Here is a 144179-nt window from a genome sequence, read left to right as displayed (position 1 = left end):
AATTACACAAGTTATATTTCTGTCTTGTTTGATAGTGCAGATCAAATTTCAGCTTGAACTGATTTTTTCTCAACCACACTACACCTTGATTAAAATAACTCTGTGATTGTGGCAGTCACTAAGAGTCAGCCAACTGCTGTTCTTTCTTGACACCTATGTGCCCGCTATAATGACTGATTTTTTAGGCACCACACAGCTTTCTCAGCTGCAGTACGATGCACAAGAAGGCGAGAGTCAATTGTTCCCCTATCCACCATCCACACTGATGTACTTCCCACTGCTGCTGACAATGACAACAATAAAAGTAATCTGAATGTATGTTTTGCTCTATTTTCATTGCATGTGCAGCTCTTGTTCATCCTAAGTATGTGAAATGATGTATATAACGAACAACCCTGTGCCACCATAGCTGTCTGTCAACCAAGAGGTTATTTGAATCAAAATTGAGAAGAAAACATAATAATTGTTTATCACTAAGTCTGCCAAAGGTTCACAAAAGCATTCAACAATAGCCACAAAAGTTTTTTTATTACTGTCCCACTAATATAATCTGAGAGGTGCTAAAAAAAAAAAAAAGTTAAAAAATTAAAACTTTCCAGAAATTACTTTGTATTATTTTTCGATCTTTATTTACCAAGACCAGTTTTGAATCACTATCATCAGATGGTACATATTTATTGCATGTTTGCAGCTTTGTTGGAGTTGTGCAGCTGTGAATTGCACATACTTCTAACCACATTCGGTGCATATAGGTTTCATTCTCTTGCCATAACTACATGAGCCACAAGAATGCTGCAAATATGCAATAAATATGTACCATCTAATGATAAATCACTTGTTAATTTAAAACAAGCCTTGGTAAATAGAAACTGAAGAATAAAACCACAGGCAACTGGCTGCTGTAAACCTTGAAACAAATTTAAATCTGAACTGAAATTGCTTCTCCTGGCAACTTGTGCTCTAAAGATGGATATTTAACAAAAACCTTGTGGTATAAAAAGACTACAGTGATTGCTTGTCCTATTTAAAAATAGATGAGCAGTGACAAAGACCAGTATGTTCATTATCATTACTTTTCAGCCAATAAGCTAGCTGGTAATCTGTAAATAGCCAGTATGTAGCCATAAACATAGACACAGAGTGTAAATTCAAAGTAATCTACACCATTTTGATAGAAACAGACCAATGGTCCTTGGACCACAACATTATTTTTAACTAATCAAAACACACACAATCTATATCCGAAGAACAAAATCAATTTATATAAAGCAATCTACTTCTCAATTATAAAAGATAGATAGGTGTAAAGTCATGGCTCCACCTGCCTGTTTCACCAGTAATGCCATCAACATGGTGTACACTACTGAAACACACACAATAAGAAGCTGTGTATCATTGGCTGAGTGAGTTACAATTGGCTCATTATACCTTATTCTAAACATAGATACAGTGGAACTTTGCTGAGGTTTCTAGGACAGATGAATATTCAGTACTTCTTCATCCCATTCACATTGCTGGGAAATACGGAAGCGTCCGATCCCGGCCGTCTGCTTTGACCCATTATGTCACAAATATGGCGGAAACGACCATAAACCACGATTCCAATATGGCGCACATAAGTTGTTACGTACACATTATTAGGACGAGAATACATCGAAAAACAAACACACACACGTTCCACAAAAAGCCTAACGACACTAACAGGACAAGCACGGGAAATAGGGGGTTTTTGGGGTTGGGACAAGCTAAATATAAACAAATTTAGACACCCACCCCATACAAAACCACGCAAAACAACGAAAAAAAAAACGAATTCACAAAACTCCCCAAATACCACTAAACACAATATCATCTGGAATCGGACACTACCCTTGACCTATATAGCTCAACAGCAGCTCCCGATCCCATAAATTAGGACCTAACAGTTCCCTTGACCTATACAGCTCAAAAACATCTCCTGATTCCAATACCAACATTCACTGCCACACATTGGGATCGAACACTTCCCTTGATCTGTTATACTTACGACATCTCCACATACAGCCATCCATGGTCCGAGATGCTGGAACTTTAAGCAAGCCTAATTCCTTCACGACATACTGAACGCTTTACGACTTCATCCAAAAATCCGAATAGTTGAAGAAATTTTATTAGAGACAAAGCACTGTCCCCCATCATAGCTGACAACCGAAAACTGATGACCCTGTCAGTCATATCCATACCTACCAAAGACATAAAAAAAGCAATTTACCAAAATTCACACACAACTCCACACTCGCAAACTAAACCGAAAACATCACCTAACATACCACCAGAGAGCACCACCGATTGCATCAAAACAACACCTACAAACACGCCACTCTCACAAACTAAGTTCCGCACTGTCGTGATGTCACACACAACAGCCTTACGTCACGGGTCAAAGTCGATGGGTGAGATCGGACGCTTCGGTCGACCCCATTGCTGGAAGTTATGCAGTCAAAAGACTGGTTCAGTAACATCTGACTGCAAACCAAGAACTTATGGAATATTTTGTCACAACAAGAGAGAAATGTAGGTGCAAGTCACAGTCCGGCAGAAATAGTCATGTCACCAATAGGTATTACATTTGTACCTAAAACTGCTGATGTCTAACAGTTCACAGTAAGTGAATAAATGTTGAGTAATTGAATATATTATAACAAAACATGCAACATTCCATGCAGAGCCAATCACAAAATATTTTAATTTCATATTTTTCACAGCTTTGCTTTTGAAGAAATGTAAGCAACTCAGTCAAAAAATATTACCCTTGGACTTGTAATCATTAGTGGATAGACCAATAAACTCTTCTTAAAAGTGTGTGCACTCCCCTCCCGCACCCTCTTCCAAGACATACACACACATGGTATGACATTATGCAATGATTCTGTAATTACTTTCTCTGTGTGGGGATGGGAGCAGGGATTGTGAACGACACACATATAAAATGTGACAATACAATATATGTAAAAGACATAACTCCTTTTGCAATAAACAAATTTATTTTACTGCAGTTGTGTTTAACATGTCATACTAAAAAAATCACATTCATTGCAACAGTAACTCCAACACAAAAGATACAAGTGTCATTCACTTCAATAAACATTTTATAACAGTGGGTTTTCACAGTAGAATGTAACATGTTTCATTTTCTTAAAGTGTATCTGTGATACTACTATTGACAGTGCCATAACATTAACATATTAACAGACACATTAATTTGGCTCAGATGATAAAATATAAAACAATGATCTCCAGTATATGCCATGGCCTATCCTTACTAACCATCTAAAAATATATATGGTGGTGGCAGAGAACATTTGGTTCTACATTCCTGTAGTTCTGGTGTGGTACTGGATTTGTGATGTGTTTCTGAAAATAAATCAAAGGTATACTGAATGAATTATGAGATACTTTTTGATAGAACCTGGCAGTATAGAAAAGATCAAACATAAGTAGAATATCATTACATGTCAAATTAGAAATGTATTAAGTATGTACTGATTAGTAACATGAATTTTGTATGTAGAGTACACCACTCTGTTACCAATGAGATACAAATGAACATCCAATGAAGTACCCATGAGTAAAATCTTCTACATATGCACAAATATTAAGTTGTCACATGCTGAAGCACATAACCAGCTAATCTAATCACATATTGCATCAAATTGTAAGTGAGAAGCTGGAGATAGATGCTAGTGTTTAACAACTGTCATTTTGTGGGTGCATCTTCGAGGCATTAAGCAGTCTCACAGCACCTTCACAATATATACTTTTACAAATGTGGCATGACATAAATAAACAATCACAATTTTTAAAAAATAGTAATTTATTCCACTCAGTGACAATGACATCACTGAAAAACAAGTATTCACCCAAAAAATCAAGTACACGATATACTCAAAATTTAACAAAAAAATTACGAAAATGAAAACTATTGGTGTCGTAAATTTCTCGTGACCTATACATCTCAAATGAAGACCACAATACCAGTAACCCATACAGAACTCAAAAACTCAACACAATTTTCACTTCAGCTACAAAGCTCCAACAAAGCTCTCGATACCACGAACCAACCACTCTAAAACATGGTGTTGCAAATTTCACTTCACCCACAAATCTCAAGCAAAGCCCTAGCTACAACACTTTCACTTATTCTATCTAAAACAAAGTACAACAAACCAAACCATGTTCACATGACTAATATCAGAAATGTATCCTAAACAACGATTGTACATCAGTACCCATGATACCTACCAATAACATTCCAAAAATTACCACACAGTAACAAGGAAATCCCGAAAATTCATGAAAACTTACACCATCACCAATTTCAACATACACAAACAACTTCATGCATTGCAACAAGCAATGAGCTACTCATAAATGTCTGTATCTTCCTCACAACTGACGAAAAAAGAAAAAAATTAAAACTCTGACCACAAGAAACACATGGCACTAATATTTCCAAACATAAAAATCAATCCATCAGCGAAAATATGCAAATTCAAAGTATCTCACCAGAAAGCCAGAACAAATTCTTTCAATGCCAACATAAAACATTAAGTTGATGTCAAACTACTCACTAACAAACATACAGCACAACAGAGAGCCACCAAATACTACAACACACAATCTACATACACAAAGACTCAAAAACATCAAGGGCCACCATGACATTACAGGTCAAAGTAGATGGGTGTAGCATCAGCACATGACCTTGTGCTAATAACCTCGCCTTAGTCTCGTGTAGGAAATAGTGATGAGCCAATGACTGCCAATTGACAAGAAAACAGGATTAAATTATCAAGAATGAAACTCAATTACTGTCTGAACATTTGTTCAGTTTGAATCTTTTTGGAACCCAAAAAGGTCCGTATTGCCTGCTTTGCACTTAGGATATCTTTCTCACTGTACTCGTCCACCAACAGAATACCTTTATTCAATCTGTCCTACAGCATTTTCTTCCTAAGCAGCGCACCTAACATCTAAAAATTGTCCATTCTAACATTGAAATTCTAATACTTACATCCTAAACCATTTACTCCGTAATTGTCCTTATGATTAATAATGAAGAGTGAATTTACTAGACACTTATTTGTTTTACGAATTTTCTGAATGTCAAGTGAGACATTCATTTGAACCCTTACCTGCTATTTCAGAATCTTATTTTGCAAATGCGAATTTCCCACAGTATCTCCAGTTTTGCTGCATTTCTCTTCGTGTTTTTTGCCACTTTCATCGCTATATAGATCAGTGACTATCAATAAAGTCCAACAACTCCATTAATTAATATCTCAACATGTTTAAACGACTGTTACATACAACACAGCTATGAAAGTAAATCTGCCGGTTATAACATTCATGAGTACAACACTACATGTGCAGCTTGACTACATACGTCACAGTATTAAAGAAATGCTATACATTTATATTCTATGAGAAAATATGATATCCTAACCACAATCATTTTAACCGATCAGCTTGTTTGTCTCCCAGAATGCGAATGTATGTTACGTTTTCTGTTTTCTCTCCAACAATTTTGAGTTCCGCTTTTCGTCTCTTAGAAATCACAGAACTACAAAACCTATTACTGAGTTACTACAAAAGTTCCACAAGGCATCCACCACCTCGACGAAAACAATAACAGAAACAGATCTTTCTGCCCGCCAAAAATTTCGTCTTCAAAGATAATACTCGCAGCACCTTCAAATGGACGTGGTAACTTCTGTGAACTACGTCACTTCCCGTGTTTCGCTGTCGCTAGAGCGTCGCTTGAGGCCCGTCCACACGCAACGATCTGTCTGCGCAAATGTCTGCGCACATCACATCTGCGCAGACAGATCGTTGCGTGTGGACAGAAGATTTGCACCAACCTGAGGTGTGTGCAAACCTGGAAGTTGGAGTTGGAGGTTTGAGCGAAACCTCTCAAATCTGTGGGTTCAAATCACATCTGCGCAGACAAGTTGGAACGTGTGGACAGGAGATCGCCGCAAATCTGACACGAAACAGCTGTTTGCTCAGTCTAGTGTTTGTATTTCTGCGCATAGGGCACTAAAATGACTGATACTCATCAGTGTTCTAAAGAGTTTGTAAGTGAATTCATTGAAATATATACACTCCTGGAAATGGAACAAAGAACACATTGACACCGGTGTGTCAGACCCACCATACTTGCTCCGGACACTGCAAGAGGGCTGTACAAGCAATGATCACACGCACGGCACAGCGGACACACCAGGAACCGCGGTGTTGGCCGTCGAATGGCGCTAGCTGCGCAGCATTTGTGCACCGCCGCCGTCAGTGTCAGCCAGTTTGCCGTGGCATACGGAGCTCCATCGCAGTCTTTAACACTGGTAGCATGCCGCGACAGCGTGGACATGAACCGTATGTGCAGTTGACGGACTTTGAGCGAGGGCATATAGTGGGCATGCGGGAGGCCGGGTGGACGTACCGCCGAATTGCTCAACACGTGGGGCGTGAGGTCTCCACAGTACATCGATGTTGTCGCCAGTGGTCGGCGGAAGGTGCACGTGCCCGTCGACCTGGGACCGGACCGCAGCGACGCACGGATGCACGCCAAGACCGTAGGATCCTACGCAGTGCCGTAGGGGACCGCACCGCCACTTCCCAGCAAATTAGGGACACTGTTGCTCCTGGGGTATCGGCGAGGACCATTTGCAACCATCTCCATGAAGCTGGGCTACGGTCCCGCACACCGTTAGGCTGTCTTCCGCTCACGCCCCAACATCGTGCAGCCCGCCTCCAGTGGTGTCGCGACAGGCGTGAATTGAGGGACGAATGGAGACGTGTCGTCTTCAGCGATGAGAGTCGCTTCTGCCTTGGTGCCAATGATGGTCGTATGCGTGTTTGGCGCCGTGCAGGTGAGCGCCACAATCAGGACTGCATACGACCGAGGCACACAGGGCCAACACCCGGCATCATGGTGTGGGGAGCGATCTCCTACACTGGCCGTACACCACTGGTGATGGTCGAGGGGACACTGAATAGTGCACGGTACATCCAAACCGTCATCGAACCAATCGTTCTACCATTCCTAGACCGGCAAGGGAACTTGCTGTTCCAACAGGACAATGCACGTCCGCATGTATCCCGTGCCACCCAACGTGCTCTAGAAGGTGTAAATCAACTACCCTGGCCAGCAAGATCTCCGGATCTGTCCCCCATTGAGCATGTTTGGGACTGGATGAAGCGTCGTCTCACGCGGTCTGCACGTCCAGGACGAACGCTGGTCCAACTGAGGCGCCAGGTGGAAATGGCATGGCAAGCCGTTCCACAGGACTACATCCAGCATCTCTACGATCGTCTCCATGGGAGAATAGCAGCCTGCATTGCTGCGAAAGGTGGATATACACTGTACTAGTGCCGACATTGTGCATGCTCTGTTGCCTGTGTCTATGTGCCTGTGGTTCTGTCAGTGTGATCATGTGATGTATCTGACCCCAGGAATGTGTCAATAAAGTTTCCCCTTCCTGGGACAATGAATTCACGGTGTTCTTATTTCAATTTCCAGGAGTGTAGAAACTACCCATGTTTGTGGAAGATTAAAAGCAAAGAATATAGTGCCCAAGACAAAAAGACAGCAGCATACAATGCTCTAATTGAAAAATTGCGGGCAGTTGACGCCTCAGCAAACAGAGAAACGGTAATAAAAAAAAATTCGTTGCAAACTGGCGAAATTATTTGCAGATGGATGTCGAAACTTATAATTATCTCTTAAAGCTTGTAACCCCTCATATTATGAGAAAAAAATACTTGTATGAGAAGGGCAATTTCTCCTCATAAACGGCTGGCGTAACATCAAGATTCCTAGCAACAGGAAGGAGCTACAAGGATTTGGAATTTTCAACTTCAATGTCGAAACAAGCGTTGAGTAAAATAATACCACACGTGAAGCTATTTACGCTGTCCTGAAGAATGAGTTCATGAAGGCAAGTCAAGTAAATTAAGTCTGTCAGCGAACTGTTTACCGAAAAGAGTTATCCAAAGTTCAGAAATCTAGAAGATCTGGTTTAAGAGTAGATCAAGTATACCAGCCAACGTTATGGTATTTTGATCTGCTTGGCTTTCTTACTGATCAACAAACGCCAAGACCAAGCAGGAGTACAACTGAAGATGAAATTGGAATGTCAATGTGCGAGGAAATGGAACACGAGGTAATGTAAAACAAAACAGGTTCGCCCTGCAACTCTCGCAGTAAATGTACATGAGAAACTGCTTTCGCTTTAGCAGCCACTGCCTTCACCATTTTGACCGAATTCTCTGTTTCCTGCCGTTGGTCTGAATGTTTTTTGCAACACAAGCTGCGAACACAGATCACAACAGAACTTCCTCCATTTCTATGTTTCAAAATAACTGAATTAAGTTTTTGACGTTTACGTGGAGCGTAGTCGCTTGCCACTGATATTTCTTTTCTACACCGACAGATGGCGGGCGAGTAGTAGATTGGGGTTTGTGTCGTGTGAACACACCACATTTGCAGCGATCTTTTGCATGTACAGACATCTGCGCCGATGTCTGCGCAGACAGATCGTTGCGTGTGGACCGGGCTTTGGGAGCGTACTGCGGCCACGTCGGCCGGCGGGGACGCGCCATACGTTTCGTCAACATCGCACAGAGGATGTATTTCCCCGATGTCGCCCCATGCCTCTATTTGTGCTCCAGCGGCGCGAGAAATTTCAAAAGGCTGAGCGATGGATATGACTTCATCTATAGTCAGATTTGCCAACTGAAGGGCACGTTGCCTAACTTCTTTGTCGGTGCGCCGATCGGATAATAGCATCCCGTACCATGGAATCGGCGTAGGATTCTTTGTGAACTTCAGTAACAAATTGACACTTTCTACTGAGGCCGTGAAGTTCAGCAGCCAAGCACGATAGGATTGATTCGGTTGTTTTTGACAACGATAAAAGGCAACACGAGAGGCTACCACATGCGTTTGCTTTTGAAAATAGACAGACAGAAGTGAGCACATTTCAGCAAAGGACAAAGATGCAGGATCTTTCAAAGGAGCCAACTGCGACAACATTTGAGTTGAAATCCATGAAAGCAACAGAGACTTACATGTTTGTTCGTCCGCGACATGAAATGCCAAGAAATGCTGTCGAAGACGTTTTACGTAATAAGACCAGTCTTCCGCCTTCTCGTCGTAAGGGGGAAAAGTAGGTAGAGACGATGCATTTGATGCCGCGACGAAATCACGAATTGCATTTGTGAGAAGCGTTTGCTGTTCTATGAGACCTTGCAATAGTTGCTCTAAAGTAGCCATGGAAACATGTGGGTCAACGATGGAAAAGAAAAATCACTATCTCGTCGCCAATTGTTATAACTTCAAGTTGAACAAATATATTTCAAGGAAGACGCAATACATGAAAGTCACAGATCAAGTAAACAGAGTAAGACGTGTGTACACTTTAACAGTCAAATAATAACTGGGTCTCTAAGTCTAACGGCCGCTGGCTGGATGGCCGCTGAGGTGGCGCTGCTGCTGCATGGCTGGCAGACAACGCCGCATGTAGAGGACGCGCATAACTGCGCGGTGGCAATTTGAAAGATCAGCGAGGCACAACACATAGTATATATGTACTGTAGAGGTAATATGTTCAGCTACTTATGCTGAATGTCAACGCCATGGCCTTCACTGTGTTCACCATTTAGCAACGATCTCCCACTGTTAATGTTTTTCCTACTGTTTCGACTTCATGTCCTTTTTGAGTGTTGTCTGGTCTATTTGTGTTAATCATGTAATATTTCAGCAAATGATCTCTTCTGTTTCAGCAGATTCTTTTGAGGTTCGATGTTTTCAGGAATATTAGTGCCACTGAAACAGGTGTCTGCTCAAGCTCCTTGTCTCCAATGTGATGGTGTTTTCATTATGTGTATATGTAGCTTTATAAACATATAAGGATGATCTCGACATGTTAGGTCATATGTAATTCTCTAGCACTGTGACACTTGATAAAATCAGTGTTCATGTATCCATCTTCACCCTCTTGTTGCTCTTCTATTCCTCTATGTGCATCCAACACCAGTTGGTTATCAAAGATATTTTGGCCTGAAATAACGATCTTATCGCATCTGGTGATAGGTTGCACCTCCAGTGTCATGTTAACCACTTGAGCTCCTTGTATTCAAGCTGTTCCCCAACGACCCTCCTGGGGACCGGCGGGAATTGTTCAAAGTTATGCAGGGGAAACCTCCACACACCGTAGGCACTTGTGCAAGTTATTTATAGTGTTCATGTGCAATAAAACCGGCAGGAAACCCCATCCTATCTCTCTCAGCAAACGGGAGCACAATGAAATAACGCAAAACTTCTGGACCAAATGAATCAAACTCTCCCCTCCTTTTATTAAATCATGAGTCCAGCTGTCCGAGGCCCCCCTCATCTGAGGTCTGAACATCATACTGATCAGATGATTAACTACCAGCAGCACCAGTAGGGATTAGCTAGTGCCCCTAGGTGCAAGATAAATAAGACTGTCAGCTCTGAACGTAAGTATCTAACAATATTAATATAATTATTATAATTGTTAATATTGTTATTAACAAATACGTATATATTCAATTACACTTACGGTCTGTTGCTGTTCCAGCAGCACAATGTGTGCCTGAACTGGTGGTAGCGTAACGGTTGAATGAAAACACCCACATACTACTGGCAGCACTGCCGCAGCAGCTGCAGCCACCAGTTGGGCTTCCTGATTTATCACATCTTTTGTGGTTCAGCTATATTTTACCACTACCACAACAGCTGCAGCAGCAGATGTCACCATTGGAGGTGCCACAGCTCGCAGAACCGGAGGCAAGTCACCCATCAAGAATACTACTGTTCACCAACACTTATAATGTTACTGCACGTGGACTAAATGAGTAAAGGTGGATCTGGAATCGGATAATGACTTTGTCATGCTTATAGAAGTTGAAAATGCACAACATGTTCATTCATAGTTCAATATTCATGGTACGAGTGGTAATATATCAGTAGTATAATATTTTATATATAGAGTAATATGATAGACGAGTATGATCCTTTATGTGCATCGATTGACATTCAAATGTTAGGCCATAAAGTCATCATAGTTGATATGTATAGTGAGGCCTTGTTAGAATTAAGTTCATGGGAACCAAATATATACTTAAGCATTCAAGTGTTGGGGTATTGGATGATATGTGCTGTGTAGTCTCAATCACGACGGAACAGTTGTGCCATCGGCAGCCATATGTAAGAGCTGCTTACTTTGAGTTTGTAGAATATATGAGCAAAAATACTTTTACAGTGAATTGAGTCAAGCAGTGTTCAGATTTCTGTACACCCCTTGTGGCAAAATGTTTAACTGTAGAAACCTGAAAAGAATGCAGAGGGTGAGTTCACAGAGGGAATTCGTATGTGGGTGATGTCGCCTACTGGCTTGAATGCCGTAAAGGCTGGGTTTAAGGCCTAAAGAAGGAAACTGTTTTCAAAATTTTGTGCTGCCACACTGCAATGAAACATGTATAAAAAATTTGCAAAGCACTGTATGCTTTCCTAAAGAATTTCCAGCATGAAATTTTCACTCTGCAGCAGCGTGTGCACTGATATGAAACTTCCTGTCAGATTAAAACTGTGTGCCAGTCTGAGACTCGAACTTGGGACCTTTGCCTTTCACAGACAAGTGCTCTAGTGTCAGGGCTACCCAAGCACAACTCACAACCTCTCCTCACAGCTTTAATTCAACCAGTACTTTGTCTCTTACCTTCCAAACTTAGCAGAAGCTCTCCTGCAGACCGTGTAGAACTAGCACTCCTGGAAGAAAGGATATTACAGAGACATGGCTTAGCCACAGCCTGGGGGATGTTTGCAGAATGATATTTTCACCCTGCAGCAGCGTGTGCACTGATATGAAACTTCCTGTCAGATTAAAACTGTGTGCCAGACTGAGACTCAAATTCAGGACCTATGCCTTTTGCGGGCAAGTGCTATACAATCAGAGCTACCCAAGCACGACTCACAACCTGTCTTCACGGCTTGAATTCCGCCAGTACCTCGTCCCCTTCCTTTCGAACTTCACAGAAACTCTACTGCAGACCTTGCAGAGCTAGCACCCCTGGAAGAAAGGATATTGCAGAGACATGGCTTAGCCACAGCCTGGGGGATGTTTCCAAAATGAAATTTTCACTCTGCAGCAGGGTGTGTACTGACATGAAACTTCCTGGCAGATTGAAACTATGTGCCGACCAAGACTTGAACTTGGGACCTTTGATGATAGAGCACTTACTTGCCCATGAAAGGCAAAGGTCCCGAGCTTGAGAGTCAGTCTGGCACACAGTTTTAATCTGCCAGGAAGTTTCCCAAAGAATTGTTTCATTCATGGATACCCACCAACTGATGTCCAGTCCGAGCACCTATTAATATATATAAATACACACACACACACACACACACACACACACACACACACACACACACACACAGGCGCACGTGCAGCCTCATACCTGGATCCGCACCAAACCTACCACCTCCACTGCTGCCCCCTACTGGGCAGACCTTGTGTTACCTACGGCACTATCTCAAAAGACGCACTGCCTACTGCTCTCTGCTGCTGTCACTGAGTCAAACATTACTGAGTGATTGTTTTATACAATTATGCTGACTGCCTATTGACAGGCTAGCAGCTTATTAGGTGCCCGATAAACGACTGTCACTCGCCTGTCAGATAGCTCATATATCAGTAATGAATGGAGCAAGACCCAACTGATTCTCATTTAAATAACAGTTGTGGCTCACGTACTTGCCTAACTGCTGTGTCTACACCCTGCTATTAATTTTTTACAAAAGTACGTTGAGTAGGAGAAAATCATTTATTATTTTCCATTTTACAATCACCACAGTGCAGTTTAATAGGAGGAGGGCCATCTGGCATCGACCATTAAGACATAATGTTTATAGATAGGCCCATACGTAGGCAGAGGCACATTATTTTTAAACACTTGAGGCAGTAACTTAAATCTATATGAAATGTCACAAAGCAGATGTATAAGCTGTGTAGGAAACAGTTATCAGTCTATAGCATTTAACATGGTACCACGCCGTAGCATAGCTCGGGCCACAATTTTGTGCTAAAAAGACTGTGTCCGAGAATAGATCGGGTCACGATATTAGCGACGCGCGAGTCACCTATCGCTCGAAAATTGGACTCTAGTGGTGGGCAGGATATCGCATATCTGTTAGAAATCATAGTGATTGAGAAGTCACAGATATCGTAATAACAACTTTACAGAATCTAACTGCGGTTTCAGCCACAATTAACAGTCCCAAGTAGCATTTCACATTCAACGCCGTGAGCCATCTGTTGACCCAATTTCGTACTGCTTTCTGCGACAAATCGCGACTAAAAGTCGAAGTAGCAACCATGGAGGTAGAATAAGGGGAGATGGCGCTAAAGACATACGCTGTACGTTGTTTTGAAGCCTGTGGGCGTGGTCTCCCGCCATCTTGGATCCCCCAAAACATTAGCAGACGCGTGTTTACAATTGCTTCTTGTTCGTTATTTCTGTCGTGTGAACACGATATTTGTTTTATATAGTAAATGTTATACTGTTTTAGTGAAGAACACAGTCTAAGGAACGCTACTTCAAACGTTTTTCTGGTCTTAAATGCGTATTCGATACAGTAATACGACACGAAAATTTGACGCTTCTGGCCTCAGTACTTTAATTCCTTTTTGTTTATACACTTCGAATAACGTAGAAGAGAAGTATGTGCTATTAAAAGCGTGCTTTGCAATCCATTTCTATTCACTTTCATTGTGTTTGTGTCGGTAATTGATAAAGCCAGAACTCCAAAATCAGTGATTGATAGTTTAGAGGCACCTATTTGTATTCGTTGCTTTTTCAAGTCCAATGCAAATTTTAAATGTTCAAGTGTGCACGAAACTTACCTTATTTCCTTTGGTGTCCCGTAGATATATGCAGGGTTGATATAAACAAGCTAGCTGTCATGTCAACAAAGTGAAAGATTAGTGAAATTACGAAGGAAAAGAACTGAATTTAAGCTTGTCAGGTCCATTGTAGTTTACACATGTGCTTTGTTTTTAAATTGTACCTACCAATTGACATTCAGTGTGGCAGATAACAGCAATTTACAGGGTAACACAACAGCACAGTGATTAATGTAATAATCTAAATAGTCTGGACTTAGATAGGGAACTGTGCTTTAACAAATATTGAAAGCTTTAAGTACTTATAATTCAATCACTGTAACAGGCGTTCACCCAGAGAGCTCTTCACGTTGGATTGATAGGAAATCTAAAGTCAAATCACAGAAATAAAACCACACAATAAAACTTTATAGTGCATCAGAATTCTAGTATATATAACAAAATAGCACTTAAATAAGTCCAATTACGAATGAAATGTGTTTTGTTTACACTTTAGACTACAATCAGAATGATTAGTACACCCGTAAGCGACGCAAGCCGGCATTCTTTTTATCAAAACACTTCACGACTACACGGAATCAAACGACCAGAAGCTAATGTTTGGGGGTAGCTAACATGGCGGACCTTCAGTTGGGTCGGCTTCAAGTTTGTGACGTCATGACAACTCCTCTTTTTTTTACTTCCATGGTAGCAACTAAAAAGCACAGTTAAAAGTGCTATCTGTTGGCCAAAGTTTGTACTACGCTCTTTCTCTGCGATACACCTATCGATTCCAAATGCAATTTCTTTGACAAACCGCAACTAGAAGTCGCAAGAAGTTACCATTCTTGTCCTTGTGCCATCTGTTGCCCGACGTTCGTACTTCGTTATAAGAACCTTGTGCTTCACAAGATCAATGTACTGTCTGTGCATATTATACGAGGGTTGTTTTTTAAGTAAGGGCCGTTTTTATTTTTTAAAAAAAGATACAAATACTTTTGCAAAAAAACTTTTATTTTCTGATTCTACACACTTTTACCTATTTTTCTACATAGTTGCCTTGTTTATTTAAGCACTTGTCATACTGTACAACTAAGTTTTTAATTCCCTCTTCAAAGAATTCGGCCGCCTGCTCCGACAGCCAAGAGTTCACGGCCGCTTTCACTTCATTGTCATCACTGAAGCGCTGTCCGCCAAGATGGTGTTTCAGGTACCGGAAAAGGTGAAAATCACTAGGAGCAAGGTCGGGGCTGTATGGTGCATGGTCCAAAACTTCCCAGCCAAAAGAATCAATCAAATCCCGAGTCTTTTGAGAGGTGTGAGGCCTAGCGTTATCGTGCAGGAGCAAAACTCCTTTTGTCAGCATGCCACACCATTTGTTTTGAATTGCTCTGCGGAGCTTCTTTAGAGTTGCACAGTAGGCATCTGAGTTGATTGTCATTCCTCGTGGCATAAAGTCCACTAGCAAAACACCGCACTGGTCCCAGAACACAGTTGCCATAATCTTGCGCTTTGACAGCGTCTGTTTGGCTTTGACCTTGACGGGTGAGTTTGTGTGTCGCCATTCCATCGATTGTCACTTGCTTTCGGGAGTGATATGGGATACCCACGTTTCATCTCCAGTGACAATTTGACTCAACATGTCATCTCCTTCTTCCTCGTAACGAATCAAAAAGTCCAATGAAATGGCAAATCTCTTCCCTTTGTGGTTCTCTGTAAGGAGTCTGGGTACCCACCGAGAAAAGTTTCTTAAGGTTTAGGTTTTCAGACACAATTTTGTACAAAACCGATCTTGAAACTTGTGGAAATTCCAAAGAAAGAGTGAAAATTGTGAATCTTCTGTCCTCACGAATCTTTGTTTCGATTGCAGCCACCAAATCATCAGTGATCACAGAGGGCCGGCCTGAGCGTTCTTGGTCACGGACGTTTTGACGGCCATTTTTAAACTCTCTAACCCATTGATGCACTTTACCTTCACTCATTGCATTCAAGCCATAAACTTCTGTTAACTGATGATGAATTTCTGCAGCTGATAGGCTTCTCGCGGTCAAAAAAAGTATCACTGACCGTATCTCACACGAGGCGGGCGATTCAATAATCGTAAACATTATAAAGTAGCACAGCGATGCGTACACGTCAGCTACAGAGCTGCAACTTGCATCAGTGTGAATGGGAAGGATGCCGGCAAGTGGCGCGGTGGCTTGTTGCGGCGTCCGCGCGAACTACGGGACTATACGCGCGAACGCGCGTATGACGACATTCACATTCAGCACCGGTTATGGTTGGCCAAACACAGATGTGACCCTGAATGTATTATATCAATAAGAAGTAACATTGCCTTTTTTGCCTGAAAATATAATTTAGAGACAAGTTACCAAAAAATGTGTTTGATTCTGCTTCCAATATGACAGTTGTGGTTAATACTCCACGTGCCTACAGGACTTTGCAGTGTTATCACAGCAGAACTTAGACATCTGTATAAGTGTGATGAAATGAAAACAATAGTATTGAGTCATGTGAATGACTCACTTCTGTTCCGACACAGTTCAAGACTCGGGGGAAAAATTTTACACCTGGCGTTCTACATGACAACTGCACACACAAGAACCTTTTGCTGACACTACAACCACCTACATAAGTATGCTTTTCCTTGGTTACCTTCAAGTAACTGCACTTAAACTATTCCTGATTTAACTGGAAGATCTGTACTTCCCACTTTCATATCAACAGCCTCAAAATGCATACTCTACACCTCGGGCTATGTTACAGGTCAGTGCCACACCAAAGGTGGTGGTGGCGGGGGGGGGGGGGGGGGGGGCGGCGGCGGTGGCGGCATGTCACTCCCCAACAAGTGACAAGTGTTTACCAATAATTAAATGGCGAGAAATTTACGGGTATAGGACGGCTTAACATGTGGAGAATGAGATTTTCATATTTTCATTATTCACTCACTGTATTTAACATTTATCATTCCTTTAAAATCGCATAACAATTTCAATTAAACACAGTTCAATCACCCATTCTGGACACTTATTTCATAATTGTGGCACTTTTAAACTGCAAATCCTCTAAGAGCTCTCTTGAATCTTCACGATTCTCTCTCTATTCATGTGGATAGATACGTACAGCAACCAGCAATCATAGTCGGAACTGTGTCTGTAAAACCACAAGGATCATTAAACATTTTTGCTGTCACTAATTACAAGCAATGTAATTGACAGAGTAGTATTACTAATATTTGCTGTAATGAAAGTCACTCAATTGGGGGATGTTTCACATTTGTTCATTTAAGTAATTAAGTTCATCGAAACACTTAGAAACTAACCTCTCATCTGACGAAGACAGTCTAAAGACGCAGTGGCAATTGCTCCAGATCTGTTGACAATGATATTCTGAATTATCACTTTACTGAGTGACTCAAATGTAGTTCGGATACCTGTGAACATAACAATACGTGAGAATTCGTTTTCTTAACACGAACTATTACGGTATTGTATGGCTAATTACATATTGATTACACTTTTAATATTTTCACAATTGTTTCTTGAATATAAATGTAAAACATACTTACTAATGACAGTTTTGTTGAGATGCAATTTTCTGTGTAAACAAGTGCAACTATTTCATACGGTGATAAATTTGCAGCAATCGCAGGAGTCACAGAAATCGCAGAAATAGCAGTGGTAGAGTGCGGAGGGGTACAATGGTATCCTTAACTATGACAAATCACAGTTAAGAATAACAGATGCTGAAAAGTAGCATTCACGGAAATCACTGATATCGGAAAATCGCAGTTTAGCCCATCACTATTGGACTCATTTTGTAGGAGAACGTTGTAGGGACTTCTCTCTACCTGTACCTTGACTGGTGCTGCCTTTTGTTGTCAATTTCTACAACTATTTAGTAAGAAACATTAGCAAACCTAACAGCTGCTACTGCGATGGGCTGAGCCAAAATGATCGCATTGACGTATAATTTTGTGTGTGTACATGTTAGGTTTCGAAGCTTGCTGTAATTCTATACGTCACGTTTGTTGATGGAATAAGGAACTTTTGCAGGTCAAGAGCAAGATTTCTCATATCTAACGTAGCACTTTTTTCTTGGGATGTTAAGTATACTTTCTGTCATCATTATTTCAAAATTGAAAAATAAATCTTGCAACTTGGTCCTTTTTGGTATATATTACTCTTGAAGATACATCAATTACATATGTGCCAATAATGCTTTAAATAACAGCATAAACGGCCGGTTTCCCATGCCCGATATTCTTCCAAGTAGGCAGCTTCCAAAGTGTTAAACTGTTATGTCCTTCAGAAACTTTCCTATTAATATCCAACAGTACTTTATAATTCTTTCGTCATTTCAGTCACTTGAACGTGGAATAGGCATTAGTAAGTCACTCGTCGTCATCCTGGAAGCTACAAATCATCAGCTGAATCATTATAACATATTCAAGAATATTCGGAACTTCTACATTATGTCGTTTTCTTGAATATACCAGAGTCATGAAGTCACAGTTCTCTTGAATGGCGCACAAGCAGACTTCACCCCCAGTACAATATCACTGCCCTCACATAAGTAAAAGACAAGCACAGTCGTACCCCAAGTGATCACTACCTTTAAACTCTGATTTTATTTTTTGAAAGTTACATGCACTGCTGCAAGTAATTTATACAAACAGTGATTCATGGATAGTTCACCCAGTCATGACCAAACTGGCAAAGGGCAATTCAGAGGTGCATAGCAGCAGTGGAGGTGAAGCAGCCACATTACATTTTATTTATACTGTTTAACATTATCAACAGTTTAAATAACACAGACAGTAAACGCATCAGTGTTGGTATGATATCCGGCTGGGAGTTCCATTTGGTGGTTGTATTTGAAAAGTCCACGATTTTATGATGCTAAAGTTATATTATGTGACGGTCATTGGTATCGCCTATGTGATATGTCAATGCATATTTTTGTTTTGTTCCACAGCAACATTCACTCGTAGTCAGTAATGCCGGGAGATCATACAGTCGCAGCAGGGCTCTAACCTTGCAACAATTAAAATATTTAACTGCAGAGAGTGTGCATATCTGCAGGAAGAGAATTAAAGAATCTAATTTACACAACTCATTAAGTATGATGTAGACTGTTGACCAAGGTGGTAATCGGATATCCAGCGATTCTACGAGACACTGTGAAGTAAAATGTTGGAATCTGCTCACCCACCCTCTGCGACCATTGGAAGGAAACGTCTCTCAGTTGCATGATTCATGATGTGCCAGCATGTTGCTAGAAATGAATGATCGAAGTTTGCCAGACGTAGGCACAGGATTACAATTGTACTTAAGTCTGTCCATATACTCTGCATTACATAAGTGTTTTAAAAGTTTAGGAGTTACATGTATGTTCTTTACAAAATACCCAGCTTGCTAGTGTGTGTGTGTGTGTGTGTGTGTGTGTATGTTTGTGTGTGTGTGTTAAAAAAAATGTGTGTGAAATCTTATGGGACTTAACTGCTAAGGTCATTAGTCCCTAAGCTTACACACTACTTAACCTAAATTATCCTAAGGACAAACACACACACCCATGCCTGAGGGAGGACTCGAACCTCCGCCGGGACCAGCCGCACAGTCCATGACTGCAGCGCCCCGACCACTCGGCTAATCCCGTGCGGCGTGTGTGTGTGTGTAATAGTCGTCATGGCAGAATGGACGAAACACCCTTCCAGAAGAATCTTGTGGTAACGAACTGGTCCTGCAACGATGAACATGGAAGGTAGAGGAAGAAGAAGAATGGCTCATTAATTGCCGATAAAATACGTCCTTTAATTATAGGATCTTCAGATTTAGGAGAACTAACCTTTTTCTAGTACCATAAAGTCATTCTGAGGGGTCCGCTTTAGCATATATATACATATCCAAAGTATCAGCTATTGCAGGAGAGTAGTATGGCATTAGGGAGCGGCGTATCCGATGTTCAGCGAATAAGTAAGCCACCTGAATAAGTAAAGCCAAACAGGGTATTGATATTTGATGAACTCACAATGGAAAGCAAGGATGAGGTTAGGAAACGTTTTTGCTTTGTTGTCATTTACAAGTTGCGACACTGAGGGAGAAAAAAAAAGTTTTATTTTTACAATGCTCAGTTCTTCTTGCTACCTGCTTAATGAAAAAGTAAATGATTACTGATGTTTTTAACTGTCGCTTCAACAATTTTCGACTCGAGAGCCCTCGTGTGTTTCAGCATGAATGAAAAATTAAATAAAAGAAGAAAGACACTATTCATAGAGCTTCCCAATGTGTGGTTGGATCTCAAAATATTGTCTTCGCCACGTCCAGGGGCCATCCAACGCATCCATCACATTTAACTGTAAAATGGTGGCAGTCACAAGTTTATTAAAATTGCAGGCTGGAAGTGGAGGTGGAATTATGTTCATTTCTCATTTTTCAAGACTGCATTTAATCTATAAAAAACAAATATTCTTTCATACAATTCAAAACAGTTTATTTTTGGAATAATATTTGTCAGTGCGAGAACCTAAGTAGGTCGTCCAGCATCACATTTTGGCCTAACCCTTAGCAAAGCCTAGAAAATTATTCAAAGTTATACAGCACACTTCTAAGATGAAGTTCTATTATTGTGAACTAACGATTTGCTGTACGATGTTTCGAACTCTTCTCCATCAATACTCGTGAAATATTTACAAGTCCCAACCATCCATTCATATGACGTGAATTTCTTGTAAGTACGAACAAGCTAATATTATTTCAGAGTTCCTCGCGATCGTCACAGGCGAAACTTTGTACAGACGGAACACTTAGAAAATATTTCGGTTACACGCACGAGACGGCTTCCAGCCACAATTAACAACCTGTCTCTACAATAGCTCCAATCCTACTGCGAGCCAAAATCCCAGTCTACTTGCACGAAAATGGCTCCCGAAACGTATAGGCTCGTACTGAACAAGAGTCAACTCAAGAATTTTCGACTCTCTAAAACGTGTATAAACTAGAAATTTAATGTTATGTAGACATATTATACATGAATTTGAAACTAGATTTCATCAGCTGTTGAATGCTGTGAGCTCTTAGTTTTTGTGAAATTTTAATGATGTTTTTGTTTATGTGAACGCTCGTTTGTGTCATTACAACACTTAGAAATATTAAAAAATTAAATTTTTTACAGTCGAACATCTCTAATTGTCTCTGTTTACTAATGCTGCCTGTACTTTTACTATTTGACAGAAAATTCACTTTTCCATACTCGGAATATACATTCTAGCCTGTAATTTGAAATGCGGAATATTCACAGAAAATCTATTAGAACAGTTCGAAAATACTCACTGAACCATATCCATTGACACTATGTCTGTCTGAATTGCTTAAAGTGTTAGTGAGGTATCAATTTTTAAGCATTATTTTACATAAAAAACATTTAACATTTAATAAATTTTAAAGCAAATCTCGTATGGAGGATGTATCTACACTCACAACTTGTCTATTTTTTTCTTTAAAACCATGTGACTGGTTTCTCTATCACTGATTTTGTCTTGTACCTTAGGAAGCAAGGAAGAGGATGTTATTATGGGTGGCTGGTATCCTATTTCTACAACATAAATGCACACATGGACTAACACGGTTCTTTATTTACATGAACAGATAGCTCCTGCTTAACTTTATACAGTCTATGCATTGTGGTACAAGCTCAGTAATAATAGTCCTCTTGCAGACAATATAGGTAATTGTGCTATGGACACATATCTGGATGCTATGTACTGGCATAGCCTGTGCTGAACAATACCACTCCGCGAATGAATGACAGATGCCAACTTGGAGTAATGAGTCGAGTAAGTCTGTCAGTAGGTAGTGACTGAGACCCACCAGTCAGTGGCGACGGCCTTAATAAATGGGATCGAGAGGGCATTGGTTGTGTGTTGCTTGTGAGTCTGTCTCTGGCCTCTCTTGTGATAGGTGCGCTTGATCCAGTGCCTACTATAGATCTTCACGCTACATCTTTGCTGTCCGGTGTGTTGGCGACACCTTACGCCAGCACAGGTTTAGTTTTTATTTAAAGTTTCCCGTATTTCACATTTTCTTTAGTCAGTCAGTTTGGCCTTGATGGCTACCCCCTGTAGTGGTGATTTCCTCATCACGTGTTCAGAGCATCTGGCTAGCTAACCTGCAATCAGGACTTCTCATACTTCAAGCTCCATCAGTCATCGTGTGTAAAAGCTGTCATCACTTATTGACCAAGCTTCTAAGCTCGTCTGACCTGACATGACCCCACAACTGTCAAACCACGCTCTTCTGGCTGTAACAACATATGCAGACTAGGCTGCCAGTGTTATAACAGGGTACAAATGCATGACCCTGTCTGTTGTTAAAATTTTTCGTATTCATTTTCAGTATGTACTGTCTCAAAGTCGATACATTTTATTTCAGCTAGACATATTCAAGAATCCCAACACAATTGGACCAAGATAATAAATGTAAATGTCGTGTGACTAGGGCCTACTGTCGGGTAGACCGTTCGTCGGGTGCAAGTCTTTCGGTTTGACGCCACTTCGGCTACTTGCGCGTCGATGGGGATGAAATGATGATGATTAGGACAACACAACACCCAGTCCCTGAGAGGAGAAAATATCCGATCCAGTTGGGAATCGAACCCGGGCCCTTAGGATTGACATTCTGTCGCACTGACAACTTTTTTTTTTTTTAATCTCATTTTGTTCGTTATAGTTCGTTTCAATTGTTCGAGGCGGATGTCCTCTGACGCCCGTTGAAGTTCGTTATTGATCCATTCACTCAGTTTTATCATTATTATTACAGAGGGCAGTTAACCCTCTGGCCGAAAACGCTGAGCTACCGTGCCGGCAAACCACTCAGCTACCGGGGGCGGACACCAGGATAATATGAACCTTATTATAAGCTTTCCAGAAGGCAATCTGAATTTGAGGCATATTTAACAGTCTCATGTAGGAACTGACACATCATTCAATGAATTCGTCACCGTATATGAGGGCTGCTGGAATAACTCGCAGTATTCTGGTTATTGATAAGTCGAAAAACTGAATGCAGGCCGATACAGACAAAACTTCAGTGAGTTTCTGCATAAAAGGCAGTGTACCAAAGCGTAACTGTGTTAGTATATTGTGGGCTATGGACAAATTCGCGTGGATGGGATGAAGTAGAAGCCATACATACTCTTATAGATCGACAAATTAGCGAAATTGGATAGCGCTAACAAGACAGCGGCTGGGAAATTTGAATCTCAGCTGAATTCACTACAGAGGGTACCATCGTGGCCAAACTAGCTGACTAAGGAAAATATAATATAAGAGAAACTTTAAGTAAAAGCGAAACCAAACCAGTGATAGAGAAACCAGTCACATGGTTTTAAAGACAAAAATTAGCTGAGTTGTGAGTGAAGACGCATCCTCCATACGAGACTTGCTTTAAAATTTATCAAATGTTAAATGTTTTGTATGTAAAATGATGTTTAAAAGTTGATAATTCACTAACGCTTTAAGCAATTCAAACATAGTGTCAATGGATATTTGGTTCAAATTTATTAAATGTTGAATGTTTTGGATGTGACAGGCTGGATCATAAAATTCAGCGAAGTGAGCAAGCAGTCAACACAAGGATAATGGAATTGGATAGCATTATAAAGACAGCAGGTACGAAAGGTAAGTCTGACTGAATGACAAAATCCGGCGAGGTGAGCAAGCAATTGGCTCACGATTAACAGTTGTATATCATTCTCAAGTCTGGAGTTATGTAGGTTGAAGAGTTGAATCATAAAATCCAATGATGTGATGCACATTAGAGGATAGAACTGAAACTCAACGGAAGTGTCAATGCACGATTAACGGTAATGGACCGGGTTATCATGGAAACAGTTATGAAAAATGAATTGTATGTGTCCTTGATGGGGGAAACAGTAGAAAGAGTCTGCGGCGGGGCGGGGTCGGTAGTCTTCTTTCTCTCTCTCTCCATTATCGAAAATCCACCTACCTCGACATTCCTCCCTTCCGACATCCCTTCAGTGTGTAGTAGCAGATACGTGCTAGGCAGTGTAAAGCAGCGTTGATGAAATCACTACGTACTACACAGACGTCGCGTAACTCAAGTTGAAAGTCAGTACCCGAAAGTTCATATTTAAAACATCGGGCGTTGGGAGATGCAGTCTACTTGCAGAAAGCATTTAAAATTTAGATTGAATCTGCTTTTTTATTCATACGGAAACTCATGAAATGTCCATCAAGTCCATATTTAATATGGTGAACTTTATTCTTCAAAATTCACTGTCTGTACAACACCATTATAATCGAAAAGCAGCCAGAATTTTTGCAAGTCCGGCCCGACTGGTTTTCCTGATCTAACAGTCACAGACCCACCACTCTTCGCGAGTTAAACATTCGGTCGTTTCAATGGTCTCTTAGTAAGAAGTGATCGTCAAAGTATTCCGTACAGAGCACGAAATATGCCACGGGGAATTGTTACTACGACCAGAAAGTTCACACGCTCATAAATCTCCAACTATTTAATTTAGAAACACCAAACTTTCATTAAAATTTTCGTAACTCCAGTCACTTCAGTCCCGACACATTCTAACCGAAATGAACTCACTAGTTCTTCATCTTACAGACTATTTTTACGGAGCTATCTAACATGGTGTTATCCGCTGGCCGGTTAGCAAGCAACTTTCTGCCCACCTCACTATATTCGCGTGGGAACAGCCTAATTCTAATTGGCTGTTGATCTAAACGACCATCAGAATGTTCCTTCCAGATCATTCTCGCGGCAAAACTTGTCTTATCCATAGTAATTAGTGCCATTAAAACTTCAATTTCTAGTATATTGTTTAATCAAAATAAGCGAAGTGCAAAATACTCTTCAAATTGATAAATAAACTCATTACGCCTCTAACTTTCATTCCGGCTGCTTTTATAGAAAAGTAAGCTCACACCGACATACGTCATCTGAATCGTGGTTGTACCATAACTTTCCCTCAGTTCGTTTGTACAAGGTTTTACATAAAGTTTTAATGTATGTCCGACACACACACTCTCTCCCAATCATTCTCATGCATACACACAGCAAAATTATAAGCAAATAATAATTTTGAGCGATTTTTGTTTTACGTAATGTAAAGTAACTAAACGTTTTGAAAGAAAATTCTAATTAATTGATTTTATGCACGGATGACTTTGTGATAGCTTCAAATGATAATGAAAGTCAATTTGCTATTGTTCCTAACTGGGTTTTAACACATAAGCGTCGGTTTTAGGACTTTAGGTAATTTTCATTATCTCCAGAACAGCGTTCGATACAGTTCCCCACAGTCGTTTAATGAACAAAGTAAGAGCATATGGACTATCAGACCAATTGTGTGATTGGATTGAGGAGTTCCTAGATAACAGGACGCAGCATGTCATTCTCAATGGAGAGAAGTCTTCCGAAGTAAGAGTAATTTCAGGTGTGCCGCACGGGAGTGTCATAGGACCGTTGCTATTCACAATATACATAAATGACCTGGTGGATGACATCGGAAGTTCACTGAGGCTTTTTGCAGATGATGCTGTGGTGTATCGAGAGGTTGTAACAATGGGAAATTGTACTGAAATGCAGGAGGATCTGCAGCGAATTGACGCATGGTGCAGGGAATGGCAACTGAATCTCAATGTAGAAAAGTGTAATGTGCTGCGAATACACAGAAAGATAGATCCTTTATCATTTAGCTACAAAATAGCAGGGCAGCAACTGGAAGCAGTTAATACCATAAATTATCTGGGAGTACGCATTAGGAGTGATTTAAAATGGAATGATCATATAATGTTTATTGTCGGTAAAGCAGATGCCAGACTGAGATTCGTTGGAAGAATCCTAAGGAAATGCAATCCGAAAACAAAGGAAGTAGGTTACAGTACGCTTGTTCGCCCACTGCTTGAATACTGCTCAGCAGTGTGGGATCCGTACCAGATAGGGTTGATACAAGACATAGAGAAGATCCAACGGAGAGCAGCGCGCTTCGTTACAGGATCATTTAGTAATCGCGAAAGCGTTACGGAGATGATAGAAAAACTCCAGTGGAAGACTCTGCAGGAGAGACGCTCAGTAGCTCGGTACGGGCTTTTGTCAAAGTTTCGAGAACATACCTTGACCGAAGAGTCAAGCAGTATATTGCTCCCTCCTACGTATATCTCGCGAAGAGACCATGAGGATAAAATCAGAGATATTAGAGCCCACACAGAGGCATACCGACAATCCTTCTTTCCACGAACAATACGAGACTGGAATAGAAGGGAGAACCGATAGAGGTACTGAAGGTACCCTCCGCCACACACCGTCAGGTGGCTTGCGGAGTATGGATGTAGATGTAGATGTAGAACTATAATAAATAAAAACCTGAAATTTTGACAGCATCATTCCATTAATGACGAAAGGCTGTGTACCAAATTTGAACAAAATCGAATAATAACTAATATGGATTATTTAGATTCGTAGAGGATATGAATTTTCGTACCGACTGAATGTTACTCTGTGCAGTTCTCACGGCAGGCAGCGTCAGCTGCGCTGTGAGCAAAGCGAAAAAAACGCAGTCATCCTGCAGCCAACGTACCAAACGGCTGAGTGCCTTACTGCAACGAATGTCATCTCGTAGTAACTTGCGAGGTTACAAGTATATCTACCTAAATCTGAGATGGAAGACTTACGAATCATCACAAATATCCACTCCCAGAGTATATAACATGCATATTGTGACTTTTCAAACTTTCCCAGCGCATATTTTGTAAATAGTCTTCACATTTTTGCCGCCGGATGATGTTGTGCAAATTCCACAATGTTTCCTCGGGCAACTATCCGACATTTTCAGGTGGTTCAGTCTTGCTGGTGGCTATGTGCGACTGAAGGTATCTGCACGTCGATACGCTGTATATAGAACACGCGCGCGAAGAATGCGCAGGCATGGAAATGACGCATGCGCTATGGTTTGCAAATAGATGGCGCCATACTGAAGCGCCCTCTGTCAAAAATCGCAGAGCGGCCCTCTCGAGCGTGAGTTGTACGCTATATTTACTAACAATGCGGCCAGACATCACTCGCAGAAAACTATACTAGACTAACAATTCAGCCAGACGTCACTCACTAAAAACTATACTAGACCAAATTTATGACGGGTCTGTTATCGAAAAAAACTTAATTTTCTCTTCGTTATGTGATAGCAACTAATGCAAGGTTCCAGGTAGTGCTCAGTTGAAATCCAGCATCCCTGTTGATGAGATTATCGGTTGTGCGGCTTCCTTAATGACGCAGTCCCAGAAAGATGATGCTGGGGATAAAACTTCCGTCTTTTCATAAATCATGCGATGTCCAGTATTTAGACAGTGTTCTGCAATTGCCGACTTTTCCGGTTGACGTAGGCGTGTATGACGCTGAAGTTTATCGCAGCGTTCTTGTACTGTGCGACATGTCTGGCCTAAATATGCTGCCCCACATTGACAAGGAATCTTGTACATATCTCGTTTCCTCAGGCTAAGATCGTCAACCGAACCCAACAGGTTCCTCGGTTTTGCAGACGGTCGAAAAACACACTTAATGTAATATCTTCCGAGAATTCTTCCGATTCTTAACGACATGGTACCAAAATACAGCGAAAATGCCAAAGTGCCGGGTGTCTTCGTATTTTCAATCTGCTCTATAGATTGAACTCGCTTGGGCCTGAATGCATTACGTATCTGTCTCTCAGAATAACCGTGTTGTCGGAACACTGTCTTCAGATGTTGTATTTCACTCGACAGGCTTTCAGGATCAGATACCAAATGGGCTCTATGAACGTAATTTCACTACTCCATTGTGCAGAATGACGGCAGCGTGTGGCCTGCAAATATAGATCTGTGTGCGTTTGCTTTCGGTAGACGCTGTGTCCGAAGGTTCCATCTGCTTTCCTTCGTACCAAAACATAAAAAAAAGTAAAGTACCATCTTCTTCCACTTCTATTGTGAAGTTTATATTCGGATGGAGCGAATTTAAACGCTGAAGAAACGCAGGTAGAGTATCAAATCCGTGTGGTCACATCACAAATGTATCATCGACATACCGCAGAAAACAAAATGGTTTGAGAGTGGCTGACTGTAGTGATTTTTCTTCAGAGTCCTCCTAACATAACTGGTCACACAGGAGACAGAGGATTTTCCATGGCGACACTATTCACGTGTTCAAAACATTGGTCACGAAATAAGAAGTATGTTTAAGTAAGCACGTGTTTAAATAATGCCACTATGTCCTCCTCAAACATGTTGCTAATGAGCTCTAAAGAGTTCTGCAAGGGCACCTTTGTAAATAAAGACAAAACATCAGAACTTACTAAGAGAGCCGACGATTGCAATCTTAGAGTTTTCAGACGACTTATCTTCAGTGTTTCGAATATGACGGTCGCACTTGCCTACGAGAGGTCCCAATAGTGATTGTCAAATATTTGGCAACAAAATAAGTTGGTGCTCCTATTTTACTTATAGTGGGGCGGAGAAGCATGCAATTCTTATGGATCTTGGGTAGACCATAAAGACTAGGAGGCACTGCAGCCTGTTGACGCAAACGCTTGAATTGCGCTGGAATCGAGCGCTTCCTGATGAGTTCCAAAGTCTTTCTCTGGATTCTACCCGTCGGATCATTTTTTTTAATTTACTGTGTACAGGGTCGTCGAGCAGTCAATCTTGCTATTATTTTCTGCGCGTGAGAGAAGCACGGAAGCAGTTTCTTTGTCATCAGGTAAGATGACGATGTCTTGGTCTCCTCTCAATCCTCGTAGAGCATTTCTTTAAGTTGAGGTGATGTTAAGTTGGACTTCTTAAATGGAGCTCGAGTCCAGGTGCGCCACTTGTCAAGCCTAATCTCTTCGGCAGCATCCTTAGGAAGTTTCGAAACAGGCTGTTCTATTCCACTAATCATCTCATCCAATATGCGACAGAATGTCAACAAACAGTAAGGTCATAGAGGCATGGAAAGCTATTCGTCGCAAACTGCGACTCTTGAAACTGGGACAGCTGATCGTAAACAGTCCCTCTCTGAAACTTTTAGACCCATAACAAAAACTATTTAACAGTGATCACACACGGTGGCAGCATCAGATGGAGATAGAAAAGAAGAAGATGAAAGATATTCTATGGCTGACTTCATCAACTTCTACAGTGCTAGCGAATTACATCAGACATATGAGTTCATTCGAGGTTTGTTGTGCATGCTGCGAAAGCTACCTCCTATAACATTAAAAAAGGACACCATCGATGTTGGAGATAGGGAGTTTGAGCAAACATCTGATTTAGTGGAGTAATATTCCTAAAAACATCGACCCCTTAAAAGTTTTAGCCAAATGGGAAGAGATCATATGCCAAAATACACTCCTGGAAATGGAAAAAAGAACACATTGACACCGGTGTGTCAGACCCACCATACTTGCTCCGGACACTGCGAGAGGGCTGTACAAGCAATGATCACACGCACGGCACAGCGGACACACCAGGAACCGCGGTGTTGGCCGTCGAATGGCGCTAGCTGCGCAGCATTTGTGCACCGCCGCCGTCAGTGTCAGCCAGTTTGCCGTGGCATACGGAGCTCCATCGCAGTCTTTAACACTGGTAGCATGCCGCGACAGCGTGAACGTGAACCGTATGTGCAGTTGACGGACTTTGAGCGAGGGCATATAGTGGGCATGCGGGAGGCCGGGTGGACGTACCGCCGAATTGCTCAACACGTGGTGCGTGAGGTCTCCACAGTACATCGATGTTGTCGCCAGTGGTCGGCGGAAGGTGCACGTGCCCGTCGACCTGGGACCGGACCGCAGCGACGCACGGATGCACGCCAAGACCGTAGGATCCTACGCAGTGCCGTAGGGGACCGCACCGCCACTTCCCAGCAAATTAGGGACACTGTTGCTCCTGGGGTATCGGCGAGGACCATTCGCAACCGTCTCCATGAAGCTGGGCTACGGTCCCGCACACCGTTAGGCCGTCTTCCGCTCACGCCCCAACATCGTGCAGCCCGCCTCCAGTGGTGTCGCGACAGGCGTGAATGGAGGGACGAATGGAGACGTGTCGTCTTCAGCGATGAGAGTCGCTTCTGCCTTGGTGCCAATGATGGTCGTATGCGTGTTTGGCGCCATGCAGGTGAGCGCCACAATCAGGACTGCATACGACCGAGGCACACAGGGCCAACACCCGGCATCATGGTGTGGGGAGCGATCTCCTACACTGGCCGTACACCACTGGTGATCGTCGAGGGGACACTGAATAGTGCACCGTCATCGAACCCATCGTTCTACCATTCCTAGACCGGCAAGGGAACTTGCTGTTCCAACAGGACAATGCACGTCCACATGTATCCCGTGCCACCCAACGTGCTCTAGAAGGTGTAAGTCAACTGCCCTGGCCAGCAAGATCTCCGGATCTGTCCCCCATTGAGCATGTTTGGGACTGGATGAAGCGTCGTCTCACGCGGTCTGCACGTCCAGCACGAACGCTGGTCCAACTGAGGCGCCAGGTGGAAATGGCATGGCAAGCCGTTCCACAGGACTACATCCAGCATCTCTACGATCGTCTCCATGGGAGAATAGCAGCCTGCATTGCTGCGAAAGGTGGATATACACTGTACTAGTGCCGACATTGTGCATGCTCTGTTGCCTGTGTCTATGTGCCTGTGGTTCTGTCAGTGTGATCATGTGATGTATCTGACCCCAGGAATGTGTCAATAAAGTTTCCCCTTCCTGGGACAATGAATTCACGGTGTTCTTATTTCAATTTCCAGGAGTGTATTATGTATGACTGACGCGTATAGATGAGACAACACTTCAAAAGAAAAATTAAAAAGTCTAAACAGTAGGAAATACATTAACATTATGACAGAACTGTTAATTGTTAAGAGGTGAACATAGTGATATATATAGTACTCTTTTGAAGCTTCGAGAAAGACACATTATTAACCAATAACGAAGACGTGTTCCACGAACTCCACAGGCTTGCTTCCAAAATGTTCCAGCGCAGACAGATGAGTCAGAGTACGTGGTTTAGATGATATATGGCAGGCCGATCTCATGGTCATGAGAACATACGATTGAGTAAATGGTTAAAATGTGTTTAATTGCTCGTAGATTCAGGTACATATTACAAATTCGCCAGGGCACTTCCTGTGAAGGCAAAGACTAGGAGGGGCTATAGTGCAAGCGTTTGAAAAATTTTTGCAGGTTGGTACGAATCAGTGTCCTAACAACCTGCAAGGCGACTGCAGGGGTGAATTTTACAACAAGTGTTTCAAATCGGTAATGGGGAGATACGGAATAAACGACTCTTCAGCATTCTCCCACATGAGGGCGAGTATTGTGTAGCGTTCGAACACGACGAGTAAAACCCATGTGTGGATGCAACTTTATCTTTGTGGTTCATACTGATGGCTAGACATTCTCCCACAAATTATTGTGGAGTACAATCGAACTGAACATCATACGATTAAGATGAGGCCAATCGATGTATGTGACAATGGGCTTCTAAATATAGCATAAAGTGTTATTAACATAGTGCATCCACGTAAGGCGTGGCCTTGCGGTTCTAGGCACTTCAGTCTGCAACCGCGTGACCGCTACGGTCGTAGGTTCGAATCCTGCCGTGGGCATGGATGTGTGTGATGTCCTTAGGTTAGTTAGGTTTAAGTAGTTCTAAGTTATAGGGGACTGATGACCACAGATGTTAAGTCCCATAGTGCTCAGAGCCATTTGAACCATTATCCACGTAAGCAGAAGTTCAGTGTAGGTGGTTTTGTGCATATTTCGAAATACAAAACTGCATTTGTACCTTCCTAATAACTGGTCGACAGACATACTTATTGTGTCTCAAAGGCGGGGGGAGGGGGACGACGACCCGAGGACTTACATATTAAAAGGTAGTGATGTTGAACAAATCACAGGGAGTTTTTACGCAAAGAATTTACAGAAATGTTCGGAACTGGACGTGTTACTCGTAGGGCATATCAAATGGCATTGTGGGAATAGCAGCTTAGTGAAGTGGCTGGCTTTCCAGCATCACAAAACAGTTGGGTGGAAGCTCATGCTTTGTATTTAACAGGGCGCGCAAACGTCAGACCGTGCAGTAGCATACCATGAATGCTATGAAGGGCATCAGCAGAGGTTGTGGTGGTATTCTCGATAAACAGTTAGCTGAAGTTCGTTTTGTTGGATACAATTTCTTTGGACCTGCAACGAAACTAATAAAGGACCTGGTTCATGGTGTTAAGGGGATTTATCTACTTGATGAGGTGTTAGAAGCATGATCCAGCGTCTGCTGAAAATCAAGGTTTGCAGAACGTCATGCCAAAAATGGAATTTTATTCGATAAAGCCAATCAAATACGTCGAAGAACGCACATTGGCGTGGGACAATGCATAGCAGCATTCACAGATGATAAAGCAATGCTTACCAAACGTTTATTGGGTGACAGAATAAATTACAAACAAATAACAAACAGGGCCTATCGCACACTACAGAAGAAGGAACTTACAGGGTGTTTAAAAATGTATGCAATCAGTGGTGGTAGTGGAAAAAAGCGTCTTGAAGAAGAAAAAAAGAAGAAGGTCGTAGTAAGATGTCATGTTAAAATGCCTAGGGTTCTGCCAATATCAAGTTTTCTTGTGGAATTATCCCTTTTGTAATTCCACCGTTATCTGGGCTATTGGCCACTGAGTCATTGGCAGGTGGAACTACTATCATAGCCCGAACAATGAAGAATGTGCAAAACGATTAGGAGCAATTACAGGAACCTAAAAGGCACGATAGGGTGAGGAAGGCCGTCACTATCGGCGAAGAACTATATTTAAACCCTATAAAAAGTATTTGGGCTGTTTTACACAAAAAAAGTTCCCTATCTGGATTAACCGACAGACCACTTACCGATACTGATCTGTTTAAATTCGCCAAGGAACTCAATATCCCAATATTTCATGTTGTGTTTATGTGGAATACTTTGCCAAAGAGAATAGGAAATGCAAGAAATGTGGGACCCTGGATTTAGAAGTCAGAGGAGTGCTCTGTGTTGCGTATGTTAAAAAAAAAAGAAAAAAAAAAACAGAATAATGTGCTCTACTTTGACTGACATGGGTATTTCCAACTGCCAAAAGAATGAAACCAAATAGCTGTGTTTTCTACTATTTTCGACTCTACCAAGACGTTTATTTATATCTCTGCATTATTTGTGTCTAACGTTACTTCCGACATATGCATAGAAACAAACAGCATGCACATTACCACATCAGTTGAGCCGCAGATACATGTTGTACACCCTGACTTAAAAAGCTCGTCTGTATTAAGTGCAGATTACTCCCGCCATAGAACTAAGCAATGATGAGCACAACATTGCCTAGACTGGTCTGAAAACTTATAACAGCGTTCCAGATATCTCTGAGGTGAACAATAAACTTCGCCTAGGAAGCGACAAGGTTGTGTAGATACCTTCTGGCTTTTAGAAAATTGATGATATAAATGCAATTGTTGAACGATCTGTAAAAGGATCTAAATGATGTGCAAACGTTAATACATTAAAAACAGAGAAAAGAACGAGAAAACATGTGCTGGAAAGGAACCACAGGATCAATACTCGGTTTCTCGAGGAATCGAGTTTTGACTTCTAATACTGAGAAAATTTACGAATCAGATCAACTAGTGGATATTCTACTCCTTAGTACGATCCATGTCGACTGTAAAATCGTACGAATTTTTACATCGACGCCTGATTACTATAAGCCACCTATGGGTTCTTTCCTGTGCTGGCACCAGAACACAAACTCGTTAAGGTTCCTAGCAGTCCGCTATATCTCCAGCGACTATTGAGATATTAGATCGTCTCGAGTTCACCAACCCAGATGTCATGTCGCACACTCTGATTTTAAAAGAGTGGTCGCCTCTATTAAGTCCAAAGTTACCGTGAGTGGAGTGCTGCATAGATCGATCTGGAAACTTGTAACTGCATTCCAAACATCACTGAGGCGAACAATAAACTTCACCTATGAAGTGGGAATGTTGTTCAAACTCTATCTGGCTTTTAGCACGTTGACACTCAAATGCAAAAGGATCTGACTTATATTCAGAAGTTAATACATTCAAAACAGAGATAAAACCGCAAAACATATAACAGAATTTAGCTGGGAGGGCACAATAGGATCAATACATGGTTTCTCAAGGAGTCAAGTTTTGGCTAATAATACTGAGAAAATTAACGAGTCTGATCAACCAGTGGATATTCTACATGTTAATACGGTCTGTATCGAGTGTAATATCGTGACATATTGATACATCAGTGGCTGATTAATACATACCAGCTGTGGGTTCTTTCAAACACTAACACAGGGAACAGGAGTCCAGTACATCTCCCGGTGACTTTTCATATATTAGACAGTCTTGAGCTGAGCATCGTTGACCAGAACAGGAAAATGGTTGATTTTCATGGATAGGGAATCGTGATATGACTTTTTTTTGAAGCAGCAGCAGCGCAACGGAAATAAAGTATAAAAACAGGGCACACACCAGTAAGATCTGCAGAGGAAGGACAAGGGGATAAGACATCAGAATTACAAGCTCTTCAGTTCAATAGGACTGAAATCTCGCAATGACGTCACTTGAAATGATAACACCAGTTCAATATGTTGAACGAATCACTCATCAACAATACATCATTCGCAAATCTTTTGCTGTGTTGATGTTCAGTAATAATGGTGAGATACGAATACTGAATCAGCATAGAGATGATGTATCAATCACGGGCAAAAGTTTCCTATACTTGGAAGGCACATTTGGGAAGAATGATGGAGATGTTCCAGTAGAAACTTCATGACTAACACTTAATGCGTCCTTATTTCAAGAAATACGATGTGATCTTAATGGCGTTAAAGTCGACTACACAAGAAACACTGGAATCACATCAACGGTCAGAACTTTCGTATCTGCATCAATTTCGAACCTGAATGCTCTATTTGTTTTCAAAGATGTTGCATTCCAATCATTCGAAAACAGTGTATGAGTATTTACAACGTTCTCAAAAATCGTCGCTTCAGATAAATCGATTAGAACAGTACCGAGAGACAAACCCGCCAGACAGCAGCTTAGTTAACCCACAATCAACACACAAAGCACTGGGATGAAGAAAGACTGCAGTTTGAAGAAATTGTGACATTGCTTTGAATCTAAAATGTCTTTAGACAACGTTGTTTACATCAAAGGTCATATAAAGGTCTTGTGGCTTTGCGACTTTACCAAAACCTGAAGATTACAAGCGCCCAGCTATTCAGAGACTCAGGAGAAAGAACAGAAACTTACATGATTATATTTGTGCTTCAAAAATTGTACAAATACTTTAAAGTTGGATTATCAATAAATGAAATCGTCCGTTTCTAAAAACTGTTTTATTTATTTATTCATATCATCTTCCTTCTCCTCCTTGTACTCTTAGAGGGTTCAGGCAAATATTCATTATACGTTCCCTATGCGGTTCACTGTGTACTGGAGCTATAATTCCTGAAGCTTCCTCAATACCTTTCTAGGAGCGCCACCTATGCACATCCGCCTGCATCCGAGGGCCAACCCGAGCCTCTTCGTTCACAGTAAGTAGCCAATGATCTAATACGTTTACTGAGATACACACTTCTTCTGAAAATGGGATCTTCTTTCTAGCCATCACTCCGATGGCTGTGTCACGTGAGAGTGCATGGTGCCTCCGCCGCCCGAGGCGATTGGTCAGCACTAGCAGTTGGGTTTGCAATGGTTACCAGCGATATAGCAGTCATATGCGTAGTAGTCAGCAGATAATAGCGAAATCTCAGGCAAGGCCAGGTCAGCAGCAGCAGCGCCCAGAAAGGACTCAACAAGCCAATGATATCGCACTCACATGGGTAGAGTCTGCTGACTGCAGCGGTGGCAGTACCTTCATTGGTGGTTGCCGGCATGTGAGTACATGGCTGATAATGGGAAGACCTGTAAACTGCTGGTAGAAGATTATTCACCGCCGGATGCTCTGCTGCCCACGTACTACCTTGAATATGACGTATCGCACACTTGCACTGGAATCCAATAACACCAGCATGATAGTGCTGCCGCAGAGTGACGGAAGGAATTACCATTCTTTTGGTCACAGGATGCTGCAGAGTAACAGCAGACAGCCACTGATTCACTAGTGCCTACTCACGTAGGAATGAAGCTGACTAAGCAGTTATAAGTATTCTTGTTTCCTATTGCCTGAAATAGGTGGCTATCGCCTATATAAAGGGAACGCTTCGGCGCTAACGGTCATTCCAGTCTGATCGCAGATGGGAGTCACTTCGGTTCCTTCTGCTAGTAAGTAGATTGTTCAGAGTCACACTTCGGTGCTTCTCGGTAGCTATCCCAACATTCCTTTAACCCCCTCTTGAATAGACTAGCTGGCGCAACTCTCTAGCGCTTCTCAGTAGTAACCATCCCAGCATTCCATCTCCTGTTATCTCTGTTCTTCCTTCATACCTAGACTGATGTGTAACGACAGACTATTTCGACATTTATCGCCACTGTCAAGTACCTGCGTATATAAGTGAGACTATGTATAAACGTGAGCATCATTTATATAAAGTGACTATATTATACTCACTTCTAGAATGATGTAACGTCCACATTACGTCGTTAGTGAACTGTCTTATAGCTGCCAGTGTTTTGTTTAGATGGAAAATGATTTAAATATATTGAAAATAACATATTAATTATGGCTTGATGGTAGATTGACAGTTCTGTCCTTACAACATTACATATTTACAAAGATTATACAGATGAACAGCGATATTGTTTCACTAAGTTTTTTGTCATGATTATCTTTGGTTGTTGCATATGTCATCTCTGATTTATCCTTTTTATGTTCTATAAGTTCTATAAATTATTTGAGTTAGTACTTGCATCTGAATTCCATATGTCCATTTCAAAAATTTTGTGGACATTTACTCGTATGTATATAGATTTCCAATACCAGTTTCTGTTCATCCCTCCCTCACTAAGTGTGTGAATAATAATGCAGTTATCTAACATTATGCTTTTTGTTTCCATCTGATGTTAAATATTCAGTGACATAGTTGGTATGTGGATGGATAGCCGGCCGCTGTGGCCGCGCAGTTCTAGGAGCTTCAGTCGAGAACTGCGCTGCTGCTATGGTCGCAGGTTATACTTAGGTTAGTTAGGTTTAAGTAGTTCTAAGTCTACAGTACTGATGACCTCAGATGTTAAGTCTCATAGTACTTAGGGCCATTTGAACCATTTTTTGAGGATGGATCTGGTGCCCAGCTGAGCCCCATAACCAATCAAGCAACGCCAATGCAGTCTCCCATAGCAATTACCACTGATGATGATCAGGATGATGTGTAGGAGAGTGCTGTAGTAGTAGAGCCAACACTATTCTCTACAGTGATTTGAATGGCAATGATGCCAGTCATTGATGAATGCATACATGAGTAGCAGTTCTTTTTATTCTTCTAACATTGAACACACATAACTGTCTGAATGCTTGCATTACTAGTGTCACAGGTTTCTGCCTATTCGATGATGCTGAATGCTGGGCAAATGTGCTGACACATATTAGGAGCCCATTCTCCAGACAAATAGTTTCTGGTGATGTCGCCAGTCATCGTGGAGCAGATACTTGAGTACCAGTAATTCTTTATAGTCGTCTTCTTCTTCTTCTCCTTCTTCTAACAATACTGAGACCCAATACACACAATTGTACACAGAGATTACTAATTTAATGTGTTCTTTCTTGTTTTAAGCTGCACTTTGTGATGTCAGTCATGTTTATAGGTTGTGCAATCTGTTATTTTTGACAGTTTACAATGATCAAGAGTGTGTGTAGAGCCTTATACAAGAGTTATGTAGGAGTAGTTCGCAGGTCTGTATGCTGTGGGGGCATGTCAGAGCATGTGTTCTGTGATACATATACTCCATCCCTAAATAAATTGCCCCCAAATAAATAAAGTACACTCCTTTCTCTCTCAATCACTCAATCAGCCTAGTGTGGGCTGAGTCCTTTTACCACGCGCTCCTAGGAAGAGGTGGCGGTCTGGCGATTTACGTTAGTGGTGGTGGTGAGCTTCGTTTGCAGCAATTTTCTTATGTTGGTAGCGAAAACGCAAGTGAGCTTTGTTTACTGGCAGAATAGAAACTTGGCGCCGGTTCCTGGGAGGAAGTGGCGGTCGGGTGGCTAGGGTTAGTACAAGTGTCCTTTCTCTTCCACACTTTCTTAGGTTGGTAGGGAAAGCGCAAGTGACCTTTCATTACTGCCAGAATTCAAACTCGATGCCGGTTCCTAGGAAGAGGTAGCGGTCTTAACCTTGAAAATTAGTTGAAATTAGATAGTTGAACACCTTTTCATACGTATATGAAATTGTAAATTGAATTATTTAGTATGATTAAAACTGAAATGCAATTAAGTACTTAGATAATTGATAGGTTATATGCGCGATGTGGGTGTTAGCATATTTACAGAAGAAGACTTACGTCTGGCGCGTGTAAGGAGGTGGCGGCCGAGGGTGTGTGACGTAAGCGGTCGGACGCCCACGGGCCGGCGGCACAGCGCTTGGCCGGTTAAAAAGCGCGCGCGAGAGAGAGCAGACGATCATGTGTCACCACGCGACAGCACGGTAGGGTCCACTGGGGTTCACGATATGAACTAAGCCACTTGAGCTCTGTACCTCGTTGTGGTGGACACAGTGGGTGCAGCCTTCTTGAATAATGGTATATGCGTCATGTTCTGACGTAAAGGTGGCACCCTCTGCTGGCGAGAATATGAACTAAACCAGTTGGAGTTCTCATGGCGAACACACATGCTTGAAATTGGTTACATAATAAAGAGAAGTCTGTTTTTCCCGCTATTATCGTGCTGGAATTTGAACTTCACGCAATTTTTATTGGGGAGGGGGTTAGGATAGTGGAGGCACGCCAAGTGTACAATCTTACACCACGTGGTTGATACACTGGGTGCAGCCATCTTGATTGACGTCATGGTCGCCATCTTGGATGATGTCACAATAGCGTCCTCTAGCGATAGTGCTGTGTACTACGTCAGTTGGAGTCCAAACCCAGTGGAGAACACATCTGCTTGAAATTAATTAAGTAATAAAGACAAGTCCGTTTTTCCCGCCATTTTCATAGGTATGACGCATTATTTTGTTGGAATTTGAACTTTCTGGGGGGAGGGGTGTTAGATTAGTGGAGGTAGCACAATTGACCTTCTTCCCATCAAAATCCGCCATCTTGGAAGACGTCATCGCCACTATCTTGGATAGCGGTACTTTGGGGTAGCAGTCCCCTTGTTCCAATACTCAAGTTATCAACAGATATTAAACGACATATTTTTGGATGGTTCAGAAAGTATTTTATCTGCATTTTCGGTGTTACACATTCTCCCACAGATTAAATAAACCTGTGACCATTTGTGCAGCCCTTCTCTGTAAATGTTCAATATCCCCAGTTTGTCCCATTTGGTACGGCTCCCACACACGTGAGCAATATTCTAGAACCAGTTTCTATTCAGTCTCCTTTGTAGATTGATTGCACTTCTGTAACATACTACCATTAAACCGAAATATACCACCTACTTTACCCGCAGCTGAACCTATGTGGTCAATCCATTTTATATCTCTACTTTTTGGAAATCAAGAAATACTATGCTATCTTTCAGTATGTCATGTGAGAAAAGTGGAGTTGGGTTTCACATGATCGATGCTTTCGAAATCCATGCTGGTTGGCATTAAGGAGGTCATTCTGTTCAAGGCACCTCATTATATTTGAGTTCAGAATATATCCCAAGATTCTACAACAAATAGATGTAAAGAATATTGGTCTGTAGTTATGTCGACCACTTCCACTACCCTTTGTGTAGATGGGTGTGATCTGTGCTCTTTTTCCTATACCTGGGCATGGTTTTATGTTCGAGACAGGTTATAGTCAAAAGAGGGGCTAACTCAGCTGCAAATTCAGTATAGAATCTGACATGGCTTCCATTGGACACTGTTGCTTTGTTCAATTTTGACAATTTCAGCTATTTCTCAACACTGCTCACACCAATATTCATTTCATTATTCTTTTCCATCTACATCTACATCTACATCCATACTCCGCAAGCCACCTGACGGTGTGTGGCGGAGGGTACCTTCAGTACCTCTATCGGTTCTCCCTTCTATTCCAGTCTCGTATTGTTCGTGGAAAGAAGGATTGTCGGTATGCCTCTGTGTGGGCTCTAATCTCTCTGATTTTATCCTCATGGTCTCTTCGCGAGATATACGTAGGAGGGAGCAATATACTGCTTGACTCTTCGGTGAAGGTATGTTCTCGAAACTTTGACAAAAGCCTGTACCGAGCTACTGAGCGTCTCTCCTGCAGAGTCTTCCACTGGAGTTTATCTATCATCTCCGTAACGCTTTCGCGAATACTAAATGATCCTGTAACGAAGCGCGCTGCTCTCCGTTGGATCTTCTCTATGTCTTGTATCAACCCTATCTGGTACGGATCCCACACTGCTGAGCAGTATTCAAGCAGTGGGCGAACAAGCGTACTGTAACCTACTTCCTTTGTTTTCGGATTGCATTTCCTTAGGATTCTTCCAATGAATCTCAGCCTGGCATCTGCTTTACCGACAATCAGCATTATATGATCATTCCATTTTAAATCACTCCTAATGCGTACTCCCAGATAATTTATGGTATTAACTGCTTCCAGTTGCTGCCCTGCTATTTTGTAGCTAAATGATAAAGGATCTATCTTTCTGTGTATTCGCAGCACATTACACTTGTCTACATTGAGATTCAGTTGCCATTCCCTGCACCATGCGTCAATTCGCTGCAGATCCTCCTGCATTTGAGTACAATTTTCCATTGTTACAACCTCTCGGTACACCACAGCATCATCTGCAAAAAGCCTCAGTGAACTTCCGATGTCATCCACCAGGTCATTTATGTATATTGTGAATAGCAACGGTCCTATGACACTCCCCTGCGGCACACCTGAAATTACTCTTACTTCGGAAGACTTCTCTCCATTGAGAATAACATGCTGCGTCCTGTTATCTAGGAACTCCTCAATCCAATCACACAATTGGTCTGATAGTCCATATGCTCTTACTTTGTTCAATAAACGACTGTGGGGAACTGTATCGAACTGTATCCATGGTACAGTATCCATGGTACAGTATTTATACTGTGGCAATTCTCCTAGAGCCAGCCGCGGTCGTCTTGTGGTTCTAGGCGCTACAGTCCGGAACCGCGGGACTGCTACGGACGCAGGTTCGAATCCTGCCGGGGGCATGGATGTGTGTGATGTCCTTAGGTTAGTTAGGTTTAAGTAAGTTCTAGGGGACTGATGACCTAAGATGTTAAGTCCCATAGTGCTCAGAGCCATTTTTTGAATTCTCCTAGATTTTCTTCGTAATGGAAAGTCGAAACGCAGTAAAGCGTTTCAGCTTTTGCTTTGCCACCCTCATCTGCCTGCTTAGCTGAGTGGTTACGAACTTGGCTCCCATGCACTGGGTCCGAGTTTGATTCCTGGCCGGGTTGGAGATTTTCTCCACTCAGGGACTGGGTGTTGTGTTGTCCCTATCATCATCGGTTACAAGTCGCCCAATGTGGCGCCGAATGAAATGAGACTTTCACTTGGTGACCGAACCCAAATGGGACATCCCAGCCAACAATGCCATATGATCATTTCATGTTTCCATCCACAATTATAGTTTCTGTCTATTTTGCTAGGGACTGTGTAACCTCCCCCTCACTTATCGACCTTAATGACAGTGAAAAATTAAACCGCGTGTACCTAATAGAAATTTGGGAAAAGCAATCGTCACCGAGGTTAATTTGTCGGTAAGGAGGGAGGAAAGGGTTACATCTAAATGAAAGGAAAAATGCTAATGAAACTGGTGGAAATTAATTTTGAAAAAGGGGTAAAGTTAATAAAGAAAGTAAATGTGCGGCCGTTACGTTAACAATCAACTAGCGGTAATTAGATATTTGAGATTTGGGGGAAATTACGGTCGCCAGTCCTAAGGACAATTACTATAGTAACTGAAAAAGAAAGATTATTACACATATAATTAGCACTAGAAGTATGGCAACTGAAAGTTGACAAGTGTAGTGTGAAAACTGAAAGTTTGTCAGAAGTAATAAATTTCGCTACACTCTGACTTAATTTAGCAAGAGAAGTAATAAAACCGGAAAATCGAAAGTTAATTGACTGACTGAAGTTAATAGTGAGCTTTCTTTCTGAAGCACATCGAAATTCAGTAAAATACAGTTAGTCTTGGACTACCTCAACAATCATTTCAAAAGCTACTTGAATCTACGCAATTTAGAAATAAGAGATTTAACTTTGAACTTGAATTAAATGATTATGAACAATTAACAATAGTAAAATTTAGTACGTACCAAGCTGGGCTGCAGTCGCAGGTAAGCTAAAATACAGTAACAAAACTTGCACTCTTAATTTGTGCTTGTGTAATCTGAATATTGTAGCCAGCTATGAATACCTTAACTGAACTTTGAAATTAAAGCAGTGAAATAGAAGTGGCGTTTGAATTTCAACGACACTCGGGTTCATTCCGGAAAAGGAAGGGACCCTGCTTGGTAATGCAATTGGGACAATGAGCAACAAACGTTCATGCTCAGTTGCTGTAATTTTGTGGTACAACAATTTTAAAAGTTTGAAAAGCTGAGGTCTGCCATACAGTTCTAAAACTTACCGTGCTTCCAGTCTTCCTTGTTGGTTGATTGAACGTTTGAAGCCGTCGATCGAGGAGGTGGCGACAGTCACTCATTGTCGGCCGTCGCTGTTGCAGAAGCTGGATGTTGGCGCGCCTTCTTCTCGACACGGTCACCAGACGAAACGGGCTCTTGATGTGCGCCAGCTAATGCTTCCCATCCGCGACACCGTGTCAGAAACTATAATCGCAAGTCGAGCGCATTTACATGCTGCCAAACCCCGAAAGCGCGGCAACTCGCGCGAGCTTCACACAACACACCTGCTCCACTCGCTACTCCAGCCAGACTCCCTCTCTGCCCGCGCTCCACGCGACAGAGTTCACTACCAAAGATCCTACACACTTTGATTCTTCACACGACCTATCGATGTAATCGTTCGATAGCAGTTTTCCCTAGGAAAGACCCAGCGTAAAAATACAAATAATATTTACGAAACAAACCAATTATACATCGACATAAATGCATAAATATACACTCCTGGAAATGGGAAAAAGAACACATTGACACCGGTGTGTCAGACCCACCATACTTGCTCCGGACACTGCAAGAGGGCTGTACAAGCAATGATCACACGCACGGCACAGCGGACACACCAGGAACCGCGGTGTTGGCCGTCGAATGGCGCTAGCTGCGCAGCATTTGTGCACCGCCGCCGTCAGTGTCAGCCAGTTTGCCGTGGCATACGGAGCTCCATCGCAGTCTTTAACACTGGTAGCATGCCGCGACAGCGTGGACGTGAACCGTATGTGCAGTTGACGGACTTTGAGCGAGGGCGTATAGTGGTCATGCGGGAGACCGGGTGGACGTACCGCCGAATTGCTCAACACGTGGGGCGTGAGGTCTCCACAGTACATCGATGTTGTCGCCAGTGGTCGGCGGAAGGTGCACGTGCCCGTCGACCTGGGACCGGACCACAGCGACGCACGGATGCACGCCAAGACCGTAGGATCCTACGCAGTGCCGTAGGGGACCGCACCGCCACTTCCCAGCAAATTAGGGACACAGTTGCTCCTGGGGTATTGGCGAGGACCATTCGCAACCGTCTCCATGAAGCTGGGCTACGGTCCCGCACACCGGTAGGCCGTCTTCCGCTCACGCCCCAACATCGTGCAGCCCGCCTCCAGTGGTGTCGCGACAGGCGTGAATGGAGGGACGAATGGAGACGTGTCGTCTTCAGCGATGAGAGTCGCTTCTGCCTTGGTGCCAATGATGGTCGTATGCGTGTTTGGCGCCGTGCAGGTGAGCGCCACAATCAGGACTGCATACGACCGAGGCACACAGGGCCAACACCCGGCATCATGGTGTGGGGAGCGATCTCCTACACTGGCCGTACACCACTGGTGATCGTCGAGGGGACACTGAATAGTGCACGGTACATCCAAACCGTCATCGAACCCATCGTTCTACCATTCCTAGACCGGCAAGGGAACTTGCTGTCCCAACGGGACAATGCACGTCCGCATGTATCCCGTGCCACCCAACGTGCTCTAGAAGGTGTAAGTCAACTACCCTGGCCAGCAAGATCTCCGGATCTGTCCCCCATTGAGCATGTTTGGGACTGGATGAAACATCGTCTCACGCGGTCTGCACGTCCAGCACGAACGCTGGTCCAACTGAGGCGCCAGGTGGAAATGGCATGGCAAGCCGTTCCACAGGACTACATCCAGCATCTCTACGATCGTCTCCATGGGAGAATAGCAGCCTGCATTGCTGCGAAAGGTGGATATACACTGTACTAGTGCCGACATTGTGCATGCTCTGTTGCCTGTGTCTATGTGCCTGTGGTTCTGTCAGTGAGATCATGTGATGTATCTGACCCCAGGAATGTGTCAATAAAGTTTCCCCTTCCTGGGACAATGAATTCACGGTGTTCTTATTTCAATTTCCAGGAGTGTATATATATATATATATATATATATATATATATATATATATATATATATATAGTAAAACAATTACAATATGTAAAGACACAGAAATGTCATATATTCAGGTAACAAAAATAAGGAAAACAAATTATAGTACAATAGATGGAAATGGGAAGATATGCATTTCCGGCGTTACACGTGCCCCACATTGTCTGAGGATGTTCGTGTAACCTAAAAAGACTCAGAAAATGACCCTAAAAGGAAACAGCGGAAATGCATATGCTCAAAACATCAACAAAATTTAGCATTCGTCTAATTAAGCATAAATCAATTTTTAGACCACAGTAATTGAGTGGAGACACTCCTAACCTTAATCCACTATGTCATCTTACACAAAAGAAAACAGGTTGACAACATATTAAAATTCATAGAAAATATAGAAAATGGTTTAGCTATTCTAAAATCATCAAAATTCCTAACAGTATCAAGAAATGGAATACTATTTACAAAATTAATCAGCGTACATGGTCATAAAAACAGGTAGATCAAAATACGCAAATTAATTATTAATTACATAGAATACACATTTTATATAACCTTTTCATAATTAATACTCTCGCCATGAAAGTCCACGCTACACAAGAAATAATATACAGCAGATCGACAAAAACATAAATATTGACAGCAGAATTCTTTCACATCAGCTGTCCAGGAAGAAAAACAACTCCGCCTTCCTTACTCGCAAGTACAAAGAATGCCGACAGCGGTACAAGAGCCGACAGCGGCACAAGAGCCGACAGCGGCTCCGCCTCGCCACTATTGTTGCGCCCACCTGTGCGGCACGCTTGATCTCACTCGCCTGTGGAACGGCATTTCCAGAACATCCGTTTCACTGAATTCTTTAGGAAAAACTCACTCCCGAGTAATCTCAAGGAGTCCCTCAATACTATCACAGTGGATAACTCAACACTGTCCATCATCACACGCATGTACTAGCCTGAAACTTAAAACAGCGTCTAAGTACATCGGCAATGACTAGTAAAACACACATTCATGAAATCTTACAGCTATTTACAAAATCATATTTACATTCCTTAATCTACTGTGACTCAGCTGCTAGCAGCTTGGATTTTTCAGTTGATTAGATCATGATTAAATTGATTAAAAATTAAATTGATTAATCAAAATTAATTACTTACTAATTACAACTTCTTTAATGACCTTGGTCAGTCAAAAGCATGGCAATCTAGCAAATCGTTAAATCTTACACTCTATTTTACATACTGTACAAATTACCCATTGTGTGGTATTAATCGATCCTAGGTTGGTACAATTTCAGGTCTACAATGTTCCGTGTACCTAATAGCTTTCCAGAGCTTGGATACTCTAAGCAATAAGCATTTGTGTGAGGTATACCAATGACTTTATATGGTCCATTATAAACAAACTTAAATTTAGAGATTTCATGGTCTATCTCGCTCGATTTCTCATGAGCTTTTATAAGTACTAAGACTCCGATTGCAAACTTAGCAAAACGCGCTTTAGCGTCATGATGACGTATGCGAGCACCGGCTTTTAGCTTCATTACTTCTCGCAAACGATCCTTTTTCACACCAATACTAATGTCAATCCGTGGAGGGAATTTGATTATCTCTTCCAATTCACTTTCTACACTTTTGCCAATGCCGAAATTCCTCACGTTACGGCAGTTCAAATTCATTCCTACGTCAATGTCATCCGGCCAGTTAACAATGTGTATAGGCTGGTATTGCCTATGCACACCGTCTCCTGCCTCGTCAAAACCAACAACCATTGTTTTATCTAGTGACATACATGTCAAAGTTTTGCTTTCGCAGTTAATCACTGCACGGTACTTTAATAGCCAATCTAATCCGATAATTACTTCCGTAGTTAAGTCTGGCACGACGACAAACTCTTGTTCAAATCGTGCCCCACATATCTCGAAGTGGACAAAAATCTGTTTTGTGAGCGGTTTACTGGCCTTCCCAGTAGCACCGATAATTTTCGCTCCTGTTACTGGCATAACTACGATGCCAGGTCTGTCTTTCAGTAACTGAAATATTTTTCCAGATGCAGCACTCAATTCTGCACCGGTGTCAATCAACACGTTTAGTTGTAGGCCGTGCATATTAACAGACACTACTATCTGTCTACACTTGTCCTCGACTGTTTCTTTATTTTCCCACAGTAAATCCTCGTCTATATCCAGGTCATTCCATAGAAAACCATCCGGCTTTGATCCTAAAGCCGGCTTATCTGGCGGCTTTCTCAGCCTCTGTTCACATACAGTTTTAATTTCAACACGTTTGTCCTGAGGCTTAGTCTGCAGCTTCGCCTCCAATACCGAAACCTTTTCCTCTAACTCGTCAACTAGTGAGTGTTGCTTTGCTATCAATTTACTAATTGTCACCTTCGTTGATTCCTCTTTAGTCAGATTGATCTCATCTGCCAATCTACCTGGAGAAATGTGCCCAGTAGTATCTGCAATTACTTCCTCTGGACCTGTGCAACCCACACTGCTATCGTCTGACCGTATAATGTCAGCTCTAACCTCATACACGCTGTAATCTATGTGCTTTTCTACCAATCGTGTCCGGCTATCACTAAAACAGCGTGTCGGTGTTACGTCCTGCTAGTCTGGGAACGAGTCATAGGTCGTACATACTCCAACTCCAGATGACTGATGTTCGCCCTGGTGGTGATCTTCTTAGAATTTCCTTTGCCGCTACGCTCTTCATCACCTTTCCGCTTGTTGCCTGTCGCTGGAGCTTCGAATTTACCCTGGGTTACAGGATAGGGCTTCATTCGAAGGACGTGGACCGTATCTCTGATCTTTCGTCGTCTTGTGTCGGGGTTGAAATCTTCAACTTCATAAGTAACATCAGACAACTGTCTTACAACCTTATAAGATACAAAGTAGCGCCTGAGGAGCTTCTCAGAGAGACCAATCTTCGGAACAGGAGTGAAGATCCAGACGAGGTCACCAGACTGGTAGACACGGCGGTGGCTCGCGTCATACCTTCGGCGATCGTTTTCTTGAGCCTGCAGCGTGCGGAGTCGAGCTAACTGCCCAGCTTCCTCAGCTCTGGTTAACACCTGTCAGTCTTTTTACGTGTTCGTCAAATGTCTCTGAGAACACTATAATGTCATCTAAATAACAAAGACTTATCGTCCACATCAGGTGACGTAGAAGATTATCCATCATCCGTTCAAAAGTTGCTGATGCATTACACAAACCAAACGGCATTACCTTAAACTCATACAGACCCCCAGGGATGATGAATGCAGTTTTCTCACGATCAGCCTCAGCTACTTAGATTTCCCAGTATCCCGAGTACATGTCCATGGTTGAGAAAAACTTAGCCCCCTTCAGACAATCGAGTGTATCGTCAATTCGTGGAAGAGGGTAAACATACTTTTTAGTTATCTTATTAAGCTTCCTGTAATCAACACAAAAGCGCCAACTGCCATCCTTCTCTGACCAGGGCAACTGGTGACGACCATGGGCTCTGTGAAGGCTGAATGATGTAATTCTCCATAATTTTCTCTACGTCGTCGCGATTTATTCGACCTGTTGCTCACACACATTATGCTCTCTGGCTTATTGGTTGATGGTCCCCAGTGCTAATCTGGTTCTTCACCGTCGATTTGTCTAATTTGCTCTTCACCTGTAGATTGAAGCATTCAGAGAACTCTTGAAGAATGGCAAGTAGCTTCTACTGTTGTTCCCTAGTGAGATTTGGCGGTAGTCGAGATAGAAGATCTTGTCTCGTAGTGGTACGCTAATTTCGCCCACAGACTCGGCATGGGAGGTTTCTATGATCGTCAGCTGTTCCGCAATTAACGGCTCAGCATTTCCTACACACATGCGTCTTGGAAGGATCTGCGCTTCTCGGAGACAGTTAACTATCCTCAATTCACCGAATCCGTTCTTAAACGAGATGACAGATGCTGGGATGACCAAGTTATTCTTCAGTGGTATGCTTCTCTTACATCCTACTACAAGATCCATGGGTTGCATGGTATGACACATGACAGTTATCTTCCTAGCGCTAACTGCGGGAATGACCACTTCATCCAGCACTCATAGTCTCCACACACGCGGATGCACATCTTTCTGTCCACAGAATCTCATCTTGTGTAGCATAATGTTCGAGCGACCACAATCTATAATTCCCTGAGAAGCTTTCAAAAAGTCCCATCCGAGAATGACGTCATGACTACACTCTTGTAAGACGACGAATTCTAAGGGCTGTGTATAGCCACTTATACCCACACAAATGACACATCTTCCTGTGTGTTTTACATATTTTCCATTAGCCACCTTCAGCTGAGATGTTTTGTTGTTGACAAATACGGTTTTCTGCAGCTGGCGACGGTACTTCTCCGAAATGACTGAATATAATGCTCCAGAGTCCACAAGAGCTTGGGCTGGTCGACCATCCACGAGGATATCGACGTAGCTTCCTATCTTTATGTAGTGATCGACGGCGGAGGATTTTTGTCTTCAGTGGCCTCCTCACCCCCCCCCCCCCCTCCCCCAAGGAAGGTCGCACCTTTTAGTTTTCCAGGTTGTGGCGGCTAAGTAATCGGATGGAGCTTCTAAACGGCAATGGAGACCTTGATTGGCGTGTTGGGGAGCGTCCTCTCCAGCGGCTAGCTTGCGGCGACGGTGACCTACTTCGTCCTGCACCCACATCTTCTTGTTCATCTTCGTCGTCACGGAGCTGGCGTCGGCTAAGGTTGGTCTGCTGTCTTCTGGCGCGAGCGTCATCAAATATCCGCCGCCTATATCGGCAATAGCGCACCACATGTCCCGGTCGTCGACAGTGGAAACATACTGGTTGGTTATCCTGGGCCCTCTAGACATCAGTCTTCCTTGGTGCCCAAACAGGTTCCTCATGCGGCATTGTAGGAACGTAATTCCGCTTGGGTCTCGAATTTTTCACCGTTTTAAAGGAAAATGAAGGACGAGAGATTGGGTTCAATGTCTGTTTCACTTCCTCCTTTGTGACCTCTTGAAGCGTCTCGGTATTTTGCTCGCCGTGCAATCCAAGTGCCTTCTGAACTTCCTCTCTCACTATCTGACGAAGAACCTTATGAAATCAGTTGCTTACTCCATCACCGACATCGATACCACGTTTGGAAGCCATCCAAACGTCTTGCGTGTACTTATTTTTTGATGCATTGTCTCGATATACCGGCACCATTTTATGAACTCGTCTGCTGTCTAAACCTCCTTTTTTTTCAGGAGTATGGCTTGATACATGTCCTCAGCAGCACCCTTCATGAGATGTGCAACCTTATCTTCCTCCTCCATTCTAGGACCCTCTATTTTACACAGCTCCAAGACATCTTGAATGTAAGATGCTGTAGTTTCTTCTGGACGCTGTGCCCTGCACTTTAATTTATCTTCAGCCTTGCACTTCTTTTGTTGTGTGTTGCCGAAACACATGTACAGTCCGCGTGGAATACTTTCCAGTTTGTGAACTTCTCGTTGTTCTTATACCACTGCTTGGCAGTGCCCGCCAAGTAGAAAAATACGTTAGGCAAACCCACGGTGTCATCCCATTTGTTAAATTTGGCTATAGCTCATATACATGCAGCCGCTTGTTTGGATATTAGCCATCTTCACCAGAGTACCCGGAAGGATGTCTCATGTGGAGGCACACAGCTGCTGTCATCGTAGCGTCCTGTTCTTCTCTGTCTCCGGTAGATTGTGATCTGTTAAATATGACTCTAACTCTCGTTTCTCGCCAATAAACGGCGGCTTTGTCGTGGCCTGATGGGAGCCACTGTGTCGTCGATAATGTGCGCATCACAAGTTCCAATACCCAACGTCTCCACCAGAATAATGTCACGTAGAGAAGGTGTAATTGGATGAATGACGAACGCTAACTTCACTTAACGGACGTTTATTCAGCACTTGCACATACAAGAGCGTGGATCGAACTACCTCTGGCCAGACTACATAAGGTATATATACAGTCACAGAACATTCCGTTACAATGATTCTTGATATTTGTGGATACTTCTAGAATGTCTTCGAACCAAATATAGAAGTTAAAATTTTACAGTTTAGGTGAGTTTTGAACTCACGACTCTCCATATAAGAGTCTAGTATCATAACCAATAGACCAGAGTGGCTGTATGACTAAGCTTTTTCTGCGACAATATGTTCGCTACCTTGTGGCCGCTGGAGGTCGCAGCAGGCGCTTCTGCTGTGTCAATGGTGGTCTTATACCAGTCAATGTGTCAAAAATTCTTACATTCTAGAAAAGTCATGTTTCTTTATGAAATTTGGCAGTACTAACAATAGGTGAGTGATGGCGTGAGTGGTCAAGGGCTTGTTTGACTGGCGGGAGGATAACATAAATGTTAAAAAATCTGAACTGACAGAACTTAAGGCAAGACGTCATACACCTCTCTATGCTTAGAAAACTCCAATATCCATCTATCAGCGTAGAAGCCAAGGATTTTCTTCAGCCCTCTATGTAACTGTTCCATAGAGATCGTTCAGATGCAATTAGGGTTGGAGAGTGGCATTATTTAATCGCTGCATTCACGAACGTGACAGGAACTAACTTTTATGTATCATTCAGTAAAAAGTGTCCTTCTCCACACAATTAAAAATGATTTGTGGAGTAAAGAGGAAGATGTAGCTGTATCAGCTTATGAAGGAGCAGGAAATATAGATTTTTTTAAGAAATAACTGACTATTTTACACATACAAGAAAGAGGAAAAACTCATGTAATTAATTTTTTAAAGGTTCAAATGGCTCTGAGCACTATGCGACTTAACTTCTGAGGTCATCAGTCGTCTAGAACTTAGAACTAATTAAACCTAACTAACCTAAGGACATCACACACATCCATGCCCGAGGCAGCATTCGAACCTGCGACCGTAGTGGTCCCTCGGCTCCAGACTGTAGCGCCTAGAACCGCACGGCCACTCCGGTCGGCCAATTAATTTTTCTGTTGTGGGTATTAGGCCATAGTTCACTACATGTTTCTGTGCTAACATTTCGTCTTCTAATGCTGGAGACACCATCAGAAGCTACAAGAAGTTTCAAAATTGAAGAAGCTCCACAAGACGAATTGTCTAAACTTGCAGAGCCACATCGACTTGTATTACGAAACTTACAGAAGGGAATAGTTGGTACCGTTTGCTTTATTTCGAGTGAAAGCCCACTGCATGGGCCTACAAAAGAACAGAAACAGTTTGTACTTAAAAGACTCCTTTAACAGAAAATTGTCCTTCAAAAGCACAGAAACGACATTAACAGGAAAGGAGGACTGAATGAGACAAGTTGTAGGAGTTACTGCAACAATGTCAACTTTTCTCCGCTGCATGCTTCCTAAGGCTCGTCGACATGACTCTGTGACCTTAGGTAGCGTTCTGATGACATCACGACTCAATACTTATAAATAATCAGGCTTGTTAAGTTTGTTTAAGTTTGAAACTGCTATCTCTAAAGATATCTGCAGCAATAGGTGACGAAACATTAAGTGCAGAAACACGTTTTTGATTACATCCTAATTCTCTTATAACTAGGGACAGAAAAAAGTCGTTAAATTTTTTGGACAAATTTGCTGTTATTTTTTCCCAGTTTCGGTGTTATTTGTTGCCGACTTTGGTCATATTTTTTGTTATGTAGCTGCCAAATTCTTTTTGTCAATTTCTCCATTTTTTGCATATTTAATGTTATTTTTTCCTTTGCTTTGTTTTTTCCAATTTTGGTATTATATTTTTCGTAATTCGATGCTATTTTTTTCCTAAATTTGGTGTAAGTGTTTTGACTACTTGATATGGTGTTACTTTTTTTACAGATTCAGTTCAACTTTTTTGCCAGATTCGGTGTTATGTTCTTCAACAGATTTGGCTACCTTTTTGTCAGATTCGGTCTTACTGTTTAGCCAGATTCGATGTTTCTTTCCCTAACTTGGGTGTGGTTTTTGCGAAATTCGGTGTTTTTGCCAATTTAATTGTTCTTGTTTGCCAATTTCACTGTGTTTATTGCGAAATTCGGTGTTTATTTGGCGAATCGTTGCTGGTTTTGACAGTACATCATAGTTTGTTATGAGGGAAATGATTTGTCATTTGTCTTGGGGTAGAAAAAGACATAATGTTATTTCAGAATTCAATAACTGCCAGTTACTAGCGCTCGTAATATCGTTCTCAGATTTAAAAAAAATTATGGGAAAAGGACACATGTAACGAGATATAAAAATTGTTAATTTCGTGTTATTTCATAAAAAAACCGCCACTTTCATGCTATTTTTGGGGAAATTTTTGTGTCCCTACTTATAACAAATAAACACCTTGGTCACAAATAGAAGTCACAAAAGAATGTATTGTATGATAATTTAAGTAAGACAAGGACATGGTACATATAAAGGTACATTGTGTATTGTGGAATATTTGTTACGTTCAATATTGTAGGGACGAATAGGTGTTTCATGCATAGATGGAGCAGGGTAAAATAATCAAGATTTTGAAATTATATTATTTCCTTTCCCCAAATTATCTAAAATGAGAGATACTGCTTTTTAAGTTTATCTTAATTTTTTCAGCTTTCGACTCAAGTTGGAAGAGTGCAGATGGGTAATGGTGTGATGAAGCGTGTTCATAAGGGAGGGGTGGAGGGGAAGACACCTGCTGTGAAAGATAAAACATAGGTGATATTATGTTGAGCTGGAGATGGGATGGGTTTGAGAAGCATGATAGTGAAAGTTGAGGTGTTTGATTTCAAATTTTCGGATCTGAACCTCATGGAACAAATCTGAGACGCTAATGGATGCCAGCTCCACACCCACAAAACGACGTACCTCAAAATTATAGGAATTACGTGAGCTGCACGTAGACATCTGATGCTATGTACTTACGGAAACCAAACGAGGATATGTTAAATCCATGCCACGCCCAATCACCGAATCCTGAAGCTAGACCGGCGTGCCATTGAGCGGGTTGTCATAATTTTATGGACCATCAGTGTAATCACCATTGAATTTACGCTCGTCTTTTTTTTTAGTGGATCATGAAGGTCTAAATGCCAATTTGATGGATTAAGCGTTATTTAACGGCTGAATCAATGTGTGAAATTCTATTTTTGTTAACTTTCATGAATCACAAAAACTCAAAATTGTTACAGTTTAATGAATGAATCTCAGTGTTCGGCAGTGTAATTCAGACATTCCTGTTATTTATTTGCACAAGATACAGTTTTGCACTCAGTATTCGCAAGTTCTGTTCTTCAAATTTAGTCATAACAGCTGCAACCCAAGCTAGACTGTCGTTGTACTATCCAAACGTATACGATGACGGACATGCACGAACGATGAACACCATTTGAGAAACACGGCTGTTAGAATTTCATCTGCAATTGGAAACAGTAGTTCGTGCTACTTGCAGTGGGGTTGCTTCAGTTACATGTAAAGACGCATCCTATCCCACTGTAACAAGTAGAGACGCTGCTTAGGTAGTCGATTACAGAGATCGTTAGACCTTTGGTTTAAAGGTGGCTTATTTTCTAACATCGTTGGGTTGTAAGGTGTAATTAAGAGTCTTTGGTTTTGTAACTCCAGGTTGTTGATGTTGTCAACTCAGTTCAGTTTAATGGAATAGAGTGTTGGTATAATTTATGCTTTTGGTTTCTGCAGTTGATAAATATGGAAACTATTCTTGAACAACAAAGGAGATACCATGAAGAACGAGAACGATTGATGGACGCAATGGTCAAAGAAATGTTGCATAAGAAGTCCGCCGTGAGTTTTATGCTTGTTATTTGTATATTTAGTTTTTGAAACGGCCTTAGACTGACACAGCATTAGATCGGACGCTTCTGTATTTCCTTTAAAGAAATCGTACTTTGTGCTGTGAAATCGAAGATAAGGTTTAATAGTATCCTACTTGTAAAATATATTTCCGTTGCATTAGGTCTATATGAACCCGAATTAATAATTTTAGAAGCAGAAAAATTGTGGGTTAGTTAACGGGGAATGTTCTATAAGAGATAAAAATAGTCGATTTAAATGGATGCAGAAGTGACTAATTTCTTCACCTAAAGAGAGCGTGGAATTTATGCTTGTATGTGCTAGCAGTAGGCAGCAACACAAATACAGTTGGTGCGCTGTAGTTCTTTCCATCCACCTTCATATGGAGACGAATAGTAGTATTCCACCTCCTTGATTTTATTTTAATTTACATTTTCCGGTTCATTTACACGTTTGTTGTAAATAATGGTAAAATGCTATTACACAAATATCGAGATACGGCGCTCAACTCCTTGTTTACACACCTGTCTACTGTTCCTGTCGTTGCTTATCTTATTAATTTACTAACCAACAGGGATTTAAGCATTGGAGCTGTTTTCGAATCAGTTGAGAGTGAACAGGAAATGTGTCTAAAGATATAACATTTATGGTAGGATATGGTTGCTGATGCTTTATATTTAATGACTGAAATTAAAGAGTGAAGTGAGGCTACGTCAGTGAAAGATTTAACAAGCCAATAAGTAAAAGCATTGGGAATTCTACATTTGCATAAACACTCCGCAAGCCACTGTACAGTGTGTGGTGGAGGATACTCTGTCATCAGATGTGACTTATTTTTTCTCTAGGCCTATTTCAGAGATTGAGTGAATATGTAAATCATTATTTGTTTGATTAAATAAATAGCATCAAAAGAGGGCATTGTTGGTGAATTATATATTCACTATGCATGACGGTGTGGGAGTGGGATAGGTAGTTTCTATTTATACTGATCACTTCAAGTTAAATCTCACAGGAAAATAGTGTTAATTGTTCCTTAAAGAAATAGCTGTCAATAACTTTGTAGGTCTTACACAATTAGATTCTTCATATTCTTTTTGTCATATCGCATTGGGCATAATCCGCATCACTTCAGGCAGGGGGGTTACCTTCATAGTCTTTGATGTTATTGAATTTAGCGTATGTTAAAATTCAGGAGTAGGTAAGAAACACTTATCATTTTGTTTTCTCCAAAAAAATTCCTGCTCCGAGATACAGGCCTTGATAGATATCACTGTGAACACCATTTTGAAAATGCGAATTTCAAAAGAATCTTTAAAATGCTGTATCTTTGTAAAAGTTCTAGAAATTTTGTTAGAGACTTCTTTATTTGAAAGATAATTGCTTGATGATTACAGCATTATACTCCATTTGGACATATGTGTCAAAGTTCTTTTGAATTTTTTTTTAATTCACAGAAAAAAATGCGAATCCAGAAAAGTAAGATTATTTTCTGTTGATTATTACTGTGTAGTAATTCACAGGAAAAAATGCCAATCCAGAAAAGTTAGATTTTTTTTCTTTTGATTAGTACCGTGTAGTACTATATTGTCTGTAAAGGAGAGCTTCCACTTTTAAGTTCGACAGGTTTTATTTTAAAAAATCATTTTTTTAACTTTCAGTGGTAATATACGTCTTCACAGAAGTTGTTTCTTACTATTGTCTTGCAGATTCTTGTCAGATTCTTTGTTGTGGTTGTTCATTGCAGGTTTCTGTATTGTAGTTGTTCACTGCTAATTTGTTTATTGAAGAGGCTGCTAAGAAATCTGAGACAATTCAGTGAGTTATGTGTTTTAATGAGGAATTTGCCAGTTGGCATAGTTGCAGTGTGTTTTGTGAAGCGTCTGTTTGATATGTCTTCTGTTTGGGGGCCACAGGAGAGTGAAGTGTGCTGACTATTTGCATATCCATAAAAGAGTGATATATAAGACAAACAGAAAAACAGACTTTGTTAAGATTGGGATTAAGTGTTCTCATTTGAAGACTCTGTTTCAAAGTGAAGATGTATCCAGTGACGACTTTTTGTGTTCTAAACGTTTTGACAGAATAACAACGATGATAGTATCTGAACAAGGTGAAGCCTCCCATGGTGCAGATTTTGCATCATCTAAGGAGAAATAAATAATGTGAATCAGTCAACTACAGAAATAAGTGTTAGTGCTGTTAAGAAACTGTGGCCAGTGAAATCGAGTCATAAGCTCTATGCATCAAGAAAGCACAGAGAAATTACTAACTCTATGGATGAATACACTACAGCAAAACTGACCACAATCTTCAAAATAGAAATTCCATCTTCAGAAGAAAATGAACAAAAGCACTCTTGCACCTCTAGCCAGGGATTTTTCACAAATATCAATTCAGCTGTTGAATTCATGCATCCTACAGTGAACTCAGTGATGTCTCAGTGGTATGCCTAGCAGAGCACTGGCTCTGCATTGATGTAGTTAAGTTAATCTCACTACCAAACTTCAAATTGTGCTAACACTACTCCAGATCAAATGCTGGACATGGTGGGGTTGCCATCTTCATCAAACAACACATTGAATATAGCCCACTTCCTGCCCTAAAGGAAATAGGAACAGACAAGATCTTTGAATGTGCAGCTTACAGATATAATCTAATTGTGGCTATAATTTACCGTCCCCCCTCCAGTAGTATTAATGATTTTCTGTTACAAATCGACTTGTTTCTATCCAAAATAAGTTAGTGGAAACAGGATGTGATTATATGTGGTGACTTTAATATAGACTTTCTCACCCACAACAGAAACAGGGAAACATTGATTAACATTGCAAAAACTTATAATCTGCATGGCCTTGTAAACGAGCCCACTAGAATAACACCCACATCCAAGACAGCTCTAGATCAAATTTTTGCAAATAGAAATAAACTTAACCCAACTCTAGAAGTATACAATGCAGGATTCAGCGACCACCAAGCTGTCATAAAGGTCAATGTTAGCAGGTCGATGTTAGCAAAGATACCTCAAACCCAGTCCCACCTAAAACTTTACGAAGGTTTTTTGCCCAAGAGAACTTGAACAAGCTAAATGCCCACCTTAGCAAAGAAAAGTGGACAGAGATGTACACAGCCAATGATGTCAACATGAAAATCAACATATTTCTTGGCAAAATGATCCACCACTTTGAAGAGGCCTTTCCACAAAAGCCAGTAAGAATAACTAATAATAATAATTGAAACAAGAGTTGGATTACACCAGCTATAAAAATCTCTTGCAAACATAAAAGAATACTCCACATGTTATGTAAACAAAGTGGTGACTCACCCCAACTAACAGAATACTATAAAAACTGCACATGTATCCTAAGAAGAGTGATAAGACAAGCAAAAAGGACACAGAATGATGAGTACACTGACAAATCCAGCAATAAAGTAAAGGCAATCTGGAATATCATAAAAAGGGAAAGAGGGGAAATGAAAGCTTCACACATGAACATAGAAATCAAACTCAACAATGAATCTATATCTAATCCCGAAGTTGTGGTGAACTCTTTCAACAATTTCTTTACGAGCATAGCTGAAAAATTGGTCCAAAATAATCCTAACACAAATTACCAACCAGCAAACCAAAAATATCACACATGTGCAGAGTTAATTTTCATTACCAAAGTCACTGAAAATGATGTTGCAAAAGCCCTTGGAGAGTTAAAAAATTCATATTCAGCTGGAATTGATGGTATCCCAGCAGCTGTAATCAAAAATTGTGAACACACAATTGCAGAACCATTAACTCACCTCTGTGACTGTTCTTTCCAGGCAGGTATCTTCCCTGAAGCTCTGAAACTTTCTAAAGTAATTCCTGTCTTCAAAAAAGGTGATAATAAAGATATGAATAACTACAGGCCTATCTCAATCTCAGCATGCTTTTCTAAAGTTTTTGAAAAAATAATGTACAAAAAATGATGGACTTCATTGAAAAAAAAAAGATTTACTAAGTTTAACTCAACATGGGTTCAGAAGCAACAAATCTACTGAAACTGCAGTATATGATTGCATAAATACGCTATTAGAACTGTTAGATAGAAAACAACCCATAACAGACATATTTCTGGATCTGTCAAAGGCTTTTGACACTGTTGACCACAAAATATTACTGGAAAAATTAGAACACTATGGTATCAGAGGAATTGCAAACAACTGGATTGCTACATTCCTAACCAATCGGATGCAGAGAGTCAGCATGAAATATACTAATAGACAAAGCAACTCAATAACCGAAATACTATCAAGTAATAAAACTGTAAAGCAAGGTGTTCCACAGGGCTCAGTATTGGGACCCCCCTACTTTTCCTCCTGTATATTAATGACTTGAGCCTGAATGTTGATACACACAAAACGATAATATTTGCTGATGACATAACTGTACTCCTCAAAGGGGAGAATACAGAGGCTGTGCAAAAAGCTGTGAACTTGGCCACTGAACAATTCAGCAACTGGGCTAAAATCAACAGATTAACTATCAACACCAAAAATACAGCTTCACACAACACAAAATGCAAATTCCTCTCAGCCATTTGTCACTGTACATAACCAGTCAAGAGATACCGACACTGTTTTCAAATTCCTGGGTCTGTGGGTTCAAGATAACCTGAAATGGAATACACTTATAGGAAAGGTAAATGCCAGTATTTGTACTGGCTGTTATGCATTGAGTGTACTGAAAACATGTGTTAGCCTGAAAACATTAACCAATGCATACTATGCTTACATACAAGCCCACCTAAAATATGGTGTAATATTCTGGGGAAATTCTCCAACTGCTCTGATCACATTCAGAATCCAGAAGAGAGCATTGAGGATTATTACCCAGAGACTCCTGCAAACCCATCTTCAGAAAGTTGGAAATCACACTGCCTTGCCTCTAGATTCTTGAGACTCTAAAATTTTTCAGAAACCACATAGTGCCAACTGACCCCAGAGTCGTAAAAAATAATGAAATACATGATCACAACACCAGGAAAAATGCAAACCTGCACGTTATACGTACAAACACTCAACTGTGTAAAAAGGGAGCTTTCCACATGGGCCCCCAACTGTTCAACAATCTTCCCACTAGTATTAAGTCCATCGAAGACAACATAAAATTTAGCAAAGCCGTGAAGTCATATTTGTTGTGTCACTGTTTTTACTCTGTAAATGAATACTTAGAACAGTAATCTTGCTGTTTGTGTTAAATTGAAAGCATTGAGCAATATAATACATTAGGATACTATAGGCCTATGTTAATATATGTTAACAATGTTAAACGATATTTTTCGACATTTGCAACAAACTGTGTGCCATCAGATCACATGGAATAAATAAATAAGTAAATAAATAAAAGGTGCAAGTTTTAATTATTATTCCAGAGGCATTTTCAGAGAAAACAATTTTGAACTATGTTCCACCAGTATCAAAGTGCATGGTAGACATATCAAGAAATGTGAGGTCTGTAAAAGGAGTCTTTGGAAGACCAGATTTCTCTTGTCGTCATCCTGTAGAAGCAGCTCAAATTCAAATAGTGCAGTCATTTTATCTGGAAGATAAATAGGATTGTTCTCACCAGAGTGCCAAGAAAAACAGCACTATAACTGTACCAGTTGAAAGTCAAAAAGTTGTTAAAGTGAAGAGGTACATGACTCGCAGTATTAAAGAAACTTTTGCAATTTATAAGAGCAGCTCTACAACTTCACGTATTGGAAGATCAAAATTTTAGGCACTACGACCTAAGTGGGTAGCTCCACACCTACCTAGAGAGGTCTGTTTATTTGTGTACTACGCGAATTTTGAACTTTATGTGGTAACTTTGAAGAACTTAGTGGAGCACATGATTTATGAAACCTTGGTTGGGCATGTGAAGTAAATAGTAGTTTGTGACATAAAGCGAGAGACTTGTTTGTTTCAAGAATGTGGTGACTGCCCTGGAAAGGAAGGACTGTCTGTACATACTCTTGGCCTGGAAGGTGTAGTGGATAACTTGGCAGAAATTACATATGCAATATGGGAGTGAAGTAAACTAAATAAGAAAACTGTTGCCTTTGACAGCTTTGTTGATCGACTATGTAAATGGTCAGTGAAAGCAGTAAATCACCAGCTTCTGAAGATATTGCAACAACACATTGCAGAAGTGAAATGGTGTGTACAGGCTGAAGAACTATGTTTAGTTCTTCACTGTGATTTTCTGAGAACTTGTCTATATTCTCCCACAAGAAGTACAAGGGCATCATTGGAATGATGACCAGGTTTCAATTTTTACTGGAGTGACATATTTTCAAAACAAGACCACAAGTGTTGCAGTTATAAGTGATGACACAGGACATGACTCAGCACATGCTTTACTAGCAATGCACAAAATTCTTCCACTACAAACAGAGGCAGAGGAGGACATCATCATTTCTGATGGTGCTCCTAGTCATTTTAAAATCGTTACCAGCTGTTTGAATTAAGTTGCTTGTGCCAACTGACTGGGTATACAGTGCTACTGGTCACGGGAAGGGGCCTTGTGATGGTATAGGAGGCCTGCTGAAGCACCATGCTACAAAACATAATCTTTTCAGACCAAATAGAGCGTTGGTTCAGAACACTGAGGATTTTATGAGAGTCGTGAAATTTTACACATCTACAGCCTCGTTCTTTTGTCCAAAGAGGAAATCAAAGAATTCCATTAGCAGAAAAAAGAAGAATGGTCCAAACAAACTACTGATGTGAAAGGAATTCAGGAGACACATTTTTGGACTCAAAGTGAAGGCCGAACTGATATTGCACACACTTTAAAGAACAAGAAAGAAGAAATTTTGTTTGTTTGGCCAACACCTCAGAAACAGCAGGGTAATACTCAGCTTCACAACCTGGGAAGGTGTGTGTGTGTGTGTGTGTGTGTGTGTGTGTGTGTGTGTGTCTATGACTGTGACTGATGGATTGCGGAGATTGTAGACACCAGTTATGTGTTAAAATGAAATTGTAGTGAACTTTATGTACCACATGGCCAGTTGTTGGATATGGGTTTCCAGCTGAAGGACAGCAACAATGTCATCAGTGCTCACTTCCTGTTCACAATGTTTAGAAGATTGTAAGTGCTCCAGTTCCTATTGGTTCAACAGGAAGGCATCATTCTGTATCAAAGGAAGATGCTGAAGCAGTGGAGCACATTTTTAATTCATTGACTGGCTAATTTCAGTACAAAACAGTGCACAGAATTTGTATAAATTGAAACCTTTAAGTCTTTGGACCTTTCCCATATATTTTGGAACCATTTAAAATGCTTGAAAAATGAATCTTTTTCTCCTCTTTCAAAACTAAAATTGTGTTAAATAAGCCTAGGTTATGATTTTTATGATCCTGTTATGTGATAATGAAACAGGTTTTATGTATGGCAAACATTTCAATTGTTTATAAAACCTGTTTAACCTAAAAGTGGAAGCTCTCCTTCTCAGGGAATGTGGAACTATGTGGTACAAATCAACAGAAAAAAAAATCAAAATTTTATGGATTGGAAATTTTGAAAAAAAAATCCATAAATTATAAAAAAGTTCAGGACACTATAGTAAAAGAACTTTGACAGATAAGTCCAAGTGGAGGATTTCTTTGTAATCATAAAGCAATTACCTTTCAACAAAAAAATAAAAATAAAAAACAATTCTATAACTGTTCCAGACATACAGTATTTTAAAATTATTTCCAAAATTTGCATCTTCAAATTGGTGTGTGCAGTGTCATCTTTGGAGGGCTGTATCTCGGAGCAGAATTTTTTTTGGAAAAAACAGAAAATTCATTTTGTTTACTTACTTTTTCTTTTTAACATATGCTGAATTCGATAACATCCTAGACTATGATGGTAAGATTTTTTTCCTAGCCTGGCTGAATTGATATGAACTATGCCAATGATATTTTATCCAATGTTCCTATGTTTTCCCACAAATGTGTTGTCTGCAATCTGTATTGTAGTTTTCAGCTTGCCATTTACTTCCCATACACTTGAATTTAGAAACCGTCTCACTTCTCATTGATTTTTCTTCTTTGTATACATTTAAAAATAAATGTTTCCTCTCTCCTGTTAGTTCCTGCCTTTCTTCATTTCATACGACGACATCCAGTCCTCCCTTAACAGTTACAGTGAAACCATATGTTCCCTGAAGACTTTAGTTGATAAGTAATTCTTCCTTATGTATTGCCAAATTTCAGATAGATGAGTGTTTTAAACATTGTAATCCTGTTTACGTCAAAAAGTGTAATAACAATAAAGTGTGTAATTTTCTTTTATCATAAGCATCATTTGTTCTATCATTCAAGTTTCTCAGGGTAATGGAAGCGTCCGATTCCACCCGTCTACTTTGACCCATGACAGGAATGACCATTCACAACTACTCCCATATCGTGCCTATGACGTCATTACTTACACATCACAACAAACATGAAAATAGATTGAAAAGCAATCAAATGCATATTCATCGAAAAATATAATGAAACTAATGGGACAGGGGGGGGGAAGTTGGGGGTTTTTGGGTGGGGACAAACTAAAAATAAACACACGCCACTAAACAAAACGAGAAAAACAATAAAACAAAACAACCACAACCTTCCCAAAATCAACTAAAAACAATATCCACTGGAATCGATCACTACCCTTGACCTATATAGGTCAATAGAAACTACTGATACCAAATCATAAAACCCTAAACTAGTACCACCTCCACAATCATTCCTACCTCAAAAAAAAAACCACCTACAACAACAAAATTGGAATCGAACCCTTCCGTTGACCTATATAAGTTAACAGAACTACCGATACCAAATCATAAAATCCAAAACTAGCACCACCTCCACAATCATAAAAAACTCAGAATCACACCCTACAACTAAAAAAACTACAACAAAACAAATCCTCCACAACAAAATCAAAAAACACCGACCACCCCGCACCCACCTACGTCCCCAAACCTTACCAACAACAACAACAACAACAACAACAACAACAACCAGCCCCCCCGCCCCTCCCAGGGCCTCAGCCAACACCCCCCCCCCCCCCAAACCAAACTAAACCACAACCTCCGGCCTATACATCCTACTGACAGCCCTTAAAAAACCCCTAAAAATACAATAGCCCTCAGGGACACTTTTCCGCAAACAGTACTCATCTAAATGTGCCTGAAGGTTAGAAGAGCACCTCTTCCCCCCTCCCAATGACAGACTTAACAGCCCCCCCCCTTTTCAAAAACCCCTCTATAGTAGTAGTACAGGTGCCAATTTCATAATTCTTAAACTCGACACTGTGGTTCACTACTAAATGTAGGCACTACAGTCTGGAGCCACATGACCACTACGGTCGCAGGTTGGAATCCTGCCTCGGGCATGGATGTGTGTGATGTCCTTAGGTTATTTAGGTTTACGTAGTCCTACGTTCTAGGGGGTATCCCTGCTGACCCAACCCCCTAGAAGAAGAAAACACATCCAAAACTATAGTGCTACCCACTTCTGCATATTCCTCAATCAAACCCACAAACTCCCTTTCTGTACGCCCCTCAACAACCCTAAAAACACATTCTGAACACCCAGCCCCCAATACCACAGCCCCCCACACCCATAAACCAACCACGGGCTTACCCCTCGCATACTTTCTCCTCCCAAACTGTGACTCATCAATCTTTACAACCGCCCCAGGCCCACCCGACTTACCCCTATATTTAATATATTCAGAACAAATGTCATGACAAGAAGAATACCAATCAAGCACCGTCCTCTCACTAACACCCACCTCATGTGCACAAAAACTGTGAGAGGATTGATAGCAAAAATGATAACTCATCAACACAGTATCACGCATGGCCAACCTAGACTTCTCGAACCAGGAACCTCGCCGTATAGAGCGCCATAGGTTATCCCTGCGACATCTTCACATGTAGCTGTCCCTGGTCTGAGACGCCTGAACTTTGGTAAGCCTCATGTCTCCTCCACACACCAAACGTCTCATCACTTCCGCCAAGAGACCGAACAGCTGCAAGAACTTTGTAAGCGACAACGCACCATCACCCATAAGCCTCCACAAACGAAAACTGTTTATCTTCATTTTTATGAAATCTACTAATTTTATATTAATTCAGCCCACTGGGAAACATGGAATTCACAGGAGAGGTCCTTCCTTTGTGCTGTCCAAATAAATACATGGAAATGTGTTGTAGTCCTAACCTGGCACACATCTTTAACTTGTCACATACAACCAACACAGTGTACACTCCTCAGAGAGGGAGAAAATTCATTCGCAGTAAAAAGTATGAAGGTGATTCATTAGGTTCCAGCAACTGTCTCTGTCTATTAGGTAGTATAGCTGGTAACTTTTTCCTGATCCATGTATTTCCAGTTTATAGTTGCTCATACATTATGTTTGTGAGTACCAGTACGATTTTACTAACTCCTAGAAAATTTGATGGGTCATTCCATACTAAGTCATCCAGAGCCCTACACCCAGTTGTCATAGATGTTTACGAAAATTTATATTTGAATTGTATGCATAAAGACAAGAACATATTCAAAGTTTCATACAATTGTAAGAATTAGTTTTTGAGTTATCACCGTTTAAAGTTTTAGGCTAATTGTATTTCCAAGGGCAATTAAGATGTAACAAAAGCATGCATGTGTTTACAGAATTTGAAGCAAAATCATTAGTTTTGAAACTAGAGCCTAGAAATTTTCATTATTTTGTTCTAAATTAAACACTGAAACTGATAGATCTACAAAAATCCGATTTGGGTCATTCCATGTCAGTTCAACCTGGGGCTCCAGCTCATAGTCTCAGATTTGACTGAAATTCAGTAGACTAATTCTACCATATGTGGAACACTCGTGTGCAAAGTATTAGTTTCCCCTGCCAGATAGTTCCAGAATTATGACTTGTGAAAGAAGGTTGCGTGACCTGGAAATTGCAACCCGCATCTGGCAATCTATCTTCAGACCCAACTTCAGGTCTTAATAACTTTGGAACTATTCCACACTGTCCAGTGAAATTTTTACAACCCAGTAACATCCATTTAGAGAACACACTCCATGAATCAAAACACCAGCAACATATTTCTGAGGGAAAATAAAAAATCCCAAAATGTGATTAAAAGATAGGTACACATTGTAGGTGCCCTCTATGCCAAATAAAATTCACTCAAAAAGAGCGTAAATTTTTTTGTGGTATGCTTAATGTGGCCTAAACACACACAGAACTCATCATGCCCATATCAGTCACAAAAACTGAGTTACGTGCACACGAAAATACAAAAATTTGAAAAATAACCTGAAAACATGGAAGTGTGGTAACACAAAAGGGACAAGTGGTATCAAAGCCAAATTTCACACAGTGCATAAGTAGACCAGTATGATATATATCTCAAAATTTCAGCATGTCATTGCGAGACATTTGTGTACAATGGAAGTTGACAGATGTATTTGGTGATGTGGCCATTGTTCCACAACACTATTTTGTAAAAACATATCGTAAACTGTTCTGCCTCTTCTTATCCTCTCCCACAACTGTTTAATCACTTAGCAACAACAATAGAGAGATTAACACAACCTTTCATTAATGTTTACTGCACCTCAACAGCTAAAAACCAGTCGATTGTACTTCGAATAGAAGTTCTCCCACACTTTAGCTACTGTACTCTGCACATTGAGTGGCAAATTGTACTGTCTTCCTGACACTGTGGTAGGAACTGGAACTGTCATAAGAATACGTTCAAAAGGAATCCAACACCTGTCTGCCAAACGTGGACAGTGAAATGATCTTGCTGGTCCTGCTGGTGGCATGAAGTTCACAAATACATCACCTTCTGCTTCACAGCACTCTTGCAACACACCGTAAGTACCATTTGTCATCATAAATAGCAGTAACATAGCAACCTGGTTGTGTGTTGCTGCTTTTGTTTCTGAATCCTGAGTCAGACGCATGTTGTGCATGAACCTATAGTTATAATCGGACAGTCTGCTCACCTGCACATAGTCAGAGTCCGCTGGAGAGAAGTGATGATGATGGCTCCTTGTGCCTGCAACAGTTTTAATGTGTTCTAGTCTGCTTTTTAGCAACTCTTCGACTGATTTCACCTCATCTTTCGATTGTATGCCAGAGATATTTCTCTGTACCCAGGTAAATAATTGAAGAGGTGTCAGAATGTGACCTTCTGTAGGGTGCTGCAGACTAGCTCATGATGCCATGCACTTAATGGTAGCATCAGTACCATCACATACATTTTTACCATGACTTGTTGCAAAAAAATTCCATTCTGTGAGAATCTGAAAAACATGGAAATGCATGCATAAATATTTGAGATTTTTACAGTTTTTGTACTGACTAGCTGCCCCATCACTGAAGTATTTTGCAAAATGTATGTGAGGCAGCTTGTTTGTCACATGTGCATGACAGTGCAAATGTGGGCATGAACTGCAATGGCATCATGAATTAAACAGTCACTAAAAACGCACAGGTTCATGACAGACACATCACCTGATTCACCTCTATAGTAAATCGCAAATGGCTGGAGAGTTGCTTGACTGTTGTCCCACTGATATCCTCAGATGGCATCTTGAACTATAAATGCATAATTTTCAGAGAAGTCTAGTATTACTATAATTTCATCTTGTTTCAAATTATCCTTACAAAACTGGAGATAGCTGATTGTGCTGTTGCTGTGAAGCTGTGTGTGGTCAGTTTGTCCAGTTTTTGACAACACATTTCAACAAAAATCTTCCACTGTACTTGTTTCAAGACTTGTGCAATCCATGTGTGTCCATTGGTTATAAGAAACAAGTTCATCGTCATCCATAAGGAGTTCACCATACAGTTTGTTATTCATGTGTTCTTCAAGATTTGCCTTACCAGGACACTTTTCACACATGTGTATCATGCACTGGTAGGAACTGATGTCACACACTAGCAGCTTCATTGCACCTTTGTAATCCAGACCAGAATCCTTTATAGCAGCAAACATCAGCTTAGCATTTTGATGGGTCTCATACACAAACATTGTGTGTGCCCCTTGCACTTACAGGCACAACCCATTTTGGCTGAAGATTGAAAAAAGATGATAAATCTACTTTGGTATTGGGATACTTTTCCTTGAATTCTACATATAGTTCTGATATGTTGCATAGTAACAGACTTTTTTGCATCTGTACACGTATATTTCCCATTTTCACCGTTAGTCTTTTTTTCCAGGCATTATTCGGCTGTAGTCATTATTTTCATAAAACTCCGACACTAGCACCTTCATTTCTGAACTCAGTTGCTTGCCCTACCTTCTGAAGTTGTGGATGCACTCCTTGGGTTGCTTTTATTTTCCTAGCTTGCTTTACCATATATGTAGAAACATTGAATTCCTTTGCAGTGTAGTCAGTAGACCAGCTGGAAAGTGCAAGGGTAAGAATAGCTACTTTTTTCTGGCGTGTGGATATGGCACATTTTTCTTTCAAATCATGCACAATTTTGTCCAAATCGGAGCATTTCTGGCATGATTTCTGTTCCTTTGGAGCAGATAGTTCTTCCTCTTCCACCTTTAGTGTGTCAGCTAATTTGTGTTTTAATTCCATTTGAGCTTCTTGTAGTTTTCTTCTACCATAGCTGGGCCTGTCTCTTTTCCCAACTTTGTGTGTCTTCGTGGGAGACAAACCAAGAGCAGTCACTGAAGTATTTAATTGCTCATCCGCTGTGGTTGTAGGTGGCTGATACTCTTCGTCACTGTCATGTAAATTATCAGAATATTCTCCATTTTTTAGCAGTGTAACACACCTGGAACATAACTTTTGTCCTGGTTTCATGTTAAGTCCCAAGCACTGATTCACATTCAATACTGATTTGATATCAATTTCTCTGTGGCTACACTTCACTGCCTTCTTATGAATCTGAAATGGGTCAAAACAACTTCTTTGTAGGAAAAAATACTTATCCAGAAACACTTTCATATGATGATAACAAACACTAAAGTTTCCTGGAACTGTACTTCTTGTGCCCACAGGGTGTATCCCGGATCTCCATAGCAACAAATCTTAGTCCGATTCACCCAGATCATACAAGACAAAGTGAATGCCACATTTTGTTTCATATGTTGTTTTATGACATTCAGATGCTTGTGCTCTACCAATTCTGCAACTTGTTTGAACAAAAGCACCACTAGTACACTCCTCTGCCTCCATACTGGCTTCCCACAACAGTACTGACCGGTCTGAACTAGAATCTTAAAAACGTTAGTAACCTGTAATTGTTGCTTGTTTCCTTTGTTGTTCCTGCCTAACAATGACTCACTCTGTCCCTGAAAACTACCATTGTTTAACTTTCTGTTGCCTAATGGTTCCCAACAATTGCTGCAGCTTTATCTGAAACAAGCTGTCTGCATCATCACTGTTACTTGCTAAATCATGTTAAAAGAAACGTAACCAAATACATATCCGTCAACTTTTATTGTACACAAATGCCTTGCAATAACAAGTTAAAATTTTTCCACATATTATATTATGATCTACTTATGCAGTGTGCTGCCACATTTCGAAAATCAATGTTTTTCAGGTAATTTTTCAAATTTTTGTATTTTCGTGCGTGTGCATGTAACTTGTTTGTGTGACTGATATGGGCAAGATGAGTTCTGTGTGTGTGGTTAGGCCACATTAAGCTTACCACAAAAAAATATATACTCTTTTTGAGTGAATTATATTTGGCATAGAAGGCAGCTACAATGTGTACCTATTTTTTAATTACATTTTGGAATTTTTTATTTTCCCTTAGAAATATATTGTTGGTGTTTTGATTCATAGTGTGTGTTCTCTATGTGGATGTTACTGGGTTGTAAAAATTTCACTGGACTGTGCGGAATAGTTCCAAAGTTATTAAGACCTGAAGTTGGGTCTGAGATTGCCAGATGCGGGTTGCAATTTCCAGGTCACGCAACCTTCTTTCACAAGCCATAATTCTGGAACTAATTGGCAGGGGAACTTAAAATTTTGTACATGAGTGTTCCACACTTCGTTGCATTGGTGTGCTAAATTTCAGCCAAATCTGAGACTATCAGCTGGAACATTTTCTCAAATTGGTTGAATTGACATGGAATGACCCATTTATAATGTTTATTCATATTGAAGAACTGTACTGAACTCAAAATATTGTTAATTTCAAAATTGTGACGTAGCTGTAGAAAATTACGAATAGCAAAAATCTGTCTCCAAGTAACCCAATACAACCATGTATTTTTGAAAACAGCATAAAATTACCTTTCAAATGCTCAAAAAATTGTTGGGGTTCTGAGTTGTAACAATTTTATCAATTTTATAACAAATTGAAGTCAAATTTTGTAATTTACTGAGTAAAATGCAGGGCTATTACAAATGATTGAAGCGATTTCATAAATTCACTGTAGCTCCATTCATTGACATATGGTCACGACACACTACAGATACGTAGAAAAACTCATAAACATTTGTTCGGCTGAAGCCACACTTCAGGTTTCTGCCGCCAGAGCGCTCGAGAGCGCAGTGAGAGAAATTGGCGACAGGAGCCGAGAAAGCGTATGTCGTACTTGAAATGCACTCACATCAGTCAGTCATAACAGCGCAACGACACCCGATGACAAAGCCAAACGCTTTGAATTTTCGGCGCGGTTGCAACAGCTCATGGAAGAGGATGCGTTCAGTGTGAAACTTGTTTTCAGTGATGAAGCAACATTTTTTCTTAATGGTGAAGTGAACAGACACAATGTGCGAATCTGGGCGGTAGAGAATCCTCACGCATTCGTGCAGCAAATTCGCAATTCACCAAAAGTTAACGTGTTTTGTGCAATCTCACGGTTTAAAGTTTACGGGCCCTTTTTCTTCTGCGAAAAAAACATTACAGGACACGTGTATGTGGACATGCTGGAAAATTGGCTCATTCCACAACTGGAGACCTACAGCGCCGACTTCATTTTCCAACAGGATGGTGCTCCACCTCACTTCCATCATGATGTTCGGCATTTCTTAAACAGGAGATTGGAAAACCGATGGATTGATCGTGGTGGAGATCATGATCAGCAATTCATGTCATGGCCTCCACGCTCTCCCGACTTAACCCCATGCGATTTCTTTCTGTTGGGTTATGTGAAAGATTCAGTGTTTAAACCTCCTCTACCAAGAAACGTGCCAGAACTGCGAGCTCGCATCAACGATGCTTTCAAACTCATTGATGGGAATATGCTGCGCCGAGTGTGGGAGGAACTTGATTATCGGCTTGATGTCTGCCGAATCACTAAAGGGGCACATATGGAACATTTGTGAATGCCTAAAAAAACTTTTTGAGTTTTTGTATGTGTGTGCAAAGCATTGTGAAAATATCTCAAATAATAAAGTTATTGTAGAGCTGTGAAATCGCTTCAATCATTTGTAATAACCCTGTACATGTTTGAGACAATAATTAAATATTTGAAGTCAATACAACTATGAAAATACCAGATGAACTCAAGTGTTACGTATCAATTATTTTAAAATAAAAGATACATACATTGAGAATTTTACAAATTAGGTTTACTTACATTTGAATACATGAGTTGGCAATTATTTGTTTTCAAACAAATCCTTTGTACAAAGAGGTTTTGATGACTTTAAAGTTTAATAATTATTCAGTTGAAGTATTATGCTAAGTTTATATGACTCAATATGTACAATAATTACTTTTAAATGTTCATTAAGGTATTTTTTTACAATAAAATGTTGAAATTGTTCCATGTTTTGATGACTTCCTTTCAGGAATTAGCATCAATCTTATATGATCTGCTGAACAGAGATGCTACCTCTGCAGGAGCTATTACACATAGAAGATGGGCTGGTGGAACAGGTCATTTGTCTTCTTTTTGAGGCCAAAAGAGAGTTTCTGCTGGTCTGGTGCATAAAAAGAATGTGATAGTCCCCTTCTTCTTCATTGGAACCCAGAATCATTCCTAGCCACCAGTTTTGCTCATAAATGCATGCAATGAAAGAATGTAGGTTAAGTTTAATAGTTGGGATAGTCACAAAAATATTTTGTTTCAACAAAATTTCCCCGTCTGAACTCACTCGTTTGGCTGTAATTTCTTCGCAAGAAGCTGATTAAAAATAATGGAAACTTCTTGTACCCGGTATTGTTTGACCCATTTGAAATCTAGTTTCAAGCATTGTTCTTTTAGTTTCAATTTCTTATTACTTTAAAAAGAAAAAAAAAATTTTGAGAATAAACTTTTGCAAAAATTGTACATTTGTTCAGCATTTATTATCTGCTCACTTTGCCTACTGCTCTGCAAGTTTTTTTTTTGTAATAGTTCTCTTGGCTGTGCCCCCGATCCCATCGCATGTTGTTTTACCATGACTCGTAGCATGAAATGACCAGTTTGCATTAAATTTAAAATCTTTATAATGAAAACATAAATTTATCATGTTTTTAAAGTTTTTGTACTGAGCACTGCAACCATCTGTAAAATACTCAGTTTGGTCAACATCAGGAAAGTTTTGTTTTATGAAATCTATGGTTTTTTCCTTGTACTGAATATACAAATGGTACATCATGCTTTAGATCATCTGAAATGAAACGCAATGATGTTTCTCTTGTGGTGGAATCTTCATTTTTAAAAAATCACTACTGGATGAAATGAGTAGCTCGAAGTGGCCCCAGTGGTAGGATTGCACTTCATTTTGCAGAATGAAGTTACAGTTTTCTGCAAAATCCGTAAGAACTAAAATCTCATTAAATGTCAAATTATCTTTTCTCTGTTTCATGTAAGAGTTTTGAGTTTTTGTGATGTAAGAGTGAGGTATCAGAGATTAATTTTTTTTAAAATAGTAAAAGCAGTAAATTCCTTGCAAGGTAGTAGCATTGTTTGTAAAGTCATTCTGCCATCACTTGAAACCCACTGCGAAAATTTGTCTTCATCTCTATCTTAGTCTTCTAGATGTAGCTGTAGTGATTCACTTGTTTTTGGGCACACATCACAATGTCTTAACATACAGTCCCTGTTTTGTCTACCACAAACCAATTTGTTCATCATAGTGTGTATTGATTCCTTATCATGCTGTTTCAGAGCATTTCCTAAAAGCTCAACGTTTTGGTGGTACAATCAAGCGCGCACACTGTGAGTTCCAGGTGAACCAGAAAGCTCACACCATTTCGGTCTCAATGAGCAAAATTTGGAAAATCAAATTTTAATATTTGGGTGTTTTTCTTTAAATGCAATAAATAGTTCCTTTAAGTTGCATGAAAGAATTCTTTTTGTCTTGTAAGTATTTTTTTTATCTAACTTTGTCTTTAGCACCTGGCAACATGTAAGAAAATTCATCATCTTCTTAAAACAATTGGACAGTGCTGTTGTTTCTTGGGGAAGGGTTCTGCCATGTTTGGATTGTATCTAAGCCAAAATACCTTTCTCTTTTGCAAGCGTTCTGGCTTTTCACACGAAATATTCTGATACATTATATTTTTCTGCTGCTTTTCTGTGAGAGCAAGACTTTGGAGTGATTGTTAATCTCTGTACTTTTTCACATGTGGTTAAGTTTATCTTGAGTTTTTCATTCATAGTAACCACTAAATGATAAAGATCCTCAATTTTGCCTTCAGTTCATTACCTTGAGTTGTACTGTCAGCTTCACTTGAATCATTGGATTCTTGTACTTTCAAAACAAATGACAACTTTTTTTAACCTGCTCTTTTGGTTTTTTAAACTTCTTTTTAGCATAATTTTTTCTTCAATTGGGTAAATAATGACTGAAGTTTAAGTGTTGTCACATCCAACCCTAAAAGAGTTTCATTCAACTTTTCTCTTTCTACTACTCTTTTTGCATTATTTAATTCACTATCATTTGCTTTGTCACTTCCAAGTAGAGCAATACCTTCATTATCTAAAGTAGGTGTTGCCTCTTCGACAGTTTTCTACATGTACTGCACAACAGCTTTCCTGGCACTAAAATAATGTTCTTATTTTCCTTAACATACACTCCTGGAAATTGAAATAAGAACACCGTGAATTCATTGTCCCAGGAAGGGGAAACTTTATTGACACATTCCTGGGGTCAGATACATCACATGATCACACTGACAGAACCACAGGCACATAGACACAGGCAACAGAGCATGCACAATGTCGGCACTAGTACAGTGTATATCCACCTTTCGCAGCAATGCAGGCTGCTATTCTCCCATGGAGACGATCGTAGAGATGCTGGATGTAGTCCTGTGGAACGGCTTGCCATGCCATTTCCACCTGGCGCCTCAGTTGGACCAGCGTTCGTCCTGGACGTGCAGACCGCGTGAGACGACGCTTCATCCAGTCCCAAACATGCTCAGTGGGGGACAGATCCGGAGATCTTGCTGGCCAGGGTAGTTGACTTACACCTTCTAGAGCACGTTGGGTGGCAGGGATACATGCGGACGTGCATTGTCCTGTTGGAACAGCAAGTTCCCTTGCCGGTCTAGGAATGGTAGAACGATGGGTTCAATGACGGTTTGGATGTACCGTGCACTATTCAGTGTCCCCTCGACGATCACCAGTGGTGTACGGCCAGTGTAGGAGATCGCTCCCCACACCATGATGCCGGGTGTTGGCCCTGTGTGCCTCGGTCGTATGCAGTCCTGATTGTGGCGCTCACCTGCACGGCGCCAAACACGCATACGACCATCATTAGCACCAAGGCAGAAGCGACTCTCATCGCTGAAGACGACACGTCTCCGTTCGTCCCTCCATTCACGCCTGTCGCGACACCACTGGAGGCGGGCTGCACGATGTTGGGGCGTGAGCGGAAGACGGCCTACCGGTGTGCGGGACCGTAGCCCAGCTTCATGGAGACGGTTGCGAATGGTCCTCGCCGATACCCCAGGAGCAACAGTGTCCCTAATTTGCTGGGAAGTGGCGGTGCGGTCCCCTACGGCACTGCGTAGGATCCTACGGTCTTGGCGTGCATCCGTGCGTCGCTGCGTTCCGGTCCCAGGTCGACGGGCACGTGCACCTTCCGCCGACCACTGGCGACAACATCGATGTACTGTGGAGACCTCACGCCCCACGTGTTGAGCAATTCGGCGGTACGTCCACCCGGCCTCCCGCATGCCCACTATACGCCCTCGCTCAAAGTCCGTCAACTGCACATACGGTTCACGTCCACGCTGTCGCGGCATGCTACCAGTGTTAAAGACTGCGATGGAGCTCCGTGTGCCACGGCAAACTGGCTGACACTGACGGCGGCAGTGCACAAATGCTGCGCAGCTAGCGCCATTCGACGGCCAACACCGCGGTTCCTGGTGTGTCCGCTGTGCCGTGCGTGTGATCATTGCTTGTACAGCCCTCTCGCAGTGTCCGGAGCAAGTATGGTGGGTCTGACACACCGGTGTCAATGTGTTCTTTTTTCCATTTCCAGGAGTGTATTTTGCTTTTTCCAGAGTAGTTATCCTCAAATCTTTCTTCTTTGTTAAAGGTACAGAATGTTTCTTAAATGGATCACAACAGGATTTTTGGTTCTTTTCAAAATATTTCTTTAGACAACCTTTCCGAAATTAAATAAATGTTTTTGCTTTTTGTCAGTGAAGTACTTTCACATGAAACATTTAGTAATAAACCTACTGAATACTTAAAATTAGTTTCATCTTTACTTGAGCTTGCTCTTATCTCCATGGCAAGAAACACACACAAAACAAAGTTTTAAAAATAAAATTATAACTGTGTTTATATAACAATTTTTTAAAATGTCATTAAGCACAAAACACTAGGCAGTTAACATGAACAGAGCAAAATGCAAACTGATAGACTTGCAGTACAGGCAGGCTGTAGGAGAGGGAGGGTTTCATGTCCTGGCTTGAATTTCATGTCTTGACGGAAGACAGCAGGCAGACTTCTGACTGGTGAATTTTTCATGTGCATTCTTGCATAGTAGTACTGCCTTATCTGAACTTTAACACACTTCCCATGACTCCAAAAATGTCTGTTTCTTGACTTTAACTTCAGATAAATAAAACAAAAAAGATAAATAAAATTACAACTACAGTAAAGTCTTTGTCCCAATTTAAAAATACATAACAAAAAATGTACCAATAAATTACTGTTTTAAGTAGCTGATCTTCCAAATTATAGCTTTAATGCCTTTTACTTCTATATAATCTCTATATAACCTCTACTATAACCATTTTGAATCTTAAAACAGCCGTTCTATATGCTTTGAATAGATAAAACTTGTTTTGACTTCAGTATAAGATAAAATTGTTACAACCCAGAATCCCACCAATTTTTTTGCACCATTTGAAAGGTAATTTTATGCTGTTTTCAAAAACATTTTGTTGTACTGGGTTATTTCGAGAGAGATTTTAGCTATTATAATTTTCTGCACTTATGTCACAGTTTTGAAATTAACAATATTTTGAGTTCAGTACAGTTTTTCAATGTGAATGAACATTATAAATCGGAATTTTGTAGATCCATCAGTTTCAGCGTTTAATTGAGAACAAAACTTAACGATTTTGCTTCAAATTCTGTAAAAGCATGCATGCTTCAGTTATGTCTTAATCGTCCTTAGAAATACAATTAGCTGAAAACTTTAAACGGTGATAACTCAGAAACTATGTGACAGAATTGGATGAAACTTTGGATATTTTCTTATCTGTATGCATAAATTTCACATATAAATTTTGGAGCAAATCCAAAAACCTTGGGTTTCATATCTACTTTTGGCTGTATGATTTGGCGTGGAATGACCCTGATGCCTTCCATTTCCAAGGGCGTACACAATCTTAGTATAAACATCTGTATCTGTTTACAACACTATATTCAGTATCATTCCTCATTTTGAGATCTCACTTTCTTCTGTTTTTACTTTGAGGTCCGCTCAGTTAGAATAATTTTGGGCCCAGAAAACCAGCCACTTGTGCCATTATTTGAAATGTTAGGGGTACATTTGTTTTTTGTTATATGTGATCCCTAGAGGACTAAAGGGGGAAAATGTTACATTGCTACCAAATCATTGTAAATTATCAAATTTCATTCAAAGGAAGTCATAATTTAGAAGCTTTGCACTAGTTAATTGCAGTTGTTAGGTCTCCAGTGGCGTGTTACATACAGAATGCCCTTTTTTATGCCCTATAATGACAATTTTACTGCCCAAGATCTTATTGAAAAAGAAGTAATTATTTGTGTTGTGCACTAATTAAAAATTATTGTAACTCCATGAGTACTTCACATGTGAAATGGGTTGAGAGTCTTCTGCTTAATATGGTGTTATTACAATCTAAGCACAGCCGAGATCGGTTTTCTGAGGTTGCCCAGTGATTCTTCTTCTGCCGCCTTGTGTTCCTCATTTGTTGCTTCAAAATCTGGGTCTACACCATTGTCATCCATACACACATTGTCTCCCTCTTCACTAAATTATCCATTGTCTGTGTCTTTGTCAGCTTCTTCCAGCAAATCATCCAATATGTTGGTGTGAAAACCAAACTCCTCTCTGTACATGTGCTAATTTCAGTAGCAAAAGACAAGATTAGCACAGAATAAGAGCAATGTGATATAAACTAAACCATCACTAAACATTCATAATATTTATAGAAAGAATACCAGTGTCACCAAATTGCTGGAGTTGGGCAGTAAATAATTCACCCATTGTTAACAACAGTTTTTGCCATGAATACCTGTTGCTCATGTGCCCAGTATGGCAGGAACCACGAAGAGATACCTACTGCAATTGTAAATTTTATGAGATTGTAATAATCTAGGGTTAAAGCATAATATATACTAAAAAAAGATTAAACTTAAAGGTTTTTTTTTTCGTCTTTGTTTTGATTTATGCATATTTTATAGATGTGATGATAAAGTATAATTCCTTTATTTATCAAAGAAAAAACACCAACATGCCATGTTTCCAGAAGTCTGGGTCTGTATCTCTGTCATCCGTACACACAACATTATCTTCCTCTTCACTAAATTATCCATTCTCTGTTTTTGTCAGCTTCCCTGAGCAGATCATGCAGTATGTTGGTGTGAAAACCAAACTCTGCTCTGTATATACTGCACAAATTTCAGTATCGAAAGACAAAATTAGCACTGATGGAGTGCTACACAACCAGTTTCGGCCTCTTATTAATGCCATCTTCAGCCCCTGTGCACTCCATATATAGAGATCAGATACATTGATGCATGCATAAATGGAACCATCAATAACGGGATTCCTTGAATTTTTTGTGGAGTGTGTCCTTTAGAGACATTGACCGTTTCCAAGTCTTTGAAGTGCACATTCCACAAAACAATTTGCGGAATCCAGGTATTGATGGCTCTTCTTGTGCATGCATCACTGTATTGGGGCATGAAGGTGGCATTAATGAGATGCTTCTGAAAACCTACCGCCATTGTGTGATATTTCTTTGGTAAATATGTGGCTGGTCAGTGTCTTGTATCCATGATGGGTCAACAGAGACAAAAAGTATAATTGTCCTTCAAAACAAAAATTATAATGTGACTTCTTCAGCAATTTCACTCATAACTGGCTTTTGTTGTGTGGAAAAGTCTGAAGCATTGTGACTTGCAGAGAGGTATGTTCCAGCAGGGCAATACCAGTTTATTTTTTTGCTGTTTGCTTTACCCAGACTGTTTTGTCTTCTCTGATCAAATCTTGTAAGCTGCTTCAGCATGAGTTTCATATTAAAACAAATGAGATGAAGACAAATAACACTAAACTAAGTTGTAATTACAATAGTAGCATCTGTATCAGCCATATTGGCAATGAAAAATTGTAGCTGACTGAAGATTATCTGAGTATGAATCTTCATCAAACTGTTCCCTCCTCAGATATTTCTCCCTCCGATTCAGAATCGTTGTTTCTTCTTCTAGAGGTTCTAAAATTCCTTGCTTGCTCAACATGTTTATAGTAGAATTACAGCAAATTCCAAAATCTACCAAATAAATGCACAAATTTCATGACTTCACAACCACACAATGTCTCAATAAGTTGTGACAGCAGCTCTTACATTCGCTACTGTTTTTTTCGAAATAATTCTAGAAATTGACAACAGGAGGCAGTCTTGTCAAGGGGCAGATAGTGAGACGTCCATACATTTCATACTAGAATAGTCCACATTTTGAGTTATAGGTGGCTTGCACCTCACAGTTTTTGAGCACATTGTTATGGGGTGAGTTGCACTTGGGCTTCCTCACCAAAGTGTTAACCCTACTTTCAACTGAAGCAGCATTTTTCTTTACTTCATCTGTGTACATGGATTTGTTCACTTACATTTGTCTGGTAATTGTTTCTCTTGACTCTTGTGTGCTTTTTATCTGTAAGTTGACGTTAATACATTTTTAAAGATGAACCTGATTCCGACCTAAAATACTGAAAGCTGGTTTATAATAAACCTATAGAGTCAAGAGGAATGTTCATTACGAGTTGTCTGCTTCAACCAGTGATTTAATGTTAATATATGGTATGATGTCATCTTTTTGTGCATACTTAAGTTTTGTTGTTAGTTGGCAAAACTTACTAATGTGAAAGCGAAGGACTTGTTTGTGGTGAGAAACTGATCTAATAGCTTTGCTGGAGATCTAGGTTAGGTTGGAAGGAGACAATTTGGTTGTGAGTTGGCGAAGTCGATGAATGTGAAACTTAAAAAAATTAACTGTTTGTTATGACAGACTGATTTGAAGCTTTGCCCATTAAAAACAATCAACATTGATATCATGTTATTATCATCATGTTAACGACAGTAATGTCACTGCTCAAAGCTGATGACATCCTACCCTGTTAGTTCACTTGCGATATTCTACTTAAGCAAATAAATTTTACAATAATAGACATAAATATGTCTGTAACAGTAAAACAATCTTTGTTCATTCATTTGTGTACCTTGCCCAAGTCAGTGAAATTTGTTTGCTTGCAATGTTTGGTGTGAACACCATACAGTCATAATGACACTGTTGGAATGTGCCAGGCAGAGGGGTTGGCAATTTTCTAACTCCCAAAGTTCCTGCCAAGTTCTAATAGTTAGCAAAGTTAGTTACGTGATTGGTCTACCATCTTCGCATCATACATCGCTATGCTGTTGATGCCAACACCATAGGGGCATAGATAGTGTGTGTGTGTGTGTGTGTGTGTGTGTGTGTGTGTGTGTGTGTGTGTGAGAGAGAGAGAGAGAGAGAGAGAGAGAGAGAGAGAGAGAGAGGATAACTCTAAAGCTAGCAAGTTTTCTTACCTATGTGCATGCTTATCAACAATCCCGCATTTCAGCTTTTCAGTGAGTAGTTTCCTGTACTCCCAAAGAATTTACGAAATAGAGTTAATCATGGCATCTCAAATAATATTGAGTGTGTCTGTTCTCAGTGTTTAGTGTGGGGAGAACACACTGGGTAGTGCCATAGTTCGATCACCCATCAATATTGCGTGGTGTGTAGTCACTCTAGACACCTCAACTGTTGCCCCTTTTTCTAATGACAACAGTTCTTCCAAATGACTCATCAAATGCAACACAGCAGTTGCTGCAGCTACAGAATAGTCTAGGGTATTGTTTGGAAATAAACCCCTATTTAGCCAGCACCCTCCCAATCGTAACATGTTTCCAACATTTCTTTAGTAGTTAGCCAACCTTTTCCTACAAAGAAAGTACATCCTGAGTGAAGCAATGAGTGTGTCTCATTGTGTACTGTCGTATGAGATGGTTTTATCAGTGTTGCCATCTCCCTATACTTGAATTAAAAATCCTACTCAGTTACATTTAAATGTTTATTATACATTAAACAACTATGAATCTGACATCTTGGGTTGTCGGGTGTTCTGCCGGATATCAGCGTCGTACTTGCACGATATTTCGGTCACGTAGCTCGAGACCTTCATCAGGTGCGACCGGAGACTGCTCCTCGAGTGGACCTGGTCCAGTATTTATGCCTATGGCCTTCCCCCTCCACCAACGGCTGCAGGCGCTTCCTCTGTGGTCCGCGCCCATTCCCTGCGACCTGTTGCAGCGTTGCTGCTCCGTTTTCCGTCCGCTGCGGTTCTAGATGTTCACTCTGTGGTCCGCGCCCACTAAACCCGCTCCTGGGGCTTTCATCTACGGTCTGGAGTACCAAGCGTTCCCCCTGCGGTCCGCGCCCGCTCACCACGACCTGTTGGAGCGTTGCTGCTCTGTTTTTCGTCCGCTGCGGCTCTGGATGTTCCCTCTGCGGTCCGCACCCACCAGTCCCACTTCTGGGTGTTCCATCTTCGGTCTGGTGCGCCTGGCAGTCCGTCAGGGGCTTGTTTACCATCTCCATCTCTCTGGTTCTTCTGTTTGTGTAGTGTTGCAGCTGGCCCCGTTGCTCCTTTAACAATTCCAGAGCCGGATCCCAGGCTCTGCTTAGCTGGTGCCCTGTGTCACGATTCATAAGATCGTCAGCCATTTTAATCTCTATCGATTCTCTTATGACACTGTCCCAGAATCTGGGTGTTTGTGCTAGAATCTTGGTATCATACTTCATGGCATGATCTAGTTCCAGGCAGTGTTCAGCAATGGCTGACTTAGTCACCTGTCTTAATCTAGTGTGCCTCTGATGTTCTTTGCACCTGATCTCCACAGTTCTCGTCGTCTGGCCAATGTAGGACATGCCACATTGACAAGGTATATTGTAAATCCCTGGTTTTCGTAACCCCAGGTCGTCTTTGACACTCCCCAGCAGTCCCCCGAACTTGTTGGATGGACAGAAAACACACTTGATATTGTGTTTTTGGAGGATCCTACTGATTCTGGCAGAAATAGAGCCAGCATAGGGCAGATATGCCACCTTCTTTGCTTCATCTTGGTCTTCTTCAAGAACCTGTGGTATAGTGGCTGGTCGGAGTGCCCTCTCAATTTGTCTGTCCGTGTATCCATTCTTGGAGAAAACTGTTTTGAGACGTTCTATCTCTATGGGTAGATTCTCTTGGTCTGACAGGGCACGTGCTCTGTGGACCAAAGTCTTCAGAGCCCCATTCTTCTGTGCAGGGTGGTGACAACTGCTGGCCTGCAGATATAAATCAGTGTGTGTTGGTTTTCGGTACACACTGTGGCCAATTGATCCATCTGCTTTCCTCTGGACTAGTACATCCAGAAAAGGCAGCTGGCCATTCTTCTCCAGTTCCATGGTGAACTTGATATTAGGGTGGCATGAGTTAAGATGTTCAAGAAACTCATTGAGCCTATCCATCCCATGTGGCCAGATCACGAAGGTGTCATCCACATACCTAAAGAAGCATGTGGGTTTAAATGCGGCTGTCTCCAATGCCCTCTCCTCAAAACTCTCCATAAACATGTTGGCAACCACAGGGGACAGTGGGCTGCCCATAGCTACACCTTCAGTTTGCTCGTAATATTGGTTTCTGTACAGGAAATACGTGGATGTCAGTGTATGACTGAACAGGTCCAACAGAGCACCGTCAAATTTCTCTGCAATCAGTTCTAGTGAGTCCTTCAGTGGGACCCTGGTGAACAGCGATACCACATCAAAACTAACCATGATGTCCGAATCTGTGATGTGCAGTTGCTTGAGGCGTTGCAGGAAATCTTCTGAGTTGCGGATGTGGTGAATACATTTCCCCACATATGGAGACAGGAGACCTTTCAAGTACTTGGCTGTTGTGTACGTAGGTGCCCCAATATTACTGACAATAGGACGTAGGGGCACGCCCTCCTTGTGTATTTTTGGCAGACCATACAGTCTAGGTGGCACTGGCGCTTTTTCCCGTAGTTGTCTGATGATCTTATCGGGCATCCCTGTTTCCTTCAAGAGAGCACTAGTCTTCTTGGCCACCTTGTCCGTGGGGTCACACTCCAGAATTCTGTATGCAGGGTCCTCCAGAAGTTGGCGTACTTTCTCATCATAATCCACGCGCTGCAAGATGACAGTGGAGTTCCCTTTGTCTGCTGGTAGTACAACAATGCTGTTGTCTTCCCGTAGTTTCTTGAGTGCAAGCCTCTCCTCGGTTGTGATGTTCGATTTCGGCGGCCTGGCCTTGGTGAGGGCACTGCAGGTCTCTCGGCGGACTTCCTCTGCCACATTAGGTGGAAGTGTGGCTGCAACTTGCTCTACTGCACTGACGAAACCTGAAATGGGTACGTTTCTAGGGGTCGTAGCAAAGGGAACTCCACTGTCATCTTGCAGCGCGTGGATTATGATGAGTAAGTACGCCAACTTCTGGAGGACCCTGCATACAGAATTCTGGAGTGTGACCCCACGGACAAGGTGGCCAAGAAGACTAGTGCTCTCTTGAAGGAAACAGGGATGCCCGATAAGATCATCAGACAACTACGGGAAAAAGCGCCAGTGCCACCTAGACTGTATGGTCTGCCAAAAATACACAAGGAGGGCGTGCCCCTACGTCCTATTGTCAGTAATATTGGGGCACCTACGTACACAACAGCCAAGTACTTGAAAGGTCTCCTGTCTCCATATGTGGGGAAATGTATTCACCACATCCGCAACTCAGAAGATTTCCTGCAACGCCTCAAGCAACTGCACATCACAGATTCGGACATCATGGTTAGTTTTGATGTGGTATCGCTGTTCACCAGGGTCCCACTGAAGAAGTCCCTAGAACTGATTGCAGAGAAATTTGAAGGTGCTCTGTTGGACCTGTTCAGTCATACACTGACATCCACGTATTTCCTGTACAGAAACCAATATTACGAGCAAACTGAAAGTGTAGCTATAGGCAGTCCACTGTCCCCTGTGGTTGCCAACATGTTTATGGAGAGTTTTGAGGAGAGGGCATTGGAGACAGCCGCATTTAAACCCACATGCTTCTTTAGGTATGTGGATGACACCTTCGTGATCTGGCCACATGGGATGGATAGGCTCAATGAGTTTCTTGAACATCTTAACTCATGCCACCCTAATATCAAGTTCACCATGGAACTGGAGACGAATGGCCAGCTGCCATTTCTGGATGTACTAGTCCAGAGGAAAGCAGATGGATCAATTGGCCACAGTGTGTACCGAAAACCAACACACACTGATTTATATCTGCAGGCCAGCAGTTGTCACCACCCTGCACAGAATAATGGGGCTCTGAAGACTTTGGTCCACAGAGCACGTGCCCTGTCAGACCAAGAGAATCTACCCATAGAGATAGAACGTCTCAAAACAGTTTTCTCCAAGAATGGATACACGGACAGACAAATTGAGAGGGCACTCCGACCAGCCACTATACCACAGGTTCTTGAAGAAGACCAAGATGAAGCAAAGAAGGTGGCATATCTGCCCTATGCTGGCTCTATTTCTGCCAGAATCAGTAGGATCCTCCGTAAACACAATATCAAGTGTGTTTTCTGTCCATCCAACAAGTTCGGGGGACTGCTGGGGAGTGTCAAAGACGACCTGGGGTTACGAAAACAAGGGATTTACTATATACCTTGTCAATGTGGCATGTCCTACATTGGCCAGACGACGAGAACTGTGGAGATCAGGTGCAATGAATATCAGAGGCACACTAGATTAAGACAGGTGACTAAGTCAGCCATTGCTGAACACTGCCTGGAACTAGATCATGCCATGAAGTATGAGGATACCAAGATTCTAGCACAAACACCCAGATTCTGGGACAGTGTCATAAGAGAATCGATAGAGATTAAAATGGCTGACGATCTTATGAATCGTGACACAGGGTACCAGCTAAGCAGAGCCTGGGATCCGGCTCTGGAATTGTTAAAGGAGCAACGGGGCCAGCTGCAACACTACACAAACAGAAGAACCAGAGAGATGGAGATGGTAAACAAGCCCCTGACGGACTGCCAGGCGCACCAGACCGAAGATGGAACACCCAGAAGTGGGACTGGTGGGCGCGAACCGCAGAGGGAACATCCAGAGCCGCAGTGGACGAAAAACGGAGCGGCAACGCTCCAACAGGTCGTGGTGAGCGGGCGCGGACCACAGGGGGAACGCTTGGTACTCCAGACCGTAGATGAAAGCCCCAGGAGCGGGTTTAGTGGGCGCGGACGGAAAACGGAGCAGCAACGCTCCAACAGGTCGCAGGGAATGGGCGCGGACCACAGAGGAAGCGCCTGCAGCCGTTGGTGGAGGGGGAAGGCCATAGGCATAAATACTAGACCAGGTCCACTCGAGGAGCAGTCTCCGGTCGCACCTGATGAAGGTCTCGAGCTACGTGACCGAAATATCGTGCAAGTACGACGCTGATATCCGGCAGAACACCCGACAACCCAAGATGTCATTAGATCGCCGGGAAAGCCTGAAGAGTTACAACTGTGAATCTGTTGTCTTTTAACCCATCCTTCATTATCGTAAGTTATTCGGGACCAAACATTATTATGTAAATTTTGTGATTAGTATTGTGCGCTGTGGTGAAATTAAGTATCCCAGTAGCTTTTTCAGGGTAAGGTTGCAAGTTTTCCAATATCAAATTTTAGGAGATGGGAAAAACTGACAGTCTTATGTGATGGCAACGGACTCTTTCCAGTTCATACTTAATGAATGACTACAGTAGACTAACCAAATGCCATAGATAATCCTTTCTTGAAATCTTATATGCCCTCTGTTTGGGCGCATGAGCTCCTTCACATTTAACTTGGTTCTTCTTGTCAAGAAAGCTAAAAGCAAATACTCTTTCAGCTCATAATGACCTAATTGTTATTTAAGGTCATAACACTAATAAAGTATTAAAAGTTTGCATAATTTCAATTTTAGGCTGTATTTGGAACAAAGTAAATAAATTTTTAGTGTACATATAAACTTTTTCAGTATTCACTTAATTGTAAGGCCCTGATTCTCAACAGGATATAATACAATTGAGTTTTTACTTGGTTTTAAGATGAACAAAATAAAAAATTGTCAATTAACTTACATAAAAAATTACAATAACAATAATTTATAAATTCTCATCTTCTTGCACTAAAAATAATTAGTGCATTAACTGCCATAAAATTAATATTGCAGTGTTAGAAACTAACAGTCATGTCAGTGATGTAAAAAATAGTTTTTGTGCACCTATTTTGAAATTGTACAAAATAAAAATTGCTAATAAGAGTGAAAACTGCAATAGCTGTAATTTCTAAAGTCTTAACTGCGTCACCTAAGACAAGTTAGAACATTCCACAATTTTGGCAGTGGTGCATAACATATGAGTTTTACAATGTTTGTTGCAATTTGAGCACTTTATAGGGTTTTTGTTGTCATTGTTTGATGGACAGAGTTTGCACCTGGCGTCTTCAGTTTTGATTTCCGCCACTAGGGCTTAGCGTTGAAGAATTTTCTGTTTGATGTCTTCTAACAAAGACCACTGATTGTTCATTTTATAGCAACTTTTTTTAGCTTCAAAGTAAGGAAGAACTAGGAGTATTCCTAGTTCATCGAGAGGTTGTTGACCCATTCCATAGGATGTGAAGAAATTGTCATATGTAACATTTTGTCCTTTCCTATCTGCTCATGTGTTAGATCCATGACAAACTGCATGCCCCATTTTTTCCAGGTGTTTGGTCAGGTAGCTTTCCTCAATAAATTTGTCTTTTCAAAACATAAAAAAGTAGCGCTATGGCACAGTGGCCGTATTTTGAGAGTTTACTTGATATGTGTTGTCTGAATGGATAATGTCCACTGAAAGCTATCAGTTGAATTTGTGTCAGTTTTATATTGTTTTGAAAGTATTTCAGACCATTATTCTGACAGAACTCTTATAAGTGCTAGCTTGACATTTGCTAGTGGTATTTGTACATGTAGCAAATTTTAAGCATGTGTGTCATATAAACCGAAGGGACAAGTGAAACACACTAAGCTATAACGAGGGGGAGGTAATGTATTTTTTCATTCGAGATACAGACTGTGTAGAATGTATAGAAAAACAGTCATCAAATTTCAAGCACTAGCATTTAAATACAAAAAAGATAACAAAAGAGCATACTCCTTTTTTTGGTCACATTGACATGAAGATAGCATCAGGCTTAAATTTTTGCTGATAAGTAGAGAGAGGCTCTCCAAACTCTTCATTATGACAAGGAATGTATTATTTTATACTGTTTTGGGTAATACATTTATGATTTACCATGGCATTTTGTCATTGATCAATGCATAGTCTTAATTTTGTACAAAATATCTGTCTTTAATACTAGCTCAGAGGGTGGTCCAGTACTTCCCATAGAACTAAGAGACACAAAAGCTCAACTACAATAGTGCTTTTTGGCACTTCACAGACAATCCATGACATTGTACATTTCATTTTTATATCAGAATAATGCAGAATGTGATTTAACATTGGTATCTTGAAATGAATAGCGAAATAAGTAAAGATAAGCTGTCGCCTCAAGTAGTGTATAGGTACATTAATAAGAAGCTGATTGTTGTTAGGATTTGTGCTGTGTGAAGGTGATCATAGGATGGTGGCAGGATTAGGAGAGTCAGGAACAGTGTGAGGAGGGATAAGGTTACACCACCATAGTGTGTTCGCTCTGGAGTGCAGATTGGTATAGTTGCATATTGCTTGCTGTGGTATAGGGCATGGAGTTTGTGGGAAGGATGGGGACAGCAGTCTTCCTCTGCCCACCCTCTTCATCTTCCCTTTCAAGACTACTCTCATTCTAGACTTTTGTATGTTTCAGTACCGAGAGGTTATAAATTCAGACCACCGTTTGAAGATGCTTCTGGATGTAAGTAAATGCTGTCAGTAAAGATTTTTAACTTAATATTTTAATAATTAATTGAGATAAAGTAATAGTTTACATTCCATAATTAAACATGTAGAGGCTTATTGTGACCACACTGTAATACAACATAGTGTGTCATATTGTTGATACATTTTGCAAGTCATCTATCTTGAAGTTTCATGTAGGAGATAGATTGTGTCCTTTAAATTTCTCAAACTGATAATTGGGCGAAGCAACTTTCCTTCTCTGGTATTGTTACATTCTATCCTGGATTTTCCATTGTTAAGATTGAGAAATTTGTGTTTTGGTGCAGCACCTTGATATTCAGAGGAACTTGAGAATTTTGACATCACTATTTGTGTTAAAAAAACTAATTATACTACTTTGTCCAGCCCCATGCTTTTATTTGAATTCCAGTTTAGAGTGCACTGCAAAACAAGCCACTATATCCTTGTTTTCCCCAAACAATTGGTAACGAAATTTCTGTCAAATCGTTAATTCCAGATTAAATTCCAAGGAAATGAACAGCCTTAGCTGCTTACAGGCGTTGACATACGTCAACAGGGACAGATGAAAATGTGTGCCCCGACCAGGACTCGAACTCGGGATCTCCTGCTTACATGGCAGACGCTCTATCCATCTGAGCCACCGAGGACACAGAGGATAGCGCGACTGCAGGGCTTTATCTCTGGCACGCCTCCCGCGAAACCCACATTCTCAACATATTGTCCCGCGCTACATTCATAGTGGCCCCACCCATTATACTCGTTACTCATGGCGCGTTGCCGATTCCCGTAAGAGTTCGGGCACGGTTTGCGTATTTGCACAGAAGAAGATGATGTTATATATATATATATATATATATATATATTAAGGTGGTATCTGTTCTTTCGGACAGAGATAAATCCCTGCAGTCGCGCTATCCTCTGTGTCCTCGGTGGCTCAGATGGATAGAGCGTCTGCCATGTAAGCAGGAGATCCCGGGTTCGAGTCCCGGTTGGGGCACACATTTTCATCTGTCCCTGTTGACGTATGTCAACGCCTGTAAGCAGCTAAGGGTGTTCATTTCATTGGAATTTCATTCTAACGAGCTGCATGGTCACCAATGGTATCTGTTCTTTCGAACATGTCCAAAAGAACAGATACCATCTTAGTATATATATAATTCCAGATTAGTTTCTCATGTTTGTCTATTGTCTTCTTGCTTAGTTTTAAATGAAATTATAGCCACATTGTTAATATTATCAACGTACGCTCTGTGGGTATACCCACAGATATCCCTATCTGCACAGTCTTGTAATAGATTAGGTATGTATTAATAGAAAAATCTAACTTGTTTGATATTACACAGTATTTTAAAATTGATAGCAGAAACTAATTAATTTATGCATAATTGTATTTTCTGTTATTCAGCACTACATGGACAGTACTAATAATCTCAGAGAACTTTATGAAGATAAAGATGGACTTAGAAAGGAGGAAGTGGCTGCACTCTCTGGTCCTAACGAATTTGCAGAGTTTTATACAAGACTGAAGGCCATTAAAGATTTTTATAGGCGTTTGCCAAATGAGGTTTGCATATTTCTTTTTGTATTTACTCTTAAGGATAAAACTACAGTTGTTACTAACTACTATATTTTTTAAAGTCTCAATTGCTGATACTGAAGAATAATAACAGGGAGGCATATTGATTATTATTTGCTGTTGTTTCATTATTCTGTGAATAATGGCAACTTCTTTGTGTGTCTGTGGAATTATTCAGCAAGAAATAGTGATATGATTGCTTTGTGGCATGTTTCCTTTTCCCTTCATCTGTTTGTCATTCATGAGCTTTTTCTGCACTTGCAATCCAGTTGGTGTAACTGATTGTTACTACTGGTAGTGGAATTATCTAAACCTAGGATGGTGGTGTGAGGCATGTCTTTTTGCACTTATAATCTCATGTTACAAAATATTGTGTTTCATATTTATTAATTATAAACATTAATGGGTGTATAAAACCATGTCTAGAGCTACGCCAGGATAGCTGAGAGCGCTAATGCGCTGCTTCCTGGACTCGGGTAGGTGCGCCGGCCCCGGATCAAATCCGCCCGGCGGATTAACGATGACGGCCGGTGTGCCGGCCAGCCTGGATGTGGTTTTTAGGCGATTTTCCACATCCTACTAGGTGAATACCGGGCTGGTCCCCACGTCCCGCCTCAGTTACATGACTTGTAGTCATTTGAAACACATTCACACTATTTCACGATTTACACTAGACACTGACAGCTGGGGTACACTAATTCCATCCTGGGGGGGGGGGGGGGGGGTATGGTTTGGCGGCAGGAAGGGCATCTGGCCACCCCTTCAAATTAACCATGCCAAATCCATACTTAACCCAGCCGCCCCTGCGCACAATGCGGGGTACAGGCAGTAGCAAAAGAAGGAAAGAAAACCATGTCTAGAGGTATAGCAAAGGCATTAATTTCAGTAATGATGATAACAATCCCCAGTACAGTTTCTTCCTGGTAATAATTTTTAAAGAAATTGGGAACATGATTTCCAACAGTGTCTGACTTCCATTCATGGAATGCAGAACTTGCGTTTGGCAGTTTGCTGTACATAACAGTAACAAATGTGCAGCTGATCCCCAGCCTATTTTTCCATTGTCTTTTGTCAGAAGTTCTCATTCCTCCCTCCTTTAGATTATTATGTGGTGTGAAAATGGAGAATTCACTTGATGGCAGCTTAACATTGGGGTCTCGTGATGTATGTTTTAGTTTCTATACTGATTGTACAGTAGAACAGGCAACACATTTAGCAATGTTCTATCAGAGGCGCAGAAGCACCCCAGGACTAGAAAAGGGTGTTGCAAGTGAAGTGGTAATGATAAACAGTTAGAACAAGAAGGCAGTAGATGCTTTTGAAACCTGGTGCTACAGAAGAATGATTAGATAGGCTAGATTGTATAACTAATGAAGAGGTATGAAATCAAATTTGAGAGAACAGAAATGTACTGCACACCTTGACTAAAAGATTGGATAGCACACATCCTGAGGTAAAAAGGAATTGTCAATTTGGTAACAGAGAAAAGTGTGTGTGTGTGTGTGTGTGTGTGTGTGTGTGTGTGTGTGTGTGTGTGTGAGGGGGGGCGGAGGAGGGGGGGCGGGAGTAAGTTGCAGAGTTGCAGAAGATACACAGAGCTGAAGAGGCTTAGACAGGGCAGACTAGTGTGAAGAGCTGCCTCAAACCAGTTTTAAGATCAAAGATGACCAGATCATAGAATATCCATGATTAGTGTTGGTGCCATTACAGCTTCACACATCGTTAATATCTTTCTTAAAATGACAACATCCATACATGTCATAGTTAGAAACAGCTTTTCATTGTTTGTGGCCAGTGTAATTGAACAGTGGTCATAAAACAAAGGTGCTCTGCCATTAAAACTTAGTAACTGCCACTATCAGTGTTTACAGCATCTCATTACAGATTAATGTGCAGTAGATGGGTAAATCACGGGAAGCATGCATATAATAGTGGAATTACATGTATGTAGTACGTCTTGAACTTTGTGACTGCAGTGACACTTCTGGCTTGGGGAAGATATGTTTCAGTTTGGTATACCCATTCTGGTAACTTCATATGCAAATTCTGTTATGTCTCATTGTGGGTGTCACTAAATTATCTCTTTTTTTCTAATTGTTGGTGGATGTCTGTAGTACACTTTTAAGATGGAAGCCTAATTGTTGAAGAGCTGCGGAACATCCTACCTGATTATTTTGGCACAAAACATGGTTCTCAACATCATGGTTAGTAGACTCTAAAATTCATGGAATATCATTGTTATGTGAGACGCTATGCCTCCGACACAATCTGTGAATGACCTCTATTCTTTTTTTTAGCAATACGTTATTCTCACTTTTCCTGGTAAGGACATATTTTTGATGGTAACAAGTATAATAATGTATCACCCACAAAAACAATTTATCAAACACGATGAAATAATGCTTCTCCTGCGTCCTGCAAATGCTCGGAAAAGTAGAAAACCATAACCTTAATGCAGTGAAATGGGTATTTCTAAAACTAAGCATGGCGCATAAACCTTGAATTATTGATTGTGGTCTGATGAGTCTATTTATATACAGTTCTAAAAGTCATCTCACACTGCCGTACAGCAAAGAAGTATTCTAGGCAAAAAGTTACTCTCCCTCAGGAGACAACATGCTAATGCCATGTAATATCCTCTACAGTCCTTATAAAGGCCTCAGTTCAGCTAGAAAGAATGTCCACAATTTTTGTTTGTTTATGTCATACCCAACTGAAGCCATTTGTTGATGATTAGATCTTGTAGCACCGGAAAATTCACAAATGTTGATTACTACATTTCACTTGCTGTTACAGATGATTCATATACATTTTCTGTGGAAGTAACATGAGGTGATTTAGTGGATTGATGAAGATGCAATTGGGTCCTTGAGTGTTGTCCATCATACCAGAAGTGCTTTTGTGAAACCCTGTAAAAACAACTGTTGTCACCTTGGAAAATGAAAGTATCATATTCATGTCAATCTGAATGAGTGGGCCAAGGCACGGTATGAAAAACACCCCTAAAACATCTCAGAACCATTTCCGACTGGAACAGACTGCAAGTTACATGTCCGTGTGGGCCATTTGTCAGTCAGTGCAAAATTGAGACTCATCAGGTCACATTACACATCTCCAGTCAATTACTGACCAGTTTGTTTGTTGTTAGGTGCGTTAAAGGCGTGCAGCTTGATGCGCTGCGAGCAATGGCCTTTTGCAGGTACCTGATTCCACATGTCCATTTGCTTGCAGTTCCTTTGACAACATTTACTTGGAAACAGTTTGAGATGGCTGTGCATTCAATGACAACAGCAGATTTGAAACTTACAGTCATTGACAGAGACATGACACTTAGTCTTCAGTCTCTGTTGGTCAGGACCTTTTTATGACTAGTGTTCTTATATCATGTTATATGGCTGTAAGCGATGTGCCATTCCTTGTAGACATATGGAACAATCTATGTTGATACACTATTCTGTATAGATACATTTAACTGTCCACGTTGATACACCAACGCATTGGCCAGCTTCATTCACATAATGGTCATAGACTCATCCACATACAATACCATCTTTCTGCCTTTCTGTTGGGTCTCCATGTTGACCCACCTTAGTGTGTTGATTCCATCGAACCAACTGCCACATACACACCACTTTTCTGCCATGACTTATGTCAATGGTGAAGGGTCACATGGCCACTTGGTACCAGTTCTATATCATCTACAGGCTTTAAATTAACCAGTGGCTTCTTTTAAGGAGGATGGCTAACATTTTGTCTGGTAAGCTTACCTGGGAATGGATAAATGCAAACTGTCTTCTTCCAACTGTGAGGAGTGGTTGAGGTTCTATAACTATTTGAGTGATCATATTGTGACTTGTCAAGTTCGTCAGGTTCTGTGGTCACACTAAAAAAAATTAACTTATAAGATTTATGTAACATGTGTTAACACATATTTATTTAGTGCTGCATATGTTGTAAATTGCTATGGGACTATTGGTCTGCTATTTTTACAATCTATGACACTGATTGTCAAATTGAAAGATTTCAAGACTGGGGCCGAAACGCAGATACTTGCCCTTTGTTACGAGAGCTATGCTGGCATGTATACATTTTTCCATTCTCTGAAACCACTTAGAAAATGTGTCAGTCCAAGCTTCTTTTGGGATGTCACTTAGTGCACTCTCGTATGCTGCAATGGCCTCTTTATCTGATGAAAACCGCTGGCCTCGAATTTTTTCCTTAGTCTTAGGGAACAGAAAGAAGTCACAGGGGGCCAGGTCAGGTGAATAGGGGGGATGGGGTAACACTTGTACTTTTTCCTTCTCCAGAAAGTCCATTGTTCTGGCAGCCCTGCGCGCAGATGCATTGTCATGATACAGCAGAAGGTGCCCACTCTTGGACTTTGGATCCTGTGACTTCCATGTGGTGATGACTTTTGGAAGACAATCGTTCACGTACCATTGAGCATAGACTGTACGACATGTGTCCAAGGTCACAGAGTTGAGATGCCCGATCTTTGTGAAAAAAGTTGCCACCATCTTTTTTTCCAGAGCTTCGACTTCATCGAACTTTTGTGGGTGGTTCCTCCCCTGGGAAGCACCACACAGAAGACTGTCTCTTCGTTTCAGGGTCGTAATGGTAGACCCACGTTTCATCACCTGTGACGATATTGTAGGTGTCTTGGGACTTCCCTCCGTTGAATTTTTCGAGAATGAAACGACACCAGTCCACTCTTGCCTCCTTTTGGCTTTCTGCCAGGAAATGTGGCACCCAACGGGCACATCTCTTAGTAAGGCCTAAGTGACTATGGATGATGGTCTGTGCTGCTGTTGATCCAATATTTAGGGTCCCTTCAATGTCGCAAAATGTAAGATGTGGATCTTCTTTGATCATTTTCCTCACAGCATCAATGTTTTCAGGAGTCACAGCTGTTGCTGGCCAACCGGGACGAGGTTCATCTTCAGTTGACTGCCGACCCCTCAAAAACTCGCGAAACCAATTACCAACTGTGGCCCTAGAAGGGGAAGCTTCACCAAAAACACGCAGCAAAGAAGAACGACATTCTTTGGCACTTAAACCCTTTTTATAACTGTAAAATGTCATGGCGCGAAAGTCGCGGTGCGACAGCTCCATCCTGCATCATCTCTGACTCAGCACTGCCTGTGCTTTCTTACCGCGCTGTGGGGGGATCACACGTCCCAAGGTCAAAAAACATCACTCTTTCGAATGAAAACAACCCCATTGTCCTCCGCCTTACAGTTTACGGGCTGCTAAAAACTTTGGGCATAGTCCTCGTAACAACGCCCTTACTGAGTGAGATATTCGAGCACAGTCGAGTGCAACTTTCGATCAACTTTACTCTGGTCTCTGGCTGAGCTGTTCTTCGCTATGTTTCAGAAGTGCTAATCTACAAACAATTCAGAGGATATTCTATAGAGTTTGTTAAGTAGTAGAGAGGTATTAGCTGGAGCTGTGAAGATGGGCTGTGAAGACACCTGTGTAGAATGATTATAAGTATTCCCCATTAAAAGTGAGGGATCAGATTTGAGTCATGGTTACACGCTATTTTAATCTGCAAGGAAGTTACATGTCTCATGTTTAGTTGCAGAGTGAAATTGCATTCTGCGTTTATTGGGTTGGTCCATAAGTTTAATGAACACAGCGAGTTTAATGAACACAAGGCAGAGACTTCAGTAATTGACAATATAGTCTCCTTCACTACTTAATACTGGGGTAACTTTTTTTTAACTTTTCAATTCTGTGAATAGAAATAGTGTGGTTTTGAAGTGAAGAAATTGCTGAGCCATGTTCAGAGTGCATTTCCAACTCGAAAGGAAGCTCCTGGAAGGTTGTTTAGTAGAGAACAGAAAGGTGAAAATCTGAGAGCACAAGATCACGTCAATAAGGTGGGTGGAATGACTTCCCAACCCAACTCCTGTATATTGTTTTCTGACATTCTAGCAGAGTGTGGACAGGTGTTATCATAGAGTGTGTAGTGTTTTTTGTATTCCATCTGCAACACGTCTCAGTTGTTGACAATAAATGTCAGCAGTGATGGTTACACCTCGGTGAAGCAATTCATAGTGCAACAAACTGTCGCTGCTCCACCAGGTACATAACATTATCTTTTGTGGATGCACGGAGGTCTTTGTATGCAGAATTGCTGCTTTGTTTAGGCTCAGGCATTTCTTTATTTTCCTTATGTTAGCATAAGCATTGTCACCAGTAACAATATGGTGGGTGATTTTTGTGATTTTGGCGTAAATTGTGTGGTACCCGTACACCAGATTTCTGAACCATCCCCTTTGCATGTAAATGTCCCACAATGGTGGAATGATCACACTTCATACTGGCCAGTTCTCGAGTACACTGACATGGATCACTGTGGATTAATGGTAGACGATCATCATCAAATCCCGAAGGTCTTCTTGAATGTGAAGAGTCATTAGTATTGAAGGAATCCTCCTTAAAAGGAGAAAGCGATTTTCTTGCTGTGCCTTGTCACAGTGGGATTATCCTGATACATCATGCAAATGCTTTTGCTGCTGTCACACTCCACACGCTGTATCCAAATGACAGTATGTGAACTGAAATAGCTGCAGTGAACCACAAATAAAAAATGACAATTGATAAATGAAATCATAGCAACCAGAATACCAAAATGCAAAACAAAATTGCTACAAACTTTTCCACCAACCTCATAGTTTGTATTTTATTATGGCTTGCCTGTGAGATAGTACCAAAAGCTAACAAATTATTAAATGCAACTTGGTCACTGCTTATTAAATGTTTTTATATTGCAGAGTGTAACAGTTTTGAAATGCTGTGCAATGGAAATTGTGAACAAGCTTTAATGTAATTTCTCTTCAATTTCAGATCAGTATCCCTATGTCTGTGGAATTTGAAGAACTGAATAAACTGCGCGAAAATCCCTCAGATGAACAAGCAAGTATGATAATACTATACTTTCATTTATTCTCAGCACAAGGTAACAGAACGTAGCCTGTTAAATAAGCCTGAAAACTTCGTACTTTGTATAAGTTGTCTTCTTCCTCAGATATCTGAAGACAAAAGTGTGTGTGACAAAATTCTGCTTAGATGCTATTTTTGATGAAAATAGTCATCAACTGTGATGGCATGTAAAACAGAAGACATAGACGGTATTCTTAGTTGTGTTAATCTTGTTACTTAAATATCAATCTGCTCTTTTTAAGCTTACCTCACAGTGTCTCTTACAGATTGTGATGCCGCATTTAACACAGTGCCTTGCTGACTGGGAAAGAAGTCACTGAATTTTACTTGTGGTTTGTGTGTCTTGTTTTACTCGGATCCATCCTGATTTTAAGAAAAATGATTTTTTTATGATTGTAAGACATAATGGATGAAAAAGTTATTTTCCTGTTTTATACAAAGTCTTTTTTTATGTATTGATCCAAAATAAAAAAAAAGTGCTGGCACCTGGATTGGAAAGAGAAGCAACTGTTAGATATTGCATTACTTTCTTGTTCAGCTTCTACAAATTATGGGGTTCCAGTTTATTGCTTTTCGTAGGATGCAGTTGGTAGTTGGTTCTTGGTCATAGTGGGCATCCGGTATTAACATTTAGAACAATAATGGAAATTCTTGGGTTGAGCAATACATAAAATAATGGAGTGAATGGTTGCCTGTAACTTATTCTATATTAACGTTTCTTCATCAGACCATTTCTCCAACTTCACTACTTGTTATTTTTGCTGTTTTTTGGTAATTGAATTTGTTTGCTTTAGCTGCAGTGTTACAGAATGTTACTATGTAAGACTCCTGTGAGTCTTTATCAAAATAAGAATTGCATTTATTGATGTAAACCATTTGTTTATCATCTAGTTTGTGTGGATTAAGACTCTCGGTTTACGTATTGTACGGACTACTGCCTCCAAAATGTAGCTGCATCTTATACTTGAAATTTGTATAAAAATAACCTGTATGCAGGTGTGTCTTGTACTCAAAATTAGTTTAAAAATGTCCAGTGTCTGATTTAAAATTCTCGCCAGTCTAGAAAATGGCCATATATTCACTTCTGCGGGGAACCAATCTCTATCTGACAACATTAGATTTAACTGGAAGCAGCAATGCACTGATGTGACGAACACGAGTTGCGGGGATTCACAAGCTTGCTAAAACCGTCTCCCTCCCACCCCGCCATCTCGTACCCAGAACACAGTCTAGCCTATGATGCGTAACTGCAATCTGTGGTGCCAATGAACTTGAATTGAAAGTGATTTGTGTTATTGATAACAGTACAATATTTTTGTTAGTAAATAAAAGGTATTAATATGGTGCAAGCTATAAATTGAAAATAATATCATATGCTGAAGAACATGGAAACAGAGCAGCTGAGCGGCATTTTGGCCCTCCACCAACAGAAAAAACCACTTGCATTTGGCAGGCTAGTAAAGGAGAAATGAAAAAAATGAGGAAGACTACATGTCCAAGTAGAAGACTGAATACAAAATGACCCGATCTAGAAGATGACTTATTGAAATGGATTCAGAGGCATTGTCAGAATGGCATTGGAATTAATACAGAAATGATTCAAATACGTGCTGGTAAGGCAGCGCTACAGTGAAACTTAACAGACTTTAGCGGTGGAGTTGGTTGGTGCTAAAGTTTTATGAAGTGTCACGGATGTAGCATGCGAGCCGAAACCAAAATATCTCAGAAAATGCCACCAAAGTATGAAGAGAGAATATTTCTTTTCATCACTGTATTGTTCGACATTGTAAGAAAATGAGTGTGGAACTAAGCCAGATATCGAATATGGACGAAACTCCTTTGACATTTGATATACCGAGTAACAGAACTAGTGCCATGAATTGTGCTAAAACTGTAACTATAAAAACAAGTGGACGTGAGAAAATGTGCTACACTGTTTCCTTCCATGTTGCGCTGACAGTACTAAGCTTAATCCAGTGACTATTTTCGAGCACAAAACAATGCCAAAACATTCGGAAATACTGCCAGGTATTGTTGTTCGCATGACAAGGGTTGGACAGACGAGACTGGTATGAAATTATGGATTATCAGTGTGGGAGAGAAGTAAAGTTGCTTTGTTGAAGAAGAATTCTCTTCTTGTGTTAGATCAATTTAGCAGTCACTTGAAAAATTCTGTGAAAGAGAAATTGAGACAGGGAAACACAGAGCTTGCTGTTATTCCGGGAGGAATTACTTCACAATTACAACCTCATAATATCTCGAGAAATAAACTGTTTAAAGTGTAAATGAGAGACGAATGGGACAAATGGATGATAGATGAAACCCAACATGAATTCACGCGAAGGAAACCAGTATGTGGGTGGATAAAACAGTCATGGTCTGGAGTGAGAGAAGACATTATTGTTAAATTTTTCAAGAAGTGTGGCGTAAGTAACACTCGATGGTAGTGAGTACCATTTTATATGTGGTGGTGGTGGTGGTGGTGGTGGTGATGAGGAAGGAGAAGAAAAGTTTAGATGGCGATTTTAAAGGTCAGTTTGGTTTTATCAACTAAGATTTTTTTAGTCTGGCTTTGCTATCTATTAATAAAATGGGAAAAGTGCTATTTAAAAGAAAAAATCTTAAAAATTAAGGTGCATTTTTTAGTGAGTGGCGTCTGTTAGTCTGTACAATATGGCAGTATACTTGTATAATCAGTGAACCTTGCAATTTTTGAGTTGTCTTGCCAAGTCATTGGAACAGGGTGTCTACACTCTGAGACAAGCAGGAAATCTGGGAAAAACCTGGGAATTTTTAGAATTCCTGGAATTTTTCATTGTTTTAGTCTTGAGTTAAATTTTTGTAGTTTTGACTGGTAAGAACTGCTAAACATCAAAATGCATCAAAGGCTTTAGGACGAAGACTATGGAATACTTCATAACAGCAAAGTGCTTCCGATGAGCATGACATCACAAATGTTTAAAGTTCATTTTAAGCAGTCGCTAGCTGATGCGCATGCGCAGTTGAGTTGCGTATGAGCAGTGCCTTCTCCCACTTCTGTCTACTGGAAGTGTGGGTGGCTGCACAAGTAGCAAGAAGCAGTCACACTACACAGAAAAATTTTTCTGGCACACCCAAGCTGCCAGACTCACATATACGCAGAGCAGTCTGGGTTTTAGAGGGGTGGGGGATAGTGACATGTTTGTATTTAGTGATTTTGCTGTTTCCTTATGTCCTGTTTCCTCTTCATTTACAGTTCACATGTAAAATGAAAACAAACGGATTTCTGTTGTCGGGAGCTATCAGATGAATTGAAATACATTCACATAATTATAGAAGGCTGTTATTAGTTTCAGTTTTCTGATTTTATTTTATTTCCACATTTTTGGTAGTCAAGCATTAATCACCTTGCACAGCAATGATGTTATTTTTGTTGGTTTGCTCAATAAATACGGCTTTTATTCATCTTTTCAACAGATGCAGTCAATTTATAAGAAATGAAATGTTTCATTCCACACTATTTGCTAGTTTCAGCTGTTCACTGAATTTCAAGTGCACTTATCTTCTGGGACGTATGGCATTATGCCATAATAAGGAATCAAATACGAGACAATATAGTACTTGTACTCCAAGAAGCGCACTGAAAAACTTAGTATCAGGTTGGGACCTACTTCATTGTGAATCTGGACATACAAATGTGTCCTTTAAGCTGAATTACGCATTTTAGTATGGTTTACAAAATTCCTATGCACTTGGAGTATCCTTTGGTGTCCAATTTCTTTTATGACTTCATGTAAGATCTCTTAATGCTGTATGTGTACAAACATACGGGTTTCCTACATCATCGTAGCTGCCCAGGCATAGTAACAGCTGTTTTCTGGTGCTCTCTGGCAGCTGCTGAAACAAAGCCATGTCTAAGAGGTTGTGGGAAAATATTGCAAATGGTTCTTTGAAAAGCGTTATTATTTTCAAAGGAAATTTTCGTTTACACAGGATGAACTATGTTATGTGTGAGAACGTGCAATGAATTTCTTAAAGCACAGGACGTTTGACACTCATTTGAAACTTAACACTTTCAGGACTAGTCGCTTAGAATAATTTCAAACCCAGAAGACCAGACATTAATGTCATTGTTTAAAATTTTACTGGCATATTTGTGTGATATATCTTAGAGTGTAAAACACTCTTAAAAAAAAAAAAAACCAATGTTATATTTGAAAGCTTAACTTTTTCTGTAGCTTATTAATCTTCAAGACCAATATTATATGTGAAACTTAGCTTTTCATGTAGCTACTCTATGTACATTTATTTAAACTATTAACTTTTCCTATTTGTGTGTACGTTACTTGACAGTGGTGTTGCTATTGGCTGACTACATCATGTATGTATCCTATGCTCTGAATATCTGCTGTCATTGGCTGACGAGATCACATGACATTAGCTATTACTGGGTTACAATAGCACATTGCGATCTCTATTTCAATTCTTCTGAAATTAACATGTTGTGTTTGGTGGGATTTGAATTTATACTTCCGTAAATATGCAGCATGTCGTAATACAAAAATATGCAGCATAAATGTTGCTGCATGTCAAAGATCTTTCCAAAACACATTCCTCTCTCCTCCCTTCCTTGCTGAGTTTAATTTTCTAAAATGCAGGAAAGTTCTAGTGCGTTTTTAACCAGGAGATCTTGGGGAAAAGTCCGGGATTTGTGTGTGTGTGTGTGTGTGTGTGTGTGTGTGTTGTGTGTGTGTGTGTGTGTGTGTGTGTTTTTCCGCTTATACACCCAGTGGAAAGTCAATTACATATGTTATAACAGGAGTGAATCTTGAACAGAACCTCATTGAACACTCTCGTTTTGCTCCATTCCGAGTTTAGTTTTATTCCTGCCGTGCATTTGGCCACTGTAACACCCTGCTTCCTATTATGAAGAGACTACTCTATCCATGCAAGAAAGTTGCCATTAGATGTAACATTTTAGATTCCCAAGCTGAATTGTACGCGCTACACAATCAAAGGCCTCGGCAACTCACAAAATTTGCTGTCAGGATATTTTCTGTTGTTTATTGCTGACAGGAATTAATTTCTGAGATAATATTTTTAGAACATATCTGAAAGGTAGGTAGATAGGTATATTGTGAAAAGAGTGTAATCATAGACTCCTTTCTTAGTTTTTTAATAGTGTGTGTGTTAGATGTAGTTTTCATCTCTTCATTTTATTGTGAGTCTAACGTCAGCGCATTTATGTTGATAATGAAAATTCCCTTTAAATTATAAATTCATTGCAAAGATGACTTAGGTAGGTCATATTGAGTCAGCACTAAAATTCAGTTATCTGCTAGAAACACCCTCATGCCCAGAATGATTACTGCTTTTTAGTGAGATAATTGACTTTTGGTGGTATAATCAATATTGAATGCAGTAAATCTTATACATTTGTATTGTTTGGTTATAAGTTGCTGGAATAATTGTTACCACTGTTTGGCAGCAATCACTGTACTCACAAACCTACTACACCAAACAAGAGTCCTTTTTCACTTTATATAACTTAAAAATATACATTGAAGAAAAAACATTAATGTAAAACTTTTTTATTTGGAATTTTCCGAAGATTTGCACAAAAACTTTCTATGTTGAGATTAACTATGAAAATTGGAAGTGATACTATTCATATTGCAGATGTAATAAATGGGAGCACGCGCGCCTGTGCACGCGCGCGCGCGCGCGCGCGCGCACACACACACACACACACACACACACACACACACACACACACACACACACACACGTTCACCAGAGCAATTTTTTCAGGAGGTGTTGCCCCACAGCTGTACAATCAGTTTCAGTCGCCTGGCCATCGTCACGTTCCTGTATACCAAATAAAATGATACAAAAGTAACATTACAGCCTTAAATTGTCATGGATCTGTTTACTGATGTAAATATTAACAAGAAGAAGAACAACAACAACAACACATAAATGTAAGGGAATGTCACATACTCACATTACAGTTTAAGCCTGTAATGCCACTTATGTGTTATTTTATTTGGTTTATAGGAACATGATGATGCTTAGATGACTGAAACTGTTGTAACGTGTGTAAATAATACCAGCAGCTCAAGACAGTACTATGACTTTTTCAAATCCTGCAATTTGTTACATAAAGGAAAACTAGGTATGGTACCTTACTCAGTTTTTTAAAACGTTGTGACAAGTTAACTGGTGTGCAGATAGGCGCATCTTATCATGGACCAACTCATAGCTTCATTTATCACATTTCCTCTTTATGCATTTCTCGTTTTTGGCTTTTGGCCATCAAACTTGAGTGCTGTCAATAGAAAACATCGTCTTGGTCGACATTGTTTATAAAATGCTAGTAGCATCACCTCTGTCCATATCCAGCTTTCTGAAAAAAAAAAAAGAGTAGAATAAAATAAAACATTTGGCTTCCTTAAAATAAGTATTCATTTTTTGTTGAATACTATTTTGAATTGTAAAAATTTTTATTTTCTGCTTAATGTGAAAAATAAGTTTGTTGTTTTACCTAATATGGTGATTGCTATTCCTTTTTCCAAATGTCCTTCGCAGATTTAATACATTTCTCATGACTTACTTCACAGACATGGTTGAGTTTACGGATGAAGAAGGTTATGGAAAATATCTTGACCTCCATGAATGCTATGAGAAGTACGTCAATCTTAAGGGTATAGAGGTAAGTGTGCAATTTTTCATAAGTTGTTTCATGATGAACCATGATTTTTGTATTTTATGGCTGTCTGATGATATACAGCTAATGTAAGAAATGGATTTTTATAATTAAGATTTATGTTTTAGAAAGTGGACTACATAACGTACCTGACTACATTTGACCATCTTTTTGACATACCAAAAGATAGAAAAAATTCAGAGTATAGAAAGTACTTGGAATCATTGCTTGACTACCTCCATGACTATATTCAGCGAATTAAGCCATTGCTGGACATAAATGCTGAGATGGAAAATGTGCAGAAGCAATTTAATGCACAATGGGAAGCTGGAACCTTCCCTGGTTGGCCGGTAAGTCACTTCTTCAACAAACAAAACCGACTGTTTATTGAAAATATGAATACAACAAAATAAAATATATTAATGAAAGAAAAATGAATAAAATGTGTATCTCATACTCTTTCCTTTAAAAAATGTTTTGATATTATTCTTGATATGATAAGGGTACGGTTTTTATGACCATACATTTACTAATCTTTTTCATTCGACTGTAAATCAAAATTCATTCACCTCTTTTTAAAAATAGTCCTTCTCTTTGCTTTCAGAAAGAAACTGGAAGCGCTCTTACTCATGTTGGAGCTCATCTTGATCTCTCGGCTTTCTCATCCTGGGAAGAACTGGCTTCTCTAGGTTTGGATCGACTCAAATCTGCACTTATGGCTCTTGGCCTGAAATGTGGAGGGTAAATATGCAACCATACTTGTTTGATAAAAAGTCAATTTTTTTTTTTTTTTGTCCAGTTCACAATATGCAATCTTTGTCTTAATATTATGCCACATTGTAACGCAGTATAAAAGCTTTTGATTCAAGACAGGAAAGATTCAAAGCAAAACCAAGAAAAAAAAAAATGTGCAGGTTGCATACCCCATGACTGATTAAATATTTTAGTCTGCTATCTGCCATTGACAGTTTCATTCATGTAGTACTACATATTTCCTCTGATTTTTTACCATTTTCAAGTTTTGTCACAATGAAATGGAGGTTTAAATTTCATACCAATGTACATAACTGAATTTTCTGTTATTTAAGGCAAATACTTTGTGGTTGTGTGCATTGACAGTGATGATGTGCCTTCCAGTTCTAAAATGAACAACCTGTGCTCTGTTATTTGGCTTGAACACCAATGATGTACACACATTTTTCATACTATTTTCAAAGTGTTTCTCTTTATTTGCATATTTTACTCTCAAAATTTAACAATTACTTTCATGTCATTTTGGAATTTATTATATGTTTAATGCAAGCCAGAAGAATGTCTTTTGTGAAATCACATTCTCCTGTCTTCCTCCTGCAGCTGCCATATTTTGGGATGCTCCTTTTTAAATAAATTACTATTTTTCAGAAATATTAGAAGGTGGGTTGTCTCTGTTTCTTCGTGTTATCAGATGCCGGAGCAGTTGAAGTTAGAAAAAATACGTATTTTAGTCTCTAGTCGCAGTTCTTTTATTTGGCCTACTGGTTGCTGGTTTGGGTACACCATATCATACTCACATCTTCCCCTGGCATGCAGTATTTGACACACCTGCTTGGGAAGCAGCATGGCACCTGCATGCCAGAGGCTTGTCTGAGGATGGTCCTATGTACTGAAACCAGTCAGCAGTAGGCAAAATAAAAGATGGCATCTATAGACTGAAACATATATTTTTTCTGTTTGTGTTTTCTGCTGCACCAAGTGACCTTATGTTGGGAATACGTAATTTAAACAGTTTCTATATTAATAAATATTTATGTATTTTCTTGTACTTTTCACAGAACACTTGAAGAAAGGGCCCAGAGACTGTTCAGCACTAAAGGGAAAAAGTCATTAGATCCCAATTTGCTAGCCAAGAACAAACCAGGTAAAGCTGGTCGTGGCAAAGAAAGTGAAAGGCAGAGAGATATTGCTGCATTAGAAGCACAAGTTTACAGGTAATTTAATTATTTTATGTCTTATAATGTACTTTACTGTTCTGGAACAAAATATGTGCTAGAATCATATTACAATCCATTTTCATTGTGTTCTGTTGGTCACTATTTTTATATCACTTCCCTTCCTCTGTGGCTGTCAAATTGTGTAAAAATATTAATTTGTATTGTATAAAATACAATTATATTTATGTTCACTTGTTTGTATGTTTGCTTTGTAATGTGTTTAAACCCAAAAATAATACCCATTATAGTAAAATAATCCAACAACCAAACTGATACTTCATATATCTCGTGAATTGCTGTTATATTTAACTTTTTTCCTCTATTTATTTTTTTCATTTTATTAGGATAATAACAAAAAGTGCACAAGGTAGTTTGGACGTAATGCACTTTATACACTGCAAAAAACACAAATACAACATTTCTATATAGTTAATGTTGATGTAGTGCAAGTCTTTGTGATTGATTGTATATGCAGATTACATAAAATTAAATGCAATAAGCAGATATGAGGACTATCCGGAAAATAACTTCTACTAGGCCATAAATAAATACTGCCATAGGCAAAAATATATATTGGAAATTTTTGAAAACTGAACCTTTGTATTGCTTGTCTGCATAATTGCCATTCAAATTTAAGCATTTGTCTTATCTGCTGACAAGTCAACTTATTCCCACTTCATAAAATTCTGACAGCATCTTGCACTTAGTCTTAGTCTAAGTGTTCAGAGTGGAGCACTATTTCTTGTGCATGAAGGGGTGGAAACCCTTGGAACAAAGCCTCTACTGTAGGATGGGTGTTCACAAATGTCCCATTTGAACTGGTGTAACAGTTCTTGTGGTTGTCGAGCATTGTGTTACCAAGCATTGTGTTACCAAGCATTGTTGTGCTGTAAAAAGAAACCAATAGCCAAGATAACCAGGCCAATTGTTTTGAATGTCTACTCTGTGTTTTTTTAATATTTCACAGTAGACTTCAGGATTGATTTGATTCTACATTCCGTAAAATCAACAAACAAGGTTCCTGGAGTGCCCCAAAAATTGCTAGCCATAACTTCTCTGACTGACTGGGTTTGGCCTTGGTTCTGTTCGGAAGAACTTTATCTTCTGTATTGTAACAAATAAGAAAGCACAAAGAAGCAATCGTCTGTTGAGTGTTGTGGTTCTCAAAAAGCGATTCAGAACTCAACGAACACAGAACTAGTGGCTCTCAACTAGTTTAGTCATGATCACTTACAGAATGCTCTGGAAATCTGAATAAAGCAGTTGATACATTATGGAACACAAGTTTTCATAAATTTTTATGTCAGTTTCAGTTCCAGTTGTTGCTGATTACAGACAGGCAGCAAATGCTATTGGCGTCAGCGTCATTCACATTCATCTGTCCACTCTTTAGAGCGGGAAATCTGTGAAAAAAGCAGGAATGTTTTTCGTCTGGGAAAAACTTGGAAATTTTTTAGCATTCTGGGAATTTTTTATTGTTCTAGTTTTCAGTTGAGTTTCTGTATTTTGACTTGCAAAGACTGATACTCTAACAAATAATTTTACTTGTGCCTTTTGTTGCAGAATAATACTGTAGCAATAAAACATAAACAAGAGAATAACACCAATTTAAGATTTAAGTTGCAAAGAAAATGTACCATTTACAACAAAAATACACAGTGTGCACACAAGTGTATGCCGACAGCAAAATGTGTCAAGGGCTTTAGGAAGAGGACTATGCAATACTTCGTAACAGCAAACTGCTTTTGATGTGTGTGATTTCACAACTTTTTACATTTCTAAAAGGTCATGGGGAAATATTGTGAGTCGTTTGAGAAGCATCATTTTCAAAGTCAATTTTCTTTCATGCAAGATGAATTAAGTGTGAGAACATGAGATGGATTTCTTACATAACTGAGCATTTGACTTTCATTCAAAAGTTAGCACTTTGAGAACCAGCCACTTAGAAAAATTTCAGTCCCAGAAGAGCAGCCATTTATACCATGATTTAAAGTTTTATTGGCACTTTTGTGTTTGGTGCATAAAGGTAATACATTGTAAAAAGGCCAAGCTTCAAGGTAACTTTCTACACTGCTGTATAAAATTTGTAGCATTAAAAGGATTGATAAGTTTTACACCTCCGAAGGAAAGTATATTGTATCTTGCATGGAAAAAACATACTTTCATCTGGAGTATAGTGTATTTTCACCTGGGAATTTTTTTTTTAAACCAGGAAATGTGGGAAATAATCTGAAGATTGTTTTCCTTGTCCATGTATGTAGCGTGCTCTTAGACAAATTACACTATTGTAAAAAAATGAAAGGCCTACAGCTGTCCTTATGATATTATTTGTTATGTAGCTACCAGATTGGGCACTTCAATGCTCCATCTCCAGAAGGGGTTGTCATGATCCATTTGTATGCTGCATGAGTGGCCAACATAACTGGTTTACACAGACTATCTGTAAGTTTGCTGTCAGAACTCCAACCGTCAATTGGCAGTTGATGGTTGGAGTGCTGGCATCACAGTTGCAGATAGTCCGCGTAAACCAATTATGTTGGCCACTGATGCAGCATATATATGGATCGTGATAACCACTTCGGCATTGACTAAGGTCTGAAGATAGCGCATTGAAGTGCTGAAACTGGTAGCTACATAATAAATTAGATCATAAGGATGGCTGTAGGCGTTTTATTTTCTTACAGTAGTGAATGGCCGTGGCCCCAAGACTTCGTCAAAAGGATGGACATACAAAAAAAATTACACTATTGATGCATAGCAACTTCACTCATCACATTCGGGCTATATAAAATGCAAATTTCATGATGAATGTCAACAGCTCCTGGATTTTATGCCACTGATTTCACATTTGATGAAATTTTCCATTACAACACTACTATAGTCACATGGAAAAATAATGTAGCATTCTCGCTGTCACAGCTCTAAGCACAGTGATGTTCTCCACAAGTCAGTATAGAAACTATTCTATTTCCTTCCCATTCTACCTGGAAATTGGCTTACTTTCTGGGCATCCCCAATGTATAACAATAGAATAAATGTCGGGAACTATATTGTATAACGTAGTTGCAAATTCAATGAAAAGTGTGACAGTTTCTCAAAAAGGAGAATATACCGCAGATATACAAATCATAGCTGTCTTATTTAACCTAAGAGAAATGGCAGTCATTATTGTAAATTATTGTTATAGGTGAAGTATTGAGGAAACTTAGGTTTTACATGTTCTGAAATAACATTGAGCATTGTATTTCACATCTGATTTTTTTTCTGAGGACAGTATTGCTAATTGAATTTCAACCTTGTTTGCCAAAACCATCAGAAACACAATATATTGTTATGTTGTCTGCAGAAACTTATTTCTAGTTTTATTTTCCTTAATTATTTTGTCGTTTTTTATTATTTACACTGTGTTTCTTAATTTTTTTATTATTTGCAGTGTTTTTTCATAAGAAAGTCACTGATGTGAAACTTCCGGGCTAATTAAAACCGTATGCTGGAAAGTGACTTGAAGTTTGAAAAGTAAGAAAGAGGTACAAATAGGAGTAAAGCTGTAAGGATGAACCATGATTCATACCTGGATAGCTCATTCCATCGAAAATTTGATTGTGTAAGGCAAACGTTCCAGGTTAAAGTCCCAGTCCTGCACATAGTTTTAATCTTTCAGAAGGTTTTGATATTCGTTGTGGTGTCTCATTTCCTGTTTTCATCATTACATGTTACTCGAATAGACACTTGAAGAATCTTTGTTCTACATTGAAAGGGAGATCGAGATAAAATTTGAGATTTATTTGGGTTTATAATGTGGAATAGATGTTACAGTTCCTAAGTGACAGGTAGCAACCACTAAACAAAATTGCCACTCCTTGAACAGTCATCACCACCAGCTAACAAAACTTTATCTGTTGAGGTTGCTTTGGCTGTTGGTATCTGCCATTTTGGCACTTTTTCATTTCCTGTGTACAACTGTGTGTGTTAATCACTGTAACTGTGTTGACATTAGTGATGTAATAGTGAAGCATTTGGAGATACATGGGAAGCAGATGTCACGTGTTTCTACAATTAAAATTATAGCTCATATGCACTGCTCTAAAAATAAAGTGTAATAAATTTACTGATAATTAAGAATTTTGATGGACATGAGTGTTTCATTATTCTGCTGTTCAGGCATTTATGCCCAGGCTTACAAAGTAACTAACTTGTTTGAAGTATTTGTCCACCAAAACACTGTCTCCTGACATGATAGGTGTTGTTTCTTTTATTTCCATTTAATCATAATCATATTTCTTGTTGGATTGTGACCAGAAAACATGGTGGTGCACCTTGCTTACTAATAAAAACATTAACAAAGGTGAGAAAATCAGCAAGTGCTAGTCTTTGTTGCTCCATAGTATTCTGTAAGAAGGTTTTGATGCATTTCAGTGATGAAAAACAGTGTTCTTCTTCTGAATGTGACCATGGTAATTATAATTATTCTTTCAACAGTTTCACAAGTTCATTCAGTGTATCAGAAATATTATAACCTGCTATGCAGTCTAGCAAGCACAGAGCTGCACACATACTTTTGAAACCTTCTCTTCCATAAAAAAGAGAGCTCCGTTCAAAGTTTCTTTGCTTCCAAAAAAGAATAACATTCAGTACCAGCTCTGAAAGAAGTTTCTGGAAAGCTGGAAGATTTAATGGTGAATTTCTTTGTAGAATGAGAGAGGCTGCAGCTAAGTGTTCTCTAAACTTGAATCTTTCTTTCACCCTGGAACGTACATCATCACATATGTCTTTTGCCTTCCATAGTAGATAACATTTCAATTCTCCATCTTCTGTTCTCACTCTTTTGTGATGCTTATGCAATTATGTTGAATTTTTCATTTACACGTTCTCTGAAGTTTGTCATCTCGTGCTCAAAACCTGTCAACTAATTTTATGCAGAAGTTGGGTCAGTATCCTTTTCTGTAGGTGATTATACAAAATATCCATGTGGATCATAATATTATGAAAAAACGAGAGCCATAAAATGAACCCTTCATCCTCAAAATAGTTACTAAGCTGCAGGCTTGCAGGGTGGTATTTTCATCACATATCCCCATTGGTTATATTATTCATGCACTTGATAATATCTTCCCTATATTCAAAAACAGTATTGACACTCTTTGACTGGAAATGTAAAAGAATAAGCACAGAACTTGGCAGCTGTTTTCATAATTGTTGTAACCTTTAAATCACTAATAAATTGCGTGGATATACAACGTAGAAACAATAGTGGGTTTCATGCTACCAACTCCGTATCTGTCACTCAACTGCCGGGCCGTGACATGCGGCCGGCGCCGTTCAGAGCTAGGTGGCGCTCCCGCGCTCAGCCGAGCTGCGGAGCGCCTCTATCGCCGTGTTTGCGTACTGACGTAGCGGCACTTTTAAATCTCGTGGCACTGTCACAACACTTTTCCCCCCTTGAAAAAAAAAACTCTCTCCCTTCCTTGGAGACACGGACAGTGCGGAGACATCCATGGCCTCTTGGGAGACCCCGAGAAGATCCCGCGGAGAAACATGAGAATATGGTCGAAAATGTCCAGGACGGAAGCTTGTGCGTGGAACGTGCCTCCTGGACGAGATGATGGGTGAAAACTCCGGAGCAGCATCCGTAGATGTCGTGGACCTGGGGGTGTGCTCCAGCGAGATGGGTCCCGGAGAAGGCGGCGTCGCGACTGGGGCCGGTTCCGGCGTACTCGGAAGCAGCAGCGACGTTGGCTGCAGCGACACGCACGGGAGATCGGCAACAGCGACAGGACTGGCTTCTCGGGCTGGTGGAGGCGAAAGAAGGGGCGGTGGCACCGGCGTGGCCACCACTCGTGGGTGCATCTGGTCATAATGGCGAACAACCATGCCGTCGTCTGTACGTATTTCACAAAGCCGGCGGCCGCGAAGAGCCTTGACCGCCCCTGGAATCCATTTAGGGCGAGATCCATACCCTCGTGCCCACACGTCGGCGCCCACCGAGTATTTTCCCGCACTAGGGGACACAGTACTAGGCCTGACAGGGTGAAGCAGGTGCAGTAGAGTGTGCGGTTGGCGGCCATGCAAGAGTTCAGCAGGGCTGCGATCACCCAGAGGCGTGAAGCGATAAGAACTCAGAAATTGCAACAGAGCGTCATCAGTAGAAAAATCAGTAAGGAATTTTTTCATCTGGCTTTTGAAAGTGCGGACAAGGCGCTCGACCTCCCCATTCGATTGGGGATGGAAGGGCGGTGCTGTAACATGATGAATCCCTTGTCCAGTACAAAAATCACGAAAGGCCTGCGAAAAGAACTGAGGGCCGTTGTCCGTGACAATCGTGGATGTAAGACCTTCTAGCGCAAAGATTTTGGACAAAGCCAGCGTCGTCGCCGCAGTGGTGGGCGACAGACATCGAACAACAAACGGAAACTTCGAGAAGGCGTCAATCAACAGTAGCCAATAAGTGTCGAGGAAGGGGCTGGCAAAGTCAGCGTGCACCCGTTCCCATGGCTGCGCCGGATCAGGCCACGGAGAGGGCATTGTACGGGGTGCAGCCAGTTGTTGAGCACACTGACCACACGCAGCGACCATGTGGGTGATGTCCGAATCGATACCAGGCCAATAAACATGCCTGCGGGCCAGGGACTTAGTCCGAGAAATCCCCCAATGGCCTTCATGCAATAGTTTGAGAACATCTTAGCGAAGAGAAGCTGGCACCACGGCCCGTGGAGATGCGCCATCCGTGGCCAGAAGAACAACACCCTCACGAACAGACAGACGAAGGCGCAAGGCATGGTAGTTGCGAAGGGGATCCGATGCCCGGCTCTTGGTTCTGTCCGGCCAACCCCGTTGAACAAAACCGATCACCTGACGCAGGACCGGGTCCCGCGCAGTAGCCGACGCGACCTGCGAACCTGTAAGCGGAAAACCCTCGACCGCACGACGTTCTTCCTCATCAATGTGGAAACAGAGTAGTTCATCTCGATCGAAAACCGGGTCGGGGCCCATCGGCTAACGCGACAACGCGTCAGCGTTGGCGTGCTGGGCCGTGGGGCGATATTGAATCTCATAGTGAAAACGAGACAAGTATAAGGCCCAACGTTGCAGGCGGTGAGCTGCCTTATCCGGAAGCAACGCCGAGGGACTGAACAGAGAGACCAGCGGCTTGTGGTCGGTGATGAGGTGAAACTTAGAACCATAAAAAAAAACGCTGAACTTTTTTAGAGCATGAATGATAGCGAGCGCCTGCTTTTCGATTTGAGAGTAACGCCGTTGGGCATCGTTGAGGGTCTTGGAAGCATAGGCGATGGGTCGTTCCGACCCATCCTCATACCGATGGGTGAGAACAGCTCTAGGCCATACTGTGACGCGTCAGTCGCCAGAACCAAGTGCTGACCCGGACGGAATGTGGCAAGACAAGGTGCCGACTGCAAATGAGCCTTCAGGCGGACATAAGCCTGCTCACACTCGTCGGACCAACAGAAAGGAACGTTTTTGCGTAACAGCTGATGCAGAGGATGAGCCACCGCCGCCGCGGATGGAATGAATTTGTGATAATAAGCAATCTTGCCTAGAAAGGCCTGAAGTTCTTTGACCGTAGACGGCCGGGGTAGAGCGGTAATGGCCGCAACGTGCTAAAGTAGAGGACGTATACCCTCACGGGACAAGTGGAAACCAAGATACACAATGGAGGGTTGGAAGAACTGTGACTTGTCCAGATTGCACTTCAACCCAGCCGAATGCAGAACCCAAAATAATGAACACAAATTGCGAAGGTGCTCCTCAGTGGAGGCCCCCGTGACAACAATGTCATCCAGGTAGTTGATGCAGCCAAGAACGGAAGCAGTGAGCTGTTCCAAAAACCGCTGAAAAATGGCTGGCGCGCTAGCGACACCAAATGGTAACCGCTGGTACTGATACAACCCTCAAGGAGTGTTGATGACGAGAAATTCCTTGGAAGACGCATCCAACGGCAACTGATGGTACTCCTCCGATAAGTCAAGTTTGGAGAAAAACTGGCCCCCAGCGAGCTTGGTAAATAACTCCTCAGGACGGGGAAGAGGATAAGTGTCAATGAGGCTCCGAGCGTTGACAGTTGCTTTAAAATCGCCACACAATCGCAGACTCCCGTTTGGTTTAGAAACCACCTTGATTGGCGATGCCCATTCGCTGGAGGTAACAGGAAGGAGAATCCCTGAAGCTGTTAACCTGTCTATCTCAGCCTTGACAGGTGCATGCAACGCCATCGGAATAGGGTGTGCCCAGAAAAACTTAGGACGAGCTGTAGGTTTAAGAGTAATGTGGGCTTCAAAATCCTTGGCACGACCCAGACCAGCAGAGAAAACGGACGAGAATTCAGAACACAATCCATCCAGCTGTTGATACGGAATATCCTCAGATATGAGGTGCACATCATCATCAATGGAGAACCCAAACAACTGAAAGGCATCATAACCGAACAGATTTTCAGTGCCCGCATGATCCACCACATAAAACGTGAGGGGCCGAACAACAGACTTGTAGGCAGTGGAAGCATCAAACTGGCCAACGATAGGAATTTTCTGTTTATTATAAGTTCTCAGATTTCGCGTAACTGGAGACAAGGGAGGGGAGCCCAACTCCAAATACGTGCGAGAATTAATGAGAGTTACTGCAGAGCCATTGTCCACTTGCATGTGAATGCCTTTATCCAGAACACGAACAGTAACAAACAACTTATTTGTTTGAGAAAGCACACATTAAACATCCATGTCCGATGCCTCGTCCTCGTCGGCAGGAACTTTAGGGGACTGACACACTGAAGCAATGTGGCCAATGTGAATTACACGTGGCCCAACGTTTTGGAGACGCGGCCCTGTCATGCTGTACGAAACAATGTGGGCAAGAAGGAAGTGCGGAACGGACCTGCTTCTGTGGCTGCTGTTTTCGCTGCGAGTGTGGCGGCCCAACGCGACGTTGTTGACGTGAGTGAACCGCCGCCACATCGTCGGTCCCCTGGGAAACAGGCAAATTGTCCATGTCGAAAGTGGACTGTATAGCGCCTACATCAGACCACGCGTCTATTTGCGCACCAGCAGCTTGAGACACTTCAAAAGATTGAGCGATGCTTAGAACTTCCGACAACGACGGGTTTGGCAGTTGTAAGGCACGTTGCCGAACTTCTTTATCAGGAGCAAGCCGTAGAATAGCATCCCTAACCATTGAATCAGCATAAGACTCATGATGAGTGTCCGTGACAAACTGACATTTCCTACTCAGACCGTGTAGTTCCGCCGCCCAAGCCCGGTAAGATTGATGGGGCTGTTTACGACACCGGTAGAACGCCACGCGGGCGGCAACGACATGGGTGTTTTTTCGGTAATAGTTAGACAATAAGTCACACATTTATTGGAAGGACAGAGAGGCAGGTTCCCGCAGAGGGGCTAACTGAGATAGCACCTGATAGATCCGTGGGGAAATCCAAGATAGAAATAACGACTTACACATAGGAGCGTCGACAACGCCGAAAGCTAAGAAGTGTTGCCGTAAACGCTTCTCATAATCCTCCCAGTCTTCAGCGGCCTCGTCGTAAGGAGGGAACGGAGGCGGAGAAGAGGAAGACAGACGATGAGTAAGCGACGTCGACAACACCTGAATAGCAGCTGTCAGCTGTGTTTGTTGTTCAATGAGCGCTTGCAGAAGCTGTTCCATGTCTGCCCAGACACGAACGCACAATTCCCCAACGCTGGAAAAAAATTATCCCATCCTCGTCGCCAATAAGTGTTGTAACCTTTAAATCACTAATAAATTGCGTGGATATACAACGTAGAAACAATAGTGGGTTTCATGCTACCAACTCCGTATCTGTCACTCAACTGCCGTGCCGTGACATGTGGCCGGCGCCGTTCATAGGTAGGTGGCGCTCCCGCACTCAGCCGAGCTGCGGAGCGCCTCTGTCACCGTGTTTGCGTACTGACATAGCGGCACTTTTAAATCTCGTGGCACTGTCACAACAATAATCATACCTGCCAAGTTGTCCAGTTTTCCCAGAAGATTTTTGGATTTTGGGGTAGTCTTTCAGTTTTCCGGATGAACATCGTTTTTTTTCCGGATTTTCAACTCCAGAGATTTTTCCTGCTCACTGTATTCATATCGCATTTCAGTTTTGACTTTCGATAATAGCTGCTATTCTGAGATGCGAGTGTTTGAAATTTGATGGAAAGTCGACCGACAATATTATTGTGTGATTTAGTGTTTTCGTGATGAGTTCAACTAAGAAATGATATCATCAGTCTTTTAGGGATTCATATTCTGCTGAATTTCTGTGTATTATGCTATCATGGAAAGATGAAACATTCGTGTTCTGTTCCATGTGTTTGTGTGATATAAACATTGCATACGGGGGAAGAATTGAATTAATAAATCATATTAAATCCATTAAACACGTCTCCAATACGAAAATAAAGGATAGCAGCAGGAAAATTGATTCATTTTGCAGGTTGATGGCTCTGCTACTGTTGAGAGTGAGAACTTGACAGATGATTCCAAATGGGCTCGCTTGATGAGCATTCGTGTTCCTAAGTACGATAGGTTATCCAGGCTAATGCTTTCCATTTTGAATTTACTGCACAGCAGTGCTGAGTGTGAGCGGGTGTTTGGCTTGATGAAGAAGAATCACAGTCAGTTTAGGTCCTCTGTGTCAAATGAAACTGTGAGATCCATTTCTGTTTTGAAAACAAGAATCAGTGGTCCATGCTACATGAATAGTTTTCCTTCAGAATTTCTAAGAAAGCGAAGAAAGGATATTAGTACTATCTAGAAAACAAAGGCTGCATCACTTGTTTTGTCAGCTGTTACAGAAACAAACTCTGCACCCTTAATTTCTTTTCAAATTTCTTCTTGGCAGTCTTGAAGCATACAGTGGTAGACTTCATACTACATGGTTTTAAGGTGCCTTTGAAAATTGTTGATTGTTCTAAATACAATTGTAATGCCAAGTCTAATTGTGCACTAAAATCAAGGCACGAGAAAGGCCAGAATTGGAAGATGTTTCAGTCTCATTGTACCCTCTGAGGGCAAGTTCCAATGCACCACGAAAACAGATATGTAATAATTAGATTTAGTATGTACATAGTATCGGTGTCTTTTTGTTAGTGTAATGCCACTGACCTTCTGTACCTGCTTTCAAATGGATAGATATATTTATACCGCCTATAGCAGCCAGATTAAAAATGTTACTGAAATGAACTGAAGAAAATTCACGTTTCCTAATTTTGTCATGGAAGTGTTTAATATCCATGAAAGTTCTTATCCAAATAATAAACAATGAAAATAAAGCAAGACATTTTTGAAATCACAACCATACAGCCATCACTGTTACTATACAATTTTCAGTAGACTTTTTTTACTGAATTGATGACTTTTCATTTTAACTGTCAGTGAAATTCATAAAGTAGGAGTCGGCCTAACTAGCCTCTTGATTTCTAATTTTTCTTCAAAGTTGGGTAAACTAAAAGGTTCAGAGAGCAAGGAAATTACCAGATTCATTATTTAATGTGTTCACGTGTCACTCGAGCCTCAAAATTCATTCAGTTTCAGACACAAAACACAGGATATATTTACATTGCTCGTAGCTACATGCTGCTAAGCACTCTGCATACCCTGTCCCCTCCCGAGATACCTTAGTCCACATTTGCAAGTACAGTGCAACCCCAAGTCAGTGTTGGCACATTTCCATCAGACTTGGCTGTGTTCTGCACTACCTCCCCACTTGTATGTAAGGCTCAAAAAGCAAACACATTTTAGCAAAATGTTTCATGGGGGTAGCGCAAACCTCCAATGTATATAGGAGCGGCCCTGGACCAAATTATAGTGTTCCTGATTGTAAATGCTATTATTAAAAATGTGCTCATCACAGGATGCTTTCATTACTTAAATGAGGTTACCAATATTTCTTTGTCTCCCCAGGTTCACAGAGTTAGTTTCTGAACAACGAAATGCTACAAAAGAAAATGTTCAGCGCAAACAAGCTCGCACAGAAGGAGAACGTGATGATTCTGATGCAGAAGCAAGTGCAAGTGAATCTGAGGATGAGGATGATACTGATGTACCATACAATCCTAAGAATTTGCCACTGGGATGGGATGGAAAGGTGAGTAATTTCTAATTGGCATTCAAACATTTCAACAAGTTACCGTATTTACTCGAATCTAAGCTGCACTTTTTGCGCTTTTCGTAATCCATAAAACCGCCTGCGGCTTAGAATCGAGTGCAAAGTAAGCGGAAGTTCTGAAAAATGTTGGTAGGTGCTGCCACAACTAACTTCTGTCGTCGAATGTATGTAGCGCTACACAGGCATGCTTTGAAGGCACAAAGATAAATACTGGCGCCAAAACCTCTGCGTCAGTAAATAAATTTAAAAAAAGGTGGAAGACGAGTTTTTTTCTCCGCCCTGAGTTTCAACCACTGCATTTTCATACATTATCCAACGAAGTAAATACAAATTCCGTATTGTTCATCTTCGAATGTAGCAGCATTTCAATGTACTATGAAAATCGGACTGGTAAGACTGTTTGGGATGTTTGTCAATATGGCCAATTCTACGTTCTGAATTTTTTCCTACCTGTGAGAAGAGATGGTTGCTAATAGGAACTTTTATGAACTGTGAATCACATGCAGTATTCTCTTCACCATAAGAATAATATGAATATAAACATTTTTCCACGTATTGTTTCGTGTTTGCTGCTATCTCATTTAAATCCTGTCTGCCTAATAAACTACGAAACTAGAGTGAGAGAACAGCAAACGCGGAAGAATATACCTATCATGTCATGTTTATATTCATATTATTCTTATGCCTAATGGTGATACAGTCAGAAATGAAGCACGGCAATTGACTAGATTTTTAAATCTAAGATGACTCTAATTTCTGTGCAGAATGTTATGTACTAGTGAGGCGTGTGCAAAGATTTTCGAATGGAGAAAAATTTTCGCTAAACTCTGGTTCAGAACTTCTATCATACGCAGTATATTATTTGGTTCTTGTTGATCATTATAAAAGAAAGCAGCAATGTAAGTAACAACAAGGCGGTAGCATGCACAAAAGCAAGCCATGCCGTGAGCGGCGACAGGCCGTAAAAACTCATTATCAGAATGCGACAAACAGTGCATGACACAGTACAGTAATGCATTTTCAGTTTAGAGTGATGTAAACACCTATAACAAAGAGAATGATGTTTATCAGACCAAAGAAAAATAAACAATCAATTCAAACCAGACGAAGCATGTGACAAAAGGAAGGGTACCCGTATAAATACAGACGGAGCGCCTGACGCATAGCAATGGCTACCTGGTAAAGCTTAACTGCTAAGCTTACGACTCGAACGAAACTACTGTAGCTGTATCGTCATTCATTCGACCTAAATTGTGTCTCATATTACAGTGGACCAACTTTGTTCCGATTTGGAGGTGCGGCCTAAAACTTTTCTCTCCCCTTGAATTTCGAGTCTCAAATTTCAGGTGCGGCTTAGATTCGGAAAAATTTTTTTTCCTTGATTTCGAGTTTCATTTTTCAGGTGCGGCTTAGATTCGAGTGCGGCTTAGATTAGAGTAAATACGGTAGTCTTCTGCCGTTAATCCCATTTCCTGGAATTGAACTGTCTTCTGAAAGCTGCAGTTAAATAATATTTGGTAAATGTTTACACATTTATGAAGCATAGGAGAGTTGATGATATCCCAGTAAAATGCTGTCTTTGTTTGTGATGTATCAAATTAACTATTGGAAATCTTTGTAATTTCGAGATTTTGTCACTTTACTAACAGAATCATTTTGGCAAAGAGGTAGTCCTAAGTGGAGAAAAACTAGTGGCAATGATTGGTGATTCAAGACTAAGCAAATGGAGCAAAACCCTGAAAAGAATGGATATGACGCAGAACAGCAAAGTATCCTGGAAGTTAGTCAAAAAACTTAACTGTAAAGTAGTCAAACAATTCCCTGCAGTAATACCCAGTCAAATTGGCCACCAATTCCTATGAAATGGAAAATCCAACAATAAACGTCAGAAAATAAAAATTATCTTGCCATAGCAAAGAATCAAACTAATTCAAAATGTCATTTACTGTAAAAGAATCTAATAAAGAGCTGAATTCAATGAAAAATAGGAAACCAACTGTAGTTGATGATATACACAATGAACAGGTCCTTGGCCCTAGTGTTAAACAATGGATTTTACAGCTCTTTAACCACTGCCTAAAAAGTTCAAGATCTCAAAGATGTTAAATTAATAAAATATAGTAGCATTATTGAAAACTGGAAAGATTAAGGTAAACCAAAAAACTACTGCCCAGTAGCGTTCCTACGCCATTTGTGTAAGCTGTATGAATGTACGATATTAAATTGCGTATTAATTGTCGCAGACTGAAAGCTTATTCTCCAACAGGGACTCAGACCATGAGTGTTGTGTAGCAGTCAAATCCTGTCCCTTTCAGAACACACAGAGAATGGGTTTGAAAACAATCAAATATCAGTTATAACTCTGGTAGACTTAAGTTCTGCATATGACATTATCAGCCATAGGATACTAAGGGAAACTGCACAACTCATTTAAGGACCATCATCTACAGAAATTATTGACACTGTTACAGAATTCTGGAGGGTAGGAAAAGTTGATGGCATCGACAAAAGTACGGTCTCACCTGTGGCAATGTCTTAGCACCCAACCTCCCTTTTATTTAATTCAGGGCCAGCCAAGATTTTGGCCCATGGGCCATGCACGGGGCAAAGTGCCAAAACACTCAGCCTCACTTCAGATTTCCCCGACTGCCATGACACACTGTCTGAGCACAGGGAGTGGGACAAGGGAAAACTGCCAACATGCCACATGCACGTTGTATTTCACATTTCTCAACAATGTGGTCACAAACAAATCAAATTAACAGTATTATTTAATTATTTTTGGCATGCTGAAGACATAATCTGTTACAAACTGCTGGCATATGGACAGATGCAGGCAATTTCAAAGAATTTTGTGCTCAAGTTGCTACATATTTATGACTGACTTAGTTTCATAACCAAAAAAGTATTTTTCACACAAATATGTTGATTGAAATATTGTAGCACTTTTGTAACCTCTTTATGGAGATGTGGAAACCTGAGGAAAGCAATGAGGGCATCCTGGACAGTTTTAATGTAAAAAGATTTGTCATAACTGGAATTACCTTGCAAATCAATCTGTTACATCCACACCTGCACAGGGGCACTTTCAACTGAAATGGCAAACAGTCTCAGAAACAGATGTAAGATTGAAAGTGTCCTCAAAATCCTTATAAAACTATCATTATAATTCTTTCCAGGCCACAATTAATGTTTCAAACTTTGCATTTTGTTCAACACGAGTGAGCTTAGGGAACTGGACCGTTTTTGTCAGAATGTGTCCCTTCTACATTTTTTCATTTTAAATGCACTCCCTTCATATCAGAAATAAGATTGCAATTCTTACTGTGGGAAGTGTGCAGTGAAGTTCACTTAAAATGTGACGTCTGCACTTCATTCCAGATGTTCTAATTTTTGTTCTTGCTCTCCTTTTTCGTAGATAAATTCAGCAGTAGCGAGTTTTAAATTGAAAAGTCATTCCCGACATCTCTTTGAATTAACCTTCATACTTTGCAGTAACATCAGAATTCTCCATACTCTTTGTTCAATTGCATTGAAAACTGTTAGAAGTGACAATCGAATAATGTGTGTGGCTTTAGAAATTTTACTATTTGTACCATCAATTTTTTTCACGTGCTCCAGACCTACAAATTTAGCACAAAGTGCTTTTTGACGTACAAAAGAATGAATCCCGTCTGTCGATATTTGTAATTTTTTGCTCTTTCATTGTCAACTAAATCTTTAAATTCTTCCTGCATGGTATTGTGATGTTGTTTCATAGCAGATATGCACTACCTGTCACTTATGTGAATTGAGAATCCTCATTTCTCTCGTCTGTCATTCCCATTCATTTTAAAGGATTCCAATGATAGATCATTAGACTGGCTCCTTTGTGCAAACAGCCACTGGACCAGTGAATGTGCTTCATACTATGAACAAATAGTGAAGATTAAACAGCGCTGACATCACAATTCTGCTGCACTAAAGTGACTTGTACTGACTGGAAAATGCCAATGCCACACCGTATCGCCAAGTAAATGTTGTGCTGTTCCAAGTACTTCCAAGAAGGACCAAGCAAACCCAAATGACAGACTGGGCTTGGCACACCCGTGACTCACACATGCTGCGTGCATGAAGTTTGGCATCCCATAGCCGGCCCTGATTTAATACAAGGTCCGGCAGAAAAACCTCCCCTTTAAGGAAAGCTAATAAAAACAAAACCAAATAAGGTAGAACGATTTTATTTATACTAAATAAAAGTACATATTATGCCATTTTAGAAAATACTCTTATAGTCTTACTTTTTAAATAAAACATCCCTTAAATGGCTTCCTGCACTGTCGACACACTGATTGAGTCTTTACCTGAAGTTATTCATTACTCTTTGAGTCATTTCAGGTGGAATAGCTTCAACCTCTTGTGTAATTGCTTCTTTCAGGGCTCGTAAAGATTGTGGACGTTGTTCATAAACTTTTGCTTTTAAATAACCCCAAAGAAAGAAATCACAGGGCGTTAAGTCCGGCGATCGTGGGGGCCAGCCAATGTCTCCACGCAACGAGATCACATGTCCAGGAAACATTTCCTTCACCAATGCCAGTGACTGCCGCGCTGTGTGGGCTGTAGCACCATCTTGCTGGAACCACAAGTTCTCTATTTCACCAAAAAGCTCCCTTAGTTGCAGTTGGAGAAAGTCGCGGAGCATGGCACAATAGCGTTCACTGTTGACGGTTAAATTCCTGTCATTTTCTTCGAAAAAGTAAGGACCGATCACTCCGGAATTGTAAACAGCACACCATACTGTTACTTTAGGGCTATGAAGTGGTCGTTGAAGAAGTTCTTGGGGATTGTGTTCACACCAGTACCTGCAATTTTGGCTGTTCACTGTTCCAGCAAGGTGAAAGTGTGCTTCATCAGAAAAAATCACAGTATCGTTGGGACGAATGTTCCGAAGAAGGTCTTGGCACAAACTTACACGGACACCACAGTCTCGTTCACTCAGTTCCTGCGTAGTTACAAGTTTGTAAGGATGCATTTTAAGATCTCGATGCAAGATTCTTCTCACACTTCGATCAGATATCCGTAATGCTGCCGCATGCTTTTTAGCGGATCGTCGAGGAGATTGTTGAACTGAAGCTCTAACTGCATCAACATTTCCGGGGCCTGTTGCAGTCCGTGGTCGTCCAGGTGGTTTCCTTTTTAATGCGGAACCTGTCTCACGAAAGTTAGCAACCCAAGAATAAATTGTTTTCTTATCGGGAACAGGGTCCCGTCGTCCGAGCGCAAAGCGAACGCGAAAAGCACGTTGAGTATTAATAGGCGATTCGCCATTTTGAATAAAATCTTCCACTACGAAGGCACGATGTTCACCAGACCACGCCATGGCGTACACTGAAAACGGCACGTAGGCAGCTACTTAACGACGCGCCCCCCACCACTCTGCTCCTTCTACTGTCCGCTGCACGTTACTTTGTAATCGGGGAGTTTTTTATGCCGGACCCTGTATATACACAAATGATCAGCCAACATCAGACCATACTACTGATCTTTTGTATGCCAATAATATATTACTGCACAAAGAAAGAGCTTTGGGGAAGTAGAAGGGAAACTGAAAAACTTGTTAAACAACATATCTGACCATTACCAAGAGAACTCCCTCAAACCGAACCCCTCAAAGACAAAAGTTAGCATTTTCCACCTTTTCTCAAAACAGGCAAACAAAAAGATAGTCCAGGTCTGCACATGCCAAAAAGACAATGAAATCTAAATGGCACATGGAGGTTAGCAACAGGGTGCAAGAAAATCGCACTGCTTCGAAAGCTTTGTAAAGTAGATGGATTCTCAGATCCTGAATCCCGAATGATTACACGTGAGTCGACAGAAAAATTTGGACAGACTTTTGATGAGCAACACCCCCTAGACAGTGCTTTAGTTGGACCTGGAGACTTAAATCCTTCAAGAATTTCCTTAGCACTGAGCTAAATGAGTCTGTAAAGGACTACCTTGCCTCACGAGGGAGGCCCAGTCACGATACATCAAGCCAGGAGCTTTGGAGAACACTGAATCACATCAGAACTGTTGTACCACCAGTCAGAAGAAATGTAATTAGATGGGGCCACAGAGGTGGAGCAGACAACAAATATGACTGCGTTGAAGACCAGGACATGGAACATCTACAGCGTCCCTAGTACCCCGCGGGATGTACCTTTACAATCTATGACTTGACAAGAAAGAAACACTGGACACGGCTCCATAATGCCCAGAAAAACTTTAAAAGAAATTTTCTGGACACAAGGAAGGAAAGTAAAGTAGGACAGAAAGGAGGTCAGCATTGGTTGTACTATCATCTGTATCTTATTGCAGATCTAGATTTCAGCTAACAGTGCAGCTAAAATCAGTGTTATAGGTAGTCATGTAGACTCAGCATAGTTATAATGACACACATAACAATATAACTTTGGCATGTACGAGCATCGATCAGACTCAAAATTGATTAATTGTTTTGTGTGACAGAGCTGTACAATTTAGTTTTCTTTCAAAGCATTTATTGTACAGTAAAGAAGTATTTTGCTCATGTGTAGATGCATTGAAATTGAATGACATCATTTCTGCTTTGAATCATGCAAAGATTACATGTCATGTTAAGGCCTAGAAATGGGTTAGTAATAATGTTCTTGATGGTAATATTCAATAGTTGTTATCAATGACATGAGTAATGTTATACGTAAATTTGTATTATTTTCATATAGGTTGAAATCAGTCACCTTGGGACAGAGATAATACACACATCAGCAAAAGTTTTGCACCATCCAGACATGTCATGCAGGTCTGTTGCTGTTGTGACTTTTCCTGTAGCGATTGGGTCACCCTTGAGGTTTGTAACCATTCAGTTACCATGAGTGTTACCTACAGGTAGATTGCCACACTCAGATGGACAGCAGCATTTGAGTTTAAGGTAAAGCACTGGTAAGGATGCATTAGAGGCATCTGCGGAAAAATAGAGTGAACATCCATCATCGCACAAATACCAATTGTGACCAGCAATCAGATCTGCATCATCATGTTTCAGACATGAGGCTTGTCAACCAGCGAAATTGCTTGATGTGTGCACCATAGTCAAAACAATGTGGTGTAGACATGGTATCAGTTCCAGTCGATAGGTCGTGTATGCTGCACAGGCTGTAAAAGTTAAACAGGTGTACATGATGATAAATATCTATGACTTTTGAGTCAAAGGGATCAAAATGTCATAAAATAGCTGCATGATGCAAATCTCCGGTCTTGACAACCATGGTGAGCACCATGTCATATACACCACCACCATGGACTCTGACCAGAATGAACTCCCCAGGATTGGCGTTTAGTGTTACTTATGTACGAAACTCAGATCTGTTTGTATCTGGATAATCGCAGGCAATGTGTTCGGAGAAACCTGGTAGTATTAGACACATCCAAAACTGTGTCCCACATGTGCAAGAAAGTGATGGTGGAGTTATGTTCTGGGATGGCAGTACATGGGGCCATGGTACACCTCTCATGGTTGTTGAGGGCAGTCTCACTGTTCTACAATACAAGGATGATATTCTGCAACCAATAACAAGACTGTACGACCAACATTTTAGTCGCAATTCTATCTTGATGGATTGTAACTCACTTGCTTGTCACACTGTTCTTGTGAAAAGTTCTTTCAGCATACTCTAGCATCATCAGAATGGAGTGACCTGCCTGCTGCCGAAACATGATCCCAATTAAACATGTTGAAATGAGCTAATTTTGAAAATAGCCATGTACTCAGCGCTACCTATGCAGAATCGCCATTGTGAAGATTAGGGTAATTTGGACCTTGGCTGGCTTGATCTCGTTTATGATATCCCCTGATGGATTAAAGTGAGCATCCTGTGCCATGAATTTCGAAATAAGGGTGATCCAAAACTTTTGTTGATTGGTGTATAAAGAATGGAAAGTCCAGATTGTAATACCAACAGTAGTATGAAAATGCTACTCACCATAAAGATGACATATTAAGTTGCAGACAGGCACAGGCATACTTACTTGTGTGAATGTGTGTGTTCTCATTTGTGAAGAAGGCTTTGGCCAAAATCTCAATGTGTAATATTCTTTTTGTGGTGTCTGTCTGCAACTCAGTGTGTCATCCTTACATTAAGTAGCAATCTGTCCTTTTCATAACAATATTGGCGTATAACAAGTGACACAGCCCTACAAGAACATTTATTATTTCTAACCTATTTCTGTGTCATAATATGACATCAAATCTTTTACAGCCAAAAGCAGAAAATATGTCATTTGAAGAATGTGTAGAGGTTGTAGACTTGTATTACAGAAAGTTATCCATTTGAACTTTTGTTAGCATTATGTGTCAAGTATATACAATTTTAAAGTGTTGTATAATTTAATTTCAGCCCATTCCTTACTGGCTGTACAAGCTTCATGGATTGAACATCAGTTATAATTGTGAAATATGTGGCAATTTTACCTACAAGGGGCCAAAAGCATTCCAGAGACACTTCGCCGTAAGTAAAGATTTAGTTTATAAAAATAAAAAAATATTCTTGTTTAACAAAATACATGGTCACCTTATTATTTATTTACAGGAGTGGCGCCATGCACACGGTATGAGATGTCTTGGAATTCCAAACACAGCTCATTTTGCAAATGTCACACAGATTGAAGATGCTTTGGCATGTAAGTATTTTCCTGTTATTATTTTCATACATCACTCCAGAAATATATCTCAACACATAGCTTGGTAATTATTTGTCAATAGAAATCTATTTGATTATTGTCAGCTTGGCCTCTCTACCATATCCTTCAATATTTTCTTCTTTGACCATAAACAGTGCAAAGTGATAAAAGTTAATATTGCATGATTTTATCTTCCCAGTGCATGGGAATTGATTTGTAAAATTTGTAATTTCACAAAGAGAGTGCCACATACCATTCTTAAATAATGAACACCTAAGGCATATTTTTACAACAATGCATAATAGATTCCTTAGTTAAGGGATAATGTGTGTACCTCTTTCTTGTTACCTCAGCTGCCCCTGATTACTTTGTATGAAGGTACATGAAAGAAAAAAAATTTCTGCTGTATACCATGCAGCATTGAACAACATAAAATCACAAATTTGAGAAGGAGTTGATGTAACTGAGCAGTCAAAGCAATGGATTGGAATGGCTGATAGAGATGTCGGTATACATCTTGATTTACGTTTTCCGTGATTTCCCTAAATTGCTTAAGGAAAATGTCAGAATGGTTCCTTTCAGACGTCATAGCGTTTTCCTTTCCCATCCATCCTTATTCGAATGTATGCTCTGTCTCTAATGACTCATTGTCATTTCTAACTTTTACATACAGGATGTAGTTTATTTGTGAATAATAGGCATGAAATGTTTCAAGTATTGTGGAGTGAAATACCAGCCTCATGAAATGAATGTAATGTTTTATCAAAACTAATAATTGTTTGAAAGTATAATATGAATGGATAAAAAAATTTACTCACTTAGCAATGGCAGATTAAAAGCCATGAAAATTTGTGAACTTTCAGAGCCAGTGACTCCTTTTCCTGCTAGAAGGGTTAAAGGGAAAGGAAGAGGAATGAAGGGAAAGGACTGACAAGGAGGGAAGAGTTACAGAAAAGTCACCCAGGAGCCAGGTTATGGGTGACTTACCGGGTGGGAGAAGGAAAGACTTGTCGTTGGAGCGTGTGTCGGACGAGGTTTGAAAACGTGAGAACTTAAAAATGGAATATCTGGCAATAAGCAAGGCAGAGTGAGTCAATAAGAGCAGAAAACTAAGTGCATTATCCATGGCAGACAAGTGAGGAGGATGGGAAGAAATAAGAAAATTAACAATAATTTTGGCCAGGTGGGTGGTGAGAATGAAGCAAACATTATAAAGCCAGTTCCCAGCTGCAAGGTTCTGAGAAGTTGGTGTAAGGAGGGAGAATCATGATGACATGTGTGATAAAACAGGCACAGAGGCCATGACTGTAAAGAACAGGGGTCTACAGATTTGATAGTACTGCAGGTACTGCTCACAGTGACTATGTAAAAAAAAAAAGAAATATGCTCACTTCTTTTGTTTCATAAATATTCATTTTATTGAAATTTTATACTTTTTGTGATCATGAAGTAATTGCTTACAGGTTCAAAGAAACTGCATTCTTTGTTGCAAAATCCTCAATGCACAAATAAGTAGACTGATGCAGTTCACTGATACAAGGTATGTAGTGTAGAACACATGAACCATTGGCTAGTAAATAATGTCATTCGCATGTGTTGCGCTTATTATCATGACTGCATTGTTGTGCAAGTGAGCCATTTGAGAAATAATAACCCGTGAGACAACATATTAATCTGAACAGTGGTCCTGCTGCCAAATACCAGGCATACTGCCTTAGCTCAAAAAATGGGACCCATCTCTCTTTTTCGGGTAGAAATGGAAGATGGGGGAGAATTCCAAGAACGAATGGTGTGGGCGGGTCGCAGTCTGGCGCATCACTGTGTAGTGTGTGTGCTCTGAAACAGGATATTGTGTGTTACCCACATACACCCTCTGTCTATACCCATTCACCCGAAGCAATAACTTAGGGCAGTCATACTAATGTAGGCAGCTGAACAGTGTTTACATAGTAGCTGGTATGTAAGATGAGTCATTTTGCAGTTGGCTCTTCCTTTGACAGTATAGTTTTTGCCAGTTACAGTGCTGGTGTAGGGCATGGTAGAAGTGTGTTTCAGGCAAGTCTTACAGGGAGGTCTGTTACAGGGGTAGGAGGTATAGAGTACGGAAATGGATATGGAAGGAGCATAGATCTGACCAGGATAATGCGGAGGTTTTGGAGGGGGTGGGGGAGTGACAAATATGTGGGGTGGGCAAAAGATTGGAAAGGATTGACATCATTTCAAGGCTTAATTTTAGGAAGTCCTAGTCCTGTGTAAGTAGCTGACACATAAGGAGGAGCCACTGGCTCTGCAAGCTCTCACTTTTCTACATGCTTTGTGTTTTCTCCTGCTGCTGTTTGGTGAGTAGATTTTCTTTTTATGTATTCATAATAAGTTTGAAGTTTTATAATTTGTAGTATTTACATTTAATTATTTGGTTGTCAGGAATATTCCACCTTTGCTGGTAATATGTAAGATTTAATTTAACTAGTATTTTCCATGGTATCCAAGTATGCAAAAAATATTCCCTAGCACTAACCTATTTGTCTGAGCTAAAACTTAACAAACAGTTTATATGGTCCAGAGTGTGTAATATTTTCATTTATTTTTCAACTTTCTTCCATCTACTTACAAGATGTGGGAAAAAATCCTATTCACCAAAATTTAAGTACATCAAACACTTTATGAGGAACACACATGGCACTTGCATAATGTTACTTACTTCTTATATAACAAAATGTACTGAAGTTAAGAATAGTACCTTCTGAAGTTGATAATTTTAATACAATGGGAAACAGCAGAAGTATTCATAAACAGCATTTTAAAAATAGAAATACAAATGTAGCCTTATGGCAGAGAAAGGCACAGATAAGTATCAAGAAAAATAATTGGCTGCCTCACTGGTGAACTAAAGGTGCCAGTAAATAGAACAATTTTGCAAATAAATTAAAGTCATTGCATAGTAAGAATTCCATTCCATGGAGGAAATTGTATAGTTACTTAAGAGTGTTTTTTAAAAATTAACCAACTGTGAATCTGAGGCTAATAACCTTGGCCGCAATTACTGGTTCTTGATTTTCACAAGGGAAACTCCCCTTCACAATCCCCCTTCAGATCTAGTGGAACAGTGGACAGCCCGCCAAAAACTGAACACAGATCAAGCATGAAAACGGAAAGAAGGTGTACTGAACAGTGAAAAAAAGAAGCAAAATAGGAACAGCAAATGGCCAGAGCTCAAGAAGTGCAACCTCAAGCGAATCTAAATAGCCATGGCAGTGTGTTATGTGGTCATGGTGTTGGACTGCAAAGGGGAAGAGCCTTGTTAAAATAATAATTAATATTAACGAAGGTTAAGGCCAGGAGGGTTTTGGGACAGTAGGATATATTGTAGGGAGAGTTCCCACCTGTGCAATTCAGAAAAGTTGGTGTTGGTGGGAAGGATCCATATGGCACTGGCTGTGAAGCCATCATTGCAAGAAGGATATCGTGTTGGGCAGTGTGCTCAGCAACAGGGTGGTCCACTTGTTTCTTGGCAACAGTTTGTCAGTGGCCATTCATGTAGACAGACAGCAGGTTGGTTGTCATGCCCACATAAAATACAGCACAGTGGTTGCAACTTAGCTTGTAGATCAAATGACTGGTTTCATAAGTAGCCCTGCCTTTGACGGGATAGATGGTGATTGTGACCGAAATGGAGTAGGTGGTGGTGGGAGGATGGATAGGACAGGTCTTGCATCTAAGTCTTTTATGGGGATATGAGCCATGAGGTAAAGGATCAGGAGCAGGGCTTGTGTAGGGATGGCCAAGTATATTGTATAGGTTTGGTCGGTGGCGGAGTACCACGGTGGAGTGGGTGGGGAGAAGGTGGGAAGGGCATATCTCATTTCAGGGCAGGGCAAGAGATAGTCAAAACCCTGCCAGATACTTTAATTCAGTTGCTCCAGTTCTGGGTGGTACTGAGTTACAGGGGGAATGCTTCTCTGTGACCCGACAGTGAGACTTTAGAAGGTGGTGGGAGACTGGAAAGATAAGGTATGGGAGATTTGTTTTTGTACAATGTTGGAAGGCTTCAGTGAGACCTTTGGAATATTTTGAGAGGGACTGCTCGTCACTGCAGATGCGACAAACACCGGTGGCTAGGCTGTATGGAAAGGGCTTCTTGGTATGCAACAAGTGGCAGTTGTTGATGTGGAGAGGTATTGCTGGTGGTTAGTAGGTTTGATATAGACAGAGGTGCTGATGTAGCCATCTTTGAGGTGGCTTGTAGGGTTGAATAGGACCAGTTGAAGCAAATCGGGGAGAAGCTGTTGAGGTTTTGGAGGAATGTGGATAGGTTGTCCTCTCCCTCGATCCCGATCGCAAAGATATCACAGTGAATCTGAACCAGGTGAGGGGGTTTAGGATTTTGGGTTCTTAGGAAGGATTCCTGTAGATGTCCCATGACTAGGTGGACATAGTATGGTGCCATACGGGTGCCCATAGCTGTTCCCCAGATTTGTTTGTAGGTAACACCTTCAAAGGAGAATTAACTGTGGATGAGTATATAGTTGGTCATGGCGACTAGGAAGGTGGTAGTGTTCAATAGCAGTAAGGCCGTGGGCGTTAGGGATGTTAGTGTAAAGGGTGATGGCATCAATAGTTGACGAGCTGGGCACTGTGTGGGAAAGGGATAGGAACTGTGGAGAGTCAGTGGAGGAAATGGTTGATATCTTTTATATAGGAGTGTAGGTTCTGGGTAATTGATAGAAGTTGTTGGTCCACGAGAGCAGAGATAAACTCAGTGGAGGCACAGTAACTGACCACAGTGGGGCATCCTGGGTGGTTGGGTTTATGGGCTTTAGGAACCATGTAGAAAGTAGGAGTGCCAGAAGAGTTTTTTTGTGCCTACCTGCGACTCAGTATCTCCTCTATATGCTGAGTAGCTACTTTCCTTTTCATAATATTGTTACATTCTGTCCTGGATTTTCCATTGTTTGGTTTTTGCCTTGCGGTTTTTCTTCGATCCTAACCCAGTGCTGTTTTCCTTTGTTACTATTTTCTAATGTGTTACTGTACTCAGTGTCCATCTTTCTTTCTCTTCTTCCCTGTATTTCTCTTGTCACCTTACAAACCGTACTGCACACTCTACATATGAACTGTATCAACTGTCTCGCCCACGCATGACAGACGGCTACAAGACCATGCTGATTGTTGATGCAGCATCTTGTGTCCCACATTACTCCCGCCGATATGGATTATCTTATAACTATAAATTGATGACTCTCTCTGTTTCACTCTCCCATATTTTCACATGTTATTTCCTGCACCTTTCCCATGCCACACCATCTTGTATCTCACCCTAAGAATCCCTCCCCAAGCCCCACTCTTTCTTCGTTCTATCCCTGTTCGCACAGAGTAATTCCACCTCATTCAGTCATATCTGTGATCCCTCTTCTTCCACCCTTAGACCTGCTACCTGTAGAATATAGAGGGAAACATTCCGCTAATTTCAAGTTGCCGCCACTCATACCTCATCTGTCTTTCAACATCATCTTTGCCTCTTTACTTCCGCCTCGACTGAAATCTCTGCCCAAACTCTTTGCCTTTACAAATGTCTGCTTGTGTCTGTGTATGTGCGGATGGATGTGTGTGTGTGTGTGTGTGTGTGTGTGTGTGTGTGTGTGGGCGCGCGCGTGTATATACCTGTCCTTTTTTCCCCCTAAGGTAAGTCTTTCCACTCCCGGGATTGGAATGACTCCTTACTCTCTCCCTTAAAACCCACATCCTTTCGTCTTTCCCTCTCCTTCCCTCTTGTATCTTTTTTTTGATCTCATTGTGACTTCACGCCAATTTTAGTGAGTTTTCGCCTTTTGCTATCATTGACTCCCTTTAGATTTCATCTTGTTGCCCTCTTTTTCATCCATTTCATCCTTCTAGTGATTTTTCCCATGTATTTTGGTGTATTTTTCTAATTTTTTGGACATAATCACATATTATGTAAATTTTGCATATTTTCCGCCACCATGGGTCCTTGCTCCTTCCATCTGCATCAATACAGAAAGGTTTCCTTATCCCTAGCGAGAATCCTGTCCCACATGCTATTTGTGTTGTTGCTTCGCTCGTGAAATCCCCCCCAAATGGCCTTACCCTCAAATTACCCATCTCCTTCCACAGTGACCTCCATCTGTTCAGATTGGTCAATCCTTAGCCCTCACCAACATAGTCCTGCAAAAACCGTATCAACCAAACCCAAATCTCCTTCTCTCCATCCGCAAAATTCTCCTGCTATGCAATCCCAAATTCGTGGAATCCTTAACACACATTGAAACTCTTGCCCTCCAGGAACTACAGCAACAAGTATGTCACCTCAAAAACCTGTCCACCCTGCTCACTTCCTATTTCCCCCCTTAGAGTACCACTGTCCACCACCTCTACAACAACCTCCAAACCTCCCCCACATCCCCTCATAGCTGACAAACCCTTTATTGCAGACCTGCTACATTTATCCCACCCTCCAAAACTCCCTCCCTCCACCTCGCAGAATCCAGAACCTAAACAGACCCGAAATATAGTCATGAACCTTTCCTCTAGAAGCCGTAGCCCTACAGAAATATCAGTCCTTTCCGAAGGCCTCACATTTTTCCCCACTTCCAAATTTAATAATTCAGGACTTGTTAAACATCTTCCCTTCTCCCAGTCCCTACCGTCAAAACACTTTTTGCCACCAACCCTACCAATGAGACCAATGTTGAACCCTGCCTGTGATCCAACCCCACTGCCCTCAAATCACCCCCTGTTAACTTTCCAGAATTTGTTAATCTCGAACCTTGCCTCACCATCATTCCCCAGATCCCTCAACATGCAAACTAACCTTACATTTGCAGAAAGAATCCCAATCCAATACCTAAAAGCTGATCCCAACCAAATAATCCTGGCTACTGACAAAGGCTCCACCACTGTTATGTTTAATCACAAGGATTACCTGGCAGAAGGACTCTGCCAGCTGTCAGATGCATCCACTTACAAACTTTGCCACAGTGACCCCATTCCAGAAATCCAGCAGGATCTCTAGTCACTCCTCAAATCCCTAGGCCCATCCCAGAACCTCTCCCTGGAGTCCCTCTCTCTGTTTACCTCTAACATTCCCCACACTCCTACCATCTATATGCTTCCTAAAGTCCATAAACCCAACCAGCGAAAATGCCCCATTGTGGCCGGTTACTGTGCACCCAATGAGAGAATCTATGCTTTCGTAGATGAACACCTTCGGCCTGTTATCCGGAACCTATCTCTTATTTGAAAGATACCAACTCTTTCTTCCACCGACTCTCCAAGTTCCTTTCCCTTTATGACATGGTCCCCTGCTCGTCACTATTGATGCCACCTCCCTTTACACTAACACCCCTAATGCCTAAGGCCTTACCGCTACTGAACACTACCTTTCCCAATCCCCGACGGATTCCAAACCAACAATCTCCTTCCTAGTCGCCATGACTTAACTGTACCCTCACCCACAATACTTTCTCCTTTGAAGGCATTATCTACAAACTAATCTGGGATATGGCTATGAGCACCCACATGGCACCATCCTATCTCCACCTATCCATGTGCCATCTAGAGTAATCCTTCCTAAACACCCAGAATCCTAAGCACCTCACCTGGTTCACATTCATTGATGACATTTTTACGATCTGGATTGAAGGTGAGGACACCCTATCCACATTCCTCCAGAACCTCAGCAGCATCTCCTCCATTTGCTTCACCTTGTCCTGCACGACCCAACAATGCATCTTCTTAGATGTTGACCTCCACCTCAAAGATGACCACATCAGTACCTCTGACCGTATCAAACCTACTAACACCAACAATACCTACACTTCGACAGCTGCCACTTGTTCATACCAAGAAGCCCCTTCCATACAGCCTAACCATGGTCATCGCATCTGCAGTGATGTGCTGTCACTCTCAAAATGTACTGAGAGTATCTCTGAAGCCTTCACAGACTGTAATTATCCTCCCAACATTGTACAAAAACAAATCTCCTGTGCCTTATCTTTCTACTTTCCCAGCACCTCCCAAAGTCTCACCATCTGGCCACTGAAGAGCGTTCCCCTCCTAATTCAGGACCACCCAGGACTGGAGCAATTGAATTACATTCTCCTCCAGGCTTTCGACTACCTCTCGTCATGCCCTGAAATGAGAAATGTCCTGCTCCTATCCTTCCCACCCCTCCCACAATGATATTCTGCCATCCACCGAACCTACACAATATACTTGTCCATCCCTACACAACCCCTTCTCTGAACCCCTTACCTCATGGCTCAAATCCCTGTAATAGACCTAGATGCAAGACCAGTCCCCTCCATCTTCCCACCACCATCTACTCCAGTCCGTTCACAAACATCACCTATCCCTTCAAAGGCAGGGCTATCTGTGAAACTAGTCATGTGATCTACAAGCTAAGCAACCACTGTGCTGCATTCTATGTGGCTGTGACAATCAACAAGCTGTCTGTCTGCACGAATGGCCACTGACAAAACTGTGGCCAAGAAACAAGTGGACCACCCTGTTGCTGAGCATGCTGCCCAACATGACGTCCTTCATTTCAGGGCTGCTTCACAGCCTGTGTCATATGGATCCTTCCCACCAACTCCAGCTTTTCTGAATTGCGCAGTTGGGAACTTTCCTAGCAATATATCCTACATTCCCATAACCCTCCTGGCCTCAACCTTCGGTAGTCATTGTCCTCACCCATCCAGCCCCTTCCCTGTTCCCATTCCAGTACTACACAGCCCTCATCCCACCAACGCATCTAGTCTTTTTACTTCTCTCCTTTCCCGCAACCCCTCTTCCCCCATCCCTTACTCTCCGCATATCCTTCCAACTCCCCCTAGCTACCTTACCCTCTATCCACCTCGTCCCTGCGTGCTCCCCAGGAACACTTCACTGTCCCTCACCCCTTCCCTACTATCCCTCCCTTTTTCTGTCCCAGCCTCCTCCTTGCCCCCACTCAGTTGGCACTTCCATCACACACTGCTGCTGCTCCTGCTCGCAGTGTGGCTGCGACTCAGCATCTCCACTATTATAATGAATACTTACTCCACTTTTCTATTTGTTCTATTATTATTATTATTATTATATTAGTAGTAGTAGTAGTAGTAGTACTATTATTGTGTAATTTATAAACCAGTACTAATGAATGTTACAGGGGTACACTGCACTTGGGCAATCATTATGTCCAGTTGTTTTCCATTGATCATTTGCTTAATACTAGTACACATTTGGTCTTTCCTCAGTCAGCTGCAGATAGGATGAGAGAGGTTAAAATCCTGTCTGACCTAATCATAAGTCACTTTAGAGGTATCCAAAGTTGCTTCATTTTCTCAACCCTCTATGACTGAAGGGATGCTCTCTCTCTCGTTCTCATTCTCATTCTTTTTCAATTGGAGAAAACAGAAATATGTTTGTCATTGTATTTTGTCATGTATAGTACTTCTGGCAATGTTTCCTTCAGTAGTTTTCTTTACTATAGATACTGTGTGACGATCAAAAATTCAGCAAACATTTTCAATGGATGTAAGTGATTGTAGCTGAAGGTTTTTTGAAGTTGTTTTATAGTTTCAAGTGGTTGTTTTATTTATATTTTCAGTGTGGGAGAAGCTTAAAACACAGAAGCAGAGTGAGCGCTGGCAACCTGAACAGGAAGAGGAATATGAAGATTCGCTTGGAAATGTTGTTAACAAGAAAACCTTTGAGGATTTAAAAAGACAAGGCCTCCTCTGATATGGTTTATTATCATTGTGTGTGCATGTGTTTGGCATGTATGTGCAAGGTTTTAAATATTGGTGGAAAATATAATGTTAGAAAGAAAGCATGGTGGACTTATTGTTGTTTGTGAGAACTGTCAGTTCTTATCAACATGAAATTCCATGTTCTAGCTCAGCATTTAGTTGAGACCTACTGAGTACTGTGTCAAATTTTGTCAAATAAGTGTCACAGCTTTTGTTTTTAAGTGTAGCTCAGCTGTCAACATATGCATTATTGCGATTTCCTTTTTATTTTCTCCACTGTACAAAATATTTTTTGTTTGTGTGTACCCTTTTTTAATGTAATGTGCAATTTGCAGTCTTTGCCCTATATGACATGTCTTTACATTGCTGTACAGTAATTTCTTCTGGCTTTCACATAAATACTGTTCTTACAATAATACTGTGTTATTTTGTTATTTAAATGTGAGAGTGAAGACCTGTTGGTTGAAAATAAGATGTAATGGTATAGGCACAATTAGTGTGGTTAGATTAGTCATTCCTGAGTTTATGGATTGTTACAAGCTGGCTAATAAGGTGGAAGATCTTTCAATTTTTTCCAGAGAATCTGCTCAAGTATGTGGGAAGTTTTCCATGGAATATAATTTTCTGGTTGAAAGGTTTGTGGCTCCAAAATAATCTTGAGATGGAAATAACAAAAGTTTTATACATGTCATTGAAAGAGTGTAAATGCTTTCAATGGCAGCTAAGACCATCTTATATACGAAGAAAACAATGATGGTGAAGAGGAAGAAGAAGAAAGTTCAGATGACTGTTTTTAGGGATTTTACATGTCACCTTGGTTTTGTAAACTAGGAATGTTTTTAGTCTGGCTTTTCAGTAATAATGGTAAAAATGTCATTTTTTAAAAATGCTGAAACATTAAGGTGCACCTTGCAGTCTGCAGCATGTTATAGGCCATAAAATACAATAAGTTGTTTGTATGCTGTGATTGAAATAGAAAAATGGTTTCTTCCCATCATTCATTAGATGTAAATCCACCTGGATACTGAAACCACCATTGTGGATAGTAGATCTTTAATGTAAAGCACAATTTTATTTCTGTAGTTGGCTTACTTTATCATCTTGCAGCCATGGTTATTATCTGACTGACAGGTGGGCTCTGTAGCTTTTTTTATGAACTTTCATGGCATAATTCCTTATGCGAATTTTATGTATTGAAATAGATTGATATATTTCAGTTGAAGCACAACAACATGTTATCTCTAAAAGAAGAAAATTACATTAACAGGTATAGTATTTTGAGCTATCAGAACCTTTATCATTCTTCCCTATCCACATTTGTGATTCTTTTCAATTTCTATATATCATCTAGGTGTTCTGTCGAGTTACTGTTTCCATTTTATGCACAATGGACGACCACCTAAGCCTTCCTCTCCGTGGCAGAATACCCGAAAGCATACTGTACAGGTGCTGACAGATTGAGTACGGGAGTCCTTTATTTTCAATAAAAGATAAAGGGAAATTTTTTTTAAATGCGTGAGCTATGGATGGCAATGGATCTTCACAAAGCCGTGCACGAGCCCTGGGTTGGCGACACATCAGATTTTTCCAGTATGTGCCGCTATCCCATGGCTTGTTCACATGCTCAATGAACAAACAACCTTTCTGCTGACAGGGTGATGCTTAGGGAAGCGTCACTTGCCTAGGCAGAGCTCCTACAGCAGCCAATCAGAAAGGTCCAGATCACGTGTGAGCGCCCACTGCGCCGAGCTGCGTGAACGAGGCATGTGGATTGCCCTCTTTTACAGACAGGCCCCCGACGAGATCAGACGCATTGGCCGGTTGCCTCTGTGTACTTTTCGAGCCACGGCTCAATCTGTTTGCACCTTAGGGCCCCTAAACTCACATAATGTACCCCGGCTAGGTCAATCAGTAAATGTTTTCTCAATAAACGGGAGGCAGTTTGCCGACCAGAGTTGAAAAATTAACACTTGTTCTTTTTTAGACCCCACTTCCACCTCAGCCACACCCTGACATGCACAACTGGTGTCAGTGAAGTGGGATCTGACCCACCATGCGGTCTAACAAGTATTGAAATTACGGCTAGATGCCGGGACATTTTCTTTGACCTGGGGGCCTTGCAGTTAATTAACTTCTTGTGGTGCTGGAAGCACTGATACAACACTGCATTATTACATGCAGCTGTCCCTGTTGCCGTCGCGTCGGCACTGGTGGCCCGTTTTATTTCAGCATTAACGCACGCGATACAGTGACATTGTCGCGCGTTGTCCATCACGCCGCCAGCCGAGCCGCAGTCAGCCGGATGCCACTGTATCAGATGCTGCTGGGGCAGCACTTCTTACCGCCGCTGTAGCGTCGCTGCACATCCTGCACTCAATGACCGGCTGCTGCTTCGTCTGCCTACGCGCCTTCGCCGCGCCGTCAACGTCGCCGCCTCCAGCATAATGAAGTCGCAAGCAATTGCAGTAGCCTGGCCTCGCTATCTTTGTAGCAATTCCTTGAGTTGTTTGTGAAGTCATTTTGTAAACATGCCTGACACCCGTTCAAATAAGCAAGCAGGAGCTGCTGCCGAAATTCCTGGCGCAGACCCTGTCACTATGTTAGAAGAACAGATAAGACAGTTAACTGTGCAAAAGATGGAATTGCAAGAGCAGTGCAATGCGCTTGCGGCGGAAAGCAACAAAAAAGTTACACTTGAACAAGCAGGTGCAAGCGCTATTTGCGCCTCTGCAGTTAGCACCGTTCCACCAATGTCCTCTCTTGTTGGCAGTTTCCCTGCCGTAAATTTCATCCCGACTTTCGCGGGTAAAACTAATGAAACTGTAACGACATTTTTGCAGTGTGTCAAAGATGTAGGTAGGACTTTTGGGTGACCTGATAGTTTCCTTTTGAGTGTGCTGAAGCTGAAACTAGCAGGAGACGCTCGAACATATGTTGAGTCAGTCGACGCTCTGGGAGATGCTATCACTTTTGAAGCCTTGGCTAAAGGGTTAGCAGAGCGCTATTCCGATAAGAGAGGTGTCAGTTATTATCGGGATTTGCTGTCTACCTTACGACGGAAAACCAATGAAGATTTAGAAGTATTTGCTGATCGAATCCGCACGGTATCGTGTCGCACTTATGTGCTTAGCAACTACTAGTTCCGTAATGAAGTTTTAATAGAGGAAGCAGAAGCAAGGGCTATAGATGTGTTCATTCGAGGGATTAACCCGCAAACTGGGACAGAAGTGAAACTGGCTTCCCCTACTACATAGCACGAAGCTGTGCGAATTGCAATACTACGTGAGGAAGCAGGGAGATTTGTTTCTAACCCATCGCGAAGTAATGAGTCGCGGCGCGTGTTTCTTAATGATGCAAAATGTCAGTGCTGTGGGAAGTTTAATCATACTGCCACGCACCGTGTTGGGGCAGATGCCACAAGATCAGGCATACTAATGCCACATGCCCCCAAAACAATGTAACCAGATAAAGGCAGCAAAATGTTCCACAGACAAACAGGCAACGGCGTAGTTACCAACAGGGAAATGGTCGGGGGACAGGCTCAGCCACCAACCCTCGCCCCCGATAAAAGTAACGAAACCGGTGTATAAATAACAGCAGAAAGATGAGGTGGCAAATGTTTTGTTAGAGGGTAAACTCAGGTGTAGAACAATTAGAATGTTAGTAGATACGAGAGCACAAATTAGCGTGCTGTTTGTCCCCTATCACGATAAGCGGAGGTTGAAACCGCCCCGCTATCACATTGCTGGATTGGGTGAAGGACTGATCATTTCTACCGGGTCATCTTTCGTTTGTTTTCAGTTAAGTAAAAAAACATATGGTTTTAGTATGGAGGTTGTACGGGAACGTAGGAGGGACTTTGATATCATTATAGGCAATGATTTCCTCAATGAGTACCAAGGGGTAATCGATTATAGGATGCACACCGTCCGATTTGGTGAGGAAACTTGCTTTTTCGGCGGCGTTCGGACCGAAAGCGCACGAGGAAACTGTGAGGGACGGCCGCTCTCACAGGATCCGACAGAATCGTGTACATGGCCCATTAAATCGTTACGCCCAGTTACCATTGAGAGTGGGACAGGCAAGGTTCTATGGGTTGATATCAAAGCTCCATTGCCTACTAGTTCAATCGTTTTTGTGGATCCGCTCCGTCAAAACGATGTGTTGGACAGGTTACAAGTTCATGTGAAGAGAGGTTTATGTGCTGTAGAGAGAAAAGGGAAGAAGTTTTGTGTACCTGTATGTGTCGATAATTTTGGTTTGAGAAAGATAGAGATTCCACGTGGAACAGTTTTAGCAAGTGGTCAGGAAATACGAGATGATGATTTTGCAGTGATAACTGAAGGTAAAAGTCAAAATAGGAAGCAGTTCCCTATTAGAAGTGCGCATACCCTGATACCCTCTTTGCAAAAGCAATTTAATGAAAAGTTAGAGCATATGAGTAAAGCAGAGCAGAGGCTAATATGGCCCGTATTGGAAGAATTTGCGTGGTTGTTTAAGGAAAGGCAATATTTGCCTGCTACTGACCTCATACAGCACGAGATTCCCACCGGGGATGCTAGACCTATATCTTAAACAGCATATAGGATCCCTTATCATTTACAACCAATAGTGGAAGACACAGTTCAACAGCAGCTAGCAGTAGGGATTATTCAACCCTCTGCCAGCCCCTGGTCGTCCCCAATCGTTCTGGTTCGTAAGAAATCAATCAATGGCGAGAAGAGTTATAGGCTCTGTGTTGATATGAGAGCGGTGCATAAAGTAACAACACCTGATACTTATCCTTCGCCTCGTATTGACAAAACCCTAGATCAATTAGGAAACTGCAAGTATTTCACCACTTTAGATTAGCGATCAGGGTATCATCAGATTCCTATAGCTCCCAAGGACAGACCTAAAACCGCCTTTATTGTGCCTTTGGGTTTGTATGAGTTTTTACGTATGCCATTTGGTCTCAGGAATGCTCCTGCAACCTTTCAAAGATTTGCTGATTTATTGTTACGTGGTTTAAAGCCCACCACATGTTCAGTTTATTTAGACGATATTATTGTATTTTCTAGAACTATTGAAGAACATGCAGAAAGGTTGAGGTGTGTTTTGTCACATATGCAGAGTGCCAATTTAAGTCTGAAGATAGAAAAATGTTCATTTGCACAGTCACAAGTCCAGTACTTGGGACATGTCATCAGTGCTGAAGGTGTCAAACCAGATCCTCGGTTGACTGAGGCTGTGAGAGATTTTCCCACCCCAACCAATGTAAGAGAGTTACAGTCACTGTTTGGCCTATATAATTACTATTGCCGGTTTGTGAAAGATTATACCACCATAGCTAAGCCATTAACCAAGTTGTTGAAAAAAGGTGCAGTTTTCGAGTGGTCAGAAGAATGTGAAGTAGCTGTAAAGAAGATTAAAGAAGTACTAACAAGCTCACCTCTGTTAGTCTATCCAGATTTTGAAAAACCTTTTATTCTTGCAACCGATGCCTCAGATTTTGCTCTGGGTGCAGTCTTTAGCCAAGAATATAACGGAGAGGAAAGACCTTCATTCCAAGGCTGGTGCAACAGCTTAGTGACGATGATCCAGATCGAAGGTTAGAATTTTGTGAATGGGTTCAGGAAATGATGAGACATGAACTGGGATTTATGGGTAGCATAATTTGGTCAGATGAAGCCAAATTCAAACTCAATGGAACTGCCAATAGGCACAATTGTGTGTACTGGGCTGAAGATAATCCTCACATTACAGTTGAAAAGGCTGTGAATTTGCCTGGTGTAAATATGTGGTGTGATTTGTCTGCAAGGGGACTCATTGGGCCTTTCCACTTTGAAGGTACTGTTACTTGAGAAACGTACCTATCAATGCTTGCTGACTCCATATTCCCTGCCATTCGTGCATTATACGGTAATGATGAGTTTTATTTCCAACAAGATGGCGCCCCGCTGCACTATCATAAGGATGTACGAGCATACCTGGATCACAATGTGCCAGGCCAGTGGATAGGATGCAGGGGACCAATCGAGTTTCCTGCATGCTCTCCAGACCTCACGCCGCTGCATATCTTCTTATGGGGCACAGTAAAAGATGAGGTGTACAAACGTAAACCACGTAACCTGGACACATTTTGGAATGAGATTCAGGCCGTGTGCGCAGAAATCTCATTGGACACTTTGGTATGATGTGCGGAATCAGTGGTGACTCGTACTCAGAAATGTATTGATGCTGAAGGCCACCAGTTTGAACATTAATCAAATTTGCAAATTACATTTATTTTTCCAATTGTACTTTAAGCTTTCCATTTCCAGAAATTTAACATTGTAGAATGAGAAATAAATTTTCTATGACGCTTCAAAGTGTGTATACATTTTTTTGACGCACCCTGTATATATATATAAAAAAAATATTTGATAGAACAGGTGCTGTATAACCCAGAAGAGATTATATGGATTAAAGGCACAGTACGCCAAGTGACAAATACCGGGGGAACAGTGTATTTAAAATTAAAAATTTGCGGTGGTTTAGAAGTGACCAGAATTTCATGCTGTGGGAGAACAGCTAGGTCAGAGGTTAACAGGCAGAGATTTCTTTAAGGAATGCAATGTAGTCATTAATTACACAAATTAGAGCTTTTGGATAAGAAATAGAGGGGTCAAGTTACATACAGAAGTAGAACCGAAAGCGCAATGCCAGTGAGCAAGGACAAGAGAAAAGCAGTAAATGAGCAAAATAATCAAGTGTTACAATCAAGTAAAAACAAGTAACGTTAAGCAACAGAACTGCTGGAATGCAGTCAAGCTAGTCAGAGAAAGTGTGGATGTGAAACTTGTGTTAGGCCCAAGAGAGGTGAAAATAGTGAGAGCAAGATGTTTATGTGAAACTACAGTTTCAGAACCAGAATTACAGGAAAGTGTATATCTTCCTAAAATATTAGTAACCATAGTATCAAACATGACCTCTCAGTTAGTCACAGTAAAGAGTCCAAGTGGGGTGGAAGCAGTGTCAAGGGAAATTGTGCACAAGGAATTGTGTATATGGAATGTAGAGAGAATGTCCTAAGAGAGGAAATCACACATTGCCAGATTAAAGGAAGATATGAGGATCGAACATTGTATTCCAAGGAAAACCAGTCGATCATAGAGTTGTGCATTGCTTACAGTGACATGTTTCATTTACCAGATCTTTTAACCCACACAATTAGCATCGCATGTGAGATAATGTTATTACCGGAGGCCAAGGGAGGTATAATCTGTTCTAGACTGTACCGAATACCATAAGCTCAATGTGAGCATTGCAGCAAGAGGTAGACAAATTGTTAGAACACTATATAATAGTTCCAAGTACTAATGAATGAAATTCCCCACACATTACTAAGAAACTGGATGCTTGTGGTAAGCAGAAATGGCCATTAGTGACTGATTACCGCCGCTTAAATGATCGGTGTGCCAACATAGGTTTTTCTCGTCCATGCATAGATGAAATTCTAGATAGTTTGGGCAAGGCAAAGTTTTACTCAACCATAGATTTGGCCAAAGGATTCTACCAGGTGTTACTGGATGAGGACTGACGAAAAACTATTTTTAGGACACCACCAGGGAATTATAAGTACTAGTGATTGTCCATGGGATTAAAGACTGCCACCAGTACATTTCTGAAATTTATTAATTTTGTCACAATGGATTTGCATGGTGATAAATTGTTCATTTACTTAGACAATGTTGGCATTATACTCCACAAATGAAGATCAGAGAATGACAAGTTAGCAGAAGCATTAGAAAGATTGTGACACCATAATTTGAAATTACTGTTCTTAACCAACGAGACCACTTACTTGAGACACACATTGTCCGCAAATGGTTTGAAACCAGTCCCAACAGTGATTAGCACTATAAAAAGAGTACCTACAGCCACATACCACAAAGCAATTATTCTTTTCTCAAGTTAATCAGATAAGCCACTGACCTGGACAGCAAGTGTGACTGCCCCACCCAATGAAGTTTATACTGGAGCTTGAACTTGATTACAAGAATGTATACAAAAGTGACAAAAATAACAAAGTAGCCGACAGCCTGTAACACACAAGAGAAATACAAACACAAAAGAATGAACACACTGTTAGTTCTGAAGATGCACTTGCAAAATCAGAGTAACTGAAGAAATGAAACAAAGAATTTTGAAGTAGTTCCATGGCTTGCCACAAGGCAGTCAGCAAGAAATAAGTCACACATATGAATGCTTAAAGAAATACAAAATGTGGCCAAGAATGAAGCTAGATGTTGCACAGTGCATTCAAAAATGCATGAGCTGCCAAAAGAACAAAGTCAGATAGCACAAAATAAAAGTGCTGCTAGAAATAATGACAACTACTGCAAAAGTGTTCTAGATTGCGATATTGACATTGTAGGACCTCTCAATCAAATGAAAAAGGAAACTCCTAGCATTCCAGGATACATTGACAAAATTCCTTGCAGAACCAACCAAAAAACAAGACACCATAACAGTAGCATGTATCTTAGTGGAGAGTATTATTTTAAAATTTGGAATACTGTCTGTTTTATTAAGTGACCAAGAGAGTAACTTCATGAGTGACACCATGAAGAGTGTGTACAGGACATGTTGATACCTTAACTGTATTTGTGTTCAATGCCACACACATGCAGTGACAAGATATGCACCAACTGATTTATTTTTACGAATAGAGTGCAATATACCAGGTGCCCTGCAGAAAGATCCTGCCGGAATAATATACAATTATGACATTTAAGGAATATTATGATCAAACACAAAATATGAAGCTGTTTCTTTCCGGAAATAAAATTTTGTTGTAAGATGAAAATGTATGAAGGGCCATATCGAAGAACTAGATAGTTTTGTGATATGACCTTTTTTGGTCATGCAAGCACTGGAGCCAAATTTAGTCATTCACCTTAAGAAAAATAAGTACCTGAGCAGTTATATTGCTGCAGCATTGCCAAAATGTGGGACATTTTGAGAAATTTTGTTCATCACCAGGTCTTCACTATGATGATCGACACGAGATACAAATGGACAGTGTAACTTGAAAAATTATGAGCTATGTAAACTTTGTTGACCTCAAAAAATAGTGAAACTGAGTGATTTAATACACTTGGCTGTAGGATTTTAAACGTAAACTCAAAAATTTGGACACCTAACACAGAATGTAATAAGGCACAAGAAGCCTTAATTTGGCACGTAAGGAACAGTCAGAATCTGCAAAGCCAAATTGGGCTGTTAGCACAATGAGAAGTGAGATGCCAACAGTGTGTACTAAAATTCATAGGAGAAATTAGTAAGGTATTATTTGGCATACTGGTTGAGCAAGCTGCTTATGTTTTAAAATGAAAATATATCTAGTGGAAGAAAAACAGAGTCAACAACTAAAACTAATGAAGGAACAGGTCACAGTAGTTAAGTT

At 40.8% G+C, this 144179-nt stretch overlaps 1 protein-coding gene and 1 non-coding gene across 2 annotated transcripts; both read left to right on the top strand.

Moving 5' to 3' along the window:
- The first annotated feature begins 54159 nt into the window (after positions 1-54159).
- Positions 54160-135618, top strand: LOC126182444 (splicing factor 3A subunit 3). Its single transcript, XM_049924850.1, has 12 exons — positions 54160-54378; positions 86954-87001; positions 88412-88570; positions 95438-95510; positions 102133-102224; positions 102347-102568; positions 102823-102959; positions 104030-104185; positions 116117-116300; positions 124718-124828; positions 124910-125000; positions 134608-135618. Exons 1-12 carry the CDS (start codon positions 54283-54285, stop codon positions 134739-134741), a joined length of 1503 nt encoding a protein of 500 aa, XP_049780807.1. The 5' UTR covers positions 54160-54282; the 3' UTR covers positions 134742-135618.
- Trnat-ugu (transfer RNA threonine (anticodon UGU)) lies at positions 87930-88003 on the top strand. The gene has a single exon. It is a non-coding gene; the product is annotated as a tRNA-Thr (tRNA).
- Positions 135619-144179: the final 8561 nt, after the last annotated feature.

Source organism: Schistocerca cancellata, chromosome 1 (assembly GCF_023864275.1).
Source record: "Schistocerca cancellata isolate TAMUIC-IGC-003103 chromosome 1, iqSchCanc2.1, whole genome shotgun sequence".
In the NCBI taxonomy this organism is placed as follows: Eukaryota; Metazoa; Arthropoda; class Insecta; order Orthoptera; family Acrididae; genus Schistocerca; species Schistocerca cancellata.
The sequence above is the reverse complement of the archived record's forward strand: the minus strand, read 5'-3'. Positions and strand labels throughout refer to the sequence as shown.

What these genes read in the sequence shown, in the direction of transcription:
- LOC126182444 (XM_049924850.1), top strand. Translation starts at nt 54,283, where the DNA reads ATGGAAACTATTCTTGAACAACAAAGGAGATACCATGAAGAACGAGAA. An exon ending in GTTTGAAGATGCTTCTGGAT is followed by an intron (nt 87,002 to 88,411) that starts GTAAGTAAATGC and finishes TCTGTTATTCAG; the next exon opens with CACTACATGGACAGTACTAA. An exon ending in ATAGGCGTTTGCCAAATGAG is followed by an intron (nt 88,571 to 95,437) that starts GTTTGCATATTT and finishes CTTCAATTTCAG; the next exon opens with ATCAGTATCCCTATGTCTGT.